This window comes from Semicossyphus pulcher, unplaced genomic scaffold, assembly GCF_022749685.1.
Source record: "Semicossyphus pulcher isolate SPU_LCO1_2020_fin unplaced genomic scaffold, fSemPul1.0.p SCAF_3, whole genome shotgun sequence".
Classification (NCBI taxonomy): Eukaryota; Metazoa; Chordata; class Actinopteri; order Labriformes; family Labridae; genus Semicossyphus; species Semicossyphus pulcher.
In genome coordinates, this window is record NW_027211704.1 from 18874622 (window position 1) to 19018800 (window position 144179).

The window sequence follows — 144179 nt, forward strand, 5'->3', positions numbered from 1 at the left end:
GTTGCGCAAATACGAAAATTAAATCTCCACGCACTTAAGACTCCGTTTACTCATCTATTCCACCTTCATGTCATTTGTCCATTTCCCTGCTGACACCTTTTCATGTGTCCCTCTCTAAGTCTTTCTTCCTCTCCCTTCCTGTCTCTCTCTCCCCCCCCCACCCCCCCACCCCCCCTCACACTGAAGGTCATTCTAATAAAGAGCTCTCATAGGACAGAGCTGCTAATTGCTCCGCGGCGCTCTAGCTGGTTTCAGATCCAAATAAAGGCACGTCGCCTTTTTCCAGGCTCCTCTCCCCTCTCGCCCTCCATTCCAGCGCCTCCCCTCTTCACCTCTGTTCCACCATGTTAAATACAATCTGAGTATTAGCCGTGTGGACTGTCATAACCTGACCTCGGCCTCCATTACCTCTCAGGACAGAAGGGTGGGTGGGGGTAGGGAGGGGGGATGAAGGGGGAGGGAGGGGATTTTTCATCCTCATGATCACAGGATGATTTCCAACTGGCACACGGGAGCGCGCACACGCACACATGCGCGCAGGCCTTACCTCTTTAGGAATGTACAACCCGTGATTTTAGGCTCAGATAAATGAGGTGTGCATGAAGTCCGCTCCTTCTACAAATATTTGTGTGTGTGTGTGTGTGTCTTTGTGTCTGTGTCTCCAGTATTTTTTTGAACAGACAGCAGTCTGCAAGCTGGTAAATCACTTACTGCACTCTAAAAGGAAGGGTCGAGGTGAAGGCAGGAGTGTATGTTTGCCCCGGTCATACACACATACGGAGCGATCTCATCGGTGCGGAATGTGCTGTGTGTTTACCTATGGCTCCAGAACCCACCTGACCGAGGGAGGCTAATCTTTATGGGCTCTGTAAACAGGGACTTTGTCTTCACAGGCGGGCAAGCAGACACACAATTCACACATGGACGCGCGCACACATGGACAGAGAGGACGGGGAAAGAGCATATATGGCCGGTTACAAACTGTACAGTCGATACTCGCACGTGCAGAGGCTACGTGCACACACGAAACTCACTTAAATGCTCAGACAGACTGATGGCCATATGGCAGACACTCGTGCAGATGTATGGAAGAATTCCTCATGTTTATATAGCAGAGGATTGCCTTATCATCTGCACTCTGAGCCTTTTTCTTCTTCTCTCCTCTCCCCGACAACAGCTCTGGCTTCTTCATTAGCCAGCTGCGCAGCACGCTGGAGGTCAGAGTATAGGCCAGCGCTGCTAGCTTTCCTCTCGGGTTCATGATGCTCTTTGAAGCCAGCCAGCCAGCCTGTAGTAGATATTGGCCCACATCTGACTGACTATCTGTCTGTGGGATAATGGAGTTCACCTGTTAGCACTGGAGCAGGGCCAGGGCAGCCGCAGACATCTAGCATTAGCCCTTTGCTGTTAGCCAACCTGTTAGCGCTGGCTGGCAGCCAGAGTAGCCTGGAGCAGTGCAGTTTTAGCTGCTAGCTTTAGCGCTGTGTAGAAGACTATACCTGGCTGCTCTGCTCTGGTATCCTGCTGCAGAGTCTGGCTAGCACGCAGCAAGGGCCAGCTGCTGAGGAACAACCAAACTTGGAGAGGGAAGTGGTGGAAAAAGAGTTTGTGCAGTTTGTTTTCTTGAAGTGTGTGCTAGCTTGCGTAAGGAATATGTGTGTGTTATTTCTTCTTAGCTTTCCTGTGACCTCATTCTCTTTTTATTGAAGCTAAAGGGGCTACACGTCAGCTCAGAAATGCCACGCAGATATCCCTCCTATCCTGTCTTCCTCTCCTGCTCCTCTCTGCCATTCTTCTACAATTATGGAGGGACAAGAGATATCTAAAATGTAGAGATACAGAGCACTTAATGTGTTCATTTCTGATTGTTTAAATACCTTCATGTCTAAAGGAAACATCCCAAACTTCAAATGTCTCCGTATAAACTTATTTCTTTTCTAAGTTAGGAGAAAAATTGAGGGAAAAAAATATGTAACTTTTGCAACGGCTGACGTGCAGAGATGCAGATGCAATGCAAACTCTTCAAACATCATGAAACGTCAGTTATTCTTTTGATTGCATATAGGCATGTTCTGTTATTAGAATAAACACGCATCAGCATGCCCAAGGAAGCCTCTTTAGTTAAATATTGAATGATCTGCGTGCAGGGAAAGGTAAAGACGAATGTGGTTGAGAAGCAGGATGTATAGAAGGTGTGAAACTATGAACTGGAAATATGAGAACAACATGTCTCTGCTGCGCTATCACAACTGGAGAGTTAGTCGTACAACCCGTTTTTTTAATTATTTATTTTCTTAACTTAAACCCACAACGTCATTAAATGCCTCGTTGCAGTAGTCACTTGATGTTTCTTTTTGTTGCTGGTTGCATTTTTCACACACCTCACGAGTGATTGATGGAGACATTAGAGCCCGGACCTGATAGTTGGGTTTGTTCTGGGGTTTGGGGTTAAAGAAGATTCCCTCCGGGGCCAGTGGCAAGGTTTATGTAGTGGAGGAGTCTTTGTCAGCTTGCAGGGTGAGTTTGAAGAATATGTTCGTGCAGGTGTTTGCTAAAATATGAAATGTCTCATCAGCGTTCACGTCCCCCTTTAAAGATGAGATCTTGTGAGGCGTTTAAGGGACTATTTCTGGAGCTTTTCCACTGACGGCAAACAGAACATTTTGTGGACACAGTGACAGCAACCCGGGGTGATTTTTTTCATGTGTGTTTTCAAGCTCGTGACAGTCAATTATAATGAAATAAAGCCCCTTCGGGTGTCACAGCTAAACCAAATATTTTCTGAATCCACACGCAGCCTCTCATTGTCAACAGAAGGCTGCTACAAATTCTGTTTCCTGATTACAAAACAGGTTACAGCTCCCGATTCCTCTGATATCTGTCTCCGGGAAGAGTGTTTCTCTTGCTCACAAATATTGATTGAACTATCAAAGATCATAGAAACAAACCGATGTTGGATTCTATTTCAGGGTGCAAACTTTAATGTTTTCCAGGGTTGAACCTGCCACTAGTTACCAGGCATAACCAGAGGGGGAAAGACAGCACGCAGAGAGTGGGAGAAAGACGGATAATTCAAGAGTCAGATGAAAGTAGATAGATGATGGAGTGTAGATACTGGTACAGACATTTTTTTCCCCTTACCCCCTCCCTCCTCCCTCCTCCCTCCTCCTCCCCCTCCCACCCTTATTCCCTCAGTTCTTTGCCTAATAAGCAGCGTTCCTGCGAGCTGATGCAAGGCGGAGGAAACAGAACAGGCGTTCTGGGACCGCTGCAAATATTCCCACATGAGGCATAACATGATAAAGACTTATTATCTCACTAAGCTGCTGTAAACACAGATGCACACATAAATACACACTGTACACAACCCTCTCCCTCACAAACACACAGACATTCGCAGAAAGGGAACACGGTCCGGCTTTACGGCCCTGACGAGCTGTGACCAGGAGGAATCTGACAGAGCCAATCCCCCCCAACAAAGCCTGAGAGTCAGCAGTTGCAGGCCGGCTCACTGGGCATTTGGCTTGGCTCGTTTGAACTCCACACACCCAGAACAGAGGTGGAAAAAAAAAAGGAGGAGGGAGAGTTAAGTTCTGATTGTTATTAGTGCTAAACTTTTCGGGAACATCTGAACGCGCTACGTGTCGAAACAAGACTCATCCCGGCTCCTCTGCGCTCATCAATCACACCCGACACACACATAAACACATGCAGCCAGCGCTCGCTGTGAGCTAATCCATTACAGTACAAAGGTAGGTGTCAGCCTCTTAGACAAACACACACACATGTACGCCAGAGTCATCAGGAACATGTTGAGTCCTATTTCCCCTCCTCTCTCCTCCATCCCAATTAAAAGGCAAAGGAGGCCTTTTATTTCCCTCTCCTCCTCCAAACGCATTCTTTATCTCTCTGATCTGCGCTGCTCCCTCCCTCCCTCTCTCGCTCGCTCGTCCCCTCGGGGTAGTGGGAATGTCTCTCCCAACACACTCTCAGGTCAGGGGTTCAGCTGGAGGGGGTCTGAGCATGTAGAGCGATCGAGGAGACACACAGAAAGAGTGAGTGGCGGGTTGAGGCAGGCCTCTGCACGGGCTGCTCCTCTTCGCTGCCAGAAACACTTAAACTTAAAGCAGTGTGTGCGTGTGTGTGTGTGTGTGTGTGTGTATCATAGCCCTAATCAGAGACTTCAGGGTAGATTTATGCCCCTGCCTTTTTCCCGACCTCCATTACACCAGCTTATATACACCCATTACAGGATATGACAGAGTACACACCCTTTAGACGAGCATACCGCACCGCCTGTGTGTGTGAAAGAGAGGGCATGCGCTCGCGTCTTTACACACTCCACACTTTCCCATTAGGTCCTTGTCCACCTGCGAGTTCCATCTCTCCGTCTGTCTTTATCTCTCCTCCTCCCCTCGTTGCTAATAAGGTCAATGAGGAAGAGTAAGAAGCAGATGGGTGTACAGTACATTACAGCGCGGCGCAGTATAGTGTCGGATAGCAGAGCGGTGATTCATGCTTAGTGGGACGTGTGATGATGTGAGGAGTTTCTACTGCGCCGCAAAGTCGGTGGACTGCGCGGCCGGATCTGTTGATCACTCCTCTATATGACCGGCTTCATAATGTTACCTCAGGGAGCAGTTTGACCCTGCGAGGGGTCTGGAGGAGATGAAAGGATGGAGGAAGGGAGAAAGGAACAAGGTTGGAGATTAAGTGACTATGCTTTAAATGTCACAATAACGCTCGACTTCTCAGTCCTAACTTCACGGGAGGGAGGGAGACGGGAGAGAGTCAATAGGGAGGAAAAGTAGTGCAGTGTGGGCTTTAAATGGAGGCGGTTTGCCTGTGAGCACCTTGTCCTTTTAAAGGTTTAGTTCATCTAAATTAAAAAAAGGGCCAGTTCGCCGATTTTCAACCTCAGTCCTATCATGCTATTATGAGGAGCTAATGCCGTTATGGAAGGAAAAAATGCAATTTCACTCTGTGCCTTTGGAAGATGCTATCCGCTTCTCCAATGGGCCCTAGAAAACCTCCGCCAGATGACGCGTTGTACGTAGTCTGGGACATCGCCTGCAGCGAAACGGTAGTATTTCACTCCAGCGTCTCTCGCTGGGCCGTTCCTTTCAGAGGGAGGGCCGCAATGCACGCTGGGTGTTGTAGGAATGTAGAATAGGCGAGACCACAAGCTATTTGTACAACTTCCACAGCTATGACGCCAATTTCAAATATTTTTGCTTCTTTGAAAGAGTGTTCTTGCTCCTTTAAGTGCACAAATTAGCCACCATATCAGAATTACAGACATGTCCCGATTGCATTTTGTCCTTTCTGATACCAAGACCTAAACATAACTAGAAATATACATGAGATTGGTTGAAAACACTGATGGCTGACATTTTGCTAGCTATGACTAACATTACACTTTCTGCTAGCACCTCACTGTTATTTGGTTATGTTCATGCAATCATTTACCTAAAACTATTCGACATTTCGGGGCTAATGGTTACGGTATCGTATCCGTAACTCTACTGGAATACTACCTGATACCAATCTCCATTATTTCGAGCCAACAGCTGCAAATTTTCAAGCATGTATCTCAAACCTTCTGAGAATAACACCAAACAATCCACGTGTCCAAACACCACTTGTGTGTAAACATATTTTTCAGGCTTTTGGGTGAATTGACCCTTTAACTAGCACACACCCACCAGCAGCACATCCACCTGCACACACTCAAACATGCTCAGGTCCCCGTCCCCTCAGCGAGCATCTGGCAGCATTCCATTAACAGAGCCACCAGCGCTCTCTCACACCCTCACCTGCTGTCAGAGGGGGAAAAAAATTACCCCCTTACACACACACATGCACACACAGGTTCACCTGCTCTTGCCTCGGAGGAAAAGAAAGTTAGATTCTCTCATGAAATGCCTTTTATTGTTTCCCCAGAAGGCATGGGTTGTACGCTTCTGAAAACTGCACACACACAGGCACACACACACACACACACAGACAGCAAGTGCGATGCCTCGATGGCGTTTTGTGTACCCACTCCGGGTTGCGGAAATAAAAGCATCAGAACTTTCCCCTTAAAACTCGGCGCTTGTGTGTGTTAATTTCTAAAACTGGATGAGGCAGAAAGACGAGATTGAGCTTGTCATTAGGAGTTCACAGCCCTGCGTGCTTGTCTGAAGGTTTGTTTTGTTTTGTATTAGCTTGCCTCGTGTGTGTTCTACTCCGCGTTTGTGCGCGTCTCAGCGTCTGCTCTCTCTCTCTCCCACGCTCGGGCTCCTAACGATGGCAAATGCGCCCGTGTGTTTGCGAGGCGTTGTTTCTCAAAAAACAACAACACATCCAGGAACGGCTCGTTTTGTCGGGGTTTTGTGGAAGGAACACGCTCTAATTAGAGAGGCCCTATGAAGGTGCATCAAACGGATCTCGCTCAAAGACCAACCTGCTCAGGGCTCTCACACGGCGCACACATGCCACCTCTGATTATTGGTGAAATGTCTGTGTTATTTAACTATATAGCCGAGTATTAACAGCCTTGTCAGTTTAGATTTGCTGCGCGTCTGATCCTAATCCATGCGTACGCTCCCAGACACACATCTACATACAGACAAAAAAGTGTCTGCTTCAGGTGTTGCTTTGTGGCCACTTGGGCATGTTTGTGTGTGGGCGGTTCATGACCAAAAGCCCTTTCCTCAAAGTACACGTGCGCACACAAGCATGCACACAAACCCACACAATTCACTTCTGTATCTCTGCGTGTGTTTACTTTACTTTCCTGCCGTGTTTGTTCGCTCCGGCGGGAGCAGGCTTTCTGCTCTAACTGCCCAGGTCACTTTTGTTCACTCTGTGTGTTTTGTCTCCCTCGCTAACACCCCCTTCCTCCCCCCCTCCCCTCCTCTCTCCGCTCCCTCTCAGGTGCCAGTGATGATGGTGGAATCAGCCTCTGAGACCATTCGAACGACGCCGTCCAACCAGAACGGAGTCAGCAGCCTCAGCAGCCAATCAGATGGAGGGGGAGGTAGAGAGGGCGGGTCAAATGGAGACGCCAATGGAGAGCTCAGCCCTGTAGACTTACTGCACCTGCAACAGCAACAGGTGTGTGTACGTGTGTGTGTTTACTGATCTACCTGTATATACGTGCTTGGGAAACTTGTTTTGCAACACTTGCCACTTGTGCAACTTGTGTGCATATGTACGGCACATTGTCTAGAACAGCATGTACACAGCGGGACATTACATAACGTACAGATGTGACAGCACGTAGTGGGCCAGACTCTGGTAATTGTCAGGGTTGCATGTGCGAACGGTGAAAAGCCCTGACAGGCTGGCTCGTCGGTGCTTTAATTACCCTCCGTTCATTATGTGGCAACTTATTCCACTGGGACAAAGTTCACCGTAATAACTCCTACACACCTGGTTCCCACTCATATATTATTACATGTCAGAAATAGATGACATACCTGCTGTTTAAACTAGGCGAGAAACACCATTTAGTCCTGTTTTTTAGGTCAGACGTACACTCACAATAGTGCGCAAACACACACTCGAAAAGGGACGACTGAGGAGTGTGTGTGGGTTTTACTTTCTCACTGATCCATGAAGTGCTGTTTATGTGTGTTTGACACGTCAGCGTGTAGTGTCTCAAGTTATTCTATTTATCTTGCCTTCTGTGCGTCACTCCCCCCTCCACGCACACACACACACACACACACACACACACACACACACACACTGGCCACTGTCTCAAATGGAATTTCCAAACTTCCCGGAACTTCTTGGATGAAATTCGACATTTTTATTTCTCATTCCCCCACAAATGCGCATCGCTCTTTTGTGATTGCTCTCAGAAGGACCCCAGCCTTACACACACACACACACTCGCACACGGCATTATCACTTTTTTTCATCCGAAGATCTCTATATTAGTCATTTGTTCATAGCTGCACAAGAATGTCCGCCGAGTGTTATCGCCGAATGACGGAAACGTGCTGAATCATGCGTTTCAGTCACTCATGTGGCATTCACTGCAGCTGATGACAAGATAAGAAGAGAAATACGAGCTTGTAGACAATATTAATACCCCCCCCTCTCTCGTTCTGCGTGTGTTTGCATGTGTCTGCTCGTCACAGAGGGTCAGTGTGGGTCCCACCAGCTGAGCTCCTAGTTGAGGAAACCCAGAAGGAGAGAAAAAATCAGGGTTTCCTCCCTGCTGCTAAAATTATTCCCCCTAATTATAATGATGGAGCCTTAAGGTGAATGAAGAACACTCAAGGCCCTTCATTTCTGTCCCGCTCTCCCCTCCTCCTTCCACTGACTGCATCCTCACCCTGCTTCCTCAGCAACCTTCATCCGAGGACACACACACACACACACACACACACACACAAACACCAAACCTGCAGCTCACACAAAGCAGCTCTTTATTCTCTCGGACGTGTCTCTGCTCTCTATGTTTTTGCACCTGTGTGTGTGTGTGTATGTGTGTGTGCACGCTGGTATTTCCTCTCTTGAGCGGGTTACCAACCACAAACATACCTCCCTCTCACTTTCCATCTTTTTCTCTTCCTCTCCCTCACTGTACTTCTTTTTTCCTCCTATCCGCCGCGGACCATGAAAGACAAGCACAACCTTTCCTCCAGATCCCAGCCCTCACCTCTCTCTATATGTAGCAGAAAATACACACGCATTTATCGTAGCAGGTCTTTATTTGGAGCTTTCTGTTCGGCACAGATTGAACAGATGTGAGTTGTCACGAGGGGTGTGTCCTTCCTGTACTCTGTCTGCCACTGCAGCACTCCGCCAGTTTATGGCTGTAAATGTACAGTTATGTAAGTACATGATACAGTTAATGATTGATCCGTGTGTGCGGTCATTTTCTGAATATATATCTGCAGTCACACGTGTATCATTGAGTATTATAGATTAAAAATGAGTCTTAAAAATGTCAACTCATTTTAAGCTTTAGTATGCAGACACTTTGTTACAGAAGCTTTTATTTTCTAAATTTTTATATTTCAGTTTTGTAGAGTAATTAGGATATTTTTGTAAGTGTGTGTGTCCCTTTCATCTCTGCTCAGTTATTAGCTTATAGTTGTCATCATACACCACTCTTAACCCTGTACCCCCCACGCTCTTCTTCCTCCTGGCTGAGACGGGAGTTCTGTGCCAGTTCTTTTAAATTCACGGCCTTTTTCAATAATACCAGTTATTTGAAAAATGTGCAAAACATGTTATTTGTCCTCATATCTACCTCATAAACAGAGCACTGGTTTAGCTCGATGGGTAGAGCAGGCGTCCCATGCACAGAGGCGACAGCCGTCGACGCGGCGGCAGCAGGCTCGACTCCTCGTCCTCGGCCCTTTGAGGCATGTCGTCCCCTGCGCTCTTCTCTCAATGTTTCCTGTCTATCTCCAGATTTCCTTTCAATAAAAAGGCAAAAAAGGCCCCAAAAAATAATCTTTAAATATATATACATATCTCATAAACACAACCAAACCCCTCACTTCATGTTTCCCTTCCTGACCATTTCTACTTTGAGAACATTTAGCTAAGCTTAAACAGATAAAGACAAGTTCCCTCTGCTTCATATACTTTTGTTTAAAATGGGTTTTAAGTTATATGAAAATTTAAACTTCCACAAATGTAAAGTGCCCTGAAAGTCACACAACTCAAGCTGCATACTGCAGGCCGTCATGCTCAAGTCCAATTTGGGGATCTGATTTTTTGGGATCACTGTTTATATTTATTTTTGAATGTGACCCAAATAATTTGGATCGTTTTGGATGTGCATAAAATCACCATCAGAGACGGGCAAAACGGACAACAGCAGCAAAGGCATTAGTCCTTGCCTTATGTACAACACTTCGGTTGCGGTACGAGCCTTCTAGTTTTGATTGGGTAGAGGCACCTCCCACACAAGCAATCACATCTGCTATTTCACCGTCTTGTCCTCCATGGTCAAAAGTCTTCTTCTTCTTCTTTAGAATCACTCCTGGAAATGTGCATATTACCAAGGCAACGTGGACCACTTCCGATTTGAGTGTTCAAATACAGGTCGCATGTTTTCAATCATGGAACTTTTTGCTGTTCACACTGACTTGAAAATATCAGGTCTGTGTCACATAAGAGGGGGAATCAGAATTGGGACACTTTTAGCTGCAGTATGAATGCTGAGTGACACTGGCTGCATTTTCAGCTTGTGCCCCCACTCATTAAATCAATACTGTCTGATCAGACCGACTGTATATGAACCTGCTCTCATGCTTCAACATGAGCGTCCTCCTCCTCCTTGTTCCCTTCTCCTCCATGCTTGAGTCTCCTGAAGGTGTAGTGAAGACCAGTGTTGCTGCTTAAACACCAGTGCCAGTGCGCAGTGGAGCAGAAAAGACACCCTCACGCACACACAGAAGAAGAAGAAGAGTGCGGTGTTGTCAGAACACAAAGCCGTCTTTTCCTTTGGCCCCTTGGGAACCTGAGAGAAATCACAGCCATCTCCAGCCGTCAAACCCCCCTCCACTGGCCTCTCTCTGTCTTCTGTCGGTCTCTCAGTGTGTCCATCTTTCCTTCATCCTGTCTGTCCTTTTCTTCTCAAAGATGCATAGATAAAAAGAAGGGGGGACACAGGTAGATGGTCAAATGGCCGAATGAGGAAGTAGGTGAGATGGGAAAAGAGAGGCAGAGAGAAAAGAGGTAAAAGGAGGGGCAAGGAGGCAGCACATTGGGGTAAGGGGGAGAGGGGGTGCACTGGTGGGCCGGAGAGAAGGGATAGAGGGATGAGGGAGGGGTGTAACGCTGAGACGTGTCAGAAAAGGGCGCCTGGGCCTCCCTGTGGAATGTGGCCTGTCTGCCTCCCCAGAAAGAACAGAGCAGGAGAAAGAGAGAGAGAGAGAGAGAGAGGGAAGAAAGGGAAGAGGGGGCGAAGACCAGTTCTGCCCCATCATCGAGGGGAGAGAGAGAGGGAGAGAAGGAGGGAGGGGGAGCAAACAAAGAGAGGAGTTATAGGACGAGGTGGAAAAGTGAGAGTGCGGTGGAGAGCGGAGGGCACTTTGTTGAGGTGCCGGGCACGGGTGTAGACATGAAATGATGCATAGCAGAGGAGAAATGTAAGCAGAATAAATCCTAACAAACCTCAAAGTGTGTGTGTGTGTGTGTGTGTGTGTGTGTGTGTGTGTGTGTGTGGCGGGGTGGAGGGTGCTCTGACGAGAACCAGGTGTCTCCAATTCTTTTCTTTACGTCTCTCATCCCTCCTTTTTTTTTTAAGCAGATGTGAGTCCGCACTTTAAGCGCCCCCCCCTCCTCTCCCCTCCTTTTCCCACCCATTTCTGTCTCCTCCTTTTCTCCCTCGCCATCCATTAATCGCTCCTGGTGTTCCTGCAGCTACAGTAGTCATGGCTGGTGATGACGGGAAGAGAGGAGGTGAAAGTAGGAGGGAGAGGAAAGAGAGAGGGATGGTGACAAAAAGGTGCCGTTTCCTCTTAGGAGTGCCACTCATCGGCCTGCCAGGGAGGGTTTTTCCCTCTTTTTCTCGCTCTCTTTTCCTCTCTCTCGCCCTCTCAAATAGGAACTGAGAGGCAGATTGTCGCGGTCTCCCGTCCCCGAGGGTTTAAAGGAACATTGGTGGAGGAAAAGGCAGTTTTATAAATTGGTTTGGAGCTTCCATCCCCACTCACATTTGTCATAATCTGTTTTGTCCTCGCTCACACAGACTGACAACCTTTGTTTCTCTCCCTCTTACATATAAACACACACATGCAGTTACACACACACACACACACACACACACACAAGGCTGGTGTGAGTTAATGAAGGGTGTAATTAAGGAGCCACAGTGATGACTGGAGATCAGGGGGAACCGATACAGATCTCAGATATACACAAACACTGATGAAAGATAGCTGCTTAGTGCGAATGCACATATGCGAGAGTGTGCATGCAGGCGGTGCTGTGCAGACAGATGTATGAGATCAGTGTGTGTGTGTGTGTGTGTGTGCTAACAGATGATGCTGGATGATTTAGATAACGTATGGCTTCCTGTTAGATCGGCTAGTCTCGGTAATTACTCGGCCTGTACGGATGGGACGTTTTCAGACGCGCGATTCTCACAGCTTTCGGCCTTTTGCTGAATTATGGGAGGTGAATGTTGGTCACTGGGACACTTATGTCCTGTTTGACCTCCAGCTCTCCAAGTAGAGTTCACTTTCAGGTCAGGAGTGCGGAGAAGACGGAGGTGAAAGGGGTGATTTCAGAGGAGGAGGAGGTGAAGAGAAAACAATTTCAGACACTTTTTCCAGATTGAATTTAATTACATTATGGCTGCGTTTGTGCATCTGCATGACAGGTTTGTCCCATGAGTGTCTGCGTGTGTCATTTTCCTGTCTGCATGTCCGTCTGCGCGCGTGTGTGTGTGTGTGTGTGTGTGTGTGTGTCCGTCCGTCGTGTGTGCGGGCCAGTAAATCAGTCCCGGGCCTCTCTCTGAGTGCTGTCACCTCCTAAAAGCTTTCTCCCGGTCTGGGTCGGGCCTTCCTCTTTATGTCTGAGGTCAGTGGAGTTCAAAGGTCACCGGGGGTCGTGCTAAGACAGAGGTGGGGCCGGCCAGGGTTGCCTAGCATCGCGGAACACCCACCGCTGTTACCGCGGCGATACAAAGAGACCTATAGAACAGCAACTTCCTCCAGGAGTCTCAAAAGCACCAGCAGCTCCCTTTATGCGGCTGCTTTGACTCTTACTTCCTTTTTGTCCTCCATCTCTTGACTATTAAACCTGCTTGTACTGATTGATAAAAACATAATAGGTGAATATTTACATTAGAGACATCCATTCATTCTCTAAAGTGCGTGTACACTTCAGGATTGTGGGAGATTTGAGGACTTTATTTTGTTTTTTTGGTATTCCTGCAAACAAAATGCCACAAACACACCTGCACATGTCGTGATCAGTGATGTATGTCACATGACATTCTGTGATTTTTTTTCACACATTGAGACCTAATTCCGAGATGTTGAGATGTCGTATTTATGAGCGTCCATAAAATATTTTTACGGCTTTTTCCAGCCAGGGCTTTGACTCCTGGAGCAGATTTTTGTTCTCACTATTCATTTCTTTCCTTTTGTATTCCTTTGACCTCCCTACACACATTCATTCTCTAATTACAGTACTCAGAGTGGCTTGAAAACGTATCGATAAAGTTGAATGTCTAAGGTGCTGCAGGAGAAGGAAGCTGCAGGTCTTGTGGATGAGGCATAGACGGACAGTAGACATGGTCCAGCAGGCCGGATCAGCCAGCATGGATGCAGTCACGCTTGGTTGACCCAACCAGTCGAGACAAGAATAGACAGATACCAGCAGAAGAAAGATGTGTGTGTGTGTGTGTGTGTGTGTGTGTGTGTGTGTGTGTGTGTGTGTGTGTGTGTGTCCTGTCTCTGTTGTGGAGACTGACTTATACACACATCCTCTGGGCACCTGAAAGGGTTAGGTTGGGTTTGGTTGCCATGGGAGTGTTTGGAAGCACTTTACACTGAGTCGGCCGAGCTGGGCTGTCAGGTAAATAACACACACATGTACCCACACACACACACACACACGTGAGCAGGGACAGTCTTCATGGGGAAGTTTCTTTTTTTCTCTGTGAGGGTGAAAAAGTCGATTGTTGACTCTCGCACTTCAGAAGCTTTTGCCATGGCGACTGAGGCCTTTGCAAGAGGTCGGAGGTCAGCAAGCAAAGCATGACCTCATTTCTAGTGACACAGGGGTGTGACTGTGTGTGTGTGTTCGCTGCTTTCTCTCTCAAAAAGCTGCAGCGTAATTGGTTTTAATTGACGTGTCCTCTAAGATGCAGTGTTTCAAAGCTTATGAGGGGCAAGTTAGGGCTTTAATCCACCCACAGGGGTCAGAAAATACTCCAATCTTCACCGTCGTCTCCGCTCTTTTCTTTAAGTCCTCTCTCCAACTCCAGACTCGCCGAAAAAGATGGACACCGAGAGAAAGTGAAGAGTAAAGACAAAATGTGCAACGCTTACAAGGCTGCTGGGTAAAGTAGTTACCCTGGAAACAGTCGAGAGCCCGGAGTCCACACAATGAACACACACACATACACACGGCGCACACAATAGCAGCAGAGGCCTAAAGTGTTGCTAATTAGCTAGTCTGCGCTGCTTCTTTGTGTGAGCCATTTTAAAGGAGAGATTAGAGTCAACAGGGAGGAGGAGAGGAATGTAGCTCTTCTCTCTCTCTCTCTCTCTTTTGCTTTCTTCTTCTTCAGTTCTGGGACTGTGTGTGTGACGCGCTGTGTTTTTACCTGACAGGCAGAATGTATTTGTTGTCTTGTCAGTGGAGTTTTCCATCAGTGAAAACATGTCAAGGCAAATGTGAAACTAGCGATAGGTAGCGATTCAGGATTTCATACATCATCAAAAAGTGACGTCACCCAACTTTTAAATGTCTTAAATTCTGATCTAAGATATTCAATGATTATATGACATTACATAATACATTTTACTCATCATGTCAATGCTTAAAGGGGGGTTATTATTATGCTAATTTCAAGCTTCATATTTCACTCTGTGATACCTGTGGAGTAGCGTAGCATAATTTACAGTTAAAAAACCTTTTTCTCACACTGGTGCTCTGTGCAGGCCATCAGCTCTGTCCCTTTAAGAAACCCCGCCCCTACAAGCCCGCTTTCTTCTGACTGGCCGGCTTTGTGATGTCACAGTGCAGTGCAGCGTGTAGAAAAAAACTGCGTGAAACCTGGCGTTCACATGCAGCCTGCAGACTGAGCTGAGAAGCCTGGGGATTACTCCAACATACATTTACCTGAAGATTTGAAACTTCACCTACATTTAGTCTGGACATCCAACACTGTAACATTATGTATATGTCTTAAGATTTGAAACAGCATAATACCCCCTCTTTGATAATGGTATCAGGCTGGTTAAATCTAATTTGAACTCTATTAAACATTATTGAAAGTAGTAATAAATGTTAAAAACAAACTTTGTGTGAACACTACTTTAGTTCCAGAAGGTCAAAGTTGAATCAGAAGAAAGAGCTGTATATCCTCCTTACCAGTAAAAGAAAGTTCTTTTTTTTTAACTTTTTAAATATTTTATAATTATAGTTATTAAAAAAGGCTGCAAAAATATGACCTTGTTTATAGGAATATACTATTGTTGTGGTCTGGACTAAATGTAAAAATGTGCCTGTGCACATCTGGTTGCATTGACCCTCTCACTAAATCACACAGTCCAGCGCACACCCAAACACACACACACACACGCACACACACACACACACACACACACACACACACACACACACACACACACACACACACTTCCCCATTTCCCCTTTTTTTCAACACACCCCGCCCCTGCTTCTCATTTGGGGAAGTTAAAGATTTTGTGCTTGTTTAGAAGTACAGCAGCCGGCCTTTGTTATGCCTGCCCACTTCCGGTGTTTGTATGAGTGTGTGTGTATGTGTGTGTGGTAAGGGCGGGTGTGAGGGTGTGTCCATCCCCAGCTCTGCAGCCACAGCCAGGTGTAAAAACCCTCTGAACCAAAGACATGAAAGCGTTTTATTTCCACTGAAGCGGGCAGGCAGGCTAATACTTTTACAGGCCACTGACTTAGTCTGTGTTTTTCTGTTTAACCAACAGGCGTCTGTGTGTGTCTTCATGTGTGTGAGTGTATATACAGTACGCATGTGCACATGGCAGACAGTCTCTGTTTGTGTATGTATGTGTTTTCCCTCTGTCTCCTGAGCCGAGTCTTGGCGGTGTCTTGCATGTGTTATTAGTTTGATATTTTTTTATATTTTGGATATTAATAATAACAGTTAAACAGTTTCCATATGTGAGGCCTGGTTGCCAGGCTAGTGCTATCCTCGTTGTAGCGCTGGCCTCGCACGGTCTCCCTCTCTCAGGAGGAGCTCGTGCTGGGCAGGAGGAGCAGCTTAAAGTCTGGAGGTCACCCAGCTCAGGCCTGACACCTCGGTGGCCTTGTCTTCTCAGGAGCATGACCCAGCTACTAAACTGTCCTACCTTATACGAGATGAGGGATAAATATTACAAAGTGCACCGTGTGTGTGTGTGTGTAAGTGTGTGTGTGTTTTCCGCTGTGGGCTGGGTCTGTCTGGAGCGAGACCTTCCTCTCTTGCCAAACGAGCTGTGTTGGAAACCGCAGGGAAACTGCATATGTGTATATAATGTATGACGTGTGTGTGTGTGTGTGTGTCTGTGTGTGTGGAAGGAAACTGCTGTAGAGCTATTTGCCATCAATTAGCGGCCTGGGCTGAGATGAGGCCAACAATACAGAGGGAGCTGCTTTTATATTCTCAGGAAAGGGAGTTCCTCTCTCCTCTGTCCCCGCTCACCTCATCATTATCCCTAATTGTCTATCTCTTCATGCCCTTTTCCCTTCACTTAACAGAGAAAAGCTGACAACATCTCCTTAGGAAGCTGTACATTCTTTCTCCCGTGTGTGCGCGTTCAAGATGTGTGTATATGATGATGGATTGTGTCATGATATAAAGCAGTCCTGGGTATTCAGTCAGCTCCTTTTTATGACTCTGCGTATACCCCTGTGAATCAATAGAAACATTAGATGAGTGCAGGGACGCAGTTGAAGGGGAGAGGTTTTCTCGTTTCGCAAAACAGTTTAGAACTGAAGAGAACCATCTGGAAAACGGCGGGGTCCCCAGAGTCTCGAACAGGTCCCTTTTGTGAAAAATAGGATGTGAAAAAAAACGCTCAAAAAATCGGCCAGGCTTTTCAACATTACGGCATATTTTGAAGTTCTTTTGGAGTTTGTGAGTTTTTATTGCGTTGGCTCTTGGACGCGGTCTTTCCTCTCTTTTAATGGTCAGTCTGGGCCCGGAGAAGCTTGCTTCAGCCGTTTTAAAACCTCAGCTCTCGAACGGTGCCTTTATATTGCGGAAACATTACATTAAATAGCTGAACAGGATTGCGGCTGGCTGGCGTTTCTAAAAGGTGTCCCGGATAGTTCCAGCTCGGCGGCGGCCTAAACAGATTGAGGTATTCAGCGCTGTTAAAGCTCGGTTATATTGGTGGACGAGCGGTTTGAAGTCCAGGTTGCTATGAGCGAAAACAAATGTCAGGAAAGCTGGTGAAGGGGGCGGCCGGAAAGACCTGATTAATACCAGAAAAAGAGTACGTGAGGAAGAGTCGGAGGGAAGGGGCGAAGTCTTGGCTGAGCTGAGTTCATTTTTTAACCCACCATGAAATTGAGGGGCTTTAGCAGGCTTTGGCTCAGACTGCCCCTTACCCCTATATGTTTACCCCTTGAAAACCCTTGATCTGCCCCTAATATATATACCACTCCCCCTCCCCCTTTCACTACCGATGTATATTAGGCTGTGATTGACACGATGAGTAAACGCTCTCGCACGTCTGGTTTGCGCTGCCACTTTAAGGCAACATTAAGTAAGTGCAACAAATAAAATATTGCTACCTGCTCAGCAGATCTCCCTCCTTTCCGTGCTGCACAGCAACTTAACTTTTCGCCCCTAACATAATCCTGCAAATTTCCCATTAAATTTAACGTCTGGTGGAAAACATGAGCGGCAGTGAAATGAGCATGCTGTAATGTTTGGTTGGGATAAAAACTTCCAGACGTTGGCCTTGATGGACGCTTTACAAGTACAACAAGCTGAAGGAGAGCGTCGCTCGTCTCAGCGATTGACTGCAACTTATTAAACTGTGTAACGCACATGAAGCTTCACCTTTAACTACCTATCCCAGTCCCACAGCTGCCGTCGCAGCAGCGGCTCTTTGTCCGACAGTCAAACGAAGCCGAGGGTCCCCTCATAAGGCCAACAGCTGCATTCACAAAGCTTGCTTTCCATCGGTCTGGACGATCTATTTTAGGCTTCTGTCTAACCCATATCTGCTCGCAGAATTTACTGTGGCGAATAAGGGGTATGGGTAGCAGATTTCTAAAGAGGAGAGGGGAGGGGGGTCGGGCACAAAGAGAGGAGAGAATTCTTGGAGAGATGCCAGCCAAACTTTTTGTGAGTTATACATTATATGGAGGGGCAGGAGACAGATCGGGTGATGCAGACTGAGAGAGAGAGAGTAGGAGTGATCTGGGAAAGCAATCTGGGTTTTGCGGTGAGTGACAGTGATTCATTTGATACGTGAGATTCCACCGCCGCCGTAACCAAGCCGTCACTCACATTTGCCCTAAAGTTATACAGCAATCCAGCTAACTGTCACCTCTTCTGTAAGCTCACTTTGTGTGTGCAGATGTAAATACTGAGCACAGGTGAGCTGCTGGTGCTGCAGCATCATCCTTTGTAACAAATTTACATGCTTTGTAGGTTGTGTTACATCTGTTCCGGGCTTGTTTCATCTTCTCCTCTGATCGCGATTCCCTTTGAGTATCCAGAGAAAGAGAGGGAATCAGAGATAAGAGAGATTTAGAGGCAGAAAAACTAGTAGAGTAGCAAAGACAGCCAGAAAGAGCGAGTAAATTAAAGGAGGTGGTGGGTTTTACTGGAGTTTGGAGGTGTTTTCTGCTGCTAAAGTGGAAGAAAACGGATACAGCGGATCACAGGGGCGACCCAGGAGGGACGGTAGCTTCGATGCAGCTTTAGCTTGGCTTTCGGCTTCAATGACAGCAATCCGAGAGAGAAGATAGAGCATAAGAGAGGTAGAAGTAAGTGTGTAAAAAAAAAAGAAGATCCACCGCTCGTCCCTGAACCCGGTGTCTCTCACTGATCCGAAATCAGAAAGCGTGCAGGCCTGTAGAGGAGCAGCTGGGTGTGACGGGCTCTTTTCTACGTCTTCAACCTGTATCTATCTCCCCCCTCGCCGTCTCTCCCCGCTCTCCTGGGGGGGGGGAGGAAAAAGGGGGTTTAGGAATGGGGGAGCGGTGCATCACAAGCCTCTCTTCCCAGGCCTTTGAGCCTGTCAGATGGAGAGGGGATACTTGTTGTGTCCAACTTTTTACTTTTGTCGTGGATGGATGAAACAATGAGCTTCTCGCTCGCCCTCACTTGTGCTCCTTTATTTTTTCTTCCTCGTCTAAGAGCAACGAAATCTGATACCACCTGCCTCCCCTTCCTCCCCCCTCCTCCTCCTCCTTCTCCCTCAAGGACAGCCCACTGTCTGCCCCGCGGGCTGTTTATCTACGGGGGGAGACGAGGAGGAGAGGGTGGAAGGAGGGGTGGGGGGACCGGTTTGTTTCGTTTTGGCCGTCAACAATGGACCTCAGTTTGTGCTGACGGACTACTCTAACATATGGTACCCACCTGTCTTTCTCTCCCCCCATGCCTCCCCCCTTTTGACTCCCCTTCTTCCTTTGCTACGTCTCTGTTTAGATTTCTTTGCTTATTCCTGCGTTCTCTCTCCCCGTCTCACCCAAACACACTGGGCGGATTAGAGGCCAGATTCATCACACACACACACACACACACACACAGACCTGTTTGCTTTAGCAACCTGAGCCAGGATCAGGCGCACACACACACACACACACACACACACACACACACACACATGCAAATCTAGCATTATGATTGCTACTTTTTTGTTCTTATCTGAGATTCATCTTACTTCAAAGCCATGTGACGTGCACTGCATTCAACTTCCACATGGTATAGACTTTTGCATGTACACACACACACACACACACACACACACACACACACACAATTAGATCATCATACACACATAGAACTACATTATTATCGACAAATAGATCCTCCAACTCCTTTTAAAGAAACAGTTGTCAGGCATTTTTCGGAATCCTGTTAAGGAGAGAAACCAGCCTTTTCTGTGTGCGTGTGCGTGTGTGTGTGTGTGTGTGTGTGTGTGTGTGTGTGTGTGTGTGTGTGTGTGTGTGTGACCCTGCTGAATTAAAAAATGCACTGTTATTAAAGGCTGTGTCAGAGGCGATGATTTACAGAGGGGAGCGATGACAAGTCAGAAGAACTCACACACTGAGCTGAAACACACACACGCGCACACACACACACTGTGCTCTCAGGCCTCCAAGCTGAGCAGTGACCTCCTCACCCCTCCTTCCCCTTCCTCCTTCTCCTCCCCTCCCTCTCTCACTCTAATAAAACCTGTCTGACACCACTGATGTGTGTATATGCGTGTGTGTGTTTGTGTGTGTGTGTGTGTGTGTGTGCTCCGCGGCAGCACAAAGACTCTGTTGTTGGGCCTCCCTCTTAGGCCTCCCTCATATTTTCTTTAAAGGTGCAGTGCGCCCCCAAGAATGCCACAGGGGGAGCGGGGAGTTGGGGTTGGAGGAGCTGGTGTGTGTGTGTGGGTGTGGGTGGGTAAAGGGGGGTGGGGGGGGCATGCTTTACAATGCTACAGCTCAGCCAGGTCACAGAGAGAAAAAGGCAAGGAGTGAGTGTGAAGAGGAGAAATGAAAGAGAAGGGTCAAAGAAGAGGAGTGCTTCTTGACAATATAGATATGAGAGACTTTGGCTCTGTGTGTGTGTGTGTGTGTGTGTGTGTGTGTGACTGCAACAAACCTGTGGTCATCTTTCTGACTTCATATGATGAAAGCTTAAATTTATTCTTGAATTAAGTCTGTTAAATTACTGGTTACAATATTTAAGACCCTTACAGTAAAATTACACATTCAGTGAATATGAGTTTCTGCCTTTAGAGCAGCAAGCTTCAATATATTTACTTAAACAATAGCATATTGTGAGACATATTCAACAAAGTTTGTAAAAGTGTGTAAAATGCAATAAACTATATCAAGTTCACAAACTGAAGTAGAAAAAAAGAAGAAAAATGAGTTTAAATTAGAGACTGTGGCGCTGAGTCCATTATTTTGTATATTGGAACCCCTCACAGTGTGTTATAACTCTTATAACATCGCCCTTACCAAGGGGACAAGGGAGGATGTATTAAAGCAGCCGTCCAAGTTTTTTTTCTTCTCTTTTTTAAGGTAGTTTCACTACTGAATCAACTGGTATCGTAACTATAATACCTGCAGTATAAAATCCCCTGTACACTGATTTAGATCTGTGACTCATTTAAGCTGTTCCAATATCAAATATAACCACGTGTTGACTTTCAATAAAACCACATGATAATGGCACTTGTAATCTTTGACAGTGTGTCACAAATCAATGTGTTAAACATAATGTGTCTTTATAATTCTTTATCGATACACTTGATTATATAGAGTTGAGTTGTAGCCGGTCAGCCAATAGTAAAGATGGATTTTCTGTGGGTATAAAACTACTCTTTTAAATACCATGTTTACAGTGTCTTATTTAAGCAGTGGCACATTTGAATATAACAGGATCCGGCCTATAAATATCTATACACTAGTCTCTTACATACAGCCACATCTATGAGTACAGGCAGAGGAGAGGAGACAGGCATCACCTCTGCTTGCTTGTAGCGTTTATGAAAGCCATAAATGGCTCTTTAATATAGTGGTAATCAGGGTGGTAATTTGGGTGGAATTGTCCCTTATTGTTGCCAGACCTGCCTCCCCGACTCCTGCCAACACACACGCATTCGCACACACACAGACAAACACACACACACACACACTCTTGGGCAGACAGGGTGTTCAACGAGTAATTCACACCACATGCCAACAAACTGGGCGGTTGTGTTTTTTTTAGCTTTTCTTTTTTTTCCATGTGTGTGCGTGTGTGTGTGTGTGTGTGTGTGTGTGTGTGTGTGTGTGATTCAATGCTGAGGTCAAACCAGTAAATTGGAGGGGGTTCCCAAATTTTTTGTAAAAGTGTTAAAATATATATATGTGTGTGTGTGTGTGCGTGTGTGTGCGTGTGAGTCCGCACAGCCGCGTCCATGTGTGTGTTTTAATTGCGGTCTCAGCAAAAGTAGCAAGTGTGCTCCATGCAGATGGTTTTCATCACTCCGGCTGCACAGAGAACTCCTCTCTCTCTCTCTCTCTCTCCTTCTGTCTCCCTCTAATCTCTCCTCTCTGTTTTTGTAATTAAACATTACTTAATGTACCCGCGCTTTTAATTTGACAAGTCATTAAATATGTGACCGTATACAGTGAGCGTGCGCTGCTCCTTTTCACGGCTTCACAGCGATGTGCAGTTGTGAAATCCTGCAGTAGAACAGATTTTTTTGAGCTGCGTGGTTGAGTAAGAGCTTCCATGGTGAAGAACATCCCTCATTGTGGCCGTTAATTTGCGGTGTCCACACATGCACACACACACACACACACACACACACAGACTTTCATAAATCAATATTTACTAAGGAACCTTTCCCCTTTGAGTCAGAGGAAGCAAATGTGCATCCTGCTGTCTCCCCTCTCTAACCCTCTGTCATGAGTTTGTGCCTGTGTGTGCATGTGTGTTTAGTTTGTGTGTGTGTGACTGAGCTTACAGTAAGTGCGAGGCGGCTCTTGTGTTTTTAGATGGGTGTTTTCTTGTTTTGTTTTAGGAGCAGTTCAGACATTCCAACAATTATTCCTGCTCCTCAGGGACTGATTTGTCTTGATGATAGAGAGCGCGAGTCTTTAACACAACACAACACAAAGAAGCAAGGAAAAGAGAGACATGTAATAACACAAACAAAGACATGATACAGGTTTTAACACAATAAAAGAGGGTGAGGAAAAATAGGAGACAGTGGGAGGGGACTGCAGTGTCGGGAGGATGAATCGGCAACACCGGAGGGCAGAGTGAAGGAACGAAGAAAAGAGAGAGAGAGCGATGGTGTCACTGGTTTGAATGGACAGCACTGGAGGGCAGAAATGGGAGCAGCAGGAGGAGGCGGGTGGGTGAAGTGGTGGGTGGTGGTTAGTCACAGCTCTCCAGGGCGCAGCAGGGCAAACGGTTCCTTACATCACTGTGACACACACACACACAAACACGGTGCAACTGACACACACGGAGATTTTGCTGACACACTTCTGCCTCAGAGGATGTGGAAAACCCACTTTGCACCTTCCTCAGAAAAGAGGGGAGGGGAGGGGGAGGGAAACAAAGAATGGAAAGAGGAGCTGGGGAGAGTTAAAGAAGGTTTTTGAATGATTCTGTTTGTACTTTTCTTTCATCCCAAATAAAAAAGGTGTGTTTTGTTTGTTTAATACCGCAAATATTTCCCCGTATGAGTGTGTGTGTGTGAATACACATCTGACCGTCTCTATTTCTCCCTCGTAGGCGCTCCAGGCAGCCAGACAGTTCCTCCTCCAGCAGGCCTCTGGACTCAACTCCCCTGGCAGCAACGAGGTCAAACAGAGCCCTGTGCAGGTCAGAGCGCACACACACACACACATACACGCACGCACATGCACACACACCCCAAGTATTGCTTTGTCAGAGTCTGTATAATATTAAGCCCCTGTCTGCTGCACCAACCTGCCACGTCAACTACACAGTGTGATATAGGCGCATACTTTTCTCCCTCTCTCTCTCTCTCTCTCTCTCTCTCTCTCTCTCTCTGTCTTCCTCTTTCTGTGTGTGTGTGTGATTGTTAGAGTGTGTGTGACTGAAAGAGGTCTTTGTAGTGATTGGGTAGCGAGCTGTTTTCAGAGCTGAATTCCACAGTAAGCAGAGAGAGTGGGGTTAGCTGGAGTGCAGGTTCCCCACTGAAAGACACTCGAGGAGGACACGCACGTACGCGCGCAGGCAGACGGCACACACACATTATTACTATTACTGTATGCTGATAAATATCCGATGTGACACTACTTGTGGCCGTTCTGTACGATAATGTGATGCGCAGAGTCGTGTAGAAGTGTGATTTGTAGCGGTGTCTCATAGGCTATTGCACTGCGATCATATCAGCGTGTCACATGACAAACAGACAGCTGGACCAGCGCGATATGAGGCATGAAGACAGAGGTGGAAGAGAGACAAAGACGGATGTGAGTCAGAAGTAGTAAGGTCAGATTTCAATTTCCTTTTGGGAAATTTTTTTGAAATTTTCAAAATAAAAGTTGATGAAAAAAAATGTAGGTGATTAAAGTGATAATCTGGAAGATTTTTATGTTAATAAATGTCTGTTAAGTCACTATCTATCACTGAATGAGGTTACACAATGGTGATTGAGCCTATGGCCCACTGATGAAAGCCTTTGCATTTGCAGTATATAGTATTATTACAGACAGGGTGTCTGTGGCCACCATCACCCAGCAGTGGTTGGTCTGCCAGAGAGGGTAGGCGGAGCTAAGCGGCTGCTTTTCCGGTCTCTGCAAGTGTTGTGAGTAAACAGTAATCTAGTATGGCTGAACAAACAAAGAAAAGATCGATGACTACAGATACAACTTCAAAAATAAGTGAAAATCCAAAGAAAAAGAAACAAATTCGACGCTCAGATGAAGGCAACCTAAAAGGAAAGCGACCGCCAGCGAGGAAAATCAGGAGTTACAACCGGAGCCAACCGTGAACGTCACACATGAGACACTGTCTGGATATCTGGGAAGTGTGCTCCCGCAATTACCGTTTATTGCCAGAGGTGACGCCAGAGGGAACAAAACTGAGATCTTCCAGATTACCACTTTAAGATTCAGTGCAATAAGTTGCAACAAATTTCTACATACTAAGATGCTAAAATTAAGTGTAAGCATCTTAATTTATTCTCTCATCTTATCTTCTGCATGGAAACTGTCTGTATCCAAAGTGGACATAGGTGTTAAATATGGACAACATTAGCCTCTATGACAGAGCTGAAAAAACACAAAGGACTCAAAAGTTCCTCAGAAAAAGACTTCATGTCGTCAGCCACACAGTGTAATTGCCGAGTGACCTCCGGAAAGAGCAAAAAAGCAGCAGCCTTCTTATTACTTAGGGTGTCAAAAATGAGAGAACATTTAAAAAAGTCTGGGATCTTAAGGATTACTCTTTAATCAAAAGCTGAATTGGAATCTGAATCGCTGTATTTGCCTTGGATAGAAAGTGGCAGCTGGAGAAATTACACGGTGACTTTTAAAGGGGTTAGAGAATAAAACAAATACTGTTTTATATTAGAGCAGGATTATTAAAATACTAAAGAGTGAAGTTCTGTAAATCAACACAAAATGGTGCATGTGTGGCCTAAGTTGTTTGCATTGCAAGATGGGAATTTAAAACACGGATGTGTCAGAGAGAAATAAAGAGGAAGTAAGAGAGGAACTGAAACTGAGGAGAATATAAGATGTAAATGTGTTGTGTAAGTGTGCGCTGACCAGGGGTTAACCTGTGACAACGTTCTCACCCTGCTTATACTCTCATCTCCACCACTGCTTTCTCTCCCGCTCTGTCTACATGCACATTCTCTCTATCTCACACACACACACACACACACACGCGCGCGCTACTCTCTCCATCTCTGTCTTGTTTGTCTTGTTTGTTGGTGCCTGGCCTGGCTAGCCTCTCTGTACTCTCCAGGGCATCCGCGCTACATCTCTGTTGTCTGAGCTGTCAGTTCACATGACCTCACACACCCTCGATTTACATGCGTGTGTGTGTGTGCGTGCTTGGATCCTCACAGTCAGAAACCCCAAAGGCACAGAGTGTTGTTTGCGCACCTGCGCGTAGGAGCAGCGCTGAAGTTGTTTACAAGGCCTCACAACAGATCTGACTACACGAAGGTGACGTACAGAAATCTCTTAATTACTGTCATTTCCAGCCTCATGATCATTTTTGAAACTGCACTCGGCTTCTGTAATTGAAGCAATCATCCGCCGGCCACATGGCGGGCGAGCGAGCGATGGAGTGAGCGAAGCCAGACATTTAATCTGGTCATTTCCGAAGGTGGCGCTGAGCAACTGTACGGTGACACAGTGGCTCAGGCACAAAATGGCCGTCCTCAGGTTGGCTCCTGCTGCGCTTCTCTCACACATGCAAATGAGCCCGAGCCAATAATGAGATCTTTAGGAGCTCGATAATTAGATTTTTCCCGTCTCTCTGAGGGAGAACGACGGAGGCAGACAGGGAGAGCGGGAAGACTTTCTATTCGTGTCTTGACTTCTCTGGAGAAGCCTTGGTCTGCGCTGACAAGCCCCCCCCCTACCCTCCCTCCTCCTCCTCCTCCTCCTCCTCCTCCCGTGCTCCTCCACCCCTCCTTCCCCATCATATTTCTCTTCTTTTCTTTATTTATAATAGAGGGGAGGATCTGAGCGGGGAGCAAAAGAAACTCTGAGATTATATCAGCTTTTTGATTGGTTGTTCAGAGATGGTCTCTGTGTTTGGCTGGCTGTGTGAGATGGTATCAATCCACTCTGTGTGTCTGTGTGTGTGTATGTGTGTGTGTGTGTGTGTGTGTGCGTGTGTGTGCGTGCCACTGCCAAGTGTCACATTCAGGAGGAACTCAACAAAAGCTCAAGTCTCCAGACTCCGGGCAATTGCAGGAAAAATTGATTGTGTGCAACAATATTGCAGCAAAGGACAACAATCTGAAACGTGTGGGTGTTTGATGATTCGAGAGCAAATCTGACATTAGAAACACATTTAACACAGATGGAAATAATATTTAATAACATTTGTAGATAAGTGCGACACTTAGAAGAAGATAGAAACTTCATGTCTGTTTAGCACCTACAGCTAACGTTGCCTTTAGCTAGCACAAACCTGCAGCTTCCACCTGTGAAAGTCTCACTCAGTCTTTCCTGCACGACTATAAATATAAAAGGCCATCCCTGTGTCGGATTACACTTGAAAGACATCCTTAACCTCTGCGGTATTCGGATAATTTCACACCGTGGGTGTGTTTGTCGGAGGTATCGGACGTAATTGGCCACAGTTACCTTAATTGGTGGTGGCATGCGTGCGACTGTGTGAATTGGTGGGCACACAGTTGGCAGACAGAGTGGCGAGGGGCGGATTACCCAGCATGCCTCCGTGACCCGCCACACGCTCCCTACAATGGACACACTTGGCACGCGCTCACACACAGGGTGGGCACAAGGCGGACACATGCACGCCCACTTGGCAGACGCACGCCTGGCACACTTAACACGCTGCCACTTGGCATGCACACATACAGATTAACGCACGTGCTTGGCTGCGGCCCATACGTATGTAATTGAATAGCGCGGTGTCCTGTTTTCATGTATTATTGAGGAGCTCGTTTAATTAGGAAAAAAATGAAAAGACTCATTAGAGATATGTTAATTAGCTCGGCTCGGTGCTCTCTGGAGAGGTCCGGCACCAGCGCCGAGGTGGAGGAAGAAGAGAGGGAGGAAGAAACTGAGTCATGTAGGCCTTAAAGCAGAGGTTTTCTCTCAGTGAAACACTTTTAATCAATATTACAGCTTAAATTCTCCAGCTTTCTATATGTTGCTGGATTGTTTTCCGGCCTTCCCCAGCTGCTGTATTTAAACCACTACAGAAAACCACTGAACATAAAGATTCAGTGCAGGGTTCAAAGTCTTTTAACTAATCAACAAAAGTATGTGGAAAGATGAGTGTTTAGCCCCCCAGAGGTACTGAAGCGGCTCCTTCTCTCCCCAGTTCTCTTTTATTTCCTTTCAAAGTGTTTTTCCCAAAGCACTCCTTTTGTCCACTCAATGAAAGTGCTTAGTTGGCACTTTCTCTTATTTGATGTGGAGGGAATTGGGGCCGTGTGTGTTGGGGGGGGGGGGGGGGGGTAGTTTGAGGTCCTGACAGTTTGTGAAGGGTGTATGGGAGAGGGTTGAGCAGCCAGGGGAAAGGGTCTGGCTGCGGGCAGAGGGCTGGACAGACAGAAAGGATGGATGGAGAGGAGAGGTTCGGGTCTGCCCGCTGGAGTGTGAAACTCTTATTTTGTGATTTGAAACATGAGTGAAATCAGTAATGAAATATGGTCGATAACGGCTGCTCACACTTCCCAATGAAATGCCCCGAGTGCGCGTGCGTGTCTGTGTGTGTGTGTGTGTGTTTCTGAAAATGTGTTGTCATTTTTATTCTGAAGCACTGGGGCGTTAGATGGAGGGAGGGGGCGGGCGAGCGGAGAAGGAGGGAGGGGAGAGAGGGAGGAGAGGAGGAGGATTTTCCACTTGAACTTACTGGTCTTTCACTGTCCTCTCTGAAGTCTTTTTTTTTTTCATTTGTCTGGCCTCTGTCAGGGAGAGCTGAGTGTTATGCGCTTGTACATGCAGAGTGTATGTGTGAGCATGGAACAAGGCCCAGCTCAGCGATTGGCCAGTTGAGATCCCAACTTCCTTCCTCCCTCTCATCAGACTGCTTCCTCTACTGTCCTTAAACCTCCATCATTTCAACTTTCAACTTAATCTCTTTAGCGTATGATTACAATTATTATCATTGTAAGTAAGTTTGGGCACTTATTCTGAAAAAGACAATATTCTTACTAACCTCTTAAATGGCTAAAAAAAAGGAACGTTCCACTTATATTCCTGTCTACATTCAGCTGTGCACATCCTGGTTAAACCCCAGCCTTGAAAAGCTGTAAATGGATCAGGCGCCATGTCTCACAAACTGCTGTAAAATCCCCTCTCTGAGCTGTATATTCAGGCTGCACATAGAAGTCCAAACAATGCTCCTTAAACCCAGTAATATCTGTCTTAAGTGTATAATGCTACATCTATTAGGCCTTATTCAGGCTATGCTTACAGTGATTGACATGCTTTACATCATGATTACTGTTTGGAATCTGATCTTACATGTGTAGTCCATCGTTAACACTTTGGCTAATCTATTTATATATTTTTTTAGATAGGACAGCTAAAAAGAGACAGGAAGTGTGGGGAGCAGAGAGTGGGGGGATGACATCCAGCAAATGATCACAGCCCGGGAGTCGGCCCTGCGATCAATGCGACGAGGGCCGTAGCGGAGACGGACAGATCTTTGCATATGTACAGTAATGTTAGAATCTGCACTGTCCCTGAGAAATACACTGTGGTGTAATGTCTCGTGTCAAATTTGACATATCGTCATATTAATAATGAAAGGGGGAAAGTAATGTGCAATTAAGAATGACAAAAAAAATTGAAATCAAATCACAATGTTAAAATCTAATTGTGGATTTGGAGATGTGACGCACATTGTAACGCCTGCAGTAGCAGCTCACTTTTACTAGTGTGCAATTAAAATGATGAGGATGAAATCTACTTAAACCTCATAGAGGTTCTGGAAAATGGGGTGTATCAAGATCATATTTTTGCTTTTATTTGATAGAACAGATAATAGCAACGGAAACATGAGAAGAAGGTGGCGATGACATGCTAGCAAAGTGCCGCGGGTCGGCTTGATTGCGGGGCCGCTGCGCCGAGGACTGAGCTGCTGTATATGTGGCGCATGTCTTAACCTCTGAGCTAAACCGACTCCCCTTTAAATCATACTAACTTTAAATGTGAGACCAATAGTTTGCTAGTTTGCAAACACAAACAATCAGAAGTGAATGACTGAATGTTTCTTCCTACTCTGAAATGTATGAACTTGTCGTGAGCAAAGAAAAAGAACCCTGATGGCGTTTCATTTTTTATGCTCCTTTAAGTGTAAAACTATGTGTAGTTCACCTAAACAACTAACTGTATGCGGCTCATTCAAAAACCTCCTGTGATGTTAATGCCGCTTTCTATAGATAGAAACACACAGAGATTCAATAAAACTCAAACCTGCTTTGGCACACTGTTTTGGCACCAGTTTCCACACCTACATTGTTCATGTTCTCATTACTCAACAGAAAGTTTGAGGCGGTAAGGTGCCGGTGTCTTCCACCCACTACACCTGGCTTCGCTCATCAGTCCCCCCCCCCCCCCGAGTAATGTGGCCCCTGGCCCCGCTGCAGATTAGCTGGAGGAGGGGTACTCACCTCGCACAATGGGGCCCTTTTTACTTCCAGTGGAGGCCTGGCCCTGAGCTCCAAACAACGCTCTCAGCACAGTGGGCGCTCCTTCTATTTCTCTTTTTTCACTCCAGTGCTTTTCTCCTTCACTCCTCTGATTCTCTACTCTTTTCTTTTTTTTTTGCCCCCTTACTCCTGTCCCACACCCCTCCCTCCGTCCCGCCGCACGCCCTCCTCCTCCTCTCATTACTCGGCATGATGAGCAGAGACGGGCTGTTTACCTGCAGGGACTGAGAGAGGGACGGAGCGGTGGTGATGATAGCTGGTGAATAAACAGCCAAAGAGAAGGAGGGGAGTTCACCACACACCATTAAAGCCTTTATGCACAGAGAAATGCTCTCGTTCACCCCCCGGTCTGCTGGTAGCCACTGTACGGTGGCTGAAGAGGGTCATGCAGTTGACTTTTACTACTTTCAAATCAGAATAAGAGAAGTTTCTTCTTCTTCTTCTTCCCTTCTTAAATATTATGTTGATAAAATATGTATTAAGAAGTCATTCAATACAAGTCAAAAGCCAGTTTTCATACGACTCTAGGTGTGTGTGTTTGTATTTGTATGTGTGTGTGTGTGTGTGTGTGTGTGACAGGTCGAGAGACAGAGAGGCAGGCGTCCCTTCCAGGGTTGAGGTGGTAATGCTCAGTGACAAGGATAAACAGCGCTGGGGTTTGCTCCTACCAGGAGAGGGGGGAATAAGGGGGAGGAGGAGGTGTAGGGGGAGGTGGTCTGTGTCAGCCTCTCTCTCTTCCTCCGACTTTCTCCTCTGTCATTTTTTCAATTATCCCTCTCTCCTGCGTGTCCCCAAAGACCCAGAGGCAGGGCCCGCATCATTTAGACTGAGAGCCTGTTTAGATTCTGATTATAAGCTCTTTTCTTCTCTGCACTCGCTGCCGTCACACACACACACACACACACACACACACACACACACACAGAGACAGGTACTGGCCGCGCCTATTGAGCCAATATGAGGTGAATAACTTTAGCAGTAAATTTGTGATCATTTTGTACAGTAGGTGCTCTCTTTTGGGAGTGTTTTGGTACTCAAAGGCCTCAATAAGAAGTATTCTGAAGTTCTCTCCTACATTAAAGAAGATGCAGCCCGTCTCTGGATAAACACGTTACCGAGCCGCGCCGGGCCGATTCCCCCCCCGGGCTGCACGCTGGTTTAATATCAGATCGCCGCCCTTCTCCTCCAATCTTTCCCGAGGTTTCATCTGAAATGGAAAGTGGGGCTTTCCTCCTCGTTAGAATGAAAAGTCATCAAGGGAGGAGAGGAGAGGAGAGAGAGGGATGGAGCCTCATTGAAATGCAAGCTACGTCCCCCCCCCCCGTCTTTCTCTCTCTCCCCTCCTCTGGGACTCCCTGCCTTTCTCCTCCTTTCTCCTTCCCATCTTTAGGGCGCTCCCTCGCTCCCTCTCTTCCTTTGTTAATCAGTTAAACTCCCTCTTCAAACAACCCCTCTAATTACTCCTCCACTCTCTGTAAACGACAAGGCTGTCTCTCGCTTCTCTCTCCCCCCCTCCTTCCCCCTGCACCCTCTTTTTCCAAGACAGGGGTTGACCTCTGTCAGGCAACGACCCCTCGACAGTGTGTGCGTCTGCCTGTGTGTGTGTGTGTGCACGTATGACTGATTCTTGCATGTTAATGAACAGAGTGACATCCTTGGTTTTAAAATCGTACTATTATTAGCAGTTCAACTTTCTCATTTGCGTGTGCGTCTTCGTTGTGTCAACTTTTTTCCACCCCTAAAACCTGCTGGCGAGGTTTTCCTTCTGTATGGCTGGTCACACACGTCCCTCTTTTTTTAAACCATTATTTCCTTTTCCCTTTCCTCCTCCTTTCCTTTCTTCTGCTGCTCGGATGCTCTCCTCGGTTCTCTCTGCTCGCCCCTCCGCTCCCTCGCTCCCCCCTCTGAGCTTCACCTCTCTCCCACTAATCTACCACGCATCTCCCCTCTTTTAAATTAACATGCAACAAGAAAAAAATGGGACGACAGCGAGAAAAAAAAAAAAAAATTAAATGCATTTAATAAATGGCTGACTTCAAATCGCCCGGCTTTTCAGACTCTCCCTATTCACAGTCCAATGAAAGGGGAGAAATCATTCACCGGGAGAGACAAAGCCGAATGAAAATATAATTCCGCATTGTGAGGCGCTTTTGTCCTGGCCCGTCAAATCTCTAATGGCGAGGCTTTTGTTTTGTGGCGGCGCTCTCAGGCTGGCGGTGTCGTATGGCGGTGGCAACGCATGCCCCATAATCACCACGCTTTGTGATATTAGATTATAGGGGCAATTAATGGCGTCAAACCTTAACTACTCAGCATTCAGCCTGCCACACACACACACACACACACACATATTCAGCCTTAAACACGCACACACACATGCAGTTTAGTATATCAGCGCTCGCACACATGGACGCGCACTTGGTTCTGGCATCAGAGCGTCAGCCAACACACAGAAAGGTGCTATAACTCCAGTAATTATTACGCCTGTGACTTAGAAATGTCAATGGCGGTGTGTATAAAATAGAATGTATGAGTTGTCAGGGAGGAAGAATGGGATGCACAAGAGCAATTAATTACAGCTTTTCATTTGGCAGCTTAGACTGACAAGGCCCGGCGGCGGGGGCAAGCTGGCATGACGCCAAGCGGCACCCATCCCCACCCCCCGCCCACCTTACACCCCGCCGCCCCCCATCCCCTGCGCCTGTTCCTTTACCAACTGCCACAACAGCACCCTCCTTCCCCTGCCTCACCCCGCTCTGACTCTCTCTTTTCTTCTTCTTCTTCTTCTTCCTCAGCTCGAACACACGTCGACCAAACCCTCCTCAACCTTTTCTCCTTCCCCTCCATCGCCGTAGCATGTGGCTGGGAGTGTGTTAAGTTAGGGATGTCTGCTTTGATAAAAGCAGAGTGTGGGGCCGCTGACAGACACACGCGCAGAAAAAGAGACAGAGATGGATGAAAAGAGGGAGGGGAAGGGGGAGACAGGGGCCAGGTGGGGAAAGCGGGTGTTAGTATTTACGGCCAATCTTGTTTACAAAGTCAAATCAGCCCTTTACAGATTTAATTTACCACTGACAGCTCGTCCTCTCTCTTCCTTCCCTCTACCTGCTGTCCCCTCAGGTGCTGAGGAGATAGACGGCGCACACGCCGGCTCTTGTGCGCGCCCCCACACACACACACACAGGAGGGAGCCCACACACACAAGCATTTGACCATGAGTGAGATTGATATTTTTGCAGTGGAGTGAATATAGATAAATGGCCAGTTTCAGAGGTGATAACTCAGCCTTATATATCTCAGTAAGCGTGCCATCACTTCCTAACACAGAGGATTATTTGTACTGAGGAGGCAGTGCCGTTTATTGATGTGCGGGCGGTGACGGAGTGAGATCTCACTCCCTAAATATCCGTCTGCGTCTGAACTGCTCTGTCTCTTTATCCCCTCATTGTTGTCTCAAAGCTTAATTCAGTTAATAAACACAAAAGCACTTTGTCTGCAGCACCGTCTGCCTGCTTTCCCAATATATTCGCTCTGTATTTGTGCGTGCACGTTCGGTTGCTGATTTATGTATTTAGCTTGTCTTCACTTTTGCAGTGTTTGTAATCAGATTAGCATCTCTGCCCAGCTCTGTGTACAACGCATGTGCATTCAGAGCGCTTGCACAACACATCTGCGAGAATCATAACGTCTGCCTCTCTCTCTCTCTCTCTCTCTCTCTTTCCGCCTGCAGCTCTATCTGACGAGATAGACATCTCATCAGATAGCCACTTTGTTGTTCCTTTCTTCTTAGCTGGGCTTGACTGTGTGGAGAGAGAATCGCAGGCCGTCCTAATCATGTGTTTATGGAAGCAGATAAGATTTTATATCTTATAGGGCGATTGCATATCTGTCCTTTTATCTGCCTGTTGTCACACAAATTGTCTCTTTTTTACCTTGTGAAGGAAAGTGTCAACAGTGGTGTGTCTGCGTGTTTATCTTTGTGTGACTGCCAGCTTTTCTCAGCAGTGACTGACAACAAAGAGACAACACTCCTCTCGCTTTACCTGTCCGTACCAGCACTCTTTTCACCCGCCGTTCACTGTTTGTTTTGAGTTGAGCGTTGCAGTTGCAGGCACAGTCATGCTTTAAGTGCTGGCTGTGCCCTTCTCACACAAAACTTAACTCACTGATTCACATGTCCTACTTTTGCAAGCTAGCATCTAAGTGGTAAAAACCTAAATATTTGTGTGTGTTTGTGTTTCAGGTTCCTGTGTCCATGGCCATGATGAGCCCACAGATGATCACTCCTCAGCAGATGCAACAGATCCTGTCTCCCCCTCAGCTCCAGGCCCTGCTGCAGCAACAGCAGGCTCTAATGCTACAACAGGTAACGCACACACACACGCACACATTCACGCGCACGCACTCTGGTTGGAACCAGTCCCAGCCTGGCATGTTTGGATGTGTCTGTTTTAATAGGTCCTGACACACTGGGCGTGATGTATCTTATTCAATGCTCGCAGATCTTTGAAGATAAACACATATCCACTTATACACACATTGTCATCTGGAGTGCCTCCTCTTTAGCATTGTTGCTAGGAGAATGTGCATGCTCCTGCCTGCAGGCACACACACACACACTTGTAAGCTTTTTAGCGTCAGGCAGTGAATCATAGTGATTCAGGAGTGTGTGCTGAAGCCCGGCAGGTGATCGAGAGGTTGCCATGTCGACACAAACCAATAAACACTCTTCATCTGCAACAGATCTGTCAAATGCTCAGCCTCGCCAACCTCTGACCCCCTACCTACACACGCAAAACACACACATGCGCAGCCTTGTAAAGGAGGTAAAGAGTGCTATTAACAGAGTGGAGATAGAGTAATTGTGGCATACGGGATGTCTAGAAGAACGCACGCACACTAACACACACACACACGTGCAGGCAAGGCCGGGGCAGAGCGCGGATTTAATAAGGAGCGGTAGCTTTAGGCGAGTGTAAATTGCGGTGGGAAGATCTGACAACATGTATCATAATGGAAATGTGAAATGTGCCGGCTTTCTGGAAACAGACATGCAGATGGCTGAGAACCTCTTCACCGGCGCGTTTTTTCTCTAACGAGGAAGAAGGAGACGGGGGGAGGAGGGGGCACACACACACACACACACACACAGACTCCCACTATTAAAACCACTGAGTTTAACATTGCTCTCCCACTTAATTAACCACAGTATGGACTTGCTCTTAGTGTATATCTGCAAATCAGGCACTTTTGCAGACGCGCACACACACACATGGAGAACAATCAACCAACATATCACTCACTGAAGCATTAAATTTCATATCCCCATGGCAATACAGCATTGTGTAAGAGTGTGTAAGTAAGGTTTACGGCCCACTGCAGCCCACGCAGCAGTTGTGTGTTTGTATGGGCACTCACTGGTGTGCGTGTGTATGTGTGCGTTTTAACCTTTAAGTTTCCTCTAACCTTTACTAACGCTACAGCCGCTCTGCCTTTCTTTTCGTGGTGCGTTCACTGAAGTCAAGGTCATGGTAATAGGCTGGAGAGGTGAGTGCCTCACTTACACATACTCTTAATGCACAGAGCCACTGAATCAAATCATTAAAAAGACCTTAATTATCACTTAATTATTCCCTCAACTCACCACTCTCCAGCCAAGTGTGTGTCCTCGCGCGCTGTGTGCGTGCTCGCATATGCATTTGTCTGTGTGATGAGGAGGCGATCAGGCCTAGTGACGCGGAAAAGAGAGATTAACTCCGCCTAAGGAGCGATAAAAGAGAGGAAAGACAGATGGAAAAGAAAGAGCAGCAAGAAGGAATGAGTCGTGCATTTAAAATAAATTAAGGGCACGCAGGAACGTCAAAGAACAAAAGCGTGGTAAATTATGCCAGTTGTGACTAGAAGCAGATTGAAACTGGAAATGTAAAATGGACCCTAATATTACTATACACGGAGCATGTGTGAGGATGGGCAGTGGGGTGTGTGTTTGTGTGTGTGTGTCGGGCTCACTGTAGGGTCAGACAGTTGAGAGACTGCAACAACTGCTGCGCTGTGAAGTCATTCTCCTCCGAAAAGCCTCTTTGAACATTTGACGCACCATGAAACAAAGACAAACTGCAGACGGACACATGTACAAGCTTTTCTCAAGAGGATAACCCCCACCCACCCCCGCGCCACACACACACACACACACACACACACATGCTTTAGTCAGTGCAAGTTTTCCTCTCGCCTTGCTCTCCTCTCAGCAAGATTGTGATCTTAATGGAGCTTCCTGAGTAAATGAGTGATTAGTAAATCAAACAAACAGACTGAGGACACTGTGTGTGTGTGTGTGTGTGTGTGTGTGTGTGTGTGCTCATGTGTGTGTGTATGTGAATCATGAATTATAATGTGTGTGTTTTCATTAGTGAATGCATTTTATATTAAAGTCTGCTTCATTCACGAGAACATCCGTATAATTACAGCAGAAGAGAAGATGCAAGCGAAGGTGAAGCACACGTAGGAGTAGGTGATGGAAATATTAGTCACTTTCCTCTTAACTCCATCAGGCCGTTGCTATGGCAATGGATGGACAACCTAAATATAACCACACATAACCTGGAGCCTGTGATCTTATCTGCGCTTGACATAGAAACAGAAGGACTTCAAACACACACAGTTAGCTTCTCCTGTACAAAGCATGATGCAGTGTGTGTGTGTGTGTGTGTGTGTGTGTGCGCGGGAGTGTTTCTGTTGTGTGTCCCTTCTGCCTGCCTGCATTGTGCCTCAGTCACATCCTTCTATGCAGCGCTTGAACTTTGCGTCAATAGTCCAAACAAGTCAGTTATATAGTAGCTTAGACGTACACAATCGACTTGACATACCATTGTAGCTATATAATATGCTATGGCGGTCTACTCAGGTGTGTGTGTTTGCTTGTTTTGTGTGCTTTGTCACATACTATAACACACGCAAACCGCGGCCTTCACAGAGCGAGCAGCTGCATTCCTCGAGATCCCCATTCAAGTTATGGCGTCTGACTGTAGCGTGGCATTTCGCCGTTGGAAGGCTGCGGCATTGTTGAGGGTTGATACAAAGTGTGTTGTGACTCACTTGCCTCATATTTCTTTCTCCCCCTCCCCACTCTTCCCCCCCGCCTCCCCCGCTTTCTGTGTGTGTGTGTGTCGTCTCCAGTTACAGGAGTACTACAAGAAGCAGCAGGAGCAGTTGCATCTCCAGCTTCTGACTCAGCAGCAGCAGCAGCAACAGCAGCAGCAGCAGCAGCAGCAGCAGCAGCAGGCCGGGAAGCAAGCGGCAAAAGAGGTGAACTTCAGCAAGTACACACTCACTCAGCTCAAGTACACTCTGAAGTGCACAAGTGCCCTTAAAAGCAGTAATAGCGTTTGACATGGGAGTCAGCTGAAGGAAAAGATCACCTAAGGCTCTAAGGTATAGGATGTAGGATACATATGTTAGCTCGCTCTTCTCTCCTCCGCTCTTCCCCTCCCTTTTGTTTTGTTTACATGCTTTTCAAAACAAGGAGTCATAAATATATATATTTTTTTCCCAGCATGCCTCGTCTAGGCAGCGAACAAGTGCTGTGCTAAGCCATACGCTACCCCGCCAAAGTATTCATTTGCATGCCTTCAGCTCTAAGCCCGAGGTGAAATCTCTCTGTAGGAGGGGTCCGCCACTCTTTTAATTGTCAATTAACCCCGCCAGCACTAGGATCCTCCCTTGCTCTCGCTTTCTCTCTCACACACACACACGAAAATATGCATGAACACACACACGTACACACACACACACAGCACCAGGTTTAAGCACAGCTGTGGTACAGTAGGATAACAGAGGATCAAGTGGGATCACATCCTCGCACAACAAAGAGGATCTCAATCGATCAGGCCAGATTACTCTCATAACGCGTGTGTACATGAGTTTGTGTGTGTGCGTGCGTGTGTGTGTATAATAGAGACGTTTTTGTAGCGTGAATACTCATTCACAAAAATAGCCGTACACACAGATGAGCGAGCAGGAGTCGGACTTCAGAGGAAGGGCCTCGCGAGACTTTAACTGATAAACGCATGAGGAGACACATCCTAGATTTTTCCCCTTTCTTCCCCCTCTCCCAGTGGGCAGGGGGGCGGCCTTACTCCCCCCCCGAACAAACCCACAAACTCCTCGCCGACAGCGGTCAACCAACTCGACCGTGACCAAAGCAAACCAGTTGTGGTTGACTCGCATGTTGAGAGGGTGTCTGAATCGCTCTCCCCTTCCTCCCTGTCTCTCTCTGCCGCTGTCCCAGTTTTCAGGTTTGTTGTTCTGTAACAACGAGACAAGTGCAAACACTGGTCACACAGCCACACACACACAGACGCAGGGAGAGGGAGAGGCTTGATGTGTGATGGTTCACTGCACAAACACACACACTTGGGTGAATATGGCTCCCTACAGAGCTGCATACAGCTGATATGACTAAGGCCATTTCCAGCAGTCGGTGTTTTCACGTTGCTGCGAGACATCAATCAGAATCAAAGACGCCTTTTTGTCATTGACTCTTTCCTTGTCGAGAAAGGTGTGTTTGAACAAACTTTAGTTTCCAGCAGGCCTTGAACGCACCCCCGGAAAACAAGAGAGCAGGAAGAGAGAGAGAAAACAGTGGAGGAAGGCGGGAGAATAAAGCAGAAAAAATCGACTCTTGCTTGAGTGACTGTGACTTTTTGACTTCTTCCCTCTTCTTTGCAATTCTTCTTGTCTGTGTGGAAGTGATGCATGGAAGGAGAGAGCATGTATGTGTATGTTGAGTCAGTGTTTGTGTGTGTCGCCGATGCATTTGGGACTGGTCAGGAGTCAGCTTAATGAAGTGACTCTGACCATCACGAGAGATGTGTGCATTGTGTATGTGTGTGCCTGCCCACTACAGTATGTGTGTGTGCGTGTCGGTCCGTGAGTGTCCTTCTATATATGTGTGTGTGTGCGTCTGTGTGACTGGCAGGCTCAGACAGTGTGTGATGTGCTCATAAATCACATTGACAGCCTGTTACTGCGCTAGCTTTGGCCACTCAGCCACAGCTAATGTAAACAGAACACAGGCACACACACACACACACAGAGACACAATGTGTGTTTTAAAGAACCATAGCCATATCTCAGGAGGGAATGAGAGACAGCGGGGGGAGTGAAAGAAATCAAATGGACAGACAAGTAGAAAAGGAGGGGCAGGAGGGCTGGAAAGGGAGAGAAAAAAAAAAGAGCAGGACGGGAGGGAACGGCTCAGTCAGGACTTTCTGATCATGATAAACCTTTTATTGCTACAAATGAGAATTTGGCAGTGCACTTCAAAGAGCTCAAGTATGCAGGCATGACACAGATTTTGCCCACAACACCCCTTGACTTTTACAAAGCCTCAGAGATTATACAGTGGGCTTCTTAACTAACAAACTGTAGCATTAAATAATAAGAAAAGCAGGAGGAGACCATGGCACTGGTGGAAGGAGTGAGCAGGATTAGACAGTGTCTGGGTTAGTTTTTGGACTGTTGTTTGCATGCATGTGATTGGTTACCACATAGTCTGACCTGCACTTGAACTACCAGGAAGCTTTAAGTCTGGGCGCCCACAGATTTTTCAAGCACATTAGTTTTTACCACTCTATCGTAGATTTATTCGTTATTCTTAAAGGTGCGTTTCGACAGCAGGAACTTTCCCCAGAAACTAGGAAACCTATGAGGGTCTAAACTTTGTTCCCTGAAAAGTCCCTGCTCCCGGGGTAGTACTTTCCAAACGTCCAGGAACTTTCAGGGCGGGGCCTGCAGTGCTGATCGTTTCTGATTGGTCGAATACTCGCAGTGTTTTATTTCACCCGCCATGTTTAAAAGACTGCAGCTGCAAGCTCACTGTGATCACCGTGCTTTGAGATGTTGTTTAATCTCCTCCATGCTAACAGGCTAACTGTAGTGTTGCACAAATGATGATACCGGCCCGTTCGTCGCATTTTATGGTGTCATCGTCGTTGTATGGCCTTCATCTTCTTCTTCCCACCACCTACTGGACTGGAGGTGTAGTGCAGTTACTTTTACTGCTTCTCCATACGTCATTGGCCTGATTTGCAGAATCTTAGGCCGCTGTGGAAACAACAATGGGCTACAGGAACCATTTATTTCCTTGAAGAAAAGTTCCTGGAACTAAAAGTTCCTGGTAATTTTTGGTGGAATTGCACCTTTTACTGTTATGTCACTACTTGAAAATAAAGGCCCTGTTTTATCAAAAAGCCAACATGCTAACTGAGATTTTGCTGGTAATTTAGATCTATGCAGTTTAACACTCCTGCATAGAAAATAGGTGTGTTCCCAATTTCAACCTTCCCTGTTTCCCTTTGTAAAAAGTTGTTGTGCGTACTCCTCTCCACCTCCCTCACAGCCCCCTCCCACACACAAACACACTCTGCCATCCCGCTTCTTCTCTCCAGGCACCGAGTCTGAAAGGAAGTGACCTCTCTGCCCTTCCTGTGAGATCCTCTCTGTTCAAAGAGTTCCAGGCTGCCACTCTCTCTCTCTCACACACACTCACACACGCACACACACAATGAGCAGTTCCTCAAGTTGTATTTATTTATTTTTCCTCTCCCCTCCTAGTTATCTGCGAGAGATAAAGTCCGTCTCTCTCGGGGGTCGGTCAGGGGAGACATCAAACGGCACAGCGCAGGCCAGGTCTGCCCCAGACAGGGGGAGCAGGAAAGGGGACATTTATCACCGTAACACATGCCGACATTATCACCACGCGCTATGTAGTCTTTCCCAACCTCCCTCGTTCCCTTCCCTCCTTCTCTTCGTCCTCGGGGTCCTAACAGCCCAGTCTTCTTTTAACAGGATCAACTGACTCCACTCAGGCCTCGCAGTTGTTACTTTTCTTTCAGCTGCACACAATTTCCCTTTATATCATTGTTATTTTGACTTTTTATGGTGTTAGCTGGCTTTATACTTGACTTCTTCACACTGAATGATGTTAGGGGACAAGGTGACAAAGGTAAATCATAATAACAGAAGAGGGAAAGGCTTCTTCTTAAGAGCTAAAGACACAAATCTGCATCGAAAAATATGGAACTATTTTTTTCGTCTATTCACAGGGACCTTGACTTATCTTTTTGCCACTGAAACCTTATTTTTGTCCAAATTTTGGCATTTTTTTCGCAAATTTTCATCATAAATGGTTACACGATAAAGAAAATGAGTATAAAAAACGGTCAAAGAATTGAGTGTAGGTATCATGGACGTATACGTTTTCTCAACTCTCTTGCCTTGTGTCTTTGTACCAGCAGTTAGGCAGTAAGCAGTTGGCCTTCCAGCAGCAGCTGATCCAGATGCAGCAGCTCCAGCAGCAGCACATCCTCAACCTCCAGAGACAAGGCCTGGTCCCCCTGCAGCCCACCGCCACCATGCAGTCCCTGCAGCAAGGTACTACACATTTATATACACCGCCATAACCACACACCGGCCGGCCTCACAGACACATCCTGACAAACATGCATGCACACATGGTCGTACAGAGCACACACACACACACGGTACCCGGTGCTGCATGTGAAGCCTGTTAAGTTAATCAGCCAATAAAAGATGAAAGCAAACCTGATTGGTGGGTTTGTGGAAGGCACTCATTTGGATAATAAGTAAAATATGCCACTAAGCCCCCTGCTTGGAGGTGCCTGTGCGAGTGTATGTTTGTGTGCATGTGTGTGTATGTGAGATTATCCAGATACAACAACATCATCGTTCTGCTATTGCCGTGCCCGCTGGATTTTGTTGTTCCTATATGTAACCCCTCCCACAGTCCCTTCATTTTGTCAGCATGGGTTTACAGCGATAAAAGTTGACTGCTGACTGGCCCGCCCTTAGCGAACATGTGTGTATATGGGTGTGTTTTCCTTCTGTACACTGTAACACACACATTCACACAACCTCGCGCACACGCAGGGAGTGCTTTAGGGGCATTAAAGTGGCCGTAACATTGCTAAAGCGCTGACTGCGTTGGCCAAACAGAGCAGTTTCCTTCCCTCTGTCTGTCTGATCTCTGCCTTTCTCTTATCCGCAGTCACATGCAGTCACACACACACACACACACACACACACACAGATACACACACTTGTAATCTCACACAAAAACAAAGATTAGCTCTTTCGAATCCATTTAAGTTCTAAAAAAGAGCTTCTAATAGGCTTAATGCAACACCAAAGAGTTGCACAGAAAGTTTAGTGAAATGTGTGCATGTGTTTGTTTAGGTGCTTCAGGGAAGGGTGTGTTTGTCTTTGTCCAAAGGAGGGCGAGCTGAAATACCAGTTTACAGAGAGGGTGAAAAAAAGATACAAAGAGACAGAGGCTACAGTTTTGTATCAAAGAGTGCTATTTTTCAGACGGTTACAAACTTTTAGCATCTACTTCTCTGTCTCTCGCTCTCTCTGCCTCTGTATCGGGGTGGAATTTCCCTGCAGTGTGAAAGAGCCGGTCCATTGTGACGGCTCAGCCAGGCGTGAGCAAGAGCATTCCTCTGACCAGCCATGCCACACAAACACACAAACACACATGCATAAACACCCGTACTTACGCACACAAGTGCACACAGCAGCGCCCCGCCTCAAAGGGCAGTTGTGTCCGGTTAGTTGTTGGGTGGGTGCGAGGGGGAGGGAGCAGACATGAGGGGTCCTGCTTTAGTGTGTGTTTATTTCTTTTAGTGCAGTAAGACGGAGGCACTTTCTAGAACGTTCTTATACGTTAAAAAAAAATCCTGTTTCCTCACGTCTCATTTGTCTACAGACATCAGTGTGTTTTACTTTGAAATGTTTGAGCTTATATTTGCTAACAAACACTCTCATCCTCTCAAACACTTTGTATGTGTCAACACTAGCCGGAGGAAGTTGTGTGAACACATTTTAACCTAAACGCACACAAAATCAGGTTTTTTTGTGTACAAATCTGCTCTGCTTTTGGCTGTTTGCAACTTAAGTGTGCTTTATGTACACTCATATGTACACAGCAAACTTTCACCAGCATCCAGAATCACTTTTTTCCTCTCAAGTTTCATGTTTTTTCCTCGTATTTTTCTATGAATGGATGCATTATGAGCCAGACTGATAACTCAAAAGCGGAAACACCACATCTATCAATCCCTTAAGTGCCTCAAACTTTCACTCTCAGGGCGTGTCTGCAGATCGGTCTGGTTTACTCGGATAATATGCACGCACACGCACAGAAATCTATGCTCACACCACCTCATTCCTCCAGAGTGAGAACTTTTGTTTTGGCGGGACCACAGAAGAATGCAGACAAAGCAGACATAATATTTGGATTGCTGCGAGGTCTGTGTATGTGAGTGTTAATGTGCCGACGTGTGTGTGGCTGCGTGCGTGTGTACATGCATGGTAAGATCCATTGGGGTAGGCTGTGGCATTTTTAGGCGTCGCTCTTACTGTGAAATTGGAGCAGAAATAACAAAGCTGCAACTAGAAAGAAGTTTGCACCCACCCTGTTTGGACAAATAGTGGTAGTGACAGGAGCAGTGGTGCTGGTGGACTGTCGCAATTGCCAACAGAGATTAGCAAATAGCTGTGGAGTTGAAAATATCTGGAAAATAGCAAGAAAATCTGCAAAAATGAAGCTCATGTCTGTTTAAGTTTGTGCTATTACAGAAACATGCATGCATGTGTGTTTCATGTGGATTAATCGCAGCTCCCTGTGGTTTCAGGTCGCTAACCGTTTGACTGTGTGTGTCTCTATGTGGGCGGTATTGTAGATATTGTGTCATTACATTTTTTATAAACCATAAACCAACTGTGTATAACTTCCTTCTCCCCAGCGATGTGTCCGTCAGACCTCCAGCAGCTGTGGAAGGAAGTGTCGGGCGTCCCGAGCAGCGAGGAGGCCCTGAAACAGGCCGAGGGCCTGGACTTGAGCACCAACAGCTCCAACTCTACCTCAGCCTTCCCCAAAGCTGCCAGCGCTCACATCCCACTGCACAGCCTGGTCAACGGACAGAGCCACACCCCAAAGAGAGACAGGTACAGTGATGTACAGTATATCAAAGGACCTCTAGTATCCACATTGTGGCGGCGTGTGTGTCCTCTGTGTGACCTGTAGTGCGTCTGTAACTCACACACTCTCGTTATGTCATTTTCGAGCTTTTTACTTTTAGCTCTTCTCCTATAACTACGCACGAAAACACGGTTACAAAACATGCACTTGCAGCATATCACACATCACCAGGGTGTAAACGTCTCTCAGCTCATTTGATAGGAGGTGTGTTGGGTTCAGTATGTTCTGTCATGATGCTGTCAACCACATGCCAGTATAGTATGGAGCGTAAAGGAAAGGATGGAGGATGCAGGACTCAGGCTACCTGTTAGAAATAGGAATTACTTATTGGACTAAATTCCTCGTTACCGTGTTGACATATCAGAGATGTGTTGTTCCATGGCTGTTGTGCCATGGCTGTTCATGGGCTTGTCTCCGTCTTTAAGAGCCAGACTGTTTGAGTGGATATCCTCCTTCACCAAGGCGGACAGCGGAGATGACCATGTCCCCCTTTACTCCAAAGGCAGCCATACCCCCAGCAGCCAGTAAGTAGCGCAAACACACTCAAACATACACACATGAGAGGACAAGGATGAGACTGAAAGGCTCACTTTGAGAGCCCTTTTTTTGCTGATTCATCACTTGCTCCAGCCACACGGTTGACCTTTGACCTCACTCTGGAAAGGGGTCGGGCTACGTGTAAAAGTTTAAGTTGAAGTCATTTGTATAAGTGTGTCATATTTCGGCGACAAGTTGCTGGCGCATCCCAGCAGAGTTTCTTTTAGTAGATCAAGAAGGAGCTAGCGTTAGCATGTTAGCACGCTAAGCTAATGCATGGCTGATGTGGAGGAGAATGTGGTTGCCAGCAGTTTGTCATGTCTGCTGTCTGAGCTGCTTCTGAGTTGACTCGACCACAGCCAGCACACACACATACACACGTGCAGACACACACACACACAAGCTCCAACCTCAGCCAGCACATATGATCAGGAAGAAGCAAAGGGGAGAGGGAGAGAGACATGTTTCCATCTGCGAGACAAATGGTTTTTGTTAGACAACCTTCTGATGTTGATTTGGGAGAATCCCCATCCCAGTACACACACACACACACACGTGCACACATACACACACACACACACACACACACACATACACAGTCATGTAAATATATGTGGAGACAGCAGTCGCAGGCGATGGTCCAGGTCTGAACCACATCTGCTACTGGACCTGCCCCACACACACACACACACACACACACTCACATGCACGGATACAGTTATTTTACCCTGGGCCCAAACCAAACCTGGCTCAGTTTTTCATCGCCACACACACATACAAATACACATCCACACTCTCATAAATATGCACAGATAGCCACACAAAATGACACACACGCGTGCACACAAACACAAGCTCACCACAAAAGAACAACCAGCACATGACGGCAGCCGCCGCCAATCAGTCATGGCTGGTTGGTCCTGTGCCGACTCTGTGTCAACTCCTGAAACATAAGAACACACACCAACACTGACACACACACACACACATGCATGCACAAGACATACGCCAAGGACAGAGAGACAGGTCATGGACTTATTGAATGAGCCTCTGAGGTTGCTGGAACGACTCCCTTCTTCGCCTGGCTTCTGTAACTGACCCCACTCTGCTCTATCCTCCTCTCTTTGCACTTGGCTCCTTGAACTGCACAAACTAATGACTGCTAACCAGACTCAGATGGCTGCGCTGATGCTTCTGCTGCTACACTTAGCTTTGCATGTGTGTGTGTTTGTGTGTGAGAGCTGTCATATAAAGCTTTGCTTCTTATTTTGGGAAGGTGACTTTTTTTTATTTGCTGTTTATTCTGAGTCCAAAACAACACATGGAAAATGTGACCTCTCTTTTACTATCTCTCTTTCTGTGTGTGTCTCTCTCCTCACCTCCACAGTCATGAGGAGCACGCCGGCTCCCATCCTCTGTACGGCCATGGAGAGTGCAAGTGGCCTGGCTGTGAAGCACTGTGTGAGGACATGGGACAGTTCATCAAGTGAGTTAACAACCAGCCAAGAAATGACTTATGATGCGTGTGTTGGGTTCCAGATGGAAAGTACTGCACCAGACACACTGAGACACATTCGCTATTACTTTATGAAAGTATAGATGCTTATGACAACATGTGCGTGCATGTTGTTTATCTTATCTAACCGCAGACAATGGCGAGCAGAGGTTGTTTTGAACAGCTTACCTGTGTCTGTTCATTTACACACTTTTAATGGCTCTTGGGCGTGTCTGTAGTTACCCTGAAGAAGGAGAATTCTTCTCTCTACGTTTCTCGACACATTCCACACGTTCCACATTTTTGGATGATTATTGTTCACAGTTAAAAAGTGAAAACTGCATAATTCCGTGTTTTTTCCAGAATGACATGTTTATAAAGGTTGCCTCTGAAATGGGCCGCTTAGAACAGCTGCAGGTTTTTACGTAGAACCACGCTTTTGCGGAAATCGCCATTCACCATCACTCACCTCAGGCTGCCTTCTTGCACTAGCTTGTCAAGATTTCAACTTACCATTCCAATACTTCCTGGTGATTCTGGCTCGTATATAAAAAGGCCTAATAACCGATCCTTGAGCAGCCGTGTTTTCGTGTGACAGCGCAGTGCGGCCGCTCCAAATACTGCCAGCCAGTCGTGGCTAAGGTCTGACCTTTGAATGGCAAAACAACTTGTTTGTTTCAGGAGGAAGGAGAGGCTCTGGAAAATAATTAAATTAAAATATGTATAATTTTTAAAGAAACAAACTTGATTCAAAAACACATTCGAATAATAGAAAATTGCATAGCTAAAATATGTCCCCTTTAAAACATCACATATTGAGGTCGTCAAAAACGTACTTTTTTTTAAAATCAAAGTCTCATCAGTGTGGTTTCAGATTTTCAGTCGCACACCTCTCTCTCTCCCTTTGACTTCCTCTCTGATTGGCAGTGTTATATTTGTTACCCTTTTCGATGAAGCAGAGCAAAGTGAAGCTACAGTAGTGCTCAACGTGTCCCATCAGTCACGTAGCGTCATTTAGCATTACCTCACTAATTAATGTGTTGCAATCTGTTACATCAGATTTGCTCCGAGGCACTTGCATGCACACAAACACACAGGTACACATACATACATGTACACACGTGTGTAAATCATGTTTTTTTTCGAGGAATTCTTTTCACTCCTCGTACACCAGCATCCTCCTCGTCTTCTATTAGGCCTTGCTTCATTTGTTGTATTAATGCAGGTGAGCGTGGGGGTTTGTCAACAAGTCTGTCCTTCATTTGTTTGTTTGTTTGATTGTGTGTTCTCGCTGTGCTTTTACTCTGAAGGGTCAGGCACATTAACTCTTTGCTTGACCACATAATGATTCTTAATTAGCCCATCCACATGCACGTCTTTGTGTGTCCGCACACAGACATCAAACAACCTCTCCCTCACTCATTCCCGCTCTGCATCCATCACTTTGTTTGCCAGTTTTGGAGTCACAGGGGTGTGTGCTGGTGCAGCGGCTCGGCCTTGACATTCTGCCACCTCCTCCTCCTCTGTCTCACACACACACACACACACACACACTACAGTGGACTTCCCCATCGGCGCTATGGCTGCTAACGAAGGCTTCACAAGCCTCTAATGAAGCCCTAAACAATCTCACACTCTCATTATCTATGAGGAACTCTTAGCTGTTTGAACAGTGGAGATATTAATAAGCCAGGGTGATGAAATACACACACACATATAATAACAGGAGTGCGCGCGGTGATCGTGATGGCATCGGACAGTCAGATCAAAGCGCGCAGGCAGGCTGGGAAAGTTTGGAGAGGAAAGCTGTTGTTTGGTGTCTCATTTCACGTAGCCCCGGGGCAGATGGAAGGGGAGAGGGAGAGATAGAGTGAAAGAGTGTTTGTGTGTAAGAGAGGGAGGGAGATGAAAAAAAAATAAAGGCAGTGACAGATAATGCCGTCAGTCCGACGGTGCGTTAGCTTCCAGCTAGCCTTAGTCATCGCCCCAGGAGGGGAAAGGGTAGCGCAGAAGAACAGAGGAGGGAGACACTCCACTATTTCAGGCCTTTCTTCTCCTCCTCTCTCCTCTCTGCCCACCTCCCCTCCCTCCCTCCCTCCCCGTCCTCTGGTATAATACTCTGGCTGTGGTCGCTGGAGCTGGGTGTAATGTGGGTTAAAGCCTTGTCTGCCAGCACTCCGAGGAGTAAACAGAGCCTCATTGTCGGGACACATCGGGAAAAAAAACCCCGCTACTGTTTATGGCCCGGCTAGAGAGAGAGAGAGAGCGAGAGAGAGAGGGGTTTTGGGGGGCAGATTTGGGCGGAATGAGTGTGAATCATTGGCATTTGGGGAGTTGCGGGGGAAGACGAGAGTGGACAGAAGTGGGAGTGAGGAAGAGGGAGAGTGAGCTTTACAGAGAGTGAAAAAGAGAGGGAGAGAGAGAGGGGTGAGATCATGTTTTTGTTATTATTATCGTGCACTTGTGTTGAGCTGTCTATCTGCCTGGATTAGCCACGCCATGACATCATTGTTTTCCTTTCATTTCTAGTCTTGGCCTGATGTTGCCTAACTTTCTGCTTTTCTTAAAGACACACACACACACACACACACTACATGCACACACAGATCTCCTTGTGTAACATACATACAAGTGGCTTTCTGAAGATTACTCAGATTATAAGTTAACGCCACAGGATAACGGAAAACTCTCTCTGATCTAGAGGCACACACAATCGCAACAGGACATGCATGAGCACACATACTCACCCACCCACACACACACACACACACAGTGAAGGCAGCGGCAACCTGTGAATAACCTTGGCGATGACAGAGAAGCGAGAAAGGGATGGAGGAAGGGAGACAGGGAGGGGTGGGCTGGGAAAGATCAGAAGGTCCCGGGTCCTCCCAGAATGGAGGAAACAAACACACACATGCGCGCACACACATGCGCACAAGTGTTAATAAGATGAGTGGAGTTTAGCGAACAGAAAGTCTTCATAAGATAAGGCTTTGTGCGATAACACATGAGCTCATATCCAGGTGGTTGTCTTGGATCACGGCTCACTGAGCACCAGTGAAGTATACACACACAAAACACAGCTGCTGCGTCCTTCACTAGACAAAATAAACTCCCGAGATTACGATTTATTTTTGTAGCGCTCAAACAGCTCATAACTCAGATTAAATAAAAGCGAACGAGCGGAGTTTTGTTTCTTCGTCACGCAGTTTCCGCGAATTGATTAAATGATGATTGTATTGACTTTGTGTAGCCTGGAAACCACCGCTGGACTGTTTTTTATTTTCAAACTTATTTCCCAAAAGTGATCGAATATTGATCCTCCTGCGTTTCCCCTCTCACCTCCAGGCACTTGAACAATGAGCACGCCCTAGATGACCGCAGCACTGCGCAGTGCCGAGTCCAGATGCAGGTGGTTCAGCAGCTGGAGATACAGGTGAGTCACACACACACACCTAGTTTTCATCTGCTCACAAACAAAGTAGTGAAGACTGTTTTAGCCAGTCAATGGCAGTAAGTTGTCTGAAACAGGGCAGAGTTTATGGAGAGCAGTGGAGCTTGTAATTTAAAAGGAGCAGTCGGCAGGGAAGCTGCCATCGCTGCTCCAATTATAAAGCTGCTTTGGTCACCAGCGAGAGCGAGAGTACTGAGGGGGGGGAGAGAGACAAGAGCTAGAAAACAGAGGAGCAGGCTGCCTCTCTTGTTCTCAAAAGTGGTTCATGCACGCAATGCTCTTGAAACATCTCAATGCTCCAGCGAAAGCAAAATGCCAACACTAGAGGAGAAGTGAAACGCTGCTCACTAACGCTGCATAAGGAAAGTTCCAAACAAAGTGAAAACACAAAGGCTGCCTCTTCACGCTCACCTCGACATTGTTTCCAAATCTGAATACCATGTTCACATCACTGCCTGTGTGTGTGTGTGTGTGTGTGTGTGTGTGTGTGTGTCCAGCATTAGGGTTAGCATTGTGTTTGCTGGTATTAAACAGCGTTTAGCTGAGCCCCTGAAGCCACCACCAGAGAACACAAAGTGACAGAGAGGCAGCTGGTGTCACATCACATCAGGACGGCCGTCTCTCTCTCTCCCTGACATGTCACTTCAACCCAGTCCACAGGCAGCCCACCACACAACCCTCCAACAGCACACAGACTCACACACACACACACATAAACAGCCCCTGTCTTTAAATGTCTCATATTTGCTCATCTCTGCCGTGTTTGACTATGTTAATGCTGTTATCAGTCTTGGTGTGGATCCGTTGTTTCTGCAGGCTACACGTTTGTGCGCTCGCACTCCTGCACAAACACACATGCAGGATGCAGCGTTTCCACAGGCTGTAACAGCACACATTAAACGGCGGTTAACAATGTCAAACGGGGACGAGTGTGTCTGCAGGCTAGTGTGAGTGTGTGAGAGAGCTCTGGGTGCTGTGGCGGCTGACTCTCATATTCATCTCTGTGCCCGAGGTGTAATTGTAATTGTAATTCTGTGTCAATACCACATTACATCAATCTAAGGGTTATGGAATGAGGCAAGTGTTTTTCGTTCGCGCTGATATCCACTCTTGTGTGTTTCACAGCTGGCGAAAGAGAGCGAGCGACTCCAGGCCATGATGGCCCACCTGCACATGCGCCCCTCAGAGCCAAAGCCTTTTAACCAACCTGTGAGTACACAACAGCACCCAAACACCAAGTCACATGACTTCCTCTTTAACCTTTAACCTCTTCTTCATCTACAAACTCCTTAATGTATCTCTATCCTTAAACCGATATTTCACTCTCCTCTCTTACTGTCTAGCTTGGTATCTACGCCCCCTATTGACCAGTGAGGGTTAATGTGTTGTTGATAAATCAGGGGGACTACTTTCTGTCAGTCTTCCTCTTTTCCTACCTCCTCTTTCTGTCTTTCTTGTTCCCTTCACTCTGTCTGTCTCTCTCTTAAACTTCACACAATACATTGCACTTAATGTCCCAGAAAACTACACTTCCATGATGTTCTTATTCTTCAAAAAAAGTCTGAATTTTATCTCTTCAGGCATCCAAACTCTCTAAATTCAGCATCTGAAAATTCCAGTCTCTCAGCTTGACGGAGACACAAAACAGCCGGAGAAGTCTCTCGCAGAATTTTCAGTGTGCTGACAAAAGGGAAAGAGATTTGATGTGTAGTGTGTGTGTGTGTGTGTGTGTGTGTGTGTGTGTGTGTGTGTGTGTGTGTGTCCACACTGGCTGCTGAGGTTGTTATTAGGTATCTAATGAATATTTCATTATTCAGATTGACGAGGAGTCTTATTAAAATATGAAGATGTTGAAATTAATTGTCAATTAGAGGCAGAGTGTCTTAATTTGAAGGGATATAAATGGGTGCAGCCGAGTGGCAATACGTGTGTGTGTGTTTGTGTGTTCTTGTGTGTCTGGATGATGTGTTGATCGCAGGGGGATCAGCTGCTATTAACATCTAATGGGAAATCAGGAAGAGGCGTGTTCTGTCACCACTGGAGACGAGCCTCGGGGTCAGGGATTGGAGGAGGAGGGGCAGGGGAGGGGCGTCAGGAATGGAAACAAAGCTTGGCCTCAATTAACAGGGTTCGACTGTTGCCGTGGTGATGTGGCAGGGTTGCGGCGTTAATGAAGTACCTGTTAAACAGCTCCGCCCCCTCCAGTCAGCTTTAAATGGTACAGAGAGGGCCAAAAAGAGAGGGCGATTCACACATTTTACATATGGACACAACACGCGCACAAACACACACAGTGGTTTTAATTAGTCCTAAACTAGCAGCCCTACAACGGCTGTCCCAGAGAGACTGGGAGTACTGGTTCTGTGTGTATGTGTGTGTACAAAGCTGTGCCTAATTGGGCCGTATTGGTCCGTGAAGACTTGGCCACCGCAGAGTGCATGTGTGTGTTCCCTCCTGACAAACATGCTGTCGTGTGGTTTTGTATTTGTAAGTGCAGGGTTAATTGCAGCCAGCGCTGTGTGTATAAGTATATGTTCGGTGTGCATTAGTGTGTGCGGTTCTGCGCAAGAATGTAGGCTGCATTTAGTTAATGGTAGGGAGACTAATTCACAGGTGATGTTAGGGGCTTTGTGGAAGTACTGAGAGGTAACATTAGAAGCAAATACTTCCTGGGTATGGCTCCCTCGACCGCTTTAAGTTATCAACGTACTGTGCTACATTTAGTAAATATTCTTTCACAACTAGAAGCTTTTTAGAAAACGCTGCTGGAAGAGTTTGTGACATTAAAGTATGGTCTCATGCGTTGATATCACCTGACCCTGATCCTATCTTGTGTCGATGATGCTTCTCTGTAAACAGCAGCAGCACTCAGCAGATGGTGAAGCTTTAAAGTAAACATGAGGGGAACATTAGTCATGTAACATCTCCAGTTTATATCCCTGCACTAAAACTTCTCTCCGACCCTTGTAAAAGCAAAGTAAAGTTTCTCACCATGATTTTTATCTAAGGCGGATAGCTTAACCTTTAGAGTTGATTTAACAGGTAACAAAACTTATCTGCATCCGTGTCTGTGTCTCTCTAGCTGAACCTGGCTTCCACTGGCTCTCTGCTAAAGCGGGACAATGATGCCTACCCAGAGGGTCTTCCTCACCCCCCCACCTCAGCCGCCACCCCCATCACCCCTATGCGACAGGGACCCTCGGTCATCAGCTCCTCCAGCCTGCACACACACTCCCACTCCCACACGCACGGCGTTGGGCCCATACGTCGGCGCAACTCCGACAAGTACTGCACCCCCATCGCCTCAGGTAACACACACTCACTCAGTACCTGCCTTATAATGACATCAGTATTATCTATCATGTAGTTATTGATTTAGAATTGATCTATGTGTTTTTAATTGCATGCTTTAGGTTTTTCTTCTTGTGCTTTTTATGTCTTTTTTTCTGCACCGAAGTTCTTAATATCTCACTTCCACTCATGGTTTTAAAGAAGGTGCACTTAGATGTGCTCAGATTTATTTCCAGGTATCCAAGCAATGTACATTTTAAGTGTGTGGCGGAAAGAGAAGTCACCTTCATTCACAGATATTCAAATCTCTTCAGTCAAAATCTTGAAATGCCTTGAACGCGTGTAATAAAGAAATAAGAAAAATGTAGCATCACTAGACTCATTTAAACTTTTCCATCTTTGTTCTTTCATGTCTTTTTTTTCCAAAGAAATCATTGAGACGAATATTTCCGTTTGAAATGATAAAGCAAATTAAGCTAATTGTCAAACATTCGTGCCTTTTTTTCAGAGCTGGCTCAGAACTGTGAGTTCTACAAGAACGCTGATGTCAGGCCTCCCTTTACCTACGCCTCCCTTATACGTCATGTAAGTCTCCCCTGTGATCAGCTTCACCTCTTCTGTTCTCCCTCCGTTCTCTCCTCTAAACCTGGTTGTGTCTCTCTGTGTTCTCAGGCCATTCTGGAGTCCCCAGACAGACAGCTGACCCTAAATGAGATCTACAACTGGTTTACACGAAAGTTCGCCTATTTCAGGAGAAACACAGCCACATGGAAGGTAAAATGATATGCACACTTACACTCTCTTATTCGTCATCCTTCTTTATTACATCTATTGGCTGGATCTTACTAATGCATATTCTTAATATAAAAGCTAAATGTGAGCTCCTTTACATCACTTAAAACATTCAGAACCAGTTTAGTGTAAACTATCCAGGCTTAGTTTTTGCCACAACATATAATTTTGGAAAAACTGAGAATCTGTTGGAAGACGGTGACCAGACCGACCAGCAAACTAGCTGTTTAGATGATGGCATCAAGGAAAAGCTGCATATTTAGAAAATGAAAGTCTTGACTGTGAGTCTGATTCAATTAGTGCATTATATCTTGATGTGGTGTACGACTGTGACTGGATTAAAGCTCATCTAAGTGACTGCAAAGTCATTCTGGTCTGTGCCCACCGATGAAGCCCCTAACCCCCAGCAGATGCCAGCTGAGACCACGATGAGGGAAACAACATTTGAAGGCACATTTTGTGGCGTGATTCGAAACAGTTGCAAAATGAGCTCATGTTGCAAAAACAGGATTCACTTTAAAGGCCTGACTTTAGCATTCATGCGCAGATTTATCCGCACACATTTGAAAGCTGACTTTGCTCCGCTCCTTAAGATGTGACTGATTTGACAGTTATTGGCTCTTTCAGTCCTTTATGAGACACTTTCCTACTCCTCTCTTCCTCTCCTTCCTTCTGCCTCTCTCCCTCTCAGCCCCTAAACAATTCTGGAACATGAAGAGCCGGCCCCACTTAGCCCTGGAAGAGCCACATCTAACCGTTATAGAGCCTCATTACAGACGCGCGCAAACACACTGCTCATGATCACACACACTGAATTCCCTCTCTCTCTCTCTCACACACACACACACACCTGGCCTGATCCCACCATTGTAGGTGCTGACCCATTTCTGCAGGAACCTCGCACTAATTTGAGTGTCAGTTCCTCCAGAGAGAGAGAAGTGAGAGAGAGCAAAGGAGGGAGAGAGACCCCGGCCTTCCTCTTCTAATAGCCCTAAACCGGGGAGGGAGGGAGGATGATGATGATGGAGAGACAGAGGGAGGGGTGTGAAGAAGGTTAAAAGCGAGGGGGCAGCCAGGAATATCTTTACCCCCTCATCTGACTTTTATGAATTTTAACTATTAATGTCTGGTGTCTGCTTCCTGTGCCGTTGGCCTCACAGACCTTTAAATATAGCCCAACCGCGGCCTTATGTATTTATATAGCAGCTCCCAGAGTCAAATAGGGCCGCAGAGATGTACGTCCTTTAATAAGCCGTTATATTTCATGAGGACAGCAGCGGTGGCAGGGAGGGGAAGTCATTGATCATAGAAAGGAAGGGACGGAGAAAAAGAAAGGGATGATTGAGAGAGGAGGGGGATGAGTGTTGAGTGTTAGTTCAAGGTGCTGCGTGATGGTTGGAGGCCTGAAAGAAGAGGTTTGATTTTATGACTTACTTAACAGAAAAGTTTTTTTTTTTGAAGATTATTTTTGTGCCTTTAATGTAAAGGACAACCGAAGAGAGACAGGAAATGTGGGGAGTAGAGAGTGGGGGGTGACATGCAGCAGATGATCGGCAGACGAGGAGTGGAGCCTGTGATCAGTGCATTCAGGACTGCGGCCTCTGTACATGAGGCGCCTGCTCTACCAACTGAACTAAACCAGCGCCCCAAGAGCATAACATTAGAGTAAACGTGTAAACCACTTGATTTTTTTATTATAGAAAATTAGAATAAAATGAGTGAAAAAAATGCTATTTAAAGTCTATAGTTCAGTTAATCTCAACATCCGCTGGTGGAAAACTAAAATGCAACCTCTGCTCGAGGATTTGTCCAAGCGACTTCACACTTCTTTTTACTCTGCTACGGATATTTTACAGCTTTATTTACAAGCTGCTTAGCAGATTAAGGTTTTACATACAAAACATTTTAAGAGTTTATATAAAAATCGAACTTTATTATAGATTTAGCAGCCAAACAGACTGGATTTAAACAACTAACCAACTAAGACTGCTTACGCTTTAATCCATCAATACTAACCATCCAGTAATATAATATATAAATGCTAAACACATATGGGGGCATTTTTTAATCCATTATGAGTACTTTACAAACTTTAAATATATTATCCTTAATTACTTACATAGTTTTTTCAGTGCGCTGGTAGACTTGAAAACGCATGCACAGTATATTTCAATATGATGTAAGTTGTTGATAATAATAATAATTACTTTATTAAGGACACAAATAAAAGGTCCATAGCACACAAGATAAAAACAGACAATATGCAAATACGATAAAAAACGATACGTGACTTCATGTCCTGAAGTCATGAAACTGCACCCACACACAATGATACTTTTACTGAAGGATTTGAATACTTCCTCCACCCCTGTTAACACTAATCCGGTTAATTCATTTATTAGTCATCTTACCTGCTCACATATATCTCTTTAGGATCTCATAGGAGTAGCTTTTCCCAGCATGCATCAGGCAGGACACTGGAAACACCACTTGGACTGATCACTCACATATTTACAGTATAAAAACATCCACACATCCACAGTCACACATGAGCTTGATTGGCTCTTGATTTTTTTGGGTGTTTTTAATGAAACACAATCGCGTCTTTCTTCCAAATAATTCTGCCTCCAGTCGTCACCCCCCCTCCTCTCCCCCCTCCTCCCCCGTCCTCCCAGCCGGAGGGAGGGGAGATGAGTGGCACATGTGCTGTGACCCACTGTAAATGACTGCTAATGTTTTAACTGGGAGAATTAGGCTTTCATCACGGAGACGAATGCAAATAACACTGCAATAGCACTGGTGTCTGGCGCGTGTGTCTCAGCTCGTGTGTGTGTGTGTGTGTGTGTGTTTGCACTGTCAGGGTGGCGGGCGCAGATTGGGGTCAGACTCATTTACAAAACTTAGCATCACGGCTCGGGGGTTGAGGGGATGCGGGGGAGAAAGGGTTCCTCCACTGATTATGGCTTGTGTAATTACGTGTGTGTGTGTGTTTGTGTGCGTGTGTGTGTGTGTGTGTGTATCTGCGTGTGTAATTACGGCGAGGAGTGATGCATGCCTGGCCTGTCCCTCCCTCTCGGCTTAGAACAGCGTGTCAGAGAGAATATGCAGGATTTAATTATAGACGAATTAAAATTGGTAATGAAATTGGGCATGAACAAACTACAAATAGCAGATGAAAAGGGAGGCCGGTCCCTGGGGGGGTGAGACGGAGATAGCGGTGTGCCTGCCTGTCTGAGTGCCTGTGGTTGTGTGTGTTTCTGTGTGTGTGCCGATGATGACTGATAAGAAATATTCTGCTGTAAAATAACGCTTCTAGAAAAACCGCATCCTCGTATTATCACTGTGTAAGGAGCGACAGCATGTGAAGGGATGGGTCCAGAAAAACGACTTTAATCCTCAGGTCACGCTGCTTAAAAGGTAACTTAACACCACCCTGGAAAAGCTTTGTTTGTGCTGAACACACCCTGGGTGAGCGTTGTTTCCTCCAGCTAGGGAAGGACTTCGAGTAAAGGGACAAAAATAACTATTTCAGTGGGTGTTAAGTTACTCTTTAAGGATTTATTTCCCAGCGGAACATCCTGGAAGTCGCGGATGATCGTGGCAATTTAAGCTTTATAGTTAAGAGATGGTTCAAGATTAAGAGGCAACATGAGGGAATATAAGTGAGTAAAGTGTGCGTCATTTCACAGCCAGACTTTAGAGACTAATTTTAAAGGCAGAATGAAAGAAAATCAGGTTTTTATGTTGGAAATGTTGGAAGAAAACTCCATAAAATACAATAAATGTGGAAACTAAATCAAATAAAAGATTAAATACTACAAAAAAAACACTATGTTTAACCTCTCCCTCTTCTCCTCTCTCTTTTTTTCCCAGAATGCTGTGCGCCACAACCTGAGTCTGCACAAATGTTTTGTCCGTGTTGAGAACGTGAAGGGGGCCGTGTGGACTGTGGACGAAGTTGAATACCAAAAGAGGAGACCACCAAAGATGACCGGGTACGTGAACACACACACACACACACACACACACACTATATCACACACATTCTGTTTTCCTGGTTGAGGTTGATGTGAGTGTGAGCTTATGAGTGCTGGCACTATGATTGCCTAAATGGACCATCTATTATTACCAAGAGGCCGACTCAGCAACGAAAAGAAGAAAAAAAAAACAGCTGCCGGCTTATCATGTATGTATGTACAGTTTGTGTGTGTGTGTGTGTGTGTGTGTGTGTGTGTGTGTGTGTGTGTGTGTGTGTGTGTGTGTGTGTGTGTGTGTGTTTCCCTGTTTGTCGACACCATTAGTAAGCAGCTGTGTGAGATGCAGGAGAGGAAAAAACCTTGTTAGCGTGTGTAAACAGATGTTCTCTCCAACCGCCAGAGAAACCAGGGATAATTACACGCACACACAAACACACACGCAAACACACCTGCACTCCAGATATTAGACACTGTCATATGTGTGTGTGTGTGTGTGTGTGAGTGTGTGTGAGTGTGTGTGTGCTTTAGCATCTGTTTACAGTCTGTGTATGTTTTCTACTTGTAACAAACATATTAGTGAGATTTGTGCTCCGGCTGAGGTGACATCTTTTTCACATGTGTGCTCCAGCTGTGATACTCACTCCTCTCTCTCTCTCTCTCTTTCTTTCTGTGTGTGTGTGTGTGTGTGTGTGTGCGCGCGTGCAGAAGTCCCACTCTGGTGAAAAACATGATTTCAGGCCTGGGCTTTGGATCCCTAAACGCCAGCTACCAGGTAAGGAATGCCCTCTGCTTCCCCCATGTCTACCTCTCTCTCTTGCACACATACTCACGCACACACACACACCTAACAGCCAATCACAATCAAGGGCACTAATATCAATTCCCTCTTATAATTAGCAGATTCCCTAACGACGCTCACCCCCCCCACCCTCCTCCTCTCTCACCTCCCACCTCACTTTCTCACACATACACCACCCCCACCTCCACCTCTACACACACAAACACACACTAGACCTACGCACACACATGCAATTCTGCGACTGAGATGATTTATAGCGTCAAGTAGTTGTCAATTAAGGTTACTGCATAAAATTATCGCCTGTCCCAGAAAATCCATCTCTGAGCCAGTGAGAGTTCCCCTCCCTTTGTGTTTTTTTCTGTGTGAGAGGGGAGGTCAGGTGAGTGTCTCACTCACTGAGTCCAACCTGTCTCACCTACAAACAGCTGAGTGTGAGCGCTCGGAGCGGTGACAGAAGCTGCTCCCTGTTGGTGCAGTTGTTTTCTCCTCCGCAGACGTCGATGTGTCACACAGTGTTTGTGTGTGTTTAACACGAAGGTTGTGGCTCGGCCTTGCTGTTGAGGCTTTCATGTGAGCACACACACACTCACTCATGACGGGGACTTAAATGTACAAGAACAAGCCACAATGGGGGAAAGTACTGTATATAAGTGCCCCCTAGTGGTTTCTCAAGTTCACTTCCAAGTTAGTGGATATAAATGTGCTCCATTTAGGAGGGCTCATCAGGGCATAGAAGAAATCTGTCCTCCATTAATGCTGTCTGTGAACACTTATAATACTATGTTTAACATCTAGTTATGTGTCAATTCAACTTACAAACTGATTTTGAGCTTTAGATTTTAACTTCATTATATCATTTTATACAACTTGTGGTGGAGCTTCTTATGACATCACATACTTCTCCGTGATCGTTTACCTTTAATTTTATTAATCATATTTTTAGAACAAAAAGTGACACTGACGCCTATTTTAAAGGGCCAGTTTGCCGATTTTCAACCTCAGTCCTATCATGCTATTATGGGGAGCTGATGCCATTATGGTAGGAACAAAATGCAATATCGCTCTGTGCCTTTGGAAGACGCAATGGGCCCTGGAAAACCTCAACCAGACTATGTAAAATGTGTCACCTGGCGGAGGCCAGGGAGCTTGCTAAATTACACTTCCTCAATCTAGGACGCCCACCTCTGATGTCATGTCTCGTTCAAAATCGTCAGGTTTGAAATGTAGACTGCAAACCTGAAGATTCACCGGTATATTCTCGACGTACAGTATTTCGGATTCTGTACCGCTCTGAGTCATTGCCTGCAGCGATCAATGTCCTTGACTTGAAAACGATAGTATCTCACTCCAGCGTCTCTCACTGGGCTGTTCCTTTCGGAAGGAGGGGCGCAATGCATGCTGGGTGTTGTAGGAATGTAGAATGGGCGAAACCACGAGCTGTTTGTACAACTTTCTCCACAGCTACGGCGCCAATTTCAAATATTATTGCTTCTATCGATTACAGAGAACACCAGCTTTGACTGACAGTGGCTTTTTCCAGGGGCGAACTGCTCCTTTAAGAGACTTAACAACTCCATGTGTGTGTTTTTTGTGTTTGCGTGTAGGCGGCTCTGGCAGAGAGCAGTCTGTCCCTGCTGAACAGCCCTTCCCTGCTGTCCCCTCCGTCTGCTGCCAGCCTCAACATGCTGCACGTGGGCCACGATGATGTCAGCTCCACTGTGGAGCAGGTCAACAGCAACGGGAGCTGCAGCCCCACGCTCAGCCCTCAACAGTACAGGTATGTAAGGACAAGGACACACACACACACACACACATGAACGTACAGAGAGGTGAAGGTGCAAAGTACAGTTACCAACTGCAGCCAGATATTAGTGGGTCGAAGGCATTTTTGTGATAAGAATTTGCCTCAACTGTACTAAACTTTAACTTTACTAAAGTCCCAGCAGACGTATATTTCCAAAAATAATGAAATAGATAATAATAAATCTCGTCAATGCCCGCTAACACCCGTTTGCTCTCTCCTCCAGCCACCCGGTGCATGTGAAGGAGGAGCCCACTGAGCTGGAGGAGGACAGTCGGCCCGTCTCCCTCCTGGCCGGCGTCACACACAGCCTGCCATTGCCGAGCGACGAGCGCGACCTGGAGGAGGATCTCCCCACCGAGGAGCTGGAGTAAGAAAAGCTCCGCGTTGGACCAGAGGGACGAGACAAAGCGAGACCAATCCCTGAGCCCTCTCGTCAGCATGAAGAGGAAAAGAAAACACAGTAACACTTACGAGAAAAGAGAGAAAAAAAGAGAATGTTTTTTTTTGTTGTTGTTTTTAAGAAAAATGCAAGCAACCAAGGACGACATGGAGAAACTCCAAACAGGGTTAGATGACCTTTGTTACTTACAGACGCAAAAACAAGACTGTGGAGCACTGCTTTACCTCCATGTGTTTCTTTACAACACTTGGCTCAGAGGTGTAACACCACTCGATGCATACACACACACCAACACACACACATACACACGTCAAACCATGTCTCATCTTCCTCCCTGGTCAAACCCGCCTCTGTGTAGAGACCCCTGGAGCTTTGAACACACACTCTCCTCCTGGCCCCCGCCACTCTGCATACCCCCTCCTCACTGTCGTCTCGGGCTGCCTGGCTAGCCGTTTTATCTCCGCGTCAGACAGGAGTGTGTGAGACAGAAAGACACACACAGGATCATGTGTATATAGATTTGGAGCAGTCGACAGGGACTGTGCAGAATACCTCCTTCCCCCCGCTCCTCTTTGAGTCAATCACTTGCTTTTTCATTTTCTTTGATTTAATTCAAATGAAACTTTCGGGCTTCACGACGGGAAGGAAGAGTGCTATCAAAGATTACCTCCAACAGTGCTCCAACACCTCTGCAGAGCAGGCGTCTGTCTCCCAGCCCGCGACGAGGACGACCCCACGGAGGAGGCGCGGCCCTTCTGCCCCCAGCAAGACACTTAGTGACGGACATCTTTTAAACTCTTTGCTTCTAAGTGAGATAAAAAAGAAGACTTTTTCCCCACCCCGCCTCCACCCGACCCCACCCTCCACCCAAAAAAGACTGCAGGAATAGGACCATTTGGTGCTGTCCTTCTCCTCTCCACCGTCTGCGGACGGAGAGACGAGCTTGGAACACTTTGAGGCGAAACGAGAGGAAGCAAAGAGAAATGAGGGAGGAAGCGTCTACAGAAATATTGTGACTAAAAAAAAAGAAAACTGTTCATGATTATGGAATATAACAAGAAAAAAAACGTGTGGTAGCTTTTGTCATTTCCTTTTTTTATTTGATGTTATTATCATTGTTTTACTTTTGAGGATCAATATTTCCACGGTGGCGTTCTGTTTCGACGTACCTTTTTCTAAGGATGCTGTTTTTTGTTTTGTATTGTAATTTGTTTGATTTACTCTGGCTGTTCACACCATTCCAAATGAGTATTGGCAAAAAAAAAGAACGCGCAGTATTGTCCCGACCCCTAAATCTTCCCCCCTCCCTTTCTGTCCCAAGTGTAGCAGGTAAGAAATTGGAAATAGCACTTAAAGTTGCCATTATCCAGACCGATTATTTAACAGCTGAATCTTTTTTTTATTTTACTTCTCTCATTCACTTGTTTTCGGTTGTGTATTTAGTTGAGAAATATCAGTGATGCTTTAAAAATATATATATTATTACTGCAGTCAGAGAATACCTCAGCCCACAAAGGTTCCGCCTGGAACTGTGTCCAAATTGATAAACAAAAAAAAAAGGGGGAATTCTTTCTGTGGGACACCAAATGCGGCGACTCTGCTCAGCTTCAAAGCTCTATGGTTGTAATAGTTACTGTGTAGAAGCTTTCTGCAATTCACTGTGTGAGTTTGTGTTAAAGGAATAGCACGTGAGATTTTATTTTTTCTGTTGTTTTCTGTGAGCATAAAAGCATTACTTTTCTCTACAGTGCCATACCAAATTTAACATTTATTTTAATCTATTATCTGCTTATTCCCATTTTATTTTTGTTACAGGTAACCAAAGAAATACGTAGAAAACCAAAAACCCTGTAGTTTATTTTGCCCTTTATGAGTTTCCTTTTTGTTCTTTCTTCTTGAAGAATTGGCCAAAAGACAACAAACCAGGAGTTTGAACTCTTCTTATTGTATTCATATGACTATTGTGTTGAACTTTTACATGACTTACAGTGCTGACCATTCCAAAAACCAAAGTGTGTAAAGCAAACTAGAATTTGGAGACATCAAAGCTTTTATAAGCGGTTACATGTGACTCACATTAGGTATGAGGCCAAAAACTAGCATTAACAAAACCTCACGCAGTTCCTCTGAAAACTGAAAGAAAGCACTTAGAGGTGAAACCCTGTCTCTCCCACACTAAGGCCACACTGTGTTCCAAACACAAACTAAGGACCGGCCCTACTACTGCACGAGCAGGCCTGAAAACCAGGCGCTCCTGCGGCATTTGAACACAATATTTATGTACCTTTACGACCTGAGATGTCAAGAGAAGAGAGGTTAAATAGGGAATTAAATATTTGGCTTTAAATTCGACTTTTACTGGTTCAGATTTTAATGTAGGAAGCAAACCTCTTCTTCTATTCGCAAGAAGAGGAAGTGTACTATAAAGTCACAGCGTTAGACAGGGACTTATTCCAAAAGCATTTGTTACCACAAAGAGGGAACTACAAACACTGATAAAACATAAACCAATGTAAGAGGAAAACAACCAAGGGACGTCATGTAATCAAAAGTTGGCTTCATATTTTCATACTTTCTCTCAAACTCTCTCTTGCACTTCAGACAATTTTTCTTATTTCATGAAAGAAGCTTTCTGAAGACTTTGTGTTCACACAGGACTGTTTCCTGTCACATTAGAGACTGATTTCTAACAGAGTACAAAGTGGCAGACAGGCATCTTGAAACGAGATAAAAACCAAAAATAACACTACCTCCTTTTCAAAAACGGTTCAACACATAGCCAACGGGAGACTGAACGCTCTTTAATATGTTTTTTTCTCCATTCTTCCTGGATGATAATAATGAATGCCAAATTTGTTGTTTCACTTACTGTATGACTGACATGAAAAAAAAAAAAAAAAGGATCCGGACTCCCTGATACATCCGCTCGAGCCCAAAAACACAGAGACGTTTCACTTTCCATGGATTTAAAAATGACTACCTCTCCTTTGACCACATCTTAAAGCACTCTCTATGTCTCAAAGTGTGTCGTGAAAAGTTTTCTATCAGCTGTGTAAAACTGACCGTACTCCTGCACCCAGTCAGCTCTTACTGTATGTGTGCATACTCATGATCTCAGCCTATGAGAACGGGCCGTTAACGGCTCTTTGTCGGGGAGGTTATGATTGGCAGCGGAATCACACACACGCACACACAAAGGAGTGTAACAGACGCATAGACGCAGGGCTATGGGTTAGTGCAACAGAGGCTCTGACCATCCAGATATCCAAAGACCCACAACACAGCAGCACCCACACGCTGAGAGGACTAACACACGTAATGAAACTCATCACTACTACTAGTTCAATCCAAACCAAGAGGAACTGCTGCATACAGAACATAGATGATCTCTGACTCGTGCTTTAAGGTACACCTGTAAACAAAGCTGTTTTATAAAGATGTAGATTGTTCACAGGTCGCCATGTAACACTTCTGTTTGTTCTCCAGCTTGGCATAACATGATGTATTCTTGTATATTAATGCTTGACTTATCTCTCCAGGGCATTCTTTCCCGTTTTGTCCTTTGATTTCTCTTCATTCTTTGTTTATTTCTCTGCACCTGTTTAGCTATTGTAAAGCTTTCAGCTCTGATTCCTATACTGTACTGCTAATGCTGAAGTATATGTATTTATCATATTAAGTGCTGCAGGTATCTCGGTTTATTAGTTCTGTTTGTTTCCACTTTTTTTTTTCAGTTCTTCATAAAACGTCTGGGACGCTGATTTTTTAAGTGTATTATCTCTAAAAAAAAAAAGTTAAAAGAATAAAAGTTAGATCAGTGGTTTAGGTAACACCTGTTTGTATATTTATCTTAGCTAGGTCTATTTTGATACTTTTTTGTCTCTGTACTGCATTTATGCATTTTTAAGGAAAGAAAAAAAACAAATGGAAAACAAACTAAAAAGTTACTTCATTATGTATTGATACCTCAGAAGGACTTTTTCTCAAAGACAGGACCAAAACCTCCGAAAAAGAAAAAGAGAATGAGGAAAAAAAGTCAGAATATGTAGCCCCTCTCTTGCTTTAAAAACGCGGAGCTCTTGAAAGGTATTGCTGTTGGTCCTCTCAGGTGCCAATATGTGTCCCAGCTCCCTGTGACCCCTCCCTCTGACCCCCGACCCCTGTCATTCCTGTGCTGAACTCCGACCCCCAGAGCTGTCAATCATCTGCAGGCGCCATTGGGGGTGTCGCTGCTGCCACACACCTGTCTGGTGGTGACCAGTCGCACACCTCATCTCCCAGTCCCACAGAGGCAGATCAAAGACTGACACTGATGCATTTTTCATACTCGTCTGAGTCTCAGTACCAAAACGTGGAAAGGCGCTCAGAGATGCAGCTCATCCTCTGACTACCAAAGGCATTGCAAGCAACCATTTGCTTAGTCCAAACTCCTGAAGTGTAACCAAACTGTAACCAAACCAATGCCACAACCTTAACCAAACAAAAACCAAGCTACTTCCAAAACTCTCCATTGACTTCACTGATCACCTTTACCGATAGCTGTCATCTCTCGTGCATCCACCTTATGGTGTTGTAGCACCAGCCTGCACCCTATTGGCCGGTGACTGACTCACAGGACGCAGGGAGCCCAAATCCTGCCGTGTGATTGGACAGTTCTGAGGCGTCATGTGAGGGGGAAGGGACTCTCAAAGTGGAGCTTTGCCTGACGGTATTATCGCGTAGACAGCCAGAATCCGATGGAACTACCACTTCAGCTCTCCTCTGGTTAAACCTTAGGAATGTGTGTACATTTTCAGCAGTGACTCTCTGAATTGTTTCTTAGTTTCAGTTTTACCTGTTTACCTCTCTTTATCCTTTGGTTTTTGTTCTGTTTCTTGTTATTTGAAAGTGTGACCCGAGGAAGAGGCGGGGACGGGGACTGGGCGGTGGCTTTAGACGGACAGTGGAGCCCAGCTCTCTGACCCTCCACCCCGGGTAGCCATGTAATGCCAGTCACTGCCCTTTCCTTCATGCTGTATAAAAACACACACATATATCTGTGTATTTGTAACCTGAATCTTCTTGTGTCTGTCCATGCAGACAATAAAAAAACTGTACAGTAGGTCTAGTTGCATGTAATCTGTACTAATTATTGACAATGGCATTATAAAATGCAATAAAATACTTATTACACTGTCCTTCGCTGCGTCCTTGGTGTTTCCTCTGCGGAGTAGACAGAGTTCCCAGCTTCTGGAAGAACAAGATGATAAACAAATATGGCAGAAAAAATATATTTCTATATTTCTTTGTGGATTACTTGCTAATTTAACCTTTTTAAACCTCATACAAGTTTGGATATAAATCGGCCTGCAAAGAAAAAAATACTACAAAGCATGCTACCTGTCATGAGAGGCTGCACACAGATATTATATCATCGAAAGTAAAACTTTGGGAGCCACTCTGTATGGGAAAAGTAGCCTTAAAAGTTGTGGTGCTTCAGCTGGTATAATTCTGCTCTAATATATTAATGTTTAACTGCATCTAATGCAGCTAATGTTAACATATACCAGGTGAATAACACCTGTAAATTATGATGCAGGTCAGTACAGCAGCCAAGCAACAACAATCATTAACGCTTTAGCTCTCTAAGAGCTCTGTTGTCATTTTTCAGCTTCTAGTTTTTCTGTTAATTTCATTTTATTTCATGTTTCTATCTACACACAAACACTTATAGAAAAGGCAGTGCTTTATTAGAAGGAAATACACAGTATTAAATGTACCTTTACCTCACTGTGACCTCTGCCAGGCAGCTTGTTATTGCTCTACTTCTGCCGCCTGTAACTACTATAATTAAGGAAAATTAATCAAGGCCACTGCTGTTAACCATGAAGGAAGGTTAAAGTGTTTGTAAAATAGCACAAATGTTCTCTTAGCATGCTGTTAATTCACACTACACAGGTAAAACTAATATTAAACCTCAATATCATGGTGCTGCTCCAAATGTCAGTGTTAAAATGTGTTTACCTCAAACATTTGTAATGCTACTGACACCTCAATATCTTTATACTGCTCATTTATCATGCCCTATCATGGTCAGAAATATTACCATTAAGAAAAATGCATCAAATAATTCCTATGGTGCCAACTCAGTGTAGTAGTTAGCTGATCCAATTACAAGTAACACAATTAAAATGTGTCTTTTTGCACATGCGGTCCCCCACATTTCATCAGAGAGGTCAGAGTTCATTAAACAACAACCGGCAGCCCAAGTGGGGATTTCCCCTGAGTTTCAGGTGCAGCCTGCATCAGTCCTGCAGGCCCTCAGAGAGGTCAGCGTGTGCTGTGATACTGAGAGTGGCCACCAGGAGGAGTAAACAAACCGGACAAAACAAGCAGCATCTCACAAACACAAACCCAGCAACAAACACAACCAGGTCCACTGACATGGTGCGACCAACAGGGTGGGCCAGAGAGCACAGAACAGACCAGAGTGAACTACCTGTAGGGAGTGATGGAGTGAATAACAGGAAGTCTTATAATTTAACAGAAGCTGTATATTGTAGAAAGTAGTTTTTGTGACCTCTGCGTACTTTGCGTTCACTCCCCTTCTCCAGTTTCCCTTCTCCTCCATCACCTGCGTCTCTCCCTGGCAGGTTTGGCGCATGCCCTACAGCTCATCTTTAAACTTGTGCGCTGCATCATGGATGTGTTGCCACAGGGAGAAAAAATGGAAACTGGCTGGATGTTTTTTGGAAAGTTGAAACTTTGTTTAATCTTGTGCTTTTAGTGAACTTCTCAGTTAGTCAGCTGGGAGGAAACTCACTCTTGACGCTTAAATCCCTGTGACATTTGGTTTTTTGGAGAGACCCCTTCCTAAGCCTATTACAGACACACATGCACGCACACAGAGACACACACTCACTGGCATGAACACGCCGTGAATACTAAGCAGAAACTTAGAACTATATACTTGTACAAGGTGAGCCAGGGTGCAGAGCAACACACAGAGAGGTTATTCTTGGCATGGCACAGTGATGTTTGGCGTAAACCTGAGACTGAAGCTCTCAGTATATTTCTTAATGCTCATCTGGACACAGTGAGCAGTAGGTGTGTGCGTACTGTACCTTTGTGAACCTGTTTGCTTGTTTGTGTAAGGATTTGTACACACATTTATGCATCTGCTTGCCTGTGCATGTGCGTGGCCTCGCAGTGCTAAATCAATATGTGTATGTGTGTGTGTGGGTGGGTGTGGAGGGCTGTTAGTCCCAGCAGCATGGAGAGCACTGAGGTCCAGGCAGACCCTGTGAGTCACAAAATAAATTTACTGAGACCCGAGCTAACATCTCACTCCGTCTCTGCCCCGTTCGCTCGCTCACTCTGTCTGTCTTCCTCCTTCGCCCCCTTCTTCAGCTCTGTGTCAGTGGTTGAAGGTGTGGGCCGTCGTCCAAACAGTATAATGACTTACTCAAAACAACACAACAAACAGTGCATCTGCTTCTGCAGCCATCATCAAGATCTGCTTATTCAGTCTGATGAGCTGAGACACATGCAATGGACTCACACAACCTTGAGTTTTGCCCAGATTGAGCTCACGTTCATCCGCTTTAAACCACATGAATCATATTATTACATAGAATATATTTTGTTTATTGACTGATTTTATTATATTGTGTCATGCATGAAAAAATATACCCAGCCTAATGTATTATTATTAGTATTAAAGAAATAAAACGATCCTGACGTTTCTTCCAAGCTCTACAAACAAAACTTAGAAGCATTCAAATGAAACAAGCTAATCCTGTCGTTGTCAGTCCACCCAAACATTTGAGGATTTTGAACGTACATTTCATTCATCAAAGATGCTTCATAATAAAAAAAGGACGATACAAAACTAAATGTTATTCATTCAGCATAATTCACACAACTTGTGATTTCTCCTGGATGTTTTAAAATCTGCCGGCTTAAAGAGCCAGATCAAAATGGGCTGAAACGTGGCACAAACTGGGCGGTGCATCTGAGAAGAGAGCAAAAGATGTAAAAAGGTTTTAAGGTTATTTGGAGCTGGCATGGACAAAATATTTTTTTTCTTTTTTCTTTTTACACTATTCTTTAACCTTATAGTGATGTTACAAATGTTTCGGCCCAATTAGATCCCTGTTAGGCCTCACTGTGGTCTTAGTGATCAATGTTCAGTTTCAGGTTTATGTGCTATAAAAATATTTTTACATATAATTATAATATATGTATATACCTGGCGAGCATGTCTTTGGATTGTGGGAGGAGGCCGGAGTACCCGGAGGGAACCCACGTAAGCACAGGGAGAACATGCAAACTCCACACGGAAAGGCCCACTTCGTCTTAACTGGGAATCGAACCAGGAACCTTCTAGCTGTGAGGCGACAGCGCTCAACTGAATTTTATACAAGAAAAGGAAAGCAAAGTTCTCATTGCCTTTGTTGTTTCATACATTTCACAAACGTGAAAGACAAAGAGAGCGAGGGAGCTTTTCAATACAAAGCCCAAACCAAACCAAAAAGATAAACAACTCGCACAAATGCCGGATCGTTTTTGTCCTGTTTTTTTTTACATATCCAGCCTCAAATTGTTAGTGTCTCTCAGATATGCTATTTCCTCCCAATAGTGCTGCCCAGAGAAGTCAAAATTCTGATGAGAAAGTGGATGAAACTGGCCGACTTCATGTGTGGCAGAGAGAGGAGAGAGAGAGAGAGGGAGAGAGAGAGAGAGAGAGAGAGAGAGAGAGAGAGAGAGAGAGAGAGAAAGAGAGAGAGGGCCCCAGCTACAGAACAAAAGCATCTTTGTGAGTGATTGGAACCACATTTTCGCCCTCCTCTCTCTCTCTCTCTCTCTCTCTCTCCTTCGCTCACTCTCGCTCAATCTCTCAGTCACACCAGACCGTTCAAAACCACTGTAACAATCAAAGTCAGAAGTTTAGAATAATACTCTGGGAGAGTGTCCCAGCAGATCCTCTCTTTGTGCATGTGGCTCCAGTTTCGCTATTCTGTGAACACACACACACACACACACACACTGCGCTCACGTGCACTCTGTCCCTCTGTCAGGACTCTCTCAGTCTCCACATTTCCTCAGTCTGCGTCTACCACCCTGACGCTGGGTCGGGACTGGATGTGGCAACTCATGCATGGTCAGAGGTCTTGGTGACGCAGAGGCGGAGCAGCTCTCACCTCAGTCCTTCTGTACTGGCGGACAAAAAAAGGCAACCGTCTGGTTCTCTGCTCGATCGCAGGAAGGACTCTAAAGCCTCATAGGCCTAAGCCAAACAAAGAACAGGTCTACTGGCTGTGAGGGAGGGACAGCATATTATGGCATGTTGTATATTGTTGCAATAACTCACTGTTACAATTCAAGCTCAAATATAACCTTTTCACTTTAACTAATAATTGAACATTTTTGGAAGAATTACCTGGTTGCCATTGTTCAGGCTCATATGGTGCAGCAGGAGGCCTGTGATGAAAAGACGAACAAGGTAAGTGCAAGAAAGGAGCACCATTTTGAAGCCCTAACATCTCCATTCCTGACTCTGATCCTTCCGATTTGGAGGCTCGACCAATCAACTTACACCACCCTCAGGCCCAAGCAGAGGCCATTACCATGATGCCAGTCCAACATTAGCCTTATAAGGTCAGTTTCACTTGCACCTTGAGCCCTGATTGGAAAGATTAACTGATAATGATCAACACTAATGCATTGCATTTTAATGCATTGCTGTAGAATGCCAGTGGGGTTTTCACTTAATGCCACTGCTGCTAACTGGCAAAGCAAATGGGGCAAAGGTGCAGAAGAACATAGACAACTCCCTTGATTATGACCAGAAAAAAATCAGGCTTTAAATTCCCTTTTAAAACAACAATAACAATGAAACCCACAGGCAAGTTACCAAATGTCCCCTCTGGGGATCAATAAAGTACTATCTTAAAGATTCTACTCCACAGTGGCCAACCCTTTAGATGGCCCCAAGGAGTAATTTGCAAAGTTGAGGGAGCTTTATGGATCCAGCTAAAAGGTAAAACAATCCAGAAAATCATTGAAATAATCATATCAGAGCAACATTTGAAGATTGTCCCTTTGCTCAGGTTTGGACCACTGGGTATGACCCAGGTTCAGCGATGGAGGTTGCTAAGCTGGCTGACATCTGACTCACCTTGGGGAATTATTTTACCAAGGCTGGTCCCCAAGGTAAGCATAACACCACAGCTCGCATCAAACATCATTTCCACAGTCCTGGCAGGTGCAGAGATGTCGCACATTCTGCAAAAGTTGCCCTCAGTGCCAGATGACGTGCTAAAAGAGCTCCACTTCAAGCACGACTCACGTACATGGAAGTGTGAAGCTAGGATGGACATCATTGGTCCTGTTGAAAGGAGCAAGGCTTGGAGCCATGATATGCTACCTAAGACAGATAATCCTAGAGTACTAAGACGTTTTTCTATTTCTGTTTAGTGCAGTTCTCTTCCAGATTAGGCTTCCCACATGAAATACTTCGACTGATCAAAGCACAAAGACCCTGTTAACACCGGGTAATCCTAACACAAGTGGACAGGTCTTAGTACAAGTCTGAATGCAGCCAAGGTGCATTGAGGTGCTGTGATTATTCTTCTTGGTTGTGAACTGCCCTGCTTGGAGCTATCCACTTGTTATTGTATCACCTAGGGCACATGTTAGTCAAAGTGTTGATTAACTTACAATTAACATGTTAATTAAGGTGTAAACAGGACCTTACTTTATGTCCACTTTATTGAAGGTGTACATGAAGGTACTCGGTATTAGGCTACTTGGTATTTAAGCCTAAGGAACTCCCCCAAAACTGATTGAGGCTTACTCATGTCCTGGAGACAAGGAGATGGTGGAATCTGGTCAACAATATATCTTATGTTGTCCAGATGACAAACTGATTGGAGACAATGACTAAGATTGCCCAATCACACACGGTAGAGGCCCAGCGACAGAGGAAGTCCTGGTACGATCAGTCGGACTGGTAGAGACCATTTACCCTGGACAAAGAGTTCCAGTGCTTCTCCACATTGATGTAAAAAAGTGGCAAGAACTGTTTCAGATACTCCATAAACCTGGGCCATCCACATACCAAGTACCAAGCAGCCATGCTCCACTATACTGCATAAAAATATCTTGAAGGAGCAGGTGCAGGTACCTGCTGTTGCTCTTGTGGACCATGACCTAAGCCACCTCTCAAAAGACAAACTGCTCCAAGGTAGGTTTATCTTATCCTTGGAGGACACATATTGTCCTAGATATCATCAAGATATTAGAAGGTAAGTGTTGTAACCAAGTGGTCCTGGTGCCAAAGAAGGATGGCATCATAAGGTTCTGTGTTGATTTCAGGTACTTTAATAAGGTTTTTCAGTTTCAGAGGCTTCTTGCAGCTCAACTCACAGACCTCATTGGACCCATATTTGGCTAAATAAACAGAGGAGGAACAATTTATTTTGCAAACAGATGCTACCGACAGAGGTCTGGGGGTTGTGCTTATCCAGGCCACCAGGTAATGGCCATACAGTTGCTTGAATCAGCCAAAGACTGTCCTCCAGGAAGTTGGGTAGTCCTGTTGGAGAAGGAGGAGGTACTGGCTATCAGGTGGGCCCTTCATTCCGTCTTGTACTACCTTCTGGGTAGAGAGCTCATCCTGGAGTGGATGGGAAGGCTACCAACGAAAGGATCACCTGCTGGTACACAGCAATGCAACCATTCTGGACAACCTCACAGCTGACCATCTCTGTTGTTGATACATCAAGAGTCCTGGAGGGAGGTGGGTTGATGACCACAGCAACACTTTGTAACCGAGTCACCTTTACTGCACCAGTTTGCTAGCTGCACGTTGGCATCTCATTTAGGGTCAACCACACCCAAACTATCAACATCAGTTTGTTTGATTTGTTTGAATTGGTTTGTTTGCATGTAACTGTACTTTGTTTGATATGGAGAGCGCAAACTATAACTGTAATGTTACACAGGCTATTTTTTATATATTAATCATTTGAGTCTTAGTGTTTCGGTTGCTGTGGTTGTTGACGGAGGGCTATTCCTGGTGGAGAAAGAGGTGTGGCTATGGGCAGAGACTGTTGGAGCCATCGCGTTGGGTCAAACCATGTGCTGTTATGTCATGGGTGACATTTTGTTTGGTAAGTTTTGCTTGATATTTAGTTATAGTTTGTGTCCATATTATTTACCCCTTGTCTGTTTTTGGTTTGTCCAGGCCAAATATACGATTCTGCTGTCATGTTTCATTCCTCTTATCTTACTCTCTGCACAACAGTGATTTTGAAATTATTTGTAGGCCTGTATTTCTTTAAAGAACTTATTGCTCAGGAACAGGCTGAAATATAATCTGCTGTTGCACTGTCCCTCTGCACTCAGTAAAATACCTATGTGTATTGGTCAACAGCACCTCATGTTTCATAATTGGAAGCTGATTTAATAACACTGGTGGAGGTGATGAATTTAGAGGGACGCTGCCACATTGGTGTGCTTGGTGCACCAGATTCTCATCGGAGTTTCTTTTCAACTCGACAGGAAGCTGTCATTTAAAACCATAACAAAGGCAAACAGCATATCTACAAGGTCGGTAGAATGCCCCACCTACTGTGTGACAAGTGTGCTTATGAATCTTCAAATAATAATAATAATAAAAACTCTTTAAAAATATTTGATTAAATAAACATACCTGTAAACCTCTAGTGTTTAAAAATTCTTGTTCATTCCAAATAAGAAATAGAAATTAAAGCTATTAGCCCGTACTGTAGGGATCTTGTCTTGTGGGTGCGGTGAATGCCAAAGCGGGATGTGAGTCAGGAACGGAAGTAAGAGGATCGAGAGCGTAAGCTTTTCGGGAAGTCGATGACAAGAACATTTCTCCACTCTCATTGTTCAGCGCTGGATTAGGTGGGGAGACTGAAACTTGTACAAACACACAATCCTTTGGTTTAGCCACAATGTATTGTCAACAATCCCAGGGTCTTTTGAAGCCTGTCTTTAGTTTATTTATACTGTTTTTATTACATTGATGTGATGATATCAGTTAAAAGACGAGAATTTAACTCATTGTGATCCTGTGAATGACTTAAAATGAGGGTGAATTTAATATGATACAGTTTGGGAGTGCTCTTGTCCAATCCTGTTCAAAATCTCCTGTGGTAGATGACAAATTGTTAAATTATGCATGTTAAGCAGCAGGGAGTAGAAGTATATGAAATGTGTTGATATGACTTAGCTCAAAGAGACTTTGAAATGCTGCCATTTTCTTCTTATCGTATTTTCGCTCAGCCTCTCTCGCGCTCCGATTGCCCACACAAACTCTGACCCTCATGCCCAGACGAACACGGAGCACCCACTGAGCATAAATCCTATAAAGGCTTCATTGTCAAAGCCTGGCTGTGTCAGATGAGTGGTTGTACACACAAATTGAATAGGAGGTTATCAAGTTGTTAGTAAAAATGAGGCCTGTCTCAAAAGCTTTAGAAGATTTGTTGCTGTGCATTACCTCGCGCCCCTACCACGCCTCCAAACATCAATCACAGGAAACACTCTCGACAGCCGCAACCTTCAGGTGTCAACACAGGCCTGTCTGCCATGGGTTGTGACATAACTTGTACTCATTTTTTTGTTGCATTTTCTTTTCTCCTACATACCCTATTTTTACAATATTTATAGATAAAGACAACTCTCAAGATTACTCTTAAAAAAGTTGGAAATTAGTTGTGCTTTTATCAGTCAGAGAGTTATTCTAAAAAGTAAGAACAATGGATTTGCAGCAATTAGAAGACTGGCTCAAGGATCCTTACTGTCATGGTTTTCTGCAATTAAAGTATACTTATGTATATTATTGCAGAGGAAAGAAAATGTACATATGATCACCGTCATTTAATATTTGGGGTAGCCTTATATTTAAAAGAGACAATAGGCTCCTTCAACACCAAACATACTGGGTTTATTTTTCAAAATAACTGCATCTGTCAATAAACCATAATTTCATGCAAAATTGAAAATGCGTATTTGAAAAGAGGAAAAACTTTTGACAATATAAGTGAGTTAGGACAGTCAAAGGTCTATGTATTCAAATAATGTAGTGCTATAGACACAGGACTGACAACTACCAAGTTATATTTGTATGGGCATCAATGTAAATACATTCAATAAACGTTTTAACCAGCCTGTCTAATTTACATTTAGCTAAACCTAATTTGTTTGTCCGTGACGTAGATTATCCTCGACAGACGTCAGATTTATGAACGCTTTCTGAATGATGTTCTCTGAGGTTTACTCTGGTTTCAATACTTCTGCTCTTAAAGTTTGAAAGTAAGTTTTTGAGACTTTTGAAAATAACCAGCAGATGTGACTGGCATGTACAAGGTATAAAGAGGGGATGTGTTTTGCAGGGTTTCTTGTAATTACTTTGGAGTGCTCAATTACTTTCATGAGGATGAAACGTGAGTCATCGCCGACTGACCTAGTTTGGTCTCGTACTGGGACTTCTAAAAGGCCGAGTGCACACCAGAATGAATGAAGAAAAATTCCCACAGTGAGTCACGGCGGCATGTAAAGTAAAAACTGTGACCCTGCACCTGAATAACAAAGGCTGGTCCACGCAATTGCATGTGGCCCACTTGGCATCTTGTCAAACTTAAGACCACTGGTGTGAACAATTACAGGATTCTAACAAATGATAACTGGTTCCTTTATTTTCACATCTATGTTTTCTTCAATTTGAAACGTCAACATTTACAGAGAAAAAGGTGCTTAAAGAAAAATATTTTCTTTACAACTACAGTTTTGTTTTAATTAACTGAAAGAACACAAACTCTACAGAATATTAAGGGAGTTTCATATAACATGTCCTCGGTATAAGTTGATTAAAAAGCCTTTACCACCTCCACAATAATGACCATAACTTAGCACCACTGATTTTAGAGGCTGTACACAATTGTTACCTGCGTTTATGCTCGTCTACATAAAAAGTTATATTCACAAACTGTTTCTCTATTATTGACAAAACATATGGTTCCTGAGCTCATAAATCCTGATGAAAGCTTCCCTGTGTTAGTGCTGTGTCTGTTTCAGGTTAAGGGGTAATTATATGACAGTGTAGTTCAGCCCAACTTTCTAGCCTGGAGGAAGCACAATCACTGCTGACTGTAGTTTCCTGTCCAATAGCTTGCAGCACAGGATTTAGGAGCAAGTATAGTGGGAGTAAAGACAGAAAAGAAAGCGAGTCCACAGGTAACTTTAAAAGTTAAGACAAGTTTGGGACGGCAGTGTGCTTGGACTTTGTAAGGAGACACGCAATAGAAGGTGGGGAAACGTGCAGTGCAGACAAAGAGTATTGAGCGAGTTGCCTGCAGAGACACACACAAACTTCCCAACATCTGGTGTGCTGGAGGACGGGGCGAGCCGGAGAGAGAAACTTTGGAGGCGGAGAGAAAACTATCTTCGCTGGAGAAAAATGCATTGAATTGGAAGTTTTGGGTCTACATGAGACGAAAAGAGATTTGGTTGTCGTCTAAAGTGACAAGACTGGAGGGTAAGAGGACGGTAAAGGTGTCCGAGGGCGAGAAGTCCACCTGGAGCGGACAGAGAATGAATTAGCCAAAGGTTTGGCTGCACCGCGTCCCAGCCAGACAGAAGGTAAGAAGTCGTTTTCGTCTGCTGTTGTTGTGGGTAAAAGCGAGTTATTCTTCGGTATAAATTCAGACAGAAAAAGTATCCTCATACTGCAGCTGAGCTCGGTCTGAGCATGCAGGGACTCGTTTTGGGAAAGCAGGGCACAGACATGCAATAAAGGTAAACAGAATACGCCCGTTAATAGTTAGCAGAAACTTGTTATTATAACACTATACATTTTATCGTACATTTCTTGTAGGCTAAAGTATTAAAAAAAAAAACAAGAGCTAAAGCTGATATTCAGGCTAGAAACCTGGCACTGTTTTTGTGAGTGTCGAGATGTCTTTTTCTCTCTTCCAGAAACTTCTTCAACCTGTTAATAGTTTTAAAAGTATAGAATATACCTGTTGGGTTTATTTAAGGGTAAGGAAACATGATATCAACCGGACGCGAACTCGTTAAACTTTTCTTCATCAGACACTTTCAGAAAACGTTGTAAGTGCTTGTCAAAACTTTTGGGGGGCAGCGAGTGCGGAGCAGAAGCACGGGAGCGCGCAAACAGCTGTCCAGCTGAGCTGCTTTGGCAGAGTAGGCGCGCGCTAATCACACGTTGGCACGTGACACACACACACTGAGCTTCATAATGAGCAACAGAACGTGCACGGTGCCCGGTTCCGATTGGCTGCTGGAGTACTTAAAAAAATATCACATGAAGCACACCTGTGACTTGATTACAGGTAATTAAGCAAGTATGGAGGTAAGAATAGACCAGCAGCAGAGGGTCTTCGGTTTGTTATTGAGCAACATGTTGTTAACACTAACGCTGCAAAACTAGCCAATTATTAGACCTATTAAACTCTTATATTATTGCCTTAAATGGATATAAATATATCCATTAGCTATCACAACCTGAGCTATTTTCAACGGTATTCTTATATTTATTCTAAATAGTTTAAAAACTGCATACAATATGTAGTAGCCTAGCATGACATTTAGCTTTGGAAATGTTTTTTCTGTTGCTGATGAAAAACTGCTTCACTTTTTTCTGCACACTTCTTTTTTCAGTCGTTTCATCTCGTGTTTTGGGGTTGAAATGATTCATCTTGATCCGTCTCACCAAAGCACCTTGGAAATTTTTTAAATTATGTGTATAAATATATAAAGACTACATTTATTGTTATCTGCACATCTTGGTTCAAACTGTTAAATAACTATTAATTAAATGTAAGCTATGATTAAGCGTTCCCGTTGTGTTTCCACTGATTCTTGAAAGCAGTCTGCCCCTTCCTGTCGTGACTTTAGAATAGCTGAGAGGGATTCATGCTGGTTCACGTCGACTAAGCATGGACTGAAGACAATGAGACATCTTTCACAATGCCCCGCCTGATTATCTCTGTAATAATATTTATTTCTGATCTCCTCCCTCCCTGTGCTTCAGGCTCAGTCCTTGACCCCTCCACCTCCTCCCATAAGAGCCAGGCCTCCGCCCATGGATGAGGAGAGGAGTGCCCCTGCCATCTCCCCAGAGCCACCTGATGATGGGGACTCTAGCCCACCAGCTCCTCAGCCGAATTCACACATAACCTCGACCATAGAAAGTCCCAACGGCTACCCCGATCCAAAACCCTTTTCTAGTGCAGGTAAGGACGAGGTTGGGTCTGAAAAACAGACAAATCTACACAAACAGCTCTACTAACTGGTGCGTAGTTGATAGTGTTTCTGTGTTTATTTATACAAGAACAAGAAACTCTACAGACAGTTTTGTGATGGGCTCGAACATGCCGTAGGTTAATACATATAACTACAAGTTCATTTAATCCCCTTTGTTGTTTTTGGGTGTGTGTGGATGTGTGTGTGCATCTGCCACAAAAAGGTAGTAGACAGAAAGTAGATAAAGCCGTTTTTTATGCAAAAGACAAGCTAGTGGATCACTGCCATGAGAAAATACCTCCATGCTCTTTCATTATGTGGGTCTTATTGTGGTCAGAGATTGGCCTGTTTAGGTGCGAATATAAAGCTCTGAGCAACACATTTTCCTTTTGTTACAAGCTATAGAACACCTTTTGTTAAAACAGCGATTTATTCACCTTTGTGAAAGGGTGACTCGTCTGGAGTCACTGTTGTGTTTAAACTTCATGATTAATAATTAGTTGTCACCTATTGCAGACACAGCAGCTAGGTTTCAGTGACTCCCACTAAATCCTAGTGAAATGATTGTGTGTCTTTGGCTGATGTCATAGTGATTCATTAGGTCAGAGGCCCTCTCACTGACTGACAAAACAGTTGTGTACTCAGGTGATATGAGATCTGTGGGGGGGACGTGGATGATCTGAGGGGTCAGGAATCATTCAGCACCGTGGAATACTTAAAGGCCGCAATGGGACTTCTGGGAATTTGGGAATGAACCACTGACCCCTCCCCTTTTGTGTGATTGGTCATGGTAAGGGTTGACTGACAGTTAGGAGGGTATGAGGGGACATGGACAGATTTAGAACAGTGCTGAGCCTGAATGACTCATCCAGGATCAGCCGAAATGAGGTTTCCTTAAGTGAGAAAAGTACTGTAGGTAATTAGGGTAGGTGTGGTGAACAGATATAGAAGTGTGTGGAGATATAAGTGGCTTGTTTCGATGCCAACCTGCCACAGAAATCATCAGTGGAAGTTGGGCTTTCTTTGTTTATTCGGTTTGTAAAGGCAAGTCTCAACCCAACCTATTATGATTACTGTATTAAGTGTGCTAAAACACAGAATCCACACATGCACGTCTCTGTTCTCTGCTCGATTGCAGTTTACCTTTATGACTGTAAGAACAGCATCAAATTTAATGATAATACCTCAGTGAAGAGTTTTAGAGTTATTAAACCAGAGGTTTGTGCCTGGACTTGTTCTCGTGGCAGTGCTGACTTTACCTGAGCTCGCACTTTAGGAAGCCAACACAAAGTATAACTGTGGCTTCTCCCACTAAAGTTAGACTGCTAGTCTGGCTGACTGGTCTTGTTTGTGTGCGTGTGTGCAGGCTGACGCTAGGTAGGTGAGCCAGGGTGGGGAGGAGAAGATTGGTGAGGGCAACAAGGCCCTGCTTTCAGCACACTGCTTCTCCCCCCAGCACTTCCCTCTGCCTACAGAGTGCAGAGCTTTGGGACAATCAACAGGCCCACATACAGATCTAACTGAGGGTTGAATCAAATTGCCCATTGATGCATTATTAGAGAAGCATATCAGATCCCAAGATGGCATGCCTTCACAGCATACCTAGCACTTGTTAGAAGCATTGATCAAATACATATATTATTTAAAGCGCTTACCTCGAAGATTTTTTCGTTCTCTTTGGCGGCACTCAGCGATGAACACTACTTGTGGGCGCAGACTTTCCTGATATGCAGACAGTGTTGCATCTGTGATGTCTACGGTTGGCTCCCTTTATAACGGATCTAACTCTTGATTCTCCTCGACAGTTGCTTTCCTTTTTAGACTGTTTGCCGTCATCTGAGCGTCAAATTTGTTTCTTTTTCTTCTGATTTTCACTTATTTTTGAAGTTGTATCTGTAGTCATCGATCTTTTCTTTGTTTGATCAGCCATAGTAGATTGCTGTTTACTCGCAACACTTGCAGAGACCGGAAAAGCAGCCGCTTAGTTCCACCTACCCTCTCTGGCAGACCAACCACTGCTGGGTGATGGAAACGCGTCACTAACTGGGCGCCGCTTGTGATTTTTTCAGCTAAAGTCGCACCAGACACAAAGTCTCTAATCCTGCAAATGCAAAGGCTTTCATCAGTGGGCCATAGGCTCAATCACCATTGTGTTACCTCATTCTGTGATAGATAGAGATGTAACAGACATTTATTTACATGAAAATCAAAATGAGATTATCACTCTGATGAAAAAATACTGTACATCTGTGTAAAGGTCATTAACACCTGACATTTTTCTGTTAGTAGTTTGCTGATTGTAGCTAGCTAGCTTGCTAGCTTTGTAAAATGAAGGCATGCCCATTATTCATCCCGCCTCTTAAGTTCTGCTTAGCTAACTTTCTTGAATCAACAGAGGCAGACCTAGAGTATGTGAACATATCTGAGTTGTTGGTGTGTCAGTTCCCACCTGTTTCCCACCAAAGACTAAATTTTTAGGAACCAAATACTCAAAAAGAAGAGTTTGAAGGGTTTAAGATTTGGGCTTTGTGCAGGACAAGTAATCCAACCATGAGTCTCAAGGATGTGTATTTTGTGAAGGCTGTTTATGGCAAAACCGCTCTCTGGGTCGTAGTAGACTTTTGACATTGTAACATGTTTTGCCACTAAAACAAATTGGCAGCAGCTTTGCCACCTTGACTCAGCTATCTTAACTGATGCTACAATAAGTTGTGTGTACAGAAGGTGCTGCCCTGTCCCACAATATCACGAACAATCAAGTGCAACATGATGCAGAAACCCTGCAACAAATAATAGCTTTGTGAATCTGTCTGTTTAGTTTGGTTGACACTATATCAAAGAGGTGTTGTAATATGTGTCTGTGTCCAGATTGTTTTAATTCTAACAATAACCAGACTGCATCAGCGTTGGAGCCAGCCAATCACAATGCAACAGCTGAGTTTGGTGAGCGTTTCAGCCCTCTTGTCCTCCCGTGTTTGGCCCGTATCTACTCTTTTCTGTTGTTAGTGAAAAGAGCTCGGCTCTGTCATTACAAGGCCATTGAATTTTGGTGTATGCGCTGAAAGATGTACGTCTCTCGAGGTTGTGAGTGTTGCTCTCACTCAGGCATGGAGATGCAATGAGCCTGTCTGTTTATGTAGGAGCCTCTAACCACCACGTGCTAGATTCCCTCATTCTCTTTCACCACTGGCATCTCTCACTCTATTTTTTCCCTCTTCCTCTTATTGCCCACTTCCGTCCTTTTGTCCCAGTTTATCTTTGTCTCCGTCTCTCTCGGCATTAGGATTGACCAAGAGTTTGTTTTTATTTTGAAATAGCAATTTGAAAGAGAGCAAATGTCAGACCACGAGAGCTTTGGTTCTTACTTTGACCAACAATATTATCTCAAGCTATAGGAAGGTAAAGTTTTAGTTTTGTTAATGTTGACAGCTATAGGGTGGTCTCCAGATATTTAGCCAGCTGATGAAGTTGTTGGGCTGTTGTGTGGTTGATATGATCTCTGGAAACCTGGTCTGTCCTTTTTGTGCTCACTTAAAGATGGATTAGTCAAGAGAAAAACGCTGTATTAGTAATGTGGACTTTTTGCTTCTTGAAAAGACCAACAGGTTGGTGAGTCTGTTATGATTAGCAATTTAGCATTAGCTGACCCTATCACCTCAATTTAAGACAGGTAGCTTGCTGTTATATATAATTAAGTTTCAAACGCCGACAACTTGCAGAAAGGGAATTGTATGAGTATCTCTCTTAGTAAATCAAGTCTCGAAAGTTTAAATCAGGACATCAGAGATTTTGGGCTGTGAAGAACCGTTGAATCTGTTAAGCTAACGTTAGCTCAAGCAGCTAAAGTGCAGAGCTGTCCACAGAAGGACCAAGGTCATGAGTCTTTTGGTTAACTACCTGTCTGGTGTTACATACAAGAACTTCTTCACCTGGGATAATGCTTGTTGTCTTTTTCTAGTATCTTTTGTTCATCCCGCTGCTCTCACAGAATAATTCCTCTGTCTACATCACCGTCTAAAGAGCGTTTGTTTTCTCTCTCCTTGCTGCAGTGTGCAGATGCAACTATTTGCCTACTTGTCCCTTTTTAGTCCCTGAGGTTTGTTGAGGCTTGTGTCTAATTTAGTTTCTCACAGAGATTGAAATAAACTAGGAGCAATTTGAGGCATTTTTACAGCATATTTGAACTACGAAAATGAGCATGTTTTTTTTTTTTTCCTTCACCACCTCGCAAACATTTGAGGAACTGGTGCTGCTGCTGCTCTGGTGGCCTGTCTCTCTCCTGCCAGGAGTACTGTCTCCAAACCCTCATAACCCAAGTTATATACTGTTGACAGATAGTGTCAGCATGAAGTGATGGTGCAACCCAACAAGCAAACCTTCTTGTTAAGACACTTGAACCAGAGACCTTTCACTGCACGGTTATTACTACAGTGACAGATTTGATGGTTCATATGTGAGCTTGCTGCCTGAGATTGACACTCGTTATTTGCAGATGTCAATATGCCAATTTTTATTTTGTACACCTGCATTACTTTACATTTTAGTACAGGACTGCCTGAGTGAAAATATCACACAATTAAACACATCATAATAAATGACAGTGACAGAAAATAAAGGATAGCAGTGCATTTGTATTGTGAGTTTTGAATCATTCTGAACATTAACACAAAAAAGTCAAATTATATCCAAGAAAATAAATGTATTGCTGCAGCATTAGCCGTGCATACAGTAGGGACTTTAAGCAGCGACGGCTGAGGGACAGCTACAGCGCCCGTGAAACATTCCAACGGGTTGCCGTAGCGGTAGAAATCTAATGTCACTAAGCTACGATTTGTACGTCTACTGCTGCTTCTTGCGAAAACCACTGGCAACGGGTGACGTGTCTATAACAAACAGGAAAAATGGTCAAATTTGCGGGTATCTTTAACAAATATAATCCATACAACTACTAAAGGTAGAATCAGTAATGTTACACTGGTCACTGCAGTTTTAATGTCTATATTTATAGAATATGTCACAGACATGAACACAAATATGGATTGAGGGGAAAAAAAAATCTATATTTTTTAATTCACTTCCTGTATCGTTTTCAGATATCTAAAGATAAAAATGAAATCTATAATGAAATTATATGAAGCATACAATTATTTATACAACTATTATTAAGGCAACAGTTCAACAAGGTAGCTGTCACAGACAGGTAAAGGTAGGCAGTGTGGCCCAGGCGATACCAACATGTACAAAACCCCTCCCAATACATGCATCTGCATTAAGATCGTAAGGTTTTGTCGCTCTGTTAAAGTCGAGCTGAAACGGCATTTCGAGAGGATCTAGCTTCCGTATCTTGACGTATTTCTGAGTGAAACAGGACGTGCAGGCGGGACATACCATTAGAGGGATTTGATTTGATCTTTGAGAAGTGGGAGTAGACAGACGTTCTCCACAGCGCAGTAGCTACCAAAGTGACCGAGCGTCCTTGTTGCGGATTGATTGGTTGAAATTGTGTGGTGCTAACTTACGTAAGCATGTGTGAAATTTAGTTTTACCGGAAGAAGAAATTATTGGATTTTGATATAAGAATACGAAGAAATGGATTTTCTGTATTTTTTTGGCCTATATTGTCAAATAGATGCACAATATTACCGGGGACGTGATCTAAAAGGATTAAAATGACATTTTTCATTTCACCTCGACTCTCTCCCATAACAGTTTTGCATAATATGTCCCCTCGATTTCTTTTCCTGAATGTAAAATCCTACTGAATTCTGATCATCCTCTTCCCTTTATGACAATATGACTGTTAGTCCTTAGTTTTCATATGTTGTCCCAACAGTAAAATGTAGTACAATACAGTGTGTTTGTGTATCCAGTGGTTTTGTCCCATTGTTAAATGCAGCAGTACAACACTCAGTTATCACAGCAGCTGTAGAGAATTTTCCCAGGAACCAGAGGAATCTCAGAGACAAAGTAACACAATTAAATTCCCCTTAAGCCTGTTCAACAGCAGACACTTTTTGTCTTTAATGAGCTTACACTGCTCCATTCTCTCAGCAGCTATAATCTCTGATTTTGGACATATTCCAGTACTGCACTCTCACAGCCCCTCTGTGAAATATGTGTGTGTGTGTGGGGTACATTTGTGGGTACGTGTTTCTGTGTGTGTGTGGCTTTAACTTTTGGCTGTAGTGCAGCTGAACAATTGCCCATTCTTTCCTTTTCTTTGTGTGTGTGCATGTTTGGTTTGTGTGGAGGGATACAAATAAAAACCATGTTGCTGCTTTGGTTATGCGCTCTTTTCTTTGTATCATCATCCTGCATCCTGGTCAGCGGTTGTGTGTGTGGTTTCAATCAGTTCCAGTCATTACTGCTGGCCAGAGAGCTGCTACTGCGTCGTCTGCACTAAGTCCGCTCTGCTGAACATTATTCTGCTCAGTCGCTCTTCATCTCACCTCATTGTGTCTTCTTTCTAATTCTAACTCTTACATGTATCTCTGTATCTTTATGTTTTAGGGACGAGTCAGCAGGGAGGTAATGTGTGCATCCAGTTGTGTCTGTATGTGCCTGAATAGTGCACTTTACAGCAGGCCTGCAACTGTAATTATAATTTAATACATTTATCATTAACAGTACACATCCCATAGTACTAATATATAACTTACATCACCATATAATGATACTATATTACAAATAGTTAGCTATACTTAATAGTCTTGTTATCCTAAAGTGTCTATATGACACATGCTGAACATATATTACACATACAATACACATTATATACTTGATAATACTATTATAACTGTACATTTATACAATATATAATGTAGTAAGTTGAACAGCAGGACTTCTGTTGTACAGATATTAGCATAATTCACTCACACAGTCACAGTAATGTATTGTCAATATTTTAGATAGATTTATTTTAATGTCATTTCTCTTTTCCTCTTCACTTTTCCTGCTTCCTTAACGCGTGACTTTCCCCTCACTTATGAATAGAGTCTCATAAGTTTCACTTGATTAACTCATCTGCTGCATTTTGATGCCTGTTTGCTCCCGCCTGTGGCTGGTGGGGTGCATACGTACTTGTATGCCTTTGCCAAAGGGATGCACGCACCTCAGAGACCTCCTTTTGTATACACATTAGACGTGTGTGCCTCTTAAGAAGTGTTAGTGAAGCAGTAGAAACAGGGCTGAGGTATTTTAAAAGGCAGCAGGTAAACTCTGTTCTCTGTGAAGCGACTCTCCCCCTCAGAGATCTTAACCCAGAGGAACAGCAGGCAGCGCTTCCCTTCAGGTGATCCAGGAAATGTCACTTCATTTGCGAGCTCACGTAACCTGAATGTGAGTTTGCGTGTGTGCGAGCGTGCGTTGTGTTCATGCCAAACATTACCCTATGTGATCCATATGTTTTTGCTTTAATAGTTACTGTTTGTTTACTGGGAAACAACTGAAATTCCTGTGCACGGCCCCTCCCCTTCAGGGCCACTGACACGTGCACACACACCAAATTACAAACACACATGAACACACACGTAAACAAACACACGCACACAGTCAAGCATGCACAAACAAATACACAGACTCATCCACACGTGTAAACACACAACCAGATCTCCTCAGCGGAGCTTGATTGCTCGGGTCTGATTCGAATTAGAGGCGCATCTTTGTCAGATCTCAGAAATGGCTCTGAGGTTGCGCGGTTTGGTGGTTTGATGCTGATGCCAGCACACAATTGGTTGAAGGCCTGTTTGGATGGCACTAGGGGGTTTGGTGGGGATGTGTTTAGCTCCAACAATCGCGGTTTTGAACGTTTACAGAGGGAGAGCTTTGACGGAGTCACAACACTTTAACCCTTAACACTACATTGGACTATATGGTGATTACTGCAGTGGAGTACAGAGGGTCTTTGCTGACTGGAGGATTGAACACATACTCAGTAGGAGGGTGCAGGTGTATTACAGACATTCACATATTTATACCCATATATCTGTAACATTCAACAAGGGCATGAAGAGTCCCTGATACAACTTTACTACCTTTGTCACACTTTTAAGGACACAGCTGTTGTCTTCAATTCTCATATGTAGGTATAATGGATTCATCTTGAAGTGATTGTTGTGGAGTCATGACCTAAAGAAAAGCGTCTTTTTTCCTTTTCAACTCTACTTTTTGCTTTTGTGTGGCTTTAATAATGACATAATTGTCGCCAAAAGCAGCTTCCAGAGAAAGAACAAAACAACATGAGGAAGAGGAAGAGCATGAACGATAAACTGCATCCCCCCTAAAGTGCTATGATTAAGAATAGTACTGTTTTAGATGTTCTAAAAACCTGCCCACAGTCTACAGTCATTCAAAATAGGGATGCACGATATTATAAGCACTTTGTCAGTATCTGCAGATTATGGCTTGAAAATGACGTATCGGCATCGGCAGATATGTCACTTGTCATATGTCTGAGGATATTTTCTGCAGATAAAATGCTTTAACTCTGCCTAAAGGCTCCATGATTCTCTAAAAAAGCTTGACGTAATGCTACGACATTAACTCGGTGCAACACTGTGCACTGCATGATTTAATTCAATGTATTTGTTCTGTGCAAAAGGTAAAATTTGCCCTAGATATGGCTACTATCAGGATTGTCTCAGGGAGAGCAGCGTCCAAGCCTGTCCAAGTTGTATGAACATTACAGCTTTATTTCAAAGAAAATGTTACATACAAATAAATATGGCATTTTGTACATAACCTAAGTTTAAATAGTTTTCTTATATTGCCCAGTGAATGTGTTCATTTTAAAAAGCACTGTATTATGTTATTTCTGCATCTGCCAGTGAACCACTACAATAAGAGTAGGCATGTTTCCAAAAAAAGCGTGTGCCTAATATATCGGTATCGAAATCGGTAATCGGCAAAAAGGGTTGGAAAAAATCGGCGTATCAGATATCGGCAAAAAATCCAATATCGTGCATCCCCACTTCAAAATACATCACTATGTTTGGCCTGCTGTCTGCTCAGGCCTTTATACAGATGTATGGATGAAGTTACACTGTCTGTAATGCTTAAAGTAATGATGATAGAGTTAAATAAAGATGGAGGGGTGAATCGATGTAATGATAGATGGAGAAATACACTGCCTGCCACTGAAACGCATAGCCTACAATAAACACACACATATCTCTAAAGTAGACATTTGGCAGTGTCGAGAGCAGCAGTTCTCACTCGTGGCTTTCATATCTGAAGCCGGCTGATTGAGACTAATGGATACAACATGGCCCTTAGAAATGGCTTCCACATGCAGGAGACAAACACAGTGTGTGGAGGGAGATAGTACTCTGTGGAGGAAGCTAACATTGTAGCATATGAAGCGTGTGGTGTTTGTGTACAGGTATGCGTGTGGTGTTTGTGTGCCACTGTCTGATAGAACAGAAAAGCAGGAAGCACTTCCCATCCCTTCAGGTCCTGTTTACGTCTCCTCCGACTTCACACGCACAGAAACCCCTCTACACACAAACATGCTAACACATCCACACACTAATGAAAGTAAAGGCAAACACAAATCCTCCAATGCTTCAAACACGGTTCCTCTTCATCAAGGTTAGACCACCTTACATAACCGAGCCTTTCACATCAGTACCTTTGATATTTAACCTGTTTTCTAAGAAAATATCAAGAAAGTTTCAAAGAGAGATAGTGTCCCTTCAGGTTATATGTTAGGGTCTTTCTAGTTAGTTTAGACCAAGTAGTGCTGATACAGAGTACAACAGCGCTCTGACTTTCAACTTTTTGTATCAGTTATTATGTTCATTAAATACAAAAACTGTCAGACTCTTTTCAATGGATGCATGATAAATGGAAACACAGATAAATGTACAGAACAAAGTAGCTGTTGGGCTGTAACGTGGACACACAAAGCAGCAAAAGTGCAGGAAAATGTTTATGTGTTTCTTGGCAAAATTCAAGTTTTAGTCCAGTTGCAGAAATCATTGTGCTGGCAGGGCCAACTAAATGATTAAATTAACAGAAAATCATAATCTGTGGCTTATTATATTTTACATATATTTTACCGTGCTGTCGTACTGAATATCAGCACAGCTGGGATTATATTTTGCCCCCAGCATGCGGCCCGGTGCTGTTTTTCAGTACAACTGCACTCCCTCTCCTGTGATATTGTTTAAATGAAAAAACATCATCATAAAAATTGGTTCAAACTGCAAAGACATTTTAATGTGTACCCGTCAATAACTTAGGTTTTAAGAGTACTACTTGTCAGCACTTAATTATTTTCTTTGGTTGATTCAAAATTGTTGCCACTCATCAGCAGATTCATGAGCTCTTGTTTGCCAAATCATAACTGTTTACATATTGAAAAATAATCAATTTATTAATCAACAACAACAAGGATTAGAGTTTGTTTGGTTCTATGACCCTGGAGCTCTTTGTGTTACGGTCAGACAGTTCACTCAGCCGACAAACAGCACCACGTACTGCACAGTGGGATTAATCAAAAACATGTGACAAGGCTTCACTAGGTTGTTTATCTTTGTCTGACATCTCTTACTGGTTGTTAGTCATTGTTACGATAAGTGAACAAAGTCTGTGGCTGTTATTAGTTAATAACGTTCTCCTTTTTTAATCATTATGATGGCGGGAATTTATTTAGTAATTTTAAACGTGTGGGAATTATGGAAAAATGTATGTTCTGATATTTCATTCATTTCATGTTACCAAGAATACTGCAAGTGCAAAGGACTTAGTCAGTGGGCCAAAAACATATCCCCATTGATCATTCAGAAAAGATAATGACTTAAAAAATAGATTCACTGTCTCATTTAAGTTGTGATGTCTGCTGTTAATGGATTATTCAAAGATAACCACCTGATATTGTTGAAAAATAGTGCATGCTTTAGTAGTTAACCGCTAATGACACGTCTTAGTCAATGGAAGCTAAACTGGTCCTCCTCTCTGTAATTGAGTTTGAGTTTACTAGTGTGTAATTAGTGTAACTAGTGTGTAATTGTAAGTTAAATTGATTTAGATTAGCTTTTAGCCATTTAGCATTAGTGAGATCAGCTGACATCAAAGCACTCTGCTTATTTTTCCTTTAACTCTCCCCAGCTGAGATCCCTTTGCATGGACATTATACTGTATGTGTCGAGCTGTCATAGTGGGAGTCTATCTATATTAGTTATGCCAAATATGTGAAGGAATTTCTTTGTGAGAGTGCAGAGGGAACGTGAACTGGAAACCAAGAGTGTGAGAGGCAGTGGACAGGAAAGAGAGGACAGATAGAGAAGTGAGCGAGAGCAGATAGAGTAAATAAACATAGCCGGGAAGTGTTGAGTCCACGCACAGGACGTGGTTTGGTTGTGTGTGTGTGTGTGTGTTTATCAAACCCAGCTGGCTCCCATTTGCCCAGGAATGAGTCTGCACCTCTCAGAGGCCCAAGCCTGCCCTGCTTTGAAGGCCTCTGTGTAGTGTATATGAGTGTGTGTGCATGCGCGTGTGTGTGTAATAACAGCTTCATTAGAGCCCTGCATGGTACCGGTGAACACATAAAAACACCCAGACACGTATTTACTCTATGTATATTATGTGTACATCCTCTTATGTGTTCATTTCAAACACACACTCACACACAGCTACCCTCAAACACAAACAGACATCACAGCGCACACACACACACATACACAGACGCACACAGATTTCAGGTTTCACAAGCATGCACATAGAGCCCTAAACAGTCCCGAGGGGTCGGATTTAACTGCTTCCAGATGCACGTCCAGGACAGAGCGCACAGCAACACATACAGACAAAATCTTCTGCTTTGTTGAAGTCAGCAGAACGACTCGGTTTAAATTAATTAAGTGCTAGTGGATGGGAAATGACATGGGAGGTAGACCCGTTTACTACAAGTGGGAAAACAGCTTGTTGCTGATAGCTTATAATAGCCACATGGAAAGCAGCTGCTGCTCGTACGGGAAAGAAAACATTAAACTTTGTGTGAGTAATGTTTCTTAATTTTGTCTGCATATCTGTGTTTTTGCGTTTCAGATGTGGCCCACATCTATACTGAGCCCCTCATATTGAGGTTAAACGGCACCCAGGAGAGGTTGCGAGGCGATCATGGAGACAAGTGCAACGGCATCCTCTCACACTCGGAGCTCACAACACCCAGCAAGAGTATCACATGTGAGTAACACACATTCACACAAAGAGGCACACTCTCAAAGAGACTGTGAGAGTTTTATTTCCATTACCGATCACTTGATGAGTCACATTGTCCTGACCTTTAACAAATACATTCACACACCCTGCAGAAATAGGTCAGGTAATCGTACACACAGACAGAAATATCTACATTGTAAGATAAGTAGGTTAACTTTCTGATTTCCGAAACACAAGCGAGTCTGCGCCCAAGTGAAACACCTCTCCTCCTCTTTTCCACTTTCTCTGCCTCTCTGCGTGTGCATGTTTTCCCCTGGCTGTCTGTTGTTGAGACAGGGATTGTTAGAGTGTCACCATGACCACTCTGGGTAATTGTGACTGACACCATGGAATTTACTTCAATTTCCCGGTCTACATTAATTATTCGAGCTTCGTTGGACAACTTGTTAACGGTCCAACAAAGTAAATCCACTGAAAAACTCTCTGGTTTGGTCAGGGAGCTGGTAACTCAAGTAAACTCTCTCATGGAGTATTCCTTTCATCAGCCTTTGTGAAGAACACAAATGTCCTTTGAGTTCAATATCTAACATATAGTATGTGAGTATCTGCAACAGCACCTGCTATCAGAATCTTTGATTTTTTTGCCTTTTTTTTTATACATCCTTGTTTTCCAGCTCAGCCCTCCCTTATCCTTGATGTCCACTCATACTCAGCAAATGTCATCTATCCCAACACTAGCTGAAATCTCTGTTCTTTTAAAGTCTCTATGCAAGTTGTCATCCCTCTCGACCCTCCTTCCCTCTCACCTCTCTTGTGTCTGAATAAGATAAAAATACGGGACCAATTAGAAAGAGAGATCATAGCATAAATACTTTTCCACTGTTATCTCTTTTTGGTCATCCAAATCTCTCCGATTTATACCATAGTTAGCTGTTGAAACATTGCTTGCGGGTGTTTGCAGGCTGAACTGGTGATGGTTAGCTTAGTAGCCGTTGGTTGTGTGAGCTTATTAGGGAATCACCTGAATGTTTGCCTCTCTGTAAAGTAAACTCAAGCTCGCATGTCTGTATTCCCCTGCAGCAGGAATGTTGTAGCTATCAGCTGAAGGATTAGATATTGGCCTAATTAAAAGCTACGCTCCCGGCTAAAGCTAACTAAATCAGCCTTAAGAAACGAAACAAGCAGTCCTGCAACAACATTTTGGAGGGCGGAAGCACAGGAGGGATAATGTTAGAATGTGTTAAGTCAAACCAATATCTAATATCACCAAAATATTCTATAATGTTATATTTATTATCTTTAACTGATGTCACAAACATGTGAGGTATAGTTAACTAATGTTTTGATGGTATTCTGCAATCTGTGAAACAGTTTGGACTGACCAATCCACCCCGATAAAAGTTATTAATTTCCTACTTTGAGATCAATTAAGTCGATCCGTCCAAACTATCTATCCAACCATCCAACAGGTAGACTCCTGCTTTACTTGTGGCCTGGATTTTAGTAGCTCGCCAACAGGTTCACAGACTCTGTACAAAAAAATCAGACGACAATAAATGCACCTTGAAAGCCTCTTCCCACTTCCATTCAATCAAACACACAGATGTCCCACCCCCTCCAATACAAAATAATAGGATTGGCCTATCAGCTGTCAAAAAAAAACAGTGATGCTCCTGGCAAGTTTGTCAACATCTGAACCGAACCAATCACAGCAGTGTTTCAGCAACCTCCATCGACAGGTCGGATTTGTTACGCTGTACGCTAGTAGAGCTAAAGTGAGGAGTTGAGTGCTATTAGCCTGTTTAGCCAGATTTATGATGGACAGTGAAGGTGGCCACGCCAAGATAAAGCAGAAAACTTACTATTTCCACGGGGAGAGGGAAAGCACGTTTGTATTCACAAATGTGAAGGACAAGTGTGTGTGCCTCAACTGTGGTACCAGCGTTTCTGTCGACAAAAGAATCAACATGGAGCACCACCAGCGATTACAGCGATGTAATGCAAGTAGCTCTTGGCCACTTTCATTTTTTCAAAGTAGCTCTCAGATGAAAAAAGATTGGAGACTCCTGATCTAAACTATACATCCATCCATCCTGTTGCTGTACAGGAAAAAGCTGCTGTAACTGGCAGTTGCACTGGAGTAAGAAAATTGCAGGAGCAGAGATGAATGTGTCTCATCATAAGTGTTTTTTATTTGCACTCTGCTCCCCAAGTCTAAACTACTTCCCAAAATCTCCAGCTGTCCAACCGTTACACTCCCAACTGCTTTGTCAGTTTGCTGACTTGGAATGTCACAACACCAGAAGTCCTCCTTCCGAGTCGTATCACCAACCGCCGCCACCCATTCTCCTCCCCCATATTCCGACAGTTATGTCTCAGCCAGAGTGTCGCTCTCGCCTTCTGTGTCAAAGCCAAAAGTTACGCAAGTATGCTCTGTCATTACTCCACCACATATATTGTTCTTGCTTTCACTCCAGTTTGAAACAATCGAAACCTTTTTGTCAAACAATTTTCTACTTAGAAGGCCGAGCTTCACGATGATGACACCCACATAGCTCTAGCTGCTGCGGTCTAAATCTGCACTTCCTGTCAGTCAAAGAAAAGGAGGGATGGTGTCAGTGAATGAGGTACGGATGAAAGGATATATTGAGGAGTGCGAGGATGGTTGGGTAATCCGACATCTGAGCATGTGTTAGAAAACTGGGAGCATATTTCCTGGAATCCAGGGCCAGCACAAACACACAAACCTGCCTTGTGGTAATAGCTAGTTTGCGCTAACTGAATAACCAGCAGTTCAGTCAGGAAGCGGATAAGTGGGTGAACACGGTGTCTTGAGTTGAGTAGGTGCGTGTGAATGTCTGCTGTGACTCTACCTGTCCTGTCTGCCGCGTGTGCGATTTCAGATTTTCTTCTTAGCTCTCTCACTCGCAGCTTTATTTTACATCCCAATAAAACCTATGAGACCCACCAGCTCCATATGCTGAGCGGCGAGGGTTATGCAACTCCACTAGGCTTGGACAAAATGTACCGCCATGCACACCAGTCCTTACTGGCTTTCTTTACGTTCCCCCTCCCTTCATCCATAGCTTCCTCCATCTACAACTTACACAATCACACGTGTTCATGGGACTCGAACCGAACCGCCTCTGCTCTCCTGTCCCCATAATAATATGTTTGCCTCTGCCTTTGGTTTGTGTATCTTTTGTGAGCCTCGTAAGCTACCATCATCCTGACAGCAGTTTAAATACGGTGCGTGTCATCTGCAGCCGATCAATCAATCATCATGTGTTTCTCCTGCTTCATGATGAGTGTGAAGCATAGCTTCGACTCAGGCCTGTGGTGAGGTCATGGCTGTGTGACATCTGTGATGGCGTGTTTGTGAGCGAGAGGGTGAGAAAACAGAAGCGAAAACAGATAATTCCTCCGTCTCGCAGTGATGACATCAGAGCTGCAGTATGCGTCTGGCCCTGAGCCTATGACAAGCTGTCTGAGAACAATGTGCCGAGAGAGCTGTGAACATATGTGTGTGTCACGAGCTGATTGAGCGCACACACGCTGTCAGTGATGTCATCGACACGCTGCGGTCTTTGACGTCACGGGCACAGCGGGACACACACAGATGTTTAAATGCTTTCACTATTCGAGGAAACAATGACACGTTATTCCCAGTAGCATTTTTCACACCTTTAACTTGTTTATTTTCATCAGTTTTTTTCAGAGCTTTTTAAGCATGAACAAACAAGGCCATGAGAGAGTGTGCTAGGAAACGCTGAGTGGAGCTGTTTGTTATTAACTTGTCATCATTAGGGAGGAGCATGCAGTGTGTTGTTGGTGGGAAATCTAACAGGACTGTGACACTGTCTTTAATTAGAGACCGAGTCCCGTCTCTGTTGCTCTGCCTTCTTTATCTGACTGTCGTCCCCTGGATCCACCATCTGTCTTGGTCACTTTGACATATTTACTGCCAGTTATAGACCGGTGACACAGAGCTGATTGTTGGAAAGTCTGTTTGTGTGGGCAGTGATGTCACCGGGGTCATCTGTGCCGGAAATAGTTTGTTGATGTCTCAGATCGGGGATTAGATTAGCTTTCATGTTGTTAGTGAAAGCTTGGTGTATTTTCCTATTTCCATTTGTCAGGTGAAGTCCATACAAATGAGTCAAATGTTGCAAAAACATCTCAAATCTTTTCCAACAGCCGGTTTAAGGGAAACAAATCGAAATTCTGATTGTATAAAAATCAAGAAGAGTTGAAGTTTTCCTAAACAGATGACTTTGAGGAAGTTTTTGTTCTTTTGCGTCATAATTAATGTTTTCCTGCAAACACAGGAACAAAGAAATTTGCTTGGCAAATAACAAAACAGGAGAGAAAAGACTGATTCCCACGTGAGGCTGTGTTTTCTGCTGTAAACAAAAGGCTCTTCTAGGAACAAGTGCTGGCATGAACGCATCAGTCAAATGTTTGAGTGCTGACAGTAGGATCATGTTTGTTGAATCACTGATGCTATTGATTTGATCTGTTGATTAGGTGTACGTTTATGTTAGCAAGTGTGGTTTATCACACACTGTGTTATCACAAAAACAAAAAGTCTGTAGGGTCTGAGTCTGTGTGAAAAGACAATGAAACATTAACACAGCTGGATGTACATTTGGTTGTTCGTCTTTGATTTTAAAGCACTGCATACTAATTACAGATCTATTCTATAATTCAGAGCTGAGCCTAAAGATACAAAATAACTTCCCCCCACAATGTACGCCAACATCTAACTGGCACATGTGCTGAGGGCTGCTGTTTCCTTTTTAAAAGAAGTTAATACGCCGGCAATAACTGAGGTTATTTTTACATTGAAATCAACTGATGGAGTAAAAAATTTCTTCAAACACTTCTGAGATTTCGCAGCACCACTGTGCTAGAAGTGCAGCTCTGCAGCTCACCCTGAGGGGCCACAACAAGCAGCAACAGCTGAACCTAAAAAACGAGACACACATGTATGTGTAAATGTTAACACAGAAAACACTCACAGATCAGACCTGCCTATTGTACCTCTGTCTTTATGGCCTGTCTCTTTAAGTTTGGTTCATGTAAAACTGTATGAACGCATCATATTGTACTGCCCACTGGGAAAACCTCCACTTGCACTATCCCTGAATTGGTTTCACAAATCTTTAACTTGGCTCCCCTGATGTTTGTCATCCATCAAAGTTATCAGTTATATCCACACCAATCTTGGATCCCATTGGCTATCGTCTGAGACGATACAGTCTCTGGGGACAGCAGTGAACATGTCAGGTGTGTCCGGTTTGGCCAGTGGTTAGTAATAAACGACTTCCGGTCAAGACTTCCTTTTCCATGTGCTGCATTGTTTTCAGTCCAGTTAGCAACTTGTGTTCAGATCAAAAGTGAAGCAAATTTCGCCCGTCTAGATACGTCAGCAAAATAAACTGTGTCATGTCCTGGTTCATCTGTTTGTGGTGAGTCTCAGGTTCATTGTAAATAATAAGTTACAGGGAGGCTTCACTCTGGCTCACTTCAGCGGTATGAACCCTGAAAAAGAAACAGCTTTTCTTGTGATTGACTTTAATTAACGAGTCTTAAGTTTGCCAAAATTTCAACATCATGATGCAGATTTGTAAAAAGTAAAAATGAAGCTTTGTCAGGTCTCTCCTCGAGAGGAGAAGAAAACTACTTTTAAAATGCTTGTTTGTTGAATGGAGAGGTCTGATCGATCATTTCTGATGCATTCGAAGAAGTCAGGAAATCTGAACGCTGAACGGCTTTTGTGACTCATCGTCAAGGGAATTTATCTCAAGTTGAATTTTAGATCTAGATCGGCTCGTCAGCTGAACTTGCTGCAGATGTCTGTTTATAGAGATTAATCAAAGCTAAATCGTTGTCAAATGGGAAGCTTCTTAACTTCATCATTGCTAATTTTAACTTCACAGATAACAATATAAAAATGATTTAGAGTGTAAAATTTAACGTGTGAAAAAAGCAGGTAGTGAACATATCTGAGCTGAAGCAACAGAAGTCTCACTGACAGCCTGAAGCTAATGATAAAGCACGTGTATGAGCAATGCTACCATTTAAAGGCATCAAATGTCCTTTTATAACTGAAATGTTGTGGTGCTCTGTTCAAAGTAAATAAAGAATAACGTATAATTTTAGCCGAAGTTGAGTCACTCAGTTCGTCTTATTCTGAAGCAGCAGTCTCGTGCATCTGACTGAACTCCACATGTGCACCAACATGTAGTGACTGGATGCAACTTAACAAGCCTCATTAATGATTTCCCCAAATTTTACAGCTGTAGTTGATGACATTTTGGCTTTGCTCACCAGTAAAAACAACAACAACACAACTATGCAAGAAACACCCAGAAGGGAGTCATTGGGTAAGAAGTTTGTTGGGTTAGGGGTGATTAGATTACTTACACGGGTTTAAAACTTTGGTTGAGAAATATTGTGGAAAAGCCACATTATTTTTTATTTTCATCTTGAATGGCATCCGTCCCTATTGAAAAGAAAGCATAAACAGCAAGCAGTGAATATGTGCAGTTTGGTTTTGACCTCTTTTAGCCATCAGAGTGGGCAGAAAATATTTGATTGGACACCCTGACACTCTGCTGCTGTGCTTAATAATGCCAAAAGAGCATTCATGTACATTCACCTATCCTGTCCACCTTGTCGCTTACTAATACAGTTGTATTAAGGAATGCGGTATTCTATAAAGAAATAGATTTTTCTGCCTTTTTATGACCTAAATCTCACTTTCACCACTTTCAACACTTTGACCTACATAGACAGACAAACTGCAGCGGAGGAGACGGTCGGATAAAGCAGCTGGAACAGAGACAGACAGACTTCATCATCGTGCTGGTGACTCATTGGACCAGAGGATAAGTAGAGAGGGAGAGATGAACAGCCGTGCTCTGGTCTGGGAGGGAGGTGTGTAAGTACAGGGTAGCTGAGAGACGCCAGGAGAGGAGGAAAGGGGGGAGGGGAGGGTGTGTGAATGGGGGGGTGTGTGTGTGCTGCTGTATTCGACTTATGGTGACTCACGTATGCTCGCTGCGAGGCCGTACACATCTGCACAGATATACATCTAAATACACATGAACCACAGGCTGCACGACCCCCAGCAGCCAGCCCTGCTGTGTTACAGCCACACACACTGCGGTTGCCCAATCTCATCATAGTAATCCCACAGTCATTTGGCTCTTTATTTGCTGTTATTTTTAACCAGCTCCCTCTGCTGAATCATTGTGTTTATGAGTCACACCCATGCATCCTCCTGGTCCACAATATCCACAAGCAGCAACACATTTTGTTCTCTCTCCTTCTCACTCAAACTCTCTTGATCTCAGACAAAGGGAGCTTGTGTTTATTCTGTGTGTGTGCATGCGCATAACTGTGTGTCCACACGTGCCCTTGAATGCATATATTTGTGCGTGTGTGAGTAGGCCTAACCTCAGGCTCTGTTTGGAGACAGGCCTGACTCCTCGTCTCTCTCCGTCTGTCTGTGCGCCTGCCAGGTCCGCCTATGCACTGTGTTCATACTGCGAACGCACACACAAACCACAAACTCACAAGAAGTATGAATTCCTCAACAAGTCACAATTCAGACCTAGAGAGACGCAGACAAACTGCGAGCAGCCTCCCTCCTCTCTTTCTAATCCCCTTCTTCTCTTACTGACCTACATCCTGGTGGCTCAGCGTTAGTGTGTAGAAAAGCTAAAAGAGGGCACTAAGACGGATAGACAGAAAGGGAGGACATGAAGTAAGAAGTAAAGGAGGGAGAGACGTAACAGAGGAGAGCAGCATGTATTGACTTTTGACATACTTTAGAGGAGAAAGTATGGCTCCTTCTCACTTGCCCTGCACATGCATGCACGCCTCCACACTCACACACTCTGGCCCCGCAGCCTGCCAAACATCTGGAGCAAAGTTAGAAAACGCTGAATGAAAGGATCTTTAATAACACTGGATTGGTTGTGTGACCGCGGCTATCTGCCAATCAAAACAGGTCCTGGACGGGTTATCTGTCTCCGAGTGGTTATCGAACGGACGCTTTTATAGCCAGTCGTGTTTCATAGCACGAGCTCGGGACCACACTGTGTTTGCCTCTGTGTGTGTGTCTCCGTGTGTGTGTGAGGTGGAGAGCTTCTGCTTTGATTTTCTGTGGCTCTGCTTTGCCCTGTTAAGTCTCACCACACCTCTCCACACCATATGCTTTCAGGTCAAGAAAATATTTAGGGCCTCAATAGGATGGTATTTAATACTAGCATAATATATAAAAACCAGGCTTCCATTTTATTCTTCTTTTCAGGGTGTGTGTTTGCTTTGGCAGCCAAGGTGAGCTTTTCTGCCTCCTCCCCTCTGGCTGAGCAGTTAGCGCTCGGAGGTAAAATATACCAAGTGATACACTGAGCCAAGATGAACAAATGTGCAAGTGTTTGTGTCTATAGATACTCTATATGTTGTATCAAAACTGACTTAAAATCTCAGGTGAAAGGATGAGTCTTCCAGAGACAAACACTCCTCGTTTCCTCTCTCACCCGCTCTTCATTTATCCTGTCTCTCTCTCCTGCAGTCGCTCTGTAGTTGTGCAAGAGTCTAGACAAGTAGGATCAGGGGTCAGTTCTGTAAATACATCGCTCTTCCCATGAGCTATTGCCTTTAGGGTGGGCTTTGTAATAGGACTCCATTTCCCAGAGACTCCCTCTCTGTGAGGCTACATCAGCACACGCACACTGAGAGGGGCCTCAGACCTGCACAGAGATCAGCTGCATTGATGCATTGATACTGCTACTTCATACACTGATGGCAGAGGCTGCTACCTAAAGTGGCCAACTGTCAATCAGTCATCACATTTGGGGTTCAGTGTCTTGCCCAAGGACACTTTGACATGTAGACTGAGGGATCGTAACCTCTGACCTTTTGATTGAAAGATAAGATATTGTCAAAGATTGTCTTGTTCCTGTTTCTCAGATGTGAGAGTTTGTTGCTTTTCTATGTTATATTTTTTATATTGAATATTGGGGCAACAAGAAGGTTCCTGGTTTGAATCCCGGTCCGGACAAAGTGGGCCTCTCTGTGTGGAGTTTGCATGCCTGGGTTCCCTCCAGGCACTCCGGCTTTCTCCCACAGTCCAAAGACATGCTCGTTAGGTTAGGTGGGGTGACTCTAAAAAGTTGTCCATAGGTGTGAGTGTGAGCGGTTGTCTGTCTCTGATGTGTCAGCTCTGTGATTGACTGGCAGGGATCGGCTCCATCGCCCTCACGCGACCCTGAACAGGATGAGCGGTATAGATAATGGATGGATGGATGTTGAATATTGTGGGCTTTGGGGTGTCAGACAAATGTTTAATCATGTAAAACAATCAGTAGATTGTTCGAGTTAAGTAGAGGTAGAGGTTCAAGTCTGTCAGTTCAGTATCGTAGTCATGTGGTCCTAACAATCTAGGTTCAAAGAGGAACAGCTGCACAATGTAGACAATATTTCAACACACTAGATACTAGCTGTGACTGTGGAGGTTATTTTGTCTTCTTGATTTAATATGATTGGAATAGAAAACAGGGGCAGCAGGGCTTCTGATCTCATCTAAATTCATTAGTTTGTATTTATTTTAAAAATTGTACTTTTTTTTTTCTCCTCCCCAGCTCAACCAGCAGCCAGACCCACGCCCATCCACCACACCCAGCCGTGTCGGACGCAGCCCGGCAGCCAAATGCGCAATGGAACCAAGCACCACACACACTCCCCTCACACGCACTGTCCGCACCACACGCACACGCCTCACACACACACCCTGCAGTCCAACGGGGTCAGGAACGGGGGCCCTCATCCTAAGCTGGGCTCCCTCCCCAGAGGCGGCTCGTCCACCTCCTCGTCCTCCTCGGGAGGACCCAAACACACCAAGAAATTGCAGTCCAACCCGTCCATCACCTCCCAGAGCAGCAAGAGGAGCAAGAGCAGCAAGAGCAGCTCCAAGAGCAACAGCTCGCAGATTCCCACAGAGGCACAGGACGGTGAGACACGGGCACTGACGGAGAGGGAGGGGCGGTTAGCGAGGTTCAGTTTCATATCTTTGCCCTTGTGTGGTCGAAGGTAGAAGACCAGAATTATTCTCTTGGAACATTTTCTGACATTGAGGCTTAATAGTACACAGCAAATCATCAACATAAAGGTCCTTTACTGTTTTTTGTCGCCACTTTAACTTTGTAGTAACACAATTTTTCCAACTGTAAAAATAATCAGAAACCAAAGGAGAAAAACATCTCAATATTTTAACCTTGTTGTTCCTTTAATCTTTCCCCATGAGCAGAAGGTTGGTTCTGCTGTCTATTGTCATGGCTTGAGTACTTTTGTGTCTGTAAAAGGCAGAAGGCTACATCAAACACACTTAAAATCTAATGATAATTTGTAAATAGTATGGTATTTTTAATTTCTAACTCAAGGTAACTCGGACCACTTTTTCTTTTCACGTCTAAGTAGAGACTGTAAAGCTTTCTACACGAGTAATGCTGATATGAGAGCTCAAAACAGGAAAGAGAGACCTCCTTATTAAAGAGCAAATGTTGTCGGTTAGTGTGCCACTTGGAAAACAGTTTTCCTGTGAACTTCTAACTCAATAATGTCCAATGACTACTGGTCTACTGTGACAGACAGTATGTAAATGTTGCCAAAGCCAATAGAGACAGAAAATATTGGACAAAGGAGAAAAGAAGGGAAGCACGGAGTCACATTAGAAATGAAGTCACTGTGTGTGTCTCTCTCTGCAGACTGCTGTGTTCACTGTATTCTGGCCTGCCTCTTCTGTGAGTTCCTGACTCTCTGCAACATCGTGCTGGACTGCGCCACCTGCGGCTCCTGCGCGGGGGACGACTCGTGTTTCTGCTGCTGCTGTGCGTCGGAGGAGTGTGGAGACTGTGACCTGCCCTGTGACATGGACTGTGGCATCATCGACGCCTGCTGTGAGTCTGCAGACTGCCTGGAGATCTGCATGGAGTGCTGCAGCCTTTGCTTTTCTTCCTGAGGGCCCCAGCTGCAACCACAGGGGTGCAAATACATGTCCAACACACACTCCCACAAGCCCGGGAACTACTTCGACCAGAGCTGAGAGGCGCTACACCCAGTCTTTGTTGCCTGGGCTCTGTGGCTTACACTATATTGGCTGGCCTAGTTGGCTCCACAATATGTCCAATGTTTCTTACAGGGTGTGCCAAGCAAGAGACGTGCTAACGCTGAGAGCAGTCACTGGTGAATTCTCCCCTCTTTTATTGATCAAACGATGGGACAGGAGCCTCCCTTGCCTCCTTTTTGCTGTTGGTCTATTGTTACACAGCTGGGTGTACAGTGCAGAGTGAGTTCCAGCTGTGGTCTGCCAAGGCTCTGGACCCTCACAGAACAAGCTATTACTACAATGGAGCCCCTTGTGCCGTCTGAATGACTGGAGTTCTCCAAGCATGAAAAATGACCTCCAAAGGCAAATGAGAAAATGGCTCCATTTAACCGGATTTTAGTGTTTCTGTAGATAAGAGCAGCAGCATAATGGGAAAATGGACGCTCAGATCTCAGTAGAAATGTAGTCTGTGCTCCTGTCCTTGGCAAGGTTAAAGTCTTCCAGTCTGATTGCGTACCGTGGCCTTTGTGACACACACACACACACACACACACTAAGTGGAGGACATTGAATCCACTGCTGTCTTTGTTCTTCTTGCAATGTAGAAGATAGAGATACATTAATGGTGGCTTGTGGCAATATTACGGAAAAGTTTCTTTTGTTAATATGCATCTCACTTACTCCGAGAAGATCCACGAGAGCGCCGTGCATCAGCCTGAAGACGGGTCCAGTTTAAATGGACATCACAGAGCGACCGGCTGATGGCATCCGTCGTGGACACATTCTCGACTCTAACATGTGAAGGGAGAGAGTTCTTAATCAAAAGTCTCTCCTCATTTAATGTTTCACATCCTGTCTACTTTTTGTTTATTTTGCGGGGCTTTGGCTGCATTCAATGAATTCTTCTCAGCTGAATGGTTAAACTGGTAAAGGGCTGGTAGAGAATTGGAAGGCATCATCTCTTTTTGAATATGTTTTTCTTTTGTCGTTCTTGCTATGTGAACAAATGGCCTTGGCTTAGCTTAAGGCTTGAATTTTCAAGTACATTCCTCGCCTTTACCAAATCTCTATTAATCCTTGTTTTGTAGATTTTCGTTAAGATATTTGCATTTCTCCTCCAATGTGAAAATCACATTTCTGTGTTATCGGGTTTTGCCGGGCTCTCTGTAAAGCAGACATTGCTCAACATCTAATTTAATTCCTTGAGTGAGAATCTCTCGACATTATGCTAAGTTAGATCCATGTGCTCCTGGTATGAATGGTACGCTTTTGATAACGGGCCCGCATTCTCATTTGCTCAGATTCATACCCTCTCCAACCCAATACCTCTTGAGATGTCACCTAGATCTGTTGTGCTTTTTTAAATGACTTGATATGAACCCTCTCCTCTCTGATCAAATACTGTTGTGCAATCCTTTTCTTGCCTTGGAAGTACCAAAGAGACTTCTTCTCACTAGACACTATTTTTCTAGACCTATAATACATTTTTGCTATGCTAATGTGGCTGTGGTTGATTAAACCCCTTTTTCAAGGGCTGTTATATAACACTGTTGATAGAGAATATACACTTAAGACTGTAAATCAACCTGATAACACCAAAGCAGAAAATGCAAGTTTGAGGAAATCTACTAATGCAACCTGAGGAGATGTTATGACTCATGATGTCTGTTTACACCAGGTTGGACATGTTTGAACTCACCTGGGAGACAATCCTGGAAGGTCCTGGAGAACAATGCAATTCTTTACAGAACGGGAAGATTTATGAAGGGAGAACTGGATTATATATTATGTACAGATGTGACAACAATGTCCTTTGTTTGGATTTATAAGAAGCTGCGAGTGCAGATAATGGTGCTTCATTCAGGGACATGCTCTCCATCACCAGACAAATCGAGGTGTGCATTTTGATATATTTACATTAAATGTAAAAGTTTTTTGGTTTCAACTTTGTCGAATAGCTAGCGTTACACGTTTAAAAAAAAACGCAAGGGCACTTGAAATAAATTCTTTAAAATAATAGGTTAAGTTGCGCAACGTTAGCTATGCTAGCTAGTTCGCCCTCTAGCTACCTGTTGCTAGGCGCCAGGAGCGGCGTTTGGTGACGCAAGGGTAAGGGCGGTACCAGCTGGTGACGCAAACAGGAAATCCTCTGTAGAAACAGACCGTCTCATATCAGTTCGGCTTTAACTGCCTGCGCAGGCTATGATTGGCGCATCTTCCGTGGACCGCCTCCTTCGAAGGCTGCGGCCCCTGGATTGGGACACAGCTAAAGGGGTTGCTAACAAATGAGGTCCTCATTTTGTTGCAGTGGAATAAAGTTTGAACACAATGAGCCGAAAAATGTTAGCTACAGAGTCAACAAGCTAATGTTAGCATAGCTGTTCTTCACTGTTGACAATGGCGCATCCACTCTGCCTGTTCGCCATCAGTGTTAAATAAACAGTTCACCTTGCAAACTGCTAGGACAAGCAGGAATATGAGTACATATTATCATGTTTCCTACTGGCTGATTTTACTGCTAAAACAAAAGGTTCACTGTGTTTGAACAAAACTTGACGGACATGTTGTTTCCTATCATTTATGACTGTGCAGAACCACAACCTCACTCACTCCCAAAGGCCTTCAAACCCAGCATAGATCCAGTTTATTAAATTGGAAGCTCACAGTGAGACAGGCTTACCTGTGATCTCCAACCTTTCTCTCTGCTGAATTGATTTTATTTTGCTCAAATTCCTGTCTCCAGCACAAACGTAACCGGAGAAACAAAGTCAACAAAAAGCTATTCGTGTGACAGACAGCATGGCTTTGCAGCTCTCTTTTTAGCAGTAGATCATATAAACATGTCTGACTCTCCTGTGAGGTTATGAAAGTAGCTTCACCTGGGTTTTGGAGGAGGTAGAAACTCTCCTGTTGGAGTGTAAAGTGCAGTGAGAAGGAGCAGCAGAGTGTTACTACTACAGCGAGGGTGTTTCTGTGCCACATAAATCATGCGAAACATTTTAATAAGGACTTGGTTGAAAAACAGTGAACACATCATTTAAATTTAATTTGATGATGATGGAATAATTCTTTATGACTTTGTCATTAAATACTACTTCATGTCTTTACTGAGATGTGCTTAATAACTGGAGCTAGAGGAAACACTTATGATTGTTCTGGAGATGGAGAACACTGTCTGGACGTACAAAGCACCGGCCTGCTTCTTAATGATTCTCTGTTGTTTTGGATTTTGATGTTGTGTCTGCCGGGTCATCATCTCATTTCAGAATATTTCTGTTGTACTAAGTCAAGATAACACAAGGTTACTTTCACTGTTTTCCGTACTCAGCATTACCAGTATTTTTGTTAAACTCACACTGACCGCAGACATCTCGAACAATTAGATTTCCTGGATTTGTTTTGTTATTATGAAATGGAATTTGGTTATTGATTTAAAGGGCTGGCCACCTCTACTCATACTCTGAAAGTTATCCTAGTCCAGCTGTAGACTGTAGTCCACTATAATGTCATTTTGTTTACACTACCCCCCATTTAATGTCAATTTGAATTGCTGTCCTGGATGTCACATTAAAATCTCTTTGTTTAATACTGAATAAACAATGTGAACTCCAGGCTACATGTGTTATTCTTTGTTTTCTCGTAGGCTCCAAGCTTATTACATTATGGCCTTATTGCATTATGGTTACATAAATACTCCTGTTGTACTTTAGTCTACTAAAACATGGCTTTCTATGTAGCAATGCCATGTAATGGATATAATAACAACAAAGGATTATTTGTTCATTGCCTTAAGAGTTTTGAATTACCAAATTAAATACATTAACCATTTGGAATTCCCACCAGGGATACTATGAACACTTGCATAACTAATACGACTTTCTGTCAGGCTAAATGCATCCACCACAAACTCAGAAAACCCTGTATCTGCTCCTAATCTTCTAAAGTCATCAAATTAATATCTTTCCGTCGGTCTCTTTTCTTTCAAATGTAAAGAATTTTAGCAACATCGGGGCGGGTCTAACAGTCTGAAGGAATTTTTGTCCTTGACATATATTATATTACATTAATACCCAACCAGGGGGACCTGTATACCCTTGGGGGCACTAAAGAGTTGCCAGCAGAAAGGCTTAGAATATATATATAAAAAAGAAACATTTAGAGAAGAAATATGAATAATTTTAATTAAAAATATATCTGCATTTGTGTTAGTTGAAACACACCACGTGTTGTGATTGAGAGCACGTGATAACTATAACAAATGGGCAGTTTAAATACATGGTTTAAAGTAATGGATTAACAGTTGAAATAGTAAGCAATAGCAACGGCTAATTGTTCAAATAATTAGCCTTAAATAACTACTATAGACAATTAAGATGGTAAGCTAAACGTCTTAGCTAATCTTAACTACATTACAGGCCATGTGTTATGCCTGTGTGTTGTACGTCTTTGGCTACATACGATTAGTTGTATATAAAATATATGTATGCTGTAAGTGTGTATTTCAGATCTTCCACTCTTTGCTCAACCGAGCTACCTATCTAACTGATCTTGTGAGTAATGATTCCCTTTGACCACACTGGCCTGCACCGTTTACACCTTTTTGTCCTGCTCAACTCTACTGGAACATTAGCCGAGCCGATGACAAAAAAAGTACCCAGTCACTGTTACTCTCCACAATTTTCCAATGGTTAACAAAAAAAAAAGTGAGTCAAGTTGAAAAGAGCCATAACATGCAGTGGAGAAGAGGTATTATCTGTTGAATGCCAACGTAACCAGAAGACCTGAACATTGATGGTTCAATTATTTAAAAACTAATTGCAATAATATCCCTCCAAAAATGTAGGTACAACCAGTATAAAACAAAATGAAAATATAATTTAACATAGCATTATAATAAAAGGTTGAGGCAGCTGTAAGTGTATATAACAAGCATGTGCATCGTTTAATAAAGTCATACGAGAGAAGTGTTTGTGATGTATTAAGATAATCTCCCATTTTATGTTGTCTCATCTTTTCCCTGCTGTGTTTTTATTATTTCTCCATTAATACATTGTCACAATCATCTTTTAGTATCTGCAGATTTTCCCATAACCCACCAGATTAGCCGTCTCTGAGCTGAGAGGAGCGGAGAGAAAACAGGGAGGAAAAAGGGAGAAAACAGAGCAACAACTGGGCTCATGCAGAACAGAGCCCTTTAATGTGTTTTTTTAAAGGCTTGCCAAAGTCGTTCAGTAGGAATGTGTGTTCAGGCCAATACATCAATGTGTGCAGAAATGCAGGGGACTTTTACTGTTTTTGATTGTCTTCTTCTTTCTCAATCTTTCCTCCATTTTGATTCTCTTTCTACATTGCATCTGGAAAATAACAAGCCTTTATTTGTCATGTAAACAATTGCTGTCATTAGTATTTTCATGTGTTTGCTGTCCAGAGGGTGTGAAATGTTGCCCAACCTCATTTCTTGAAGACTGTGTGTAGAGTCCTCTGATGGCCAGTGTGTCTGAGAGGACCGGCTACTGTAAAGTAATATGGTCCCCACATGGTAATGTATGTGTGTTTGTGTGTGAGCAAGAGAAGATAAGAGCGTGCGGTGCGGTGCGGTGCGATGCGATGCAATACATACACGATACGCGATATGCTACACGATACGCTACACAATACGCTACACGATATGCTACACAATATGCTACACAATATGCTACACGATATGCTACACAATATGCTACACGATACGATACACGATACGCTACACAATACGCTACACGATACGATACTATGGGTTACGATACGTTACACTTTATTGTCCCCCTAGAGAAATTTGTCATGGTCTATGAGGGAGGACATTCGAAAGGAGGGTTTGAATTCGGCCCTGAGGACCGGAGCTGTAAGTTAGTATGGTCCCCGCATGGTTATGTGTGTCTGTTTGTGTGTGAGTAAGAGAAGATAAAAGCGTGCGATGCGATACATACACGATACACGATGTGCTACACGATACGATACATGATACGCTACACGATACGCTACACGATACGCTACACGATACGATACTATGCGACACAATACTATGCGATACGATACGTTACACTTTATTGTCCCCCTGGAGAAATTTGTCATGGTCTATGAGGGTGGACATTCGAAAGGAGGGTTAGAATTCGGCCCTGAGGACCGGAGCTGTAAGTTAGCGTGGTCACCGCATGGTTATGTGTGTCTGTTTGTGTGTGAGCAAGAGAAGATAAAAGCGTGTGGATGAGTGAGGGCTTTCTAAAGAGAGTCAGAATTTGGCCCTGAGGCCAGTTTGTCTGAAAGGACCAGTTACTGTATAGTCCCCACATAGTAATGCGTGTGTGTTTGTGTGTGTGCGAGAGAGGGTTAACGCATGCGTATGAGGGAGGACATTCAAATGACTCCGGTCAGACAGAGAGTCGATTCAAGCTGCTCAGTGGGAGTAGAGACAAGGAGGACATCTCTGGACATCTGCAACTGTTTTGCAAGAAGCCGTGCTGTCGTGGACCCCCATTTCCTCCTTCATGTACACACACGTGCACAAACACACGTGCACAAACACGCATGCACAAACTCAAAAAAATCAAAAATGATTCACACTCCCTCCAGAAATTTCACATGCACAAAGTGGGCACAGGGGACAAGTGGCTATTGAATATTAACCATGAAATTACAAAGGCTGCATTCTAATGGAGGTGATGGGGTCAGAAGCTGGGATGGAAATCATAAATTAATACCCCTGACATGACAAGCCACTCGCCCTTGGCTCCCACCAAACACGGCTCCCCCTCCCCCGCCCAAGTCAGACAGACACCCAGAGAAGGAAACACTCGATTCATTATTAATTTTGGGTCAAAGGGATGCCACAACAGACACAGAACTCATACAATATGCCTGATATTTTCTGATGTGACTATTGTATGAGACGACAACCGGCTAACCTTCATGTGTGGCTACATTTATAGGGGTTATTGTTAAATAACCCGTAAGTGTTCCTGAGGGACCTCTATTACAATGTCAACTATTCTGCATCCTTTGTAATCTATTCAAATCTGAGCCTTTCATCAGCACTTCGACGACACATTGTGTGATGATTCTGAATAGTTAACCAGGTACAAACGCACATTTTCAGCAGCGGGTGCTAGGGGTGAGAGTTTGGAATTGCAGGACTCAGGAAAATAAAAAATCCGACTCTACCTTGTCTTTCTTTCAGCAGCAAACCTTCAGATTTACTCAAGTACATATTAAATTCATGAAAACACATTAATTTGTCTCAGAATTGGAATCCAAAGACAGATTCACACACGTCTTAGGTCACTAGTTCTCACCACTCATTCCTACATTTCAAATTGGTTAATTAATAAAGGGGATTATTTTAGAGTCATGCACATAAAAGCGTCCCCCAACACGTGGGCTCAAAACACACCAAACTGAAGGTGAAGCACTTGTCACAACCAATGATTCATTATTACACAAAAGCTAATACCTCGTCTCGTCTGAGCTCGACAAATAAAATTTGTCACAAAAAAGTTCTCTCTCCAAAATACAGTTCAAGTCTTTTCTAATCATTGAAGCAGAAGAAATGTGCAGAGGGGGAGGACACATTTCTGAAGTGTACACTTCTTTGATCTTTATAAGGAGCAATGAAGCATAAAATGGACTCAAGTAAATCAAAGAGCAGAATCTTTTATCTTAATTACCTGTTTCTGTGGCTCACGGGGCTGCACACAGTTATGCACACCCAGTTCTTTTTGTTCAAGGTCCTGTGTTGTAACATTTTTACAGTTTAGGTTTGCAGCATTATTTAACAGACCGTCTTTTACATTTAAGACTTATGCATCAAAACAGCCTCACATCCAGAGCGACTTACACAAGTTTTAAAGTTTTCACAAGCTTGGTTTAGAGACAAAAACACATTCCACCTCTCGCTCTGGAATAATGCGTATTCACGCGACACCTCAACACCTTCACATTCAGCATCAACATTAAGGCGCACATGCGTTTGTGCAGAGACTTAACCACAGTTATTTTAATAAGACGTTGGATAGAAATTGGGCTGCTACTTTAATGGCCGTTAAACAAGTAGAAAAACGGGTGCGAGCTGCAGCGCAGAACTCCTACTAGGTGTGATATCAACTTTAAATGAAGATCATTTTCAATGCAAATAAAAAACATTGCTGTGAATTGTCTTTAAAGGGCCAGTTCGCCGATTTTCAACCTCAGTCCTATCTTGGAAGGGGGAAAAAATCAATTTTTACGCTCTGTGCCTTTGGAGGACGCCATCTGCTTCTCCAATGGGCCCTGGAAAACCAGTGAGCTCGCTAAACTACACTTCCTCAATCTAGGACGCCCGCCTCCGATGTCATGTCTCATTCAAAATTGTCAGGTTTGAAATGTAGACTGCAGACTGAAGATTTTTTAGACGATCCACCGGTATATGCTCGTCATTTTTTGGTTTCTGTACCGCTCTGAGCCTTTGCCTGCAGCGATCAATGTCCTTGACTGGGAAAATGGGTCTCTCGCTGGGCGGTTCCTTTCAGAGGGAGAGGCACAATGCACGCTGGGTGTTGTAGGAATGTAGAATGGGCAAGCCACGAGCTGTTTGTACAACTTTCTCCACAGCTATGGCGCCAATTTCAAATATTATTGCATCTATCGATCACAGAGAACACCAGCTTTGACTGACAGCAGCTTTTCCAGGGGCACTCTGCTCCTTTAATAGAGTCTGATGCTGTTGCGTGTTTATAGTCTGATGCTGTTGCGTGTTACGTTCTGTCGACCACGTTCCTCTGAAAGTCAGGATCAAAACAAACATCTCTGCACAAATTGCAGAGACACAGACAGGTGGGTTGAAAGTGCCAGTAAATAACTCTGAAAAAGAACACGAAATCTATAATCCAACAACTGGCTGTAAATCAGAGGGAGGAGAGCTGCGTCGGGGCAGCTGTGTGAGTCAGTGCGTCCCTACAAAGAAACATCTTTTCTTCCTACATGACAGTCGGAGGCGATGGAGAGGGTGAGGGGCAGAGACACAGACAGAAAGAGACAGAGAGTGTTAAAGAAAAATGCTGACTTCGGCTTCATAATGTACTGTAGCGTGTCACTTTTGAAATAGAGTAGAAGAGGTTGTGTTCAGTTTCAGCTTCACTTTTAAGACAAAAAAAACACTTTAAAATATGATTTAGAGGCAGTAAAAGTTAAATCAAAGTCCAGAGCAACAAATCAACTTCATTAAAGGGCACATAACCATCTTTCATAACATGGCACACTGTGTTCATTAGATGCTGATTACATGTTCTCCTCTTTAACAGCGCACTGCAGTGTTTTACACGTTCAACTGAACCAAAATCATGGCACGCAGACGAGCTTGGATCAGCAACAAAAATGTGTGTGTGCTGTATCGAGTTACTGCCGCTGCAGGACTACTGAGGGAACCACAGCCCAGTGGGCTCCCATTGAACACACACTCACGCACATGTACGCTCGCGCAGAGACGTGTACACACACAGAGTTGGCAGGAGCGAGGCGTTTGTTTCTGCTTCGGTCTCACGGAAGCAGCAGCGGAGCAGCGAGAGTGGGTGGAACACAGCCTGGGCGGAGGATGGATGACCATTTGCATGTGTGAGCCTTGAAAAGTATCCCAGACCATCTGATATGTGTTCTGACGTCAGTGAGTGTGAGAGAGACGAGGCAAGGAAAAGCTTTCTACTGTGCCTGAACCTCTCCTCTATTAGAACTGATTTAGGATTTGCGCAAAATGTCCCCTTTCAGTACAGTAGCACAGCAGCCCCCGACTCCCGCTGCGAACCTGTAGTGATGTTCTACAAATGTCCCTCCCTCACTTCCTCCCTGCTCTGTTGATCAATGTAATATATCTTCCTTACACAACGATGACAGAGAGATTAATCTAGTGAGCTGGATCCCTCTGTCCGTTAGATAATGAATCCCTGATGAATCACCTGAAAGATCTCACTCTCACACAGACTAAAGTCATTTGGTTTAATGGCTATGCAGATCTGTAGTGGAGCGGCATTACCTGATCTATGTGAGGGGCTGATCTGGGGTCAGTCTGGTCATTTCCGTGCAGACGTTGAGGCCAAGCAGTGCGGGGAAGTAACTACAAATACTTACAAATACTACTCCCTACATTTTCTTTAAATTATTTTTATTTAAATCTTTGCTGCCTTTCCACTACAAGATTAATTTCAGCCTGAATAGATGAGACAATAACCCAAAGAAAAGAGGATTTCCTGGCGTAGCCCTCAGTGTACATCACAAACGACATAACTTCATGGAAATGTTTAAAGACAAGACAACAAAAAAAGATGAAACTGACCTCGAAGAGAAGACGTCTAATGAACACGATTGTGCGAAATTTTTAGCGATATGGATGCAAGTAAACCAGCACACATTGCTGACATCATTGATGGATATTCAGAGGAGCAAGACATTCGTACATTAGAGCCAGAACCATCGCATGGGCAGGGGGAATTGTGCAACCGTACCGGGCCTCGGACTTCTAAAGGGCCTCGCGCAGGATTCTCAACACTTAACCCAACCTGGCAACCCTGGTTTCACATCGTGTTTTGTTTTTATTTTACCATATATATAATATTTTCAAGACTGCTGTTGACCCATCATGATTCAGAAATGAAATTCCTGTCTGTCAATTCCATTATGCATCTAACCTGACAAATCATTCCGTTTATTTCATGGTCGATATTGCGCCGTTATGTTGTGCGTGCTCCATCTCCAATTCACAACATGACATAATGTGACGCGAATGTACGGATGTCATACAGGTTTATTTTTTAATCTAACACACACACTCACACAAATAAGAGGTACATTTATTATAATCCTTAAGCATAACTACGTGGCACCAACAATCGTGCCCACAGATATTAACTGTCCAGTGTCCATTTTTATGCAAGCGCTTGAGCATACAGCCGTGTGATCCAGCAGTAAGTAAATAAACATTTACAGCTGACCTTTCCCTGATGGTCAGCTCACAGAACTTTAATAAACATGAGATCCTGTCCGGACCTGATGGCGTGTCTGCAGATTTAAATAATTAATGAGTTACCTGCTGTGCTCGCGCGTTTTGTTTCTGCTTAAAAACAGTCAATACATGAACATCAGGCTGTGGAAACTTAAAATAAAAAGTCCACGCCTACACCAGTCCTTCTTTTGTAGGAGACAATTTGTCTTCTGGTTTTGATGAAGAAAGAGCAACTTGTGGACATGCTGTGAGTCAGTCTGGTGCACACTCTGTTAAATGTGAGACACGCCGCGGAGAATACCTGCTCAGACGGAACAGGTGTCCCAGGAGCAGAGAGCCGGTGTGTCTGAAACCGCATACTATCATACTAATCATACTAATCATACTAACCGTGACGTAAAATTGAGTATGTCATGCGTTCCCATCTCATAGTATGCAATTTTGTGCATGCGAGAAATGCCCGGATGTATACTAGATCGGCCCGGATATTTGAGTATGAGACGGGAGCTCACTGGTTGTACTCAACCGCCCCAAAATGCATTGCGGCTATTCAGCTGCTACTATGGCGGAGATGGACCGGAGATCAGACCGGACATACGTAAACGATTAAGTCACATGATACAGAGAAGACGGCTCTGAGTATGATGCCACCGGCATCCTAATAGTCAGGTTAGTAGGCAGTATGCAGTACATACTGTTTGAGAATGTAGTAGGCAGTACGTTAGTATGTGGTTTGGACACAGCAATATGCAACAAAAGGCTTCCACCATGGTTTGTATATTCCAGCTGTGTTTCTCTTTTTACGTCACGGGTGCCGAAAAGTCGTCCGCAAAGGATACACAGGTGTATCCTCGCTCATAGCTCCTCCGGCAAGCCTCCTCGATCCTCGATCCTCTCTCCTCGAGATGCATTTTATGAATTGAGACATCCTTCAAGATTCCTAGTCACAGGCAGGAGGAGCGAGGAGCGAGGAGACGAGGAGGCACAAAATGAGAAATAAGAAAGGCCTGAAGACTTTTGCTTCAGTCTTACCGTCTCAAACTGTGTGAAAACACAATAAAACAGAGACAGTAGTGTGTTTCACTGTAACCGTTGCTTTACACATTTGATCTCACCTGAATTTTAGAAAACCAGGCAGTGATGTATAGGATGAGAGACTTTAGAGTGCAGTCAGTGACTGAGTGCATAAGTGAACTGGTGGATTTGGGGTAAAAACCATTCCTGCTCCACCGGCCGCAACCACTCGTGCAGAATTCAACCACACTTTATCCTTGCCTCAACTTGAAGCAAGTTTAAAGCGAATGCAGAAATCAGTTAGGGATCATTAAAATGCTTTATCCGTCCCAGCTGCTTGTGAATTCTGCATAAAAGGAGAGAAGGGCAAACAATAAAAAGGGAGGAATTGAAAAGTGGAGAGATATAACTCCTAACTGAATACATAATGAGCGCCATGTTAGCAAACACACAGCATCAGCTCCACCACGCTGCTGGCAGTCCTCTCTCCCCGAAAGCAGAGCTCCTGTCAGACATGGGGAGGTGCATGCAGAGCAGACACTGCCACTTAGGAGCTGGCTTTCATCTGTGTGGGTGGGAGATGCCAGATCCCAACGCTGGAACTGGGACAATAAAGCACTAATGTTGGCTAACTGTTAGCGAGGAGTATTCCTCCGGTTTGGCTGCTGCTTTTAGTCCTGCATTTTTGGTCCGATGACTCATCCAAGGCCTTGTAAAAACATTAAAACACATGCAGCTGACATTAGAATTTATTCTAATAATGGATAATTAATCAGTGCTAATTTGCTCAGCTTGTTTTCACATTTAAGCGAGTAGCTTGATGATAGCCCGCAGCCAAATGGCAGAGTGACACACTGCAGCGAGAGGAAGACATGTGAGGACTGACAAACGCTTCCTGACTAGAGACTAGTTAAAGTTTAAATAACAAACACAAAGCGGGTGTTGGCTGTTTTCAGTGAATATGCGCATCCATCAGGGAGTGCGGTGATCCCAATTTAACTCCGACTGGTTACCGAGCTGAGCCGCTTGTATACGTGTACACATACTTGGGGTATGATTTGTAAACCTGGTGATTTGAAAGTCGAGTGAGAGGTTTGTCAAAAGTCAAATATTACAAAAAGAATGAAGTTAAATTAAAATATCACATTAAGATTCAAAATTCTGAACACCAGTACTTTAAAGAACTTAAAGTTCAGGGCTGCCCGCAACCTATGTCTCTTATGTTTAACACTTTAAGGGCCAGTTTCACAGAGAAGACTTAAGCCTAGTCCCAGACTAAAATGCCTGTTTGAGCTGTCTTAACTTCGGAAAACTAAAGCCACCAACTTGTCATAAATGTATAGTTTTTTCTGACAGATGTTGGCATTGCTGTGTGTATCAGATGTAACCTAAACGGACTATTTTCAGCTGCGGATTAATAATTGGAGGCTCTTATTGTGTGAAATCTACTGAAAAACATCAGTGCCCATGTTCTTTGTAAAGAAGTCGATACCAGAAGCCACATCTATTAAAATGATGAGAGTCCACCCTTTTACCATCATATTGGACCACCAATAAACATCAGGTAAAAGTCATCTTAAAACACAGGAGCCATGAGGGCTATCTTAAGCCCCATTCACACAAACTCAAGACAGTTTCAAGACAGTCTGCCCCTTACATTTTCCAAAGTTGCCCTTTCAGACACGTCCATTACAGCAGGAGAGTTTCCCCACTCTAAAGGGGAGGGTCTCATGTGGTAAATTAAACAGTACCTTGCAGAAGTCGCAACTGCCGATCAATATCCGCGTCGGCCCTCACAGCCAGTTTTCGACACTCGCTTGCAGTGAATGTTCCGGAGTATTACCTGCTGCATTCACACATCAGCTCACCCCGACTTCTTGCGGACATTTTATTAGGTGGCTGGCAGGAAAAACTCGGGGTGAAAAATTCTGCCGTTTGTGTTCACACATGCAGCCCACCGTGTCGGGAAATGTTTTAGGAGTGCAGTGCATGTGTGAAAGGGGCTTTAGTTTACTTAGTGTACACTCTAATGTGTGTAGAAGCTGTAAACCCCAATAACTACACATTTAAATTCGCCAGACGAACACTGCAATGTTAGGTCTAATGAAAAAGGACCTCAATAGTTAAGTGTAATATTTAGACATACAAAGATCTCTGGCATGGTGTAATGGTCGCCTGCAGTGAAACAACCGCACAGACAGGTCTGCTCATATAAATAACTGTGCATCTATTGATAGCTTAATGTTCTGGTCTTCTAACAGATCTTGTGGCGACAGGTAAAGGAGAACACCTGTCTGGTCGATGGCGGAACAAACTGAACAATCGGTTCTCCTCCTGTTTACAAGAGTCTTGATTGAGGAGTGACTCAGTTCACCTGTGTCTAATTAACTCCAGCCAGCACAGGTGTGCATGTCGCTCCTCCCCGAGCTCAGAGGGATCGTGGCAGACGTGAAAGATGACGAATTTCAGTAGCTTTCTAACTTTTGTGTGCCGCATGTCAAATGGGAGGAGTCTTAACTCGTTGCTAAGATCAGTTTATTGTTGGTCAGTGGATAAGACGTGCTGATGGACGGGATTATATCAGACAGAGTGAAAAAGATAAAAAAGGAACGGCAGGCACTAGAAACGTACCAACAGGAAGAGATTAAGAGCCAAGGTGATAAAAACTAAAGAGACGTGGGAGACAGAGAGGGGAGGAGAGGCACGGCACCCCGCTGCTTTAAGGGCCCGATTATGCAACTTCTGGCCTTCAGCCAAACCCCTCCGGCTGCTCCGAACGGCGGCAACGTGGCTCCGAGGGGCAGAGGGGAGGAGGAGGGAGGTGAGACTCGCCCCCTTAACACATCCATATCCTCCCATCCTTCATCACAGACCCCCACAGAGACCCACACTCTCAGCTCTCTCCCATCGTGCCCGAGCAACTATCACAACTGTTGCACATTCCCAGCATAGCCGCCGACTTTAATATGCCGCCCCTTCAATAATCCTGAACATCCTTGTTATTTTTGTACTCTTAAATCCTTCTTCCATTAAAAAAAAAAAAGAATCTAAACAGAATTAATTGACTTGGTGGAAACGTGAGCTCAGAAAATGACAGAGCTGAGGAGTGAACGTTGGGTCGATGGAGAGCCAAGGGGCCGATTTGCTCCACGGAGAAATGTTGACTTGCGGCTAAGTGTGTGTGTTTGTGTGCGAACGTGTGAGAGAAAGCTCGCTAAATGTCAGACAGGCAGTTGGCAGGCCACACGAAAACAGGCTCCTGTTTTTGAGTCGAGCTGACTCATGCCACCTTAAGCAAACAGGCAGCACAGACCGGAGCCTTGTCCTTACGCGGCACACACACACACACACAGAATGCAACGGTAAGAAGTCAACATCTCGCAGGTCTAAACAGCCTCTCCGGTTTCTGCTACGTCTCTACTTGGCGGTGAAACACACGACTCTGTCTACTTTACCAATGACCTACTACTGCAGAACTAGAGCGCCGTGCTGCCAGCTGAAAAACCCGACCTGAACACATTTATTGGGTCATCTGTAGAAAAAAAAAACCGAACGTGAAAGAGCCTGTAAAGGTAAAAATCCTCTAACAAAACTCCATTGTTTTCCACAGCCAGTAAAAGGAGAGCAAAGGAGGGAGGGACACAGTGAGGATTAAAAACAAGAAAGAAGCGAGAGAGACGCACGGAGTGGAGAGAAAGAGTTTCATCCAGAGTCGGGAAGGTGAAATCCAGAAACACACACAGAGCCGGGATTAGGGGGGTGGTGGCCCTCCGGGAACGTACAGGAAGAGGCGCCTCGTCCACATAAACACTTATTTCCTGTCCTGTGTCAGACTGAGCTCCTGAGACCATTGTCTCTGTGTGTGTGCGTCTGTGTGTGACTCTAAGAAAAGGAGGACACAGTAACAACACGGTGGGAGTAATTCATTAAAAATCTGGTCCAGCTGACCTCTAAGCAGGACCGGCACCTCTGAGTGTGAAGGGAGGCGGGAGAGGGGGGTCAGGAGGCGGGCAAGCGGCGTGGGCCGTGGTAATAGCCCCGAGGCTGTTTGGGTCATAACGCTCTCATTACCATGACAACCTCAAAGCCCATTTCCTTCCAGCGCCTGTTGATCTTGCAGAGTTGCCCACCTGCCGCCGCATGTCTAACGTGGAGTAAAGGCGGCTTTCAAACAAAGTCACACTGCAGCTCGTCAGCTATTAAAAGCAGGACACAAACCGCTCATGCGTTTTTATTCACGTGTGAAAAGCAACTTGACTTGTCTACCTCTTACTGTACTTTACTGCTGCTGCGTGTGGTTCAGCTGTTTATCCAACTCTGGACCTTAAAGAGCTGGTTCTACTACATCACTTTTACCCTGCAGTGTGCAGTGAATGCTCAATCAAAGGGTTCACCAACTCAGATTTGTTGTTAGTATTTAAAGGCTTGTCATGACATTTAGTACTAACATGCACGTGAAGCAGGATGTAAACCAGCAGCTCTGAGAAGTTCAACCTTCCACCAAATAACAACATCAATACAAAACAAAGTAAACTCACATGAAAGGCCGGGGGTCCGAAACCGACAGTCAAAGAGGCCGCATGGATAAGCAAAAGCTTTAAATATTTCCTGGTCAAACCCCATTCTACGAGCAAGGGTAAAGTGCAACAGGTTATTAAAGCTTTTAAGAATATACGTAACAAGATTTGTATTTAGGACTGAAGGTGTTTGAAACATCTACAACATTGTCCTCAAACTAAAGTTACTTTAACTTTACTTTGGCTGGTTTGAAACAAAATAAATAAAAAATCAGAGACCATTGCAGCCTCCCCCATCCCAAAGTCCTGCTTGGTACAACCCAAATTGCCAACACCTGGTGGAGCATGGGGCATTCATGTGCACGCGTTCATGAGAGCACCATCCACAACCAGGAAGTGCACCTCAAAGAGAAGTTAGACATCAAAGACAACAACAATATACTAAAATATTCAAATTATTAAGACATAAAAAAAATAAATGTACGTACATTTTTCATCTGATTGGTTACGTTCCCTCACAACGACCAAAAGGATGAATTCGTATGACTTTGGATACCCTGACTTTTCTATTTGCGCACACAGCACTGCCAAGTTTCTGCTTTCCCTGTGAAATATCTTAACAGCTACAGAATAAATGGGCACAAGACTTTGTGCAGATTTTATGGGTGGTCTTTGACACATCCTTACATCCTTGTTTTTTGTGTTTCTAATACAAGAAGAAGTAAAACTACCAACTAATGAACTACCATGATAGTTCAGCGTCAGAAGTGCTGTGATTAACAGTGTCTCAGTGAGTCTCACGACCGAGATGGGGTCTGAACATTTGAACTTGTGACTTTATTAGTCATGAGCGTCACTCTATTATCAGCCTAACGGAGGCTGTGAAGCCACCGGCAGGCTGCAGCTATCTGCTGTCCTATCTGTTTCTGTGGCAGGTGGGAATGAGGCTGTTCTCAGTTGCCGGACTGCCTCTGGTTCTCATAGGATCGGGCCCGTTAGATAGGATGGTGTCGGCAGAGATAGGGGCAGGAGGCAGCCTCACAGACAGCTGGTAATGATGTCCTCTCACACGCCGCACCCTGCGGATAATGGCCGTGGCGAGGCCCCGGCGCATAGCGCGAGATGAGGCGGAATCGTCAGCGTAACTGAGTCGGGGGTGCAATCGTCTGAGCGGCCTTGTCTAGTCATCTTGCTCTGATTCCAGGCTGCCGGCGTAGCGTGTAGCTCATTTCACACTGTGATTCTCTTTGCCCTATCTGGATCTGCTAGCTGCCAGATCGAGTTCACAGGGACACAATTAAGTATTTTTTCCACATGTGATGAGACGTTATTGGACTTTGTTTCCAATGGTAGGAGTTCAGCTCTACAGAAAAACCTTTACTGTATCAGAATACACCTCTTTTATCACTCTGACAGGGCCTTGTGTCTATCTGAAAGTTGCCTTTAAAAACCAGATTCCTCGATTTCAAACTCCCAGAAGAAGTTTCACTTTGTGAAATTCTCTTTCAGGAGGAGGCTAGGCTTTGTAGTTTCCTCTGCTGTTAAAAAAAAAGACTTTTCTTTGGCTGATAATGGCTGCGCACCTGTCAGACTTCTCCTTATGAATTTCCTCGCTGCCCTGTCTGTGTGACAGTGAGGAGCAAAGAGCTGCAGTGTCAGCTGCTTCATGGATGAGGACATCATGGAGGCCCGAGAGCCAGATAGCTCAATTACACCGCACCGCTATCCTCCTGTACTACTAACGACAGATTGACTGGTCGGATGGAGATATTTAAAGGTGTACACACACACATACACACACACACGCTTTGCCCAATGCATCAAGTCCTCAGTTCAGCCTGACTGCCTCTGTGTCGTTCTTTGTGTGCGCACGTGTGTGCGTGTGCGTTTCCTCTGTCGGCGGCCCTGCAGTGGACGCTGTTGCTGACCTGCTAGAGGAAAAGAGAGGAGGAGAAGGGGAGTGGAAAAGCCAATTAAAGGAAAGATCACTTGTGTGTCTGCTGGAGTGTCTCTGAGAGCCTCTCACGGTTAACCTTTCCAGCTGGAGAGTGAGGAAACGAGAGAGGAACGAGGGAGAGGATGGAGAGGAAAAAGCGGCCAGGGAGATCAGGCGTTTCGACTTTAATGGTCCCTCAGTGTTGGAGTGAAGCTGGTTAATTTGCCTTTCCTTCTCTGGGCGCTGCAGGGTTTAGCTTCTGTCAGGCTAATGCTCTGCCAGGAACTTGTGCAGGAATAATAGAGGCCACATGGATGTGAGATATCGCGTGTGTGCGTGTTCTCACTAGGACATGTTTGCTTTCTATAGTGGTTGATTTGATTTCACACATCACCTTTTTACAGCGCTGACATCAAAAGTAAATGACATCAACTCTGCATGAGCTGCTTTCCCTGCTCCTTCCCGAGTGTGTGTGAGAAAGCGCTGATGTTTGGTGTGCGAGTTGTTGCTCTGTGCATTTGCGATCCAAGAAGTGTGTGCCATGCATGACAGCGGCTGAAGACAACACAAATTGGGGCTAAATTAATGGGTATGCGCGACTGTGTACGGTTGTGTGTGTGTGCGTGATTGGGGGGGGGGCAGGGCTGCAAACTGGCAGTGTGTGGCAGCATAAATTGGGGTTAGATTAATGCGATGCAGATCTGCCTCTGTGCTCTGACCCTCATCAGGGCAGAGATGAGCTGTGTATCTCAATTAACCTCGGCAGCACACAGAATGCATATATACAAACACTGCCGGCACAGCGCTGATGCACAACATATATGCACAGATGTGATCAAGCTGGAGCTCAAACCTGTCAGACAAAGAACAGGGATTAAAAACATTGTAAACTGTGTGTAGCCATAGTATGACTACGAGGAAAAAAGTAGGGCCGGTGCATCTCCTGCCCTCTCCTCTCTAATTGTATGCATGCCATGTAGATCCCTGCAGTGATGCCAGAATGATTGCAATTAAAGGGAATCTCTCCTTCTATCCCCCCTCACACACACACCTCTGCAGTCCCCCCACTTCCACTGAAGACTACTGCTCTCGGTGTGAAGTAGCACCACCCAGTCTGGAGTGGTCTTAATCAGACTGGAGAGTCACAAACGTCTCTCTCCTCCTCAAACCGAGCCTCCTTCACTGTCTGCTGTCTCCATCTGTCTCGCACACGCAGGACTGAAGAGAAGAAAGAGCCAGACAGGAGACATGTGCGACCTTCAGGTTTACATATGAATTCCCATTATTGAAATCCACATTGAATACAATATAAGACTTGTCTATTTAGATTATTATGGATGCTACAGTTAGGAGGATTTTTAATGTTGCCCGATCACAATAGATGATGATGATGAGCGTCTGTGTTTGCGCGCCCGAGTTGAGCCGCTGCTGTTGTTTCGTCAGAGTACAACAGTGCACGCCGCCTGCATGCATTATCAGCAGATGTATTGTGGCAACGCTGCTAAGAAGTGAAATCAAGGAGGTCAAATAAAAAGACATTGCTCCTCCCAATGGCAAGAAGGTGCATTGCAGGAGGGTGAGGCAGGAAAGGGGCGAGAGAAATGTAGATGTGTAGACTCACGGGGAGCGGGTGTGTCAAAGGTCACACGCTTTTATTTTGGCGGAGAAGCACTACAGGAAATCTGTCATATTGTTGGTGAGCACTCTTTCTTCACTTTAACATTGCCGGCTGTGAAAAGGCATTGCCGGCTGTGATGATAAAGACATCGCACTGGATCAAAAGATGCTTAATGTGACACCTAAGAGAGTGGGAGATAAAGAGTGTGTGTTGCTCTTCTTCTCCGTGTTTCTGTGTGGCTGGCCCGCTGACTGGCCCAGATGTTGGCTAATTAACACCAGTGTTAAAGACGCTCTTCATCTGGGTGATTAAATAATCAAATAATTAATTCATTAAGCAGGGGCTTGCACTGCCTCTTATGATCTCTGGCACACAGCCTGTCAGGGTGGGAAGAAGAGGTAGAGGAGGGTGGGAAGCAGACAGCTGAGAGACACGGAAGGGCCGGAATGACAAGAGGGGAGCTCGGCGTGACTTCTTAAAGTGTGTGTTTTAGGCATCTTTTATAAGTATGCATGCATTTATCCACTGTAGGCCAGACTGTGTGTGCGGCTGCAGAGGGAGGGACTACTTTTTCCGAGCAGCTCGAGCTGAAAACCTTCATCAAACAGATTAGACTCCAGCACTATAAAATGGTCATAACTCCACACGTGGGCATCTGTATTTATATGTTTCATTATCTTCCAAGGAAAATGAAATTAAACAAAAGCCAAATGCAGTGGAAGAAAAACTTCCTCTCTCCGCACAAGCGCGTGTGTGTGTGTTCGTCTGTGGAAGTGTGTTCCAGACAGAGAAAGATCATCTCTCATTACTCGGGGAGAACATTGCCCCGCGTTAACGGAGTCGCAGCAGACAGATAGATGGAGCAGAGATATGAGCTGATGGGGGCCAGCAGGGAGGAGAGGCGCAGAGGGATGAGGAGAGTGACAAAGATGGTTCATCATGCTTATTTCCACCGCTGTACGGTGGAGGCATCAGCTGGGCATGCAGCACCTTTAAGAACAGCCACACACACACACATACACACACACACACACACACACACGTCCTGGCTTCTGCAGCCCTCATTTTAAACACTCCTTTAGCCATAATCATTTTCATATAATTCACTTTCATACAATTCCTTCTCCTAATCATTATCAGGCCCACTAACGTCTTAATGACTTCATAAATTTAAGCTATAAAAAGTAATGGAGAAAGACAAATGAGATAATTAGGAATAAATCTTAGTGGAAAGCCATTTATCAAAACATGGAGAGGCCCTGAATATTCCCCACCATTAGGCTCTGCTGTAATTAACACGGGCTCTCAGTTATGAAGGAAACCTGGTAGCAGAGATATTAAGATCCAAAAGCCTCACTGTTATTAAATTGACCGATGAATCTGCGACGTATAATATGATGTGGATTATTAGGATCCTTTTTAATTAAAAAGAGCGTTAAGATTTTTTTTTTCTTTTTTTTTTTTGTATTTAAATTTTTAACGCTTTAATGGTGGCTTGAACTCATCTCTCTGTGGTTATGGGGCAATGAGACGGAGAGAGAGAGAGAGTGGAGGAGAGGAAGAGAATGAAACAGAAGAGAGAGAGCAGCAGCAGAAGAGAAGAAGCAATCTCTCACACTCGTACTTTCATACTCTCCTTTGGTGCAGGCTGTGTAAGTACATGAGAGGAAATGGTGTTCTAATTTAACAAACTCTCAAACTAATGCATGTATGGACTAACGCCTGTAAAGACAAGACGCTATTAATTCTTATTATCTTTAAAAGTGTAAAATGTAATGTAATGCTTTGCTCTGATTAGTGAGAGCAATAATCGCATTCAGCGTTTTCTTAAATTAAAAACTGTATTTCTGCGCGCTCTTCTTTCACACACACACACACACACACACACACACACACTATCTCCTCCTTTGTCCTCTAAGAACAGTCAGCCTCCATCCCTTTAAAAAGATGTGGTTGAAATAAGTCTGGGATTCTCCCTCTTCCCCCCCTTTTGACCTTCAATCCATTGATTTTTATTTCCGTCCATTCAAATTGTACTTACTCTTCTGTGACTTACTTCAGAGTGATAATGTGAATGTATTATATTTGACGAGATAGTCATGCATATTCATTTTAATTTACATTTAAAGCCTCATAAAGCTGCAGATGTTTTCATTGGGATAAAAATGTTTGCAACAATAAAGCCCTGCTGCCGGGTGAAAGGCCTTGAAGCTTTACATTCACATTAAACGACTGAATGTGATATTTTTGAGTGCAGATTTAAGGAAAAAAAGGAACGCACGTTCTTATATGTCTTCACTCTGAAGCACTTGGACGAAGAAGAAGAAGAAGAAGAAGAAGAAGAAGAGGAGGAGGAGGAGGAAGTGTGTGTGCTTCAACATATAGAATCTTTAAAATGCTCTTGAGTCCTCTGCCGCCGTATGCAAATGATCTTCACATAACTGACACGCCAACCTCCAATCACTGACCAATTAATGACCTTTGGGGGCATCTTGTGACACATCAAGCGCACTAATTTATACTTGACAGGTCCCCTGGTGCGTGCCGGCAAAGTTCCTGTGTGTGTGCGTGCGTGTAAGAGGTCCCCTTCTGCACCAGTTGAGCTCATTACCATGGAAACCCAGTATGCAGATGTGCCGGTTTGTGTCACCAAAGTAAGTATCCTCATCACATCCATTGCATTTATATATGATACTTACAAACTTGTGTGTGTTTCTGCGTGTGTGCGTGTGTGTCCATCTAAGTCCAGCTCGGGTCCGGCTGATCTCTGCTACTGTCCTCACTGTATCACTTCCATCAGCTTCTGTTACGTCCTATCAATCACTGTAGTTAGTACATCTCCCCGTCTGTCTCCACTATGTGTGTGTGTGTGTGTGTGTGTGTGTGTGTGTGTGTGTGTGCAAGTGTGCGTTCATTCACTCCCTAACTGCCTTATCAGACTTCTGCACCAGCAGCTCTCATTAGAACATTAATTGAAAAAGTGTAATTAATCCTGAGAGGTGGTTAGACTGGACTGTGGCCAGAGAGAGAGAGAGAGAGAGAGAGAGAGAGGGAGAGAGCGGTGGACAGAGAGCTGGGTGTTAAGTATGACCCAACACTGCCCCCTGTTGTTGCTTCTCAGAGTCTCTGCAGCTCCCTGCAGCCTGGACGATGCTGCTGCTGCTGCTGCTGCTGCTTCAAGTCCTCATCGACCTACTGTAAGTACAATCTGGCTGAAGTGTGAGCCTTAAATGATTTTAATTTTAAATACTTAAATCGCAATGAGAGAAAGGTTTCATTAAAAGGATTACAGGGTGATGAATTGGTTTTAATGTTCTTATTAAGAAACACAAAACATGTTTCCAAAAGGAGGCACAGAAATATTTTTAGTGCTTTTGTTTTGTAGGTTTGTTAGGGCTCCATTCCCCTCTGATGGACAATAAAGGTTTTTTTTCTCATCTCTGATCACAGTGAAGCTCGACAAAATACATCTGCAGCGCCAGACTTTATCTTAGCTGTTTAACAGGCTTTAAAACTTTTAATAAAATATTGCTTCTTTAAACAAAAGTTCAACTTACACAAATCCAGAGATAAAGATAAATATCAAATGTTGGAAAATTCCTCATTAAATCAGTTTTTCTGTTTAAAAATAATATCGCTCAATGAAGGTTTTTATCACATTACATTTTAATTTCTAAGCAGATTGCTTGGGTAGTTTCGTATATTGAAATGCTGATAGTGAGTTACAGAGAGACAGGTTGAGGAACCGGAAATCAAACCGGTATAACTCTTCTCCTCCGTGCCCCCTGCAGAGAGGAGCTACAGGGTGGCGAGAGGAGGAGAGCAGGAGCAGGAGGCCTGCTCTATTATTCTAATCCTCGGTTGTGTCTGGGTGACCTTTGGAGGGATGATTGTTTCTCATTTAGGAGTGTGAGGTGTGATCTTCCCACCCGTTTGATCCCACTCACCTGACCTTTGTAAATTGGCTGTTAAGCATATCGCAGCTCGACCCTCCTGCCTCACACGTGGCCCGTCAATACACACAAGCCGGGCAGCCGCACCCTCAGGTATTTAGCCACTTACAGACACACGCTTCAATTTTTTTTAGACAGGTGCCTATGGATCCTGTTTTGTTCCTCATCTATTTAACTCTTATGAAATCACCGCTATGCTAATCCAGAGCGTTCAAAAGTCACATGACTTTGTCACACCTGCTGTATGCACACATTTTGGTTACAGGATGATTTATATGCATATGCGTTCCATCAAAAGAAAAGGGGGAAAAAAACATAATCAAATTGTCCATTGTGCCGATCACCTTTTCTTGGCTTGGTTAATGAGTGGCAGAGCTGAATGGCAGCGAGGTGATTTTTCCATCAGACTGATGAGAGGAGAATTAAAGCCCACAGCTTGGGGTGCGCGGCACCATTACAGAAGGAAGAAGGTCTGAATTCATTTGGCCTGGCCACGATTCTAATTAACAACTCAATCCCACACAGCCACAGAGAGAGAGAGAGAGAGAGAGAGAGACGGACAGACAGACAGAAGAAGGAGGGAGGGAGGAGAGCTCCTGCATTGTGTGGAAGCATCTCTCTGTTCTGGAGAAATGTCACAAAGATTGGTTCATCTTTAATCACACACCGTGGCTGCTCTATAATTTTGCAACCTTTTCAGACACCCCGTTCTTCTCCCGTTCTGTTTGTCTTAGATTTTTTTTTTTAAATATCCAAACACTTTCCCTGAGCTCTCTCTCGCTCTCTCCTTCCATCCTCCGCCTGTGCCTGAACTTCTCCCGCACCGTGTTGTCCGCTGCACAGAGCGCCGTGCGTCCCGCGGTTCTCTAAAGCTCTGGGCTTATGGGGGACATTTCCCTGGATTAAAAGGATGATTTCATTAGCCTCCACGGGTGTCAGGTTTCAATCTAGGGATTAAAATCCTGCAGATTAGAGGCCAGGGCTATTCTCCAGCATCTCATTAATATCTAATAGCACGGTGAAATGTAATTTGGAAAGCTTGTCTTTCTGATTACTAAGCATATGTATGCTTTGCTCTTTAAGACCATAAATTGGGCTTTGAACACTGTCTCCGTCCAGGGTTTAGGCCTCATCCTGCAGGCGAGGTCACGCGGGCGACGTCCCTCGCAGCCAGACGCAGCAGGCACAAACCAGGAAGGTCAACCGTGTGCAGCAACTTTTACCTCGCTGCAAGCTATGCTGATCAATTTCCACTAAATTACAAACTATATTCTGTAATCACGAAGCATTGTCGCAAGCCGTGCGAGGTCGCAGCACATCTCGGCCTCCTCCGGTCTCGAGGGAGAGCTTGTTCCGACTTGAGTAAAAACGGCTTCTTCTTCTTCTTCCCTCGCAGAACATTTCATCGCTGTCCCGACAGCGCGTGCAGACCCCGGGCCCGGTCCCCACAGAGGCCCCGCTGTGAGTGCCGTGTGCCTCCTGTCAGTCAGAATGCCCCTCAGCAGCCTCCCTCTCTGATGAAGTATGGACAATGGAGAACAAGGTGGGCGCAAGGGGAGCCAGCCGACTTAATGAGCCAATTTCTCAGATAATAAGATTGGTGGATATGCTAATATTTCTACCTTAAGGAGATAATTATGATGTAGAAGATAGAATATTTTATCTTAAAGCGACAGTGCGCTGGTCCCAAACCTATCTGTGATTTTTTTCTTTCCTTATGGAGGGTGTGAGGATGGGAGGAGGTGGGAGGAGGACGAGGAGGGGGGGGTGATGTTCAGCTTTCTGTGTTTGAGCTGTGGGACAGCAGAAAAACAATGCCAACAGAGCCTTGATGCTTTCAGTGTGTTGTGTGTTTTTTTTGGGGCTGAGCCTTTGATCACGCTGAGCATTTGACACAAGGAGGAGAGGCGGGGGACTTTCAGGCTTCATAAATATTTATCTCATTACTGCGGGGCGAAAAATCACACAAGAAAGGATAAGGAGATATCAATTGATCTTTATTGTTAATTGACCCAAAAGTATACTCTTAAACAGGAACAACAAAAACATTGTTCCTCGCTTTATTCTCCCGCCGTCCCCTCCCTCTTGTGTCTTAGTTTCTGATACAAACTTAGTCAACTCTTTCTTCCACACGCGTCCTCGGGCTCTTGTATTAACTGGCTGCTAATTTTGTTTTTGTGTTTAACTTTCTTATCGACACCCCCCCACCCCCCACCCTCTTCAATTCCCCAAATGGAGCACGCTCTGCCACCTTGATGTGCATAACTAGAGGTTAAATGATAAAATGTGTTATTGAAATGTAGGCCTGCTGATTATGGCTGTAGTTCGTGGCCCATTCCAAATAGCCGGGGGCAGACGGAGGCAGAGACGGGGGCCTTGTGGGTTAACAGTTTAATAAAGAGGGAGGGAGAGAGAGAGAGAGAGATTGAGTGCTGCTGGTCCAGCTCTCTCTCTCTCTCTCTCTCTCTCTGTGCCCTGTGTTTTAGCGTTTTAATTAGGCCATAACAAGCTCAATCATGTAATTAAGAGCTCAGCTGGACCAGAAAACAAGTCAGCCATTAGCCCCCGACCGGCCCAGATTACCCAGCAGCTGCGAGTAGATCTAACGCACAGATGCCCACATGTGGGAGCGTGACAGATCGGAGAGATCGCTCCACGTCTGCTTCTTCTGAAAACTTCTGCTTAGGGATGCACAATATTATCGGCGCGTTATTGGTATCTGCAGATTATGGCTTGAAAATAACATATCGGCATCGGCAGATGTGTGATTTTTCTGCCGATATTTTCAGAGGATGAAACAATTTTCAATTTTGCCTAAATGCCCGATGATTCCCTAAAAGAGCTTGACGTAATGCTACCACTTAAACTCGGCACGAGTGTGCACGCGCACTGCCTGCGCAAAGTTATCAACAATATACAAATAAGACTAAAAAGTCACAGAAACTCGAGCCAAGTTAAACAACTTTCGCAACTCTTAACTAGCTAACAGTTAGCTCACATTCTCATCATTTTACTTGACTTAACAACATCAAACACGGCGAAAATACACTCGCGGCCACAGCCGACGCTAACAGAGTGTAACATAAATATCTGTGCAAAACTAACTTACATATTCATGGACGCACACACGATAAAAAGAGTCTGTCAGCGATCACTGATGTCTCCGAAGTAGGTGCAGTAAACAAGTCCGGGCATGTCTTCCTCACTGCAGTGTTTCGGGGGGATGCTGCATTCAGGTGCGCTCAGAAATGTGAGTGACCTTTTGTACCTTTCGTAAAGCGTAAAGAAGGGTGCAAGATGTCTGCTGTATGGGTAGACATGATATCAATTCCACTACAGGGGAGACTTGAGGTTCTCTGGATTTAGGGGGGGAGAAAAAACATGCCTTATATATCGGTATCGAAATTGGCAATCGGCAAAAAAGGGTTGGAAAATATCGGCATATCCAAAAGCAAAATCAAATATCGTGCATCCCTACTTCTACTGTTTGAGAAATTCACTCCACTCACTTTGTAGCAGCCTGCACAAATATTGTGACAAAAAAGTTTTGATATCAGCCAAGGTTTCAGCCTCAGATTAAACCTGCGCACACACACTCACACACACGCACGCACGCACACACACACACACACACACACACACACACACACACACACACACACACACTTGACAGCACGCACACACACACAGAGGAATCTCTGCAGTGACAGGTATCCCCCAGGTGTTTTGTTTCACAGAAACACTTTATTTTCTTTGTTCATAAAAAAAGTGCAAAGTGAGAGTGACAGCACAATGGCCTTTTTTTAACAGAACACACACACAAACACACACACACACACACACTCCCGCACACAAACCTCTTTATCAGCCTGATGGATGTGAGCAGCTCCCTCACCTCCTCTCAGTAAGCGCCGCTGCCTTTTGTGCCTCCCTCCTGTGCCGCCGCTGCCTAATAGAATTCATGTATATGTAGAGGTTCTTGCATCCTATTATGTACAATAAACTGCTTACTTTATCCGCCGCTGCACCTGGTGACAGCACACACCCTTTCCAAATCAAATTTATTTAGTTAGACCTCCATTCAAAGGCACTCATGTAAGCTATCATGTTACACTCTGATCTGAATAACTACAGGCGGGAATCTCGTTCATTTCATATTCACAGCGGCGCCGCACACGGCCCTCTCACAGGCCCCTATCAGCAAATTGTCAATTGTAGATGCTCCGCCACGCAACATTACAATGCAAACAAGGTTAGTTTTCAAACACCTGATTTGAATAAGCTCAACAAGGAAACATATCAGGTGGCGCTGCTTCAATGCTCTTTGTATGGCTTCCAGGAGAGGTGAGGGAGGGGAAGGTGGAGCAGGCAGAGGAGGAGGAGGAGGAGGTGCAAGGGACACTTTTTGCAGGCAGAGTGATGCCGGGCAGATAGCAACTGGAGGAATGGCAGTTAATTTGAATATGGCACCTCAAGCCACAATGATCATTATCATCACCAATTCAAGGAAATAAATGAGAAGAGGGGGCTCCAAAAATAGCTGTTCAGAGCCTTTTGTGCATAGCAGGTAGAGGCCCAGTGGGGGGGAGGGGGGGGGTGTTCGCTAGCTCATTATCCAGGGCCGGGCTGAGGGAAACGCAGGGATCGAGAGAGAAATTGCATTAATGTGACCACGGACACTCTTTTCATAAGCACCCCCCCCTCTTTCCCCTCCTCTCACACACTCTCTCTCTTCCTGTCCCTGTCTTTCTCACTGTCTCGCCCGCTCTGTACGCCCTGTTTAATTTGAGAGCCAGCGGGAGGTGATTTAGCCATGCTGCTGTCACCTGCAATGAGGCCGGTAGAGAGGGGTGGGAGCAGATTGAAACTAGTGATGCTTGAGACCTTTCCTTTCACACCCCCTCCCCACTTCCATCCCTTTCATCTTGTCACCTCTATCTCTCTATACTTCTTCATAAACGCTAATAGCACTCCTTCCATCTCCCCTTTCTTCTCTGGACTGAACTTGCCGCATCCCTCGCTCCCTCGTCCCCGTGTCCCTGCATCGTCACCCTACTTCCTGTCCACCCTCTTCTCCGTCCCTCGCTCCTGTCTGAGGGCTAACAGGAGCCGGTGTTGGTGAGTCATCCCGGCAGTCGTTTGATTCATGCTGCTCCAGGGCTCTCATCTCCCCGGAGAAATTACCAGTCATTTTAATCGGACCCACGTCTCTAATTCATTACACAACCCTCATCCTGACACACACACACACATGCAGAGGAAAAAACCTCTCAGTCAGATAGCTACCTTCACATAGTCACCTCCGTCTTTGGTGTCAAACGGCACTTAACATCCCTGTCAGTCACACATATTCAGAGGAGAGCTGAAGGAGAGAGCAGGAGAGGGGAAACGGGTGAGGGGAGGTGGGGAGGGGACTTGGGGGGTATTTAGCCTGCAACTCATTTCTCATCACTTTTCCCACACCGTCTATTAGTTCTCCACTTAGTCCTCTCTGCTATACCATCTGTTCTTATCTGTCCGCCCGACTAAATGGGCTCTCTACTCCTCTTCTCAAATCCCATCATCACATTCCCTCTTTTCTTCTTCACTTCCCAGGTTCACCTCAAAAAGATGCTGCTCTGTCGCACAGGGAAGTTCAAGGTGAGAGGCTTGGCGTTCAAAAATGTAGGGAGAGGTTGTTGTGATTGTCCTAGTTAAGCCCTTTTTATCTCCTTCTATCCAAGTTATGCAAAGAGTTAAAGATGAGGAAATAACTTTCCTGTTGTATGAAAAGAAAAACTGACAAAGTTCTCAATGAAGTTGTCTCTTTCTCGCATATCAAATAAACATTTTATGGATATAAAAGTAGAGAACATGGAGTAATAATACAATAAATACATCATGAGTTGCAACACAAAGTTATTTTAATCATACTTTAGCCTCGTCGAGAAATCATTTAGAAAAACTAACTGTGAGAAAAAAACAGAAAAAGGTTTACGACAACATGCACACTAAAAAATGCATTCAAAAATATTGATAGTGATGGTTTAAAAAAAAAAACTGATGTGTACCAATAGACTTATACATTAAGTCAGTCTATACAGTTACTTAGTAGACCAACACCTATACAGACTTTCTACTGTAACACATAGTTACACGATGGTCTTCTTTTTTATGGCATACAGATCATTTTCAGCCAGAAGAGTCTGTGATTTCCCCCTAACTTTAGAGACCAGTACACTGTAACAATACCGTGTAATAATTGCTCTGAAAAGTCAATAAGTGTTTTTTTTTGGTGTTCTGTAATGAAGTCTGTCTCACCAACATTAAAGATGAGACGACCAGAATACTGCAACTCAAACAAAGAGAATAAATCATAACTAACTGTTTTTAAAGTGCTTTTTTCTTGTAAATAAAGATTTAAATGGCATTGCTCCACTGCTCTGTTTCAGCCAAACCATTAAGGTCCTCCAATTATTTCCTTTTTAAACTGTCTTTCATGCATCATAAAAGTACCGTTTTTTTCTAAACTCTACATTCTAAGTAAAATTTCAGATCTTTCTGATGTAGCTTTCAATTTGGAGTAATGTTAAAGCCTGATTCCGAGTTTGAACTCTGGTGTTTATTTAATCTCATGTATTGTTGCATTGATTTTAAACATTTTATTTATGTATTCATTTTAACACTGAGGGCTGCATGTATGTATGAAAGCTGCTTTATAAATAAAGTTAAGTTTAGAGGACTAAACTCAGGATACAGAGGTTTGCCTTTGTCCCTCTATGTCATTAACTAGGCAGTGTTCAGGCTGTGTTCAGGCTGCACATTGTCAAGGTTTTTCAAAGTCTTTTGTCCACGTGTAAGATAGAGTTGTATTGTGAAGATGCATTTTGGGATGAATAAATATTTTACCAATTTTCCAGCAGCTTCTGTCCAGTGTATCTTTCTTCTTTGTTACATATCTGGTCAGTTCTTTCCCCGTTCTGAAGGTCCTTGGTGCTGACAAAAATGACTGCTCTCTGAGTTACTGCTTTGAAAAAATGCGTGTTGAATATTTTCAGGAACTTTTGATTTAAAATCTGACTGACCTTTGGTTGAATAAAAGTTTTTTTTTTCCTTTTCCTTTTTTTCATGGCCAATTCAAAATTCCATGTTGGAGTGATTGTGGACTTTTGTACAGTAACTGCTGTGCATTAGAAATTTATTTTTGTTACTATATGTTGTTACATGTTAGATTGTAATACTAATTTCCTTAAAATGTCCTTAAAATGTCTCATCTCGAGTTAAATTAAATGGCCATAATGTCGTACTGATAATTCAATGCATTTAGAATTTAAAACATTAACAGTAGCCTAAAAAACAAGTAAATGCTCTTCAATTAATTGGAAGATAGTTAGGTACACTTGGTCATACAGCATACATATATCACACAATATAAATGAGACTAATAATAAGGAAAACGATGTCATCAGTAAGTCAGAGGCTGACAGAGGGCAGAAAGATCTGCATGAAGACACAGTGACATGATCACACCTCAGCATCACTGACAACACAAACCAATTAAAACACGCATTCTTTCACACACACTCATTCTTACCTACCTTACAAACAGTGGACTATCATGCTACACTGACCAAGTGAGGACCTCTGTTTCTGGTCATTTGTAAAATATTAAAATAGAATAGAAACATTTACTTTGAAGGTCTTTTACTCTAATATTACTTCAAACGTGTTTTTTAATGTTTTCTAAACACGTTGCCAAAAGGGGACGTCCATATACTGATGTGTGTGTGTATGTGTGTACTCCATACACACACGGCAGTTTACACACACACACACGTACACACACATAACCTCTTGGAGCTGAACAGTGGGGTTAAATCCAGGGTGAAAACACTCCGCTTTGTGCTTGACGCTGTTTCTCTAATTACACTCTCTTAGTGAATAAAAAGTAAACTTCAGTGCCCACTTGCACACACACAAATACACACATACACATAAGTTTGTGTCTGTTATGTAATGCTTGTTTACTGGGGGCCAGACGGAAGCAGCCGTGACAGCATATAAAGGCCAGACGGGCAGTTTGCTGATGGTAGGTGAGTGAAGGGGGGGGTCAGAGGAGACGGGGGAGGGGTCACCGTGTTGGAGCTGGTCGGGACAGCAGGAGAAGCTTCTCCCGGCTTTAATTGGCTCTTTACATGAAGGAGAGGTTCATGGTGTGTCACTCGTCCTTCCCCATCCTCTTCCTCTCTCTCTCTTTTTCAGGAGGGAGCTGTGATGGGTCACTGATCAGGATTAATGGCTATGTCTTTTTGATTCTTCCTCTCATCCTTGTGTAACATTTTCTTCTACCTTTCAGCACTACTGTGGCGGATAATTAAAAATATGCTTAATTGCTGAATTGATCATTTTAACGATTTCATGTGAACAAATAGATGCTCAAAAATTAAACTCTTTTATGTTCCCTCCTATCCAAAAAAACCTCCCCTCCTCTGCCTCCTCTGTCAACCTCCCCTTTTTAAAGATTCCTGAAGGCAAGCCAAGGTGTACAGTTGACAGCAGGCTCTAGTGATTAAGTCTTTTCATTGGCTAATTAGCCCCTACAGCAGTCGCACACAGGCGAGGCAAACAAGGACCGACTCACCAAACGATCAAAGACACAGCCTGTCAGGAGGCTCAAACACTCTCTATACCTGTGGGACAGTCACACACAGATACACACACACATTGTCGTACCTGTGGGACAGTCTCGCTCTCTCTATCTGTGTCTCACGCACACACACATACACACATGCTCATCATGTAGCGTACCTGTGGGAGAATCCCCCGAGTCTAATCCCTGAGTTAAAGTGACGCGCGCACACAGGGACACATTTTAACACTGTGGCAGCACAAACACACTTTCTCTAAACACTTAATCAGCACTGAAAAGAGGGCAAGAGAAACAGGCCTGTTTGTTATCCCACAGAGGCTCCTCAAGAGAATATAGATTATTTCAAAATATATAAAACTGCTGAGGGTGAGTTAACTCAGATTTGGATAAAAGGCAAACTTATGATCTGATTGCTCCAAGAAAAGCGGGTGACTCCAAACTGCACAGAACTTGTTGCATCGTAACAACTAACACTGGTGTGAGTACGCTACATGAATGAAAGTGAGATATGAAGAGCTCATTGATTAGTAATCTTTAAAAACAAATACCAACAATTTCAACTCAGTTATTTTATCTTTGTAAAATAGGCCTTAAAGGTATAATAAGTAGGAATTTTTCTTGCATTTGTTCAACACATTCAAAGTGGGCCCCTCCTCCTAGGCTCTTTGTCACTAGAACCTCACTTTCACTCTCTTGTGCGAGAACATACCCACCCCCCCCGAGCTAATAACGACAGCATCACGGTTACCTTTGCGCTAGCATGCTAACCGCCAGTTACCGTTGCCGCTGGTTAGCTTGTCCTACCCGGTTTGAGGCACCTACCTGTCCAACAGAAAGAAGGCCAACTCTGCATCTTCGCCATCTCTTTCGCCATGTTCGCCGGTCCAAATGGGGCCCAGTTGCTAATTTGAACCACTCCCACTCTCACGTATACACTGTGATTGGCTCAGGGAACCACAACAGCGCCCCTCCTGAAAACGTCCTGTGCAAAGCAAAACAACAGAAGAGATGCAGAGGGAAGGGTCTTACAAGGGTCTGCACACACACTCACCAACAAACATGTATAGAGGCCCAAAAGTGATGATTTATACTATATTATATTTGTAAAAGTCTATATTTTATTTTTCTAGGAAATGTAAATACGAAGCTACATCCGTTAGCCGTTAGCTTGGCATTGCACCAACACTGGAAACAGTTTCTATGTGTAAATTTGGAAACTTCTTTAAAAACACTGCCATAGAGTAAACTAACTTAAGTGCTTGTCAGCTGCAAAGAGCTCTACTTCTGAAGCAGCATCTGCAACTGCTATCTGCAGCTCTGCAACACTGGTGGGACTAAGAGCCTGTGTTGTATCAGCTGTGCCTAATACTGTCTGCCTCTGCCCAGTTCACTGTCAGATTGTTAGCATGATAAAGAGCTGTAAAGGTTATATTGCGTTTTTCATTGCTGTTATTAGGCTGCATTACATGAGTTACATATTATGAGCCGTAAACTACTAAACATTCAAAGGTCAACGTGCATTAGGCTACACGCTGTCCTGATAATATAACCCACATGTGTAACGAGTCGCAAAGGGGTCATTTTTCATTACTGGTAAAGCAAAAGTAATCTTTCTTACTTTTCTCAATAGGTAACGCAGTAACCTAACCTAACCTAACCTTACTTTTAAAAGTAACGTTACCCAACACTGACACTGAAGTACTTAGTACAGTAGCCTACGTGTTTAGTGCATTTATCCCAGAGGTCAGTGTTGTCTCAAATTAAACACAGTCATTGTGAACTTCCTGGAAATGCTGATTTACAATATTTCACTATATCTTGTCCTCATGGTGAATTGTCATCAGACACAACTTTATTTCCAACCTTTGATGAGATTGAAAACCTTCTATATGCCTCTCAGCTTGTTTGCTCATTTTTCAGCAGTTTTAATGAAATTTTAAAAGCATTATGTGCTGCAACTTTTAATTGCTTGTATGTTCCTTCTTTCAGGTGAAGTGAAAACAATGCCACCACCAGCACCAGTGGCCTGTCTCCTTTTTCTGCTATGCAGTCAAGATGGCGACCCATATGGTAAAAAGTGTCCACCATTCTGCACTAAACTTTGACCTTTGACCTTTATGAGTACACCTTCTGGTAACATATCATTTTGCCATAATTGTCAGCGTGAATGCACTTTTGTACTCAAAGTAGCAAGTATAGAAAACGAAAGAATGCAAATTGAGACACAGAGACGTAGAAACAGCTAGCTAACGCAATGATGTGTATTACTGTTTAAGCCGGTTAGCACCTGATAACACGTAGTCCTAGTTTTTACACTTAAGGATTATTATTGCTTAAACAAACCAGAGACAAAGCATTCAAAAGTGGGCTTACATGTGCTGGAAGGTGGATGTTGTTGCCTTTGGAAAGTGCACGCCTAGCATGTTTCCATTTTGAGTCTTTGTGATTAGCTTTCCCACCTAGCTGCTAGCAGTAGCTGTAAATGTATCTTACAGACTAGCATATTTCCAAAAAATGTCAAACTATTATTTATGTAAGCCTTTTACTTGAGTCTGGGAGTAAACTAAGCCCATAACAGGGTAAACTTTAAGCTTCCAGCTTTTCATGTCTGTGTTTTGCTACTCTCTTTCTAGGCTGCTCATTTTGGGTAGGCTATTTCTTGAGAATGACTTGTTATATTTTATGTCTAATGTAAAGTTGTACCTTGCTATCACATTTGTGAAAACATGCAAATAACTTGGAGAGCAGCACACATTATTGTCATCTCTAACTATATCTATCTTTCTCTGCCTTTCCTGTGCAACAAGTGTGCTAGCTTAGCTCATGAACAATGAATGCTACAGGTAGACAGTAGCATGAAGACAGGCAGGTAGCAATCCAATTATTGAACCAGGGTATTTCATTTATTGTTTGATGTTGGACTGTGAAGTAAATTAAACTAACATAACAAAAAGTGCATCCAAAATGATTGACAGACTGTTAGATCACCTCTCCCTCTGTTATAATGTCCCCATTATATATCGGAACAGTTGATAAGCAGTTGACGTTTCTCAGTCGGCCTCCACAGCATTAGTTCTTTGTGCATTTTTGCTTTTGAAATAATTTAGGGCAGTTAAGCCACTTTGTATAAGGCTGCATAAGATGCTGGTCAATTGCCTCCATGTCATTAGTGACAAACTAATGGTTTAAAATTCAGATTTTGAATGCTGCTGATGGACACCACAAAGGAAGGAGCACCTGAGGTGTAGCAGCCTCGGTGCTAGTCGCCGGCCCTCAGCACTAAAGAACAGTAATGGTTCTAATTCCAATAAAGAGAAAATCCAAGGTCACACTGTGAACTTCCTCCCCATCAGAAGAGCACGGAGACTGGCTGGGAGAGTGCATAATATCCTCACAGCTATTTTTACCCTCAAATTAAAATCTATGACATGTTGAAATGACTGCAGTGTGCAAGAGGGGTATTCAAAGCAGACACTAATGACGCTTATTAATGGCGTGAATGAAGTCTTGACAGGTCGTGTGTCATTCTGCAGGCAATGCTCCACTGGCATAATGGCTAATGTAAGTGGGGATAATTATATATATTATACCCTGTCTTATGGTATTTTGGCAGGAGTATGAGGAGCCAGGCAGTTAGAGAGGAGAGTGAAAGCGCTTGTTCTTTTTAGACGGAGATGTGCATGCGTGTGTTTGTGTGCCTGTGTGTGTGTGTGTGTGTTTTTCAGCAGCGGGATGAATAATAGTAAGACAACAGCACCAAACAGTGGCTGAACAAGATGCCTGCATAAAGAGACAGATGATAAGCGACGTTCACAACATCTGTGTTCTGTTTAAACATTTTTGTTCCGGGGCGACAATGCGACGTTCAGAGTCACTGAGGCTGCTGAGTGAACTTAAACAAAAACAGACGCGGTTGTCTTTGGCAGAACAAAAGTAGTGCACATAGGGGAAGTGATTAAGTATGCACATGTGTGTGATGTATTGTGGTTTGCTTGATTTGTCTTAGGAGGCGAGACAAGCTATAACCATTAAATCTGTGTTGGATGCTCTGAGCCTCATAGATCAACGGAGAGAATTAGGCAAGAGGTGGAAAAAGGAAGAAGCGATGAAGGAAATATTATGAAGTCAAAATAAACACAATTTCTTTTTGTTTTTACAGAAATTATTTTAGTTATTATTAACATCACAATTATCAGTGTGGTTGTGATTTTAGAACCTAAAACAACACAAACTTAAAAACAACTACTATAATAGTAATTGCAAATGTATTAGTATTACAAACATACAAGTTAAAGATGTGTACTGATAGGAAGATAAATTAGAAGAGGAAAATTGCTATATTGTGTAGCTACATTTTAGGTCATATGCAGGCCCACTGTCCTTAATAGATTATTAATTAGTCTTAATGCTATTTATAACACTTTGTATTATTGTTGTTAGTGTGGGGTTATTATAATGGGGATCATGATGAAGTCACTGCAACAGAAAAAATGACTAAATCACTTTGTATTTAACTTCAATTGAGATCAACAAAACTTTATTTAAAACTGTATAAATAACACAAACTTCATGTGAAACAGGTCATAAACACATCAGTGAATGAAATGTTTGGGTGTGGCTGATGTGTTTGTGGTCGAGGTTTCACCGCAGTGGAAGTGTGTGTGTGTGTGTGTGGAGAGTTGGGGACAGCTGTGAGGGGCCGGTGGGAGGTGGGGATGTGTGACGGGAGGAGGAGGAGGAGGAGGAGGGGGTGCTGGGTGAGTGGATCTTGGTGGATCTCTCCTCTCTGTGATGTTGGCGGGAGAGAGCTGGCTAATTGGAGGCCCGGCGGTAAAAAGCTGTTCATTAATGCCTCTGCCTCTCGGTCCCCCTGCTCAAACACCTTGCCTCATTTATCTCTGTATTTACCCACCCACCCCCCCAATCCCAACACAGGACCCCAGAACACAGCAAAGGTTCAACGTGGAACGAGGGGGAAAGGAGAAGGGAGAAAGAGAGAAAGTGGGGGAGGCGGGAAAAGGAGGGGGGGAGAAAAAGAGGGAGAGAAAGGGTAACTTATGCTCAGTGGGAATTAACAAAGCACTTAGTAATTAAATCTAAATTGACATTCTGGTAATTAGCCTCTTGATTAGGAGCAATAACACAATTAGCCAACCAGTCTTTGCTAATTGTTAATTAGTATAAGCAAAGTTATTGTGTGTGTGGCAGAGGGAGGCATGTAAAAGAACAAATGTTAATCTGTCTCTCTTTCAACAGCCGCGTCCCCGTCCCTTTTTTCTCCGCTGCCTCTCGATTGAGCTAGCAGGCAGGTTCATTGCCTTTCTCTTCACTCGAGCCGCATTCAGAGGCAGCAGTCGGTAATTAGCTAAAAGTCTTATCGAGGATATCATCAGAGAGGAGGCTGAGCCGAGCTGGCACATCTCCATGTCTCTCTAAACCTTCGCCGAAACATTCCTCTTCCCCCTGCCCACGCTCCGCGAGGTGTCATACGGGGGTGTTTTTGTCTGAATAAAGATGTGATGTGGATTAAATACAATCATAAAAAGGAGGAAAAAAAAGAAGCCACGGCGCCGGAGATGAATCTTAAGGAGATGTAATTCATCTAAAAGGTTTTAGTTTATGAGGCAGAGGAACAGAGCAGCTCATTAAAGGCGGGCAGAGGAGAGAGGACACAGGAAAATAGATGAAGGGACAATAAAGATGTTCCAGGAAGTGGAATTTACATTGGCCACAGGTGAAACATGGGTTCGTTTCAATTAAGATGGACTTAGCAGAACAATAAATTTAATTTACACAGGACTCCGAGGAAGTTAGTGACGGCTAACTCTGAGATGTTTTAAAAGATAGACAGGAACTAGGAATCTCTTTCTTTTGCTAAGTTCATCCCTTCATCCCGTCGCTCACCCGCTCATGTGTAAACACAGCACTGCAACAGTAAACATGGCCGACTGTTAATCTGCTGTGACTCGGCCAAATGGTCGATACTCTGGTCAAGAGGGTGGAAGACACACACTGGTATCAGCAGCTCCACAATCATTCACATACACCAGCGCCCAAAAACCTACTTGTGCACTGATAACCACGCATGTGCCAAAGTGTGTGCGTGCATGTCTGTGTGTGTGTGTGTGTGTGTGTGTGTGTGTGCAGCATGTACCCAGCTCCAGATTAGCGAGCCGGTCCCCCAACACAAATATTTGGCAGCAGGATGAGCTGTCTCAGGACGCACCGGAACATGAAATTAAGCAGGAAAAGGTGGAGGTGCCAGCAGAGCAGCAGCGGCCCTGCTGAGAGGAGAGGTGCACTGGGAGAAAGAGGGTGGAGGTGGGGCGGGTGCTCGGTGACAACCGGAACTCTGCTGCTGCGCCGAGAGAGAGAGAGAGAAAAAAGGAGAGGTAGAAAAGTTGCAGTAAATTTGTACATTTATACACTTAGTTTCTTGTAATGAAATTTGGGGATGAAAAATGTAAAAAGGGAGTGTGTTAGCGAGTGTGTGTGTGTGTGTAGGTGTTACAGGGTCTCTCCTGCAGTGGCTCCTGCTGTGTCCCACCCACTGTGGCTCTAATTGGATCCTTATTACCAGGCCAGCCTCCGTCCTAGGAATGATGGATTCATACCACGCAGAATTCCATTAATCATTCCTTATTCACAGTCCACTCCGACGAGAGGGCAAATTCATTTCTTGGCGCGCCGAGCGGCCACCATAATGAATATTCATGAGAGGAAATTTGGGGTCAGGCCTAATAAGGGAGGTAATTTGTAATTTGCGCTGTTCCCGCTCGGGTCTTGTTCGGCAGGTTAACCTATAGAGGAGGCAGAACAGACACAGTGGAACCCACACTGAAACGTACTGTATTTTCACTCCCAACCTGCCGGGGTGCCAGCAGGAGTCATGTACATATTCAGTGTCAGTTTTTTAACTTTGGTCTAATATTAGCAAACGGATGAGGAATTTATGCTGGATGTCGCCCCTAAAAAAAGAAAAGCATGAGTGGGCCTTTTGTGGACTTAAAAAAGCTGTTTTTATTCTAACTCCAGAAAATGTGTACAGTCCGACCCTTTAAAATCGAGGCCACGCTAACCAAACAGACGCTTTTCAATCCAGCAGAAAATGGAGACGACTGCGACTTCTTCCTCCGGAGCCCTACAGCTGGAGAAGAAAAAAAAAACAAAGAATGAAAAATGGCCTTAATTTTTGCAAAATGGCGGCTCCTTTTCTTCCTGACCAAATAAGCCCCGTAGACTGTTGAACACTCGGTGAGGAATCCCTTTTAAATAAAACAGCTGCTTTAAGAGAAAAATAACAAGCTCCTCCGCTCTGCCTCCACATCACAGCGCTCTACCCCCAAAAGCATTTTACTACTGCTGAAATTATGCCCACCTGGCATCACTTAAAGTCACTTAATTAATAATTTATCAATACATTTGAAGTGATTAAAATTCATGACCAGAAAGTGTTTTTAAAATAGTGCCCCTTGCACCCTGAGGGTGTCCAATCAGTGCGCTGCGTTCGTTAGATCAGGAAGGAATAATTAATTGTACCTGAATGTTTAGTGGGGTCACGCGGTGGGGGCAGGATGCCTACAGATCTGTGTGTGTGCGTGTGCGTGTGTATCTGTGTACTAAGGAGGGGGTGGGGGGGTTAGTAACAAGCAGCAGACCTTTCTGTGGAGGAGGATGCCGACCACAGTCTTGTATTATTTCCACACACACTCTGTCTCTCTCTCACACATCCAGCAGCATCCCATCATTTTCTCTGCCACCCTGTCATCACCTTCTTGTCCTCGCTGCCCTTCCTCTTTGTCTCCATCATCAGCCTCCATTGGAAAATGTAAGAGCCATTAAGTAACCATGATTTAGACGTGATGTGAAAGACCTGTCACTCTGACGCACACTTATGTTGAACATGATTGACAGCTCGGTGGCTCCACGCTGGGTCAAACGAGGGGTTAGCAGAGTGAGACACCTGTACCTGCACGCGTGTGTAAACACATATTTTGTATGTAACCAGGTAGATTAACAGGATGCTACTTTAATTAAATATTAAAGTTATTTAATTTTTTGTTTTTTTGATTCCCCCACAATTTAGATGGCAATAACACTTTACTTTTTACTTCACTCTATTCCTTTATGGTTGCAGCAAATACATGATTTTATATGACATAATATAAATATATTATGGACAAAATAAGATGCATTTAAAAAAAGGGTGGAAAACTTACATGTCCTTAAGTTAAGGATCTGAATAAGTATCTTAAACCTACACACATACAAGGACGCAGGCAGGAGTGCTCACCTGCTCCTGCAGACATTTCAACTTAAGCCCCTCTGAGCCGAACACTGAGGGACCAGAGGAGGGCAGAGGGCCGATGGAGAAGTGCCTCTGCAAAGAAAGACAAGTGCTATTGAAGGTCTAAATAGGGAACGCGGTGTGTCTTAGCGTGGAGGTGAGCAGACGGGTCTGTGTTTCTCCGTCCTCTCATGTATAATACATCTCTCTCCGTTTCACCCCAAGGTTCACAAGCCCAGGGCCCCAGAGACCAACACAGTCTTTTAAAGATATGTGCTCACTTAATCACTGAAGAAAAGGGCCCCCAGAGCTAGCCTAATATTATAATTAATTAATTCAACCAAAAAGGGGTATTAAATTTCCTCCCTCTTAGGATATCAGCTGAATACATTGACCTTTGTGGAAATCGCCCTCTAATTCGAGTCAGGTTTTCGAGCCGCTTACAGACTAAACTTGTTTCTTTTTCTCTACTCTCGTCTTTTGCTTCCTCTTTGTCCGCTGAGCAGAAGAGTCGTAAAGGTTCAAATGCGAGGTCGAAGAGTGTGCCGGTTCAAGTTTGTCTTTTTACCGCGCCTCCATTTTGTGTCTTCCTCGACTCGCGCGCATGTGAGTACGTGCTCCGCAGACGATCGTGCGTTTTTGGTGTGTGTATACGTGCGCGTGTGCCAGAGTGCGTGTGAGTGTTAGTGATCCCTAGTTTTATCTGGCTGCTGTAACACAGAAAAGAACAGAAACTTTTCTTATTACCGGAGAGAGTGGTAGAATAGCAGGCAGCTAAGTCTCTGTCTATCTCCGTCTCTCTCTCAGCGGTGTAGCTGACTCCCCAGTGTACTCCGGGTCTTCAGTAACTCTGACTGAAGTTCAGAGGGGTTAGGTAGTATACTCAGGAGGAAGGGGGGAGACAAGAGGAAGAGGAGGAGGAGGGGGGAGGGTTAAGTAGGATTGGAACAGTGGCAGTTTTAAAACAGAACTTTAAATCTCCACCTACGAAAGAGAGAGAGAGAGAGAAGGAGGACAATGGCGTCATGTGGCGTGCCGTTATCTTCAGGTCTGTGAAAGGCGGGAGACGAGAGGATGAGAATAAAAAGAAGCTTGAAGAAGGGCATAAATGTGATAACAGCTGTAGGCTGTATAATCTACGCTGCTGCTGCTGCTGCTGCTGCTTTTCAGGGAGGTATGGAAGAAGGAAAAAAAAAAAGAAGTCAAATCTTTCGCGACCTTCAGATTTTTAAGTTCAGCGGAACCGCCGCCCCCCCAAACAAAAACGGGAAGAGGATTTGCGAGGTGGATGGATGAACGGATGAGTGGATGGCTGGATTGGCAGATAGAGAAACAAACACAGAGAAAGAACAAACAGATCTCAGGAGCTTAAATGAATCCTGTGCGCCACACCATTAGTAAGTCATCTTCAGGGGGGCTTTTTTTTTTTTTTTTTTTTTGGACGCCAAGGACGATGATATTGTCCATCATTCGAGGTCCCAGTGTGAAAAAAAGCTGCAGGATTCATCACTCTCACTGCCTCTCCATCACGAGGAGAGGATGGAGTGGCTAACCTTCAAAATGTGACAAATTCCACATCAGACGCATTATTTATCTTAATAATGATAAGCTTAATTTAGCGCCTCCTCAAGCGGCCCTCAAAAAAGAAGAGCAGTGTTTGTGCTGCGTCTTTGATCATGAGGCCCCAACAGCAGCCTGCGTGGAGCGGCCTGCCACGCAGAGACGACACCGTGTCTTAATTTTACAGAGGTTGCACCGCACGCTCGTTCTGTCAGCAGTGACATTCACTGCAATTCCAAACAACATATTCATTTTCAGTGCGGAGAAATGTCACTCAGGTCTTGTTTGTCTCCTGTCTCAGCTGTGCTGGAGCGTGTTGTGGACCACTAACTCCCCCTACTGGCCATGTAAGGGGTTAGAAGCCTTTAAAGCAGAAACGCTGGATAGAGTGACTTTGTGTTTGCTAAAAATGTCAATTAAGTAGCAAAGAGATTATTTAATATTTATTTTTTGGGGGGAAATTGAAGAAAAAAGCTTAAGAAAAATGCACTTTTTCCACCTGTTTCTGCAGTTGCACACACACTTCTCTCCACACAGAAAATCTCCATCCTCCCCTCACTCCTCTTCTCTCTTCTGCTTCTTCATCTGCTGCAAAAGTTAGCAAAAAAAGGTATTAAACGAAGCCCACCACCACCACCACCTCCACCTCTCCTGCAACTCCTCTCTTCACCTCCGCGCACATGAAAAGCCGGCTCCTTCCATCGCCACAGTTAATGGCGGGGACATTATTCATCTCTC

General features: G+C 44.3%; 2 protein-coding genes across 2 annotated transcripts; both read left to right on the forward strand.

Moving 5' to 3' along the window:
• Positions 1-6924: 6924 nt before the first annotated feature.
• On the forward strand, positions 6925-65544 carry foxp4 (forkhead box P4). Its single transcript, XM_069677663.1, has 17 exons — positions 6925-7101; positions 23147-23236; positions 34000-34122; positions 36933-37061; positions 41051-41189; positions 43583-43784; positions 44244-44342; positions 45743-45841; positions 49199-49286; positions 50430-50513; positions 52387-52612; positions 53104-53180; positions 53268-53369; positions 57261-57382; positions 58070-58136; positions 59768-59940; positions 60191-65544. Exons 1-17 carry the CDS (start codon positions 6931-6933, stop codon positions 60336-60338), a joined length of 2139 nt encoding a protein of 712 aa, XP_069533764.1. The 5' UTR covers positions 6925-6930; the 3' UTR covers positions 60339-65544.
• Positions 65545-75874: 10330 nt separating this feature from the next.
• Positions 75875-100973, forward strand: mdfi (MyoD family inhibitor). The gene is made up of 5 exons (XM_069679086.1): positions 75875-76021; positions 77436-77637; positions 89693-89830; positions 99463-99831; positions 100585-100973. The coding sequence occupies exons 2-5, from the start codon at positions 77487-77489 to the stop codon at positions 100836-100838; spliced, it is 912 nt and encodes a 303-aa protein (XP_069535187.1). The 5' UTR covers positions 75875-76021; positions 77436-77486; the 3' UTR covers positions 100839-100973.
• Positions 100974-144179: the final 43206 nt, after the last annotated feature.

Coding starts and splice junctions, on each gene's coding strand:
- mdfi (XM_069679086.1), top strand. CDS start 77,487: ATGGATGAGGAGAGGAGTGCCCCTGCCATCTCCCCAGAGCCACCTGAT. Junction 89,831..99,462: donor ACCCAGCAAGAGTATCACAT/GTGAGTAACACA, acceptor TCTCCTCCCCAG/CTCAACCAGCAGCCAGACCC. Junction 99,832..100,584: donor TCCCACAGAGGCACAGGACG/GTGAGACACGGG, acceptor CTCTCTCTGCAG/ACTGCTGTGTTCACTGTATT.
- foxp4 (XM_069677663.1), top strand. CDS start 6,931: ATGATGGTGGAATCAGCCTCTGAGACCATTCGAACGACGCCGTCCAAC. Junction 34,123..36,932: donor AGGCTCTAATGCTACAACAG/GTAACGCACACA, acceptor TGTCGTCTCCAG/TTACAGGAGTACTACAAGAA. Junction 50,514..52,386: donor CAAAGCCTTTTAACCAACCT/GTGAGTACACAA, acceptor GTGTCTCTCTAG/CTGAACCTGGCTTCCACTGG.